At 41.6% G+C, this 144,179-nt stretch overlaps 1 protein-coding gene across 1 annotated transcript; it reads right to left on the reverse strand.

The window, feature by feature from the left end:
* Nucleotides 1-26,196: 26,196 nt before the first annotated feature.
* CLIC4 (chloride intracellular channel 4) lies at nucleotides 26,197-112,266 on the reverse strand. Its single transcript, XM_082654701.1, has 6 exons — nucleotides 112,035-112,266; nucleotides 69,453-69,562; nucleotides 52,418-52,543; nucleotides 44,957-45,063; nucleotides 30,446-30,627; nucleotides 26,197-29,747 (listed from the first exon to the last, which is right to left on the reverse strand). Exons 1-6 carry the CDS (start codon nucleotides 112,104-112,106, stop codon nucleotides 29,583-29,585), a joined length of 762 nt encoding a protein of 253 aa, XP_082510827.1. The 5' UTR covers nucleotides 112,107-112,266; the 3' UTR covers nucleotides 26,197-29,582.
* Between the last annotated feature and the right edge of the window lie 31,913 nt (nucleotides 112,267-144,179).

Consider the following 144,179-nt stretch of genomic DNA (forward strand, 5'->3'; position numbering starts at 1 on the left):
TTTTTCACAGTAAACCTTTCATGCTATTTACGTGGCTGCCTCAGGCACAGCATTGTTCTAAGAAGAGTTAATAAAGTTGTTTTTCATATTTCGTTTAAAAAATAAAAAAGAATGAGTTTGCGCTCTATGTGCCGACATGGAAACCCGTCCCTGATAAATGAACGATCACTATGTGTAGTGCTACCTTTGGGAGGAAAAAAGGTTCTCCATGTGGAAAGAAAAATGCCTTGAAGGAGACTCACCAATCTGTCGACAGAGGTTAAGATTTGGGGAGAGAGAGAGCAATGAAAAAGGGCTTTGCTTTTTACTCTATACACTTTGGAATTGCTTCACATTTTTACAGTGAGCTTGTTTCATTTTTGTCATTTAAAGATGAGAGGAAGGACTTCCCTGGTGGCGCAGTGGTTAAGAATCCACCTGCCAATGCAGGGGACACGGGTTCGAGCCCTGGCTGGGAAGATCCCACATGCCACGGAGCAACTAAGCCTGTGCACCACAACCACTAAGCCTGTGCTCTAGAGCCCGCGAGCCACAACTACTGAGCCCACGTGCCACAGTTACTGAAGCCTGCATGCCTTGAGACCATGCTCCGCAACAAGAGAAGCCACTGCAATGAGAAGCCCGCGCACCACAACAAAGAGTAGCCCCCGCTTGCCGCAACTAGAGAAAGCCCGCGCGCAGCAACGAAGACCCAATGCAGCCAAAAATAAATAAATTAATAAAAATAAAGATGAGAGGAAGAAAACATGTTTTCAGTTAAAAATGACGGTGGTTTGCCAGGGTCTCCTCTGGTCTCTGGGCACAAGGCTGACTCAGCCTGACCCTCCTCTGGCTAAGACCTCCATGCCTCAGACAGCTGTACCTGTGCTTTTAGGACGCCCAGAGAAAGAAAAGGATGAGAGCGAGAGAGAGAGCTGGCAAAGGTCATGATGTCAGGTAAGCCCACCTTATATGAGGATGCTGGAGGCCCCTGTATCTTCTCTGCATTCTGCAGCCAGAGTCTTGGGCTCAGCCCTGCATGGAAGAAGGATCTGGACAAACGAGAAGGGTGGGAGGTGGGAGATAAGAAGAGTGGGGGGCCTGGAGCATCCTGATGGAGAATGGCTGGGGGGACCAGAGAGCAGACCCAGATAACTGTAACTCATACGTGGATTAGACGTGCGATGTGCTCCATGCGGTCCCAAGAGAAAGGACTGGAACCCATGGGAGGAGACCCCCCAGGGTATAGAGCTGGGTTCCACATCAGGAAGAACTTCCAACAGACCTGCCTAAGATGGAATACACTACTTTGAGGGGTGGGGAGTGAGCATCCTCTCATCAGAGGAGATCAAGCTGAGGTTGGCACTGCCCAGCCGGACACCACAGAAGTGATCAATTACAGGATGGAGGGGTGGATTCTTCGACCTTCCTTCCACCCTGAGGGTCCGTGATCCTGTGACTGGAGGACCTAGGGCCGGGACAGCCCCCTTTGCTGCTTCCTCACTTTGGCCCAAGTGCTGAGCAGCGGGCTGTGCAAACACTAGCGCCTCAAGCCTCACAGCAAAGCTGCGGGTGGGATGCTACTGCTTTCCTGTCTTCCAGACGAGGAAACGACTCAGGGAGCCAGAGTGACACTGTCAGACTCCACCCCTGCAGGGCAGTGGATGGCACTAACCACCTTCCTGAGACGTCCCACGGGCACCCCTAATCAAATCAATTGCCCTGGGGAGAAAATGACATTTCTGGAAAGATCCATCTTGCTAAGGATCATGATCAGTGGCTGGGCATTAGACGTCTGCCTCTGCCCAGGGCACCTGGAAACCTGCCTTGGAGATGTGTTCCAGAGCCTCCCTGGGCACCCCCCGGACCCGCCTCTGGACCGCCTTGGGCTCCGCTCTCTGGGCTCCCCTCTGGGCCTGTGCACATCTCCCCACATCTGGGGACATCAGGCTCCTCTTGCGCCTTGATCCCCCCTGCTTTGCTCCCAGGCCCCATTTCTGACATTTAATCCTGCCTGGCCTCTCATCTTCCCACTGGAGCCGCTCCAGGGGACCAGGGGCTCTGGGCAGGGGTCTCCTCCTCCCGCCTCCCCAGGGGCCCTGCCCAGGGCTCCTGCTTTCTCCCCTCTCTGAGTGGGGAAGCCTCTCTCGGCTTCAAGGAAAGGACACATGTCCTCTGACACGTGCCCGCCTCCTGAGACGTGTACACAGACCCCACCTGATGGGCCCCCGGCCGGGCGGCGCGAGAAGTCACGTGCACAGCCCTGGGAAAGCCACCTACTGTCTTCAGGAGTCCTTCCGACTCCTTCCCAGCTCTCGCCGCCCTGGCCTTCCTCACCCCTCAGCCACGCCAGCTCTTCCCTTCCTTGGGGCTGTCCCTCTGCCCAGGGCACTTCCCCTAAAGAGCGTGACACGTGGACCTCCCACGTCTTGGCCGCTGTCAGATGTCACCTCCCCAGAGAGGCCTCCACCAGCCACCCGCGCAGGGCCCAGCCTCTGAGGCGGCTCCATCCCACCAGCACCAGCCCTCCGCCCCCCGCCGCGCCACCACCCATGAATCCTCTCACTGGTTTCCCTGTTGATTGTCTGGTTCCAGCCCTGTAGGCCACCTTGGGGGACCAGGACCTCGTCTGTCATGAGAAGGGCCTGCCTGGCATGAAAGCAGGTGCATTATAAATGCACTTCTCGGGAATGAATAAGCAGCACTTTACAGTTTACACGGTGTTGTCATGTCCACGATACGTTCAATCCACAAAAGCCTGGCAGGTAGGTGGTTTCTCACCCCCTTTCGAAGATGAGCAAACTGAGGCCCAAAGAGGTGAAGGGACTTGCCTGAGGTCACAAAGCCAGGAAGTGGCAGAGCTTGGACACAAGCATGTCTTTCTGACGCCAAAACCCTTGCTCTTCAACACGATGTCATAAATTCTGTCCCTGGTAACATGTTCTTTGGGCTGTTTCTCCCCTTGTGTGAGGAGGCCGCTCTGCATCCTGTCCTACCGAGCCAGTTGCCCAGTGGCTGTTGTGATCAATATCTACTAAGGGACTAATAATCTCCCACAGGTCAGCTGTGCTTGGGGTCAGAATCGGCCTCAACCTTTCCTGGCTGTGTGAGCCTGGGCCAGTCACCCACTCCTCTGGGCTTCAGTTTCCTCATCTGTAAAATGGGCATCTTAATGATCCTCACAGCCTGCTACAGAGCCAGAGTTCAATAAATGGAGACTATTATTGTTATTTATTCATATACAAATATATTAAAATATTTTCAATACAAAAGTAGAACCTCAGTACATTTCTGTTACAAGAATATTAAAACATTGTAAATAAAGCTAAAGAGCTCCTAGCAACCGCTGTTGGTTTGGTGAGAAATTTCCAGACACTTTTCTCCTCACCTGGAGAGATGGGACGGGGTGGGGGGGGGGACAGTTGAAATAATGAACATCACCATCCTGTGTGGCTCAGCCTGAACTGGATTTTCCCATCAGCACTTCGTATCAGAGATGTCCTCATGCTTCATCTTTCATGGAGTGTTTCCCTCCCACCTTCTACCTTGGACTTCACAGGCCTGTGATGGGAGCTGGGCAGGCAATATCCCCATTATGCAGGTGAAAAAACTGAAGTTCCAAAAAGTAAATGACAATTGCCCCAGGTCACACAGGAGGAAGGAGTGGGGCCACATCCCAAAGCAGGAAGGCTGAACAGGTGCCTCCTGAGATGAACCACCCAGGCGGGGACAGACTGCTCAGCACATCTTCATTCACTCATTCGTTCACTCATTCATTCATTCAGCCTTTACCAAGGGCCTGTCACAAGCCAGGCCTCCCGCTGGGGTAGGGATTCCAACAGGGGCCTCGAGCAATTTCCACTCCAAATGAGGGGTGAGAAATCCATAGCCGCTCCGGAGACAGTGCAGGCGATTCAGACAAGAAGAGGCGAGGACCTTCGTGTCTGTGCCGTTTACAGTCTTAAAGACAAACACACATTTCTTTCGTTACTTGAAAAAAAGAAGCAAGCACAAAGTGGGCGGAAGTCGTGACAGAGGTTCAGCAGGTAAAGCCGGGTGAGAAATGGGTGACTGGAGGACTCCGCGAGGCGCCCCAGAGCTCCGGGCTCCCAGCAAAGCCTTAGGTGCTGAGCAGGTAAAGCCGGGAAGCGTGGAGCTGTCAGCGGGAGCTCAGGCCCCATTAAAAAGGCCCCCAGACCCGAAGGTCATTTCCTCCTGTGCAGTAGATGTATTTATTTTATGGAGCTGGCCAAACGCAGGGGAGAAACCGGGCTGCCGAGCGGAGGGGCTGAGAGAGAGTCGGGGGGGAAAGAAAACATCGTGTTTTACAAGCGGCATTAAATCCCCTCACACGATGAAGCACGCAGCCGCTAAGAAGACGACTCCGGAAAGTCTAGGGGACGGAGTCGGGGGAGATGCAGGGAGTCGGGGGAGATGCAGGAAATCGGATCACGGTGAATACAAATGCACATGTGCCACACACACGTATCTGCTCCGAGAAAAAAGGGGTTGGGGAGACAACACACCTGCAAGGTTAGAACTCTGGAACCATCCCAGCAGAGTCCCTTTGTTAGAACCCTCCAGGGTCATGGTCACCTGCGTGGAGCACCGGGTCTTACTTTATCATCCTCCTGCCCCTCCCATAGGGCGTAGGTGTTGGGCCTGGCTGAAGACACATCTCTCCTTCACACTTGCACACTCATTTACACACACACCACTTTCATTTCTTTTCCTCTTGGGGGAAACATCTTGACCAACCATCAAAACCATCAAAAGGTCCTCCATGGGGGTGGGAGTGGGGCAAAATCGCCAGCGCGTCCCTCCCTCCCCCTCCCCCTCCCCCCTCCCCCCCACCGCTGCAGGAAGAGACAGTTTTTCCCCACGTGGGGTTGGATGAGGGCCCGATGAGGCTTGGAAGAGCTTAGCACAGGGCTACGTACAGTCTTGGTAAATGGGAGGTATTATTTTTCATGTCATGTTATTATCATTAGCAGGGACCTTGGGAGAGCCTGTGTCGGGGGTCGGGAGTAAGGGGGAGAGAAGCAGAGGACCAAGGAAGCTGGAGCAGGCGTGGTCGGGGAGGGACTGCCGAGCAGTGTCCCGCCAGAGAACAGGCCTGTCCCGAGGGCCCGAGCTAGGGTCTGCAGTAGGGTTAGGGAGCTGGTGTGAGGCCAGAGTCACCGAAGGTCACCCAGACTGGCAGTCAGAAAGGAAAACTGGATGTGAATGAGAGCAGGGACAAAGCGGGTCCCCTGAGGATGGGGTCTGAGCATCTACCACTGAGCGTGGGCGGGGGGAGGGGGGAATATGGGCTCTGTCACCAGGAGGAGGGACAGGGGTTGTCCTGGAAAGATGCCTGGTGTCCACTCAGTTGTACATAGAAGCTTTGCCTCAAACTGTGTGACCCTGGGCTCACCCCTGACCATTCTGAGCCTCAGTTTCCTCTCTGGGAATCTCAGGATCCCGCCTCCCCACAGATTTATGGCTCAGTCTGACGCTGCCCACTGGCCCCACCAAGAGTGTTCCCTGCACCCCCTGCCTCGCCCTGAGCCTCCGTAGCTCAGGCAGCGGCCAGGAAGTTCTACTAACTGTCTCTCCCTCCAAAACAAACCAGAAGGAGTCACGATCCAAGCGCGCTTTGGGTCTGCTGCTGGTCTTCCTGAAGCCCTGCCCGATTTCCTTGAGGCCCAGTTATACAAAATGCTACTTTATCTGACGATTGAGAAAGAGAACCGGGTTCTGATGTTTGTTCCGGACAGCAGGTAATCTGGCAAGTCGTAGACTGGTGAGTGCAGAATTGAAATTATTCAAGGCCGCACCCCAGCCCTAAGCACATACCCAGACTGTGGAGGGCCCGTAGTGAATGCGTCAAAGTTAACAACGGGTTCTGCCAGGAGGGAGTGCCCGTCAGAGCCCGAAGCCCCGGGGCCAGCTTCTGGGCAGGTGGGCGGTAAATTGTCCATTGTCTGAAGGACGGCTTGGGGGTGGTACCAGGGCCGGAGACCTCCGCACCAGCCCCGCCTCTATGCTCTCCTGCTCCTTTAAGTGTTGTGAGCTGGAGGCTTCAGGAAGCCCTCCCATCCGCCCCCACAGCTCCACCAGGGCTCCCCAGACCCCAGCTGTGGTCACGGCCAGGGTTAGGGAAGCCAGCAACATCACCCCGTTTCTGGGGGAGCCCAGGGCAAGTCATGTTCCCCAGTCCATTGTTATCGACCAGGGTTCTTGGCCTCCTTAATCAATAGAAATTGATCAGAAGCCAGACAAGAAATTCCTGCAAGGCTTTACTGGGGCCTCTGCAGCAGCGGCGGGGAGAGAGAGCAAACAACAGTTTCCCTTGGTTGCTGGCTCCCCGATGCGGGGGCGGGGGGGGGGGGCAAGCTTGTTCCTTATATGGGGCGAGGGTAGGGGTGTGTCCAGGGGTCTGGCCGGAGGGGTGGCTTAGGGGGTTTGCCCACCTGTTTAGTGGTGGTGTGTGCAGGGGGCATGCGCAGTACCCTGCTTTTGCTCCCGACCCCCTGCTTTTGCTCCAGGCTCTTCAAAAGTTGCAGTTGGGTTTTTTGGTCTCTTTGTATGTTTTGTCCAGAATTTGCCCCAACTGCGCATGCACACAGTTATTTTTAGTCCCATGCAGTTTCTTTGTATTTTGTTGCTGGAGGAGAGGTGCGTTCAGGTGCAAGCGCTGAAGCAAAGGGTTCCAGGTTCCAGCTTGTCTCACCATCAGGGGCTGCTCAGCTGGCAGGGTCGCCAGGACAGCTGGGTGCCTTTGTGGGTCACACCCAACCTTGCCTCCTTCCTGCCAATGCTGCCCCATGTCTGATGCCCCAGGGAGGGGGAGTGACAAGACTGGGGCCCTTGGTGGCTGCAGTCACAGAATTCCCAATGCCTCCTGATGCTCTTTGCACCTCCAGGTGACGGGACTTCTGCCTTGGGAACCTACAGGTCAGCAAACAGCCATCAACAGTGGCCAAGAGAGGGCTGGGGCCCTGGATTTCCGGATGCTCTTGCCACCCAGTGGTTACTAACGGGTGTGCGGTGAGTGACACATCAGGAACCAGGATCCCCCCAGGGTGGCTGAGGGGACTCATTTGAAATTTGACTGCTCAGACCCCACTGCAGATCTACTAAACGAAACCCCTGATGCCCTGGCCCTGAATGGGGCTCCTAGGCCCCCTGACAATGCCATGTGGGGCACAGTTCTTAAGGTACAGTCCCAAGAACCAACAGACTCAGGGCAGAGCCCTGATTCAGCCCCTTATGAGCAGTGCAGCCTTGAGCAAATAACTGAACCTCTCTGAGCCTGTGTTCTCATCCCTAAAGTGAGGATGCTACTGGCACCAATCTCACCTCGTTGTGAATAAAACACAAGAGGATTCAAGACAGCACTCAGTGCAGGACTCAGCACAGAGTGATGCTCACTGAATGCCACCGTTGTCATTGCTGTTGCTGGGTGACAGGGAGCCCACTGTGAACCACTACCTTGCTCGCTTTCAGGCTGGAATCTCTCTCTGCCCCGCCTTGCTGACCAAACTGCCCCTCCCAATCAGGGCTGCCACATGTGGTTGCCTAGTCTGTGCACTGCACAAGGTGCTGTCATTGGCATTGGGGTTGAAATCCAACCTGACTCCACTAAGCCAGGTGCACTGGCATGTGAGCTGTGCCCACAAGGGGCACGTTTTCTAATCTGCCCAGAAGTACCACACAGGCAGTGAGGAGTTTTACAGAGCCCTGGCCACTTCCCGTCAACGGACCAGGATCAACGTTTGTCAAGGACTGTCATCCAGCCCCAGCTCACTGGAGCCTGGTTTGTAAAAACTATATATATATATGGAGGACAACTTGGGAAATTTGAAAATCCATTTATTATCAGATGATATTAGGAAATGCGTGTTAATTTTCTTAGGTGTTGAGCCTAAGAAATTATTGAATTATTTATGAGGGATATGGCATGAAGTTTACAACTTACTTTGAAATGTTCTAGCCAAAATATAGGGCTAGAGATAGAGAGATAGAGATATCATATAAATGGGTAAAACACACGTGGCCAAGTGTCAACAGCCATTACATCTAATGGTAGGTATATACCTATACGTTGGACTAGTCTTGCATCTTTTCATTGAAATTTTTTATAATAAAAATATTTAATAACAATATCTTTTAAAAGGCAATGGTGAGAAAGGGGCTTCAGGGTCATCTGAGTCCCCATTTTCCTGTCTCCAAGGTGCACTGCTATCTTCACCTCCAGGAGGGAACCTCCTGGGCAGACCCCTGCCTCCTTCGGGGCTATCTAGGGGGTCCTCCCAGGGTGACACGGTAGAGCCACTCAGAACCCTCACCATCTCTGACTCGACCCTCCCAGGGTAGCGACAATACTCCTTGCTGTATTTGCATAATCAAAAAAAAATGGAAATAGCCTAACTGTCCCTCACAGGGAGTTGGAGGTATACATTTAACAGTCATATATCTGCACCTTGTGACATGAAAGTATGTCCATGATATTCTGAGTGAAAAAGCAAGTTGCAGAGCAATATGCAAGGTATCATGCTTTTAAGAGAAAACGCTCCCTATATATGCTCATCATGTACTTCCAGAGAAAGATCTGGAAGGTGGCCCACTGAACTATTCTCAGTGGTTACTTCTGGAGTGTGAGAATAGGTGACAGAGGAGAAGCTCACTTTTCATGTCAATCACATTTGCATTTTTGGAAACTGCTTACAATTCGACATAGCGCACATCTCAGAGCACTTACTACCTTCTGGACGGTGTAATAATACCACTACCCACATAGTCCTTACCACGTGCCAAGGACGTCATGCAGCTTAACTCAGTTAATCCACATACAATTTAGTCCACACATTATCATCTTCATCTTTCCCAGTTTAGAGGTGAGTGAGGCACAGAGCTTTAAGGAAGTTGCCCAAGGTCACACAGCCAGTTAGTGGCAGAGCTGGGATTTGAACCCGTGCAGTCCCTTTTCACCGGTGGTGCCATAACAACTCGATTATATCCGCACAGAGGCCTGTACACGTGTTGTTTCATTTCCTCCTCATGAAGCTCTCAGAGGGGCTCCTTGCCCGACTCGAGACTCCCAAGGAGCATGACCCGAGATGGCCCGGGTACTACCACGATCCGAAGCTGTGGGAGGCTCATCCCATCCTAAGAAGGAGAACGTGAGGGCACCTGAGAAATAAAGAAGACGTGGGTGTATACAGGCTACACAGACATCTCTGGGGCCGCACAGTGTTAATCCTGCAAATCGAAGCCCAGATGCTCATTTGACAGATGAGGAAACTGAGGTCCAGAGACAGGAAGTGCCCAAGCCTGGATGAGTTTGGTCAGGGCCTTGCAAGGGAAAGGGGAAGAATGAAGACAGTCCTTTCCACTGCAGGGTTCCTGGTCTTGCTCTCCATAGTCAGTGAGGACAAGTCTTGAAATTCTATCTGCTTCCCACGTGCAGCAAAAGGTGCGGCCGCCTGGGGACCCCATCACAGCTGGGACCCGATGGCTCCAGCATGCACCCTATCCAAGACATCACTGGGGCCTGGACAGAGGTGTCCACTGGCCTGGAACCACACCTTAGAATTCTGAAAATAAAAAGTGGCCCAGATATAGCCTCATCCACCAGAGGGCAGACAGCAGAAGCAAGAATAACTACAATCCTGCAGTCTGTGGAACAAAAACCACATTCACAGAAAGATAGACAACATGAAAAGTCAGAGCGCTATGTACCAGATGAAGGAACAAGATAAAACCCGAGAAAAACAACTAAATGAAGTGGAGATAGGCAACCTTCCAGAAAAAGAATTCAGAATAATGATAGTGAAGATGATCCAGGACCTCGGAAAAAGAATGGAGGCAAAGATCAAGAAGATGCAAGAAATGTTTAACAAAGACCTAGAAGAATTAAAGAACAAACAAACAGAGATGAGCAATACAATAACTGAAATGAAAAGTACACTAGAAGGAATAAGTAGCAGAAGAACCGATAAGTGACCTGGAAGACAGAATGGTGGAATTCACTGCTATGGAACAGAATAAAGAAAAAAGAATGAAGACAGCCTAAGAGACCTCTGGGACAATATTAAATGCAACAACATTCGCATTATAGGGGTCCCAGAAGGAGAAGAAAAAGAGAAAGGACCTGAGAAAATGTTTGAAGAGATTATAGTCAAAAACTTCCCTAACATGGGAAAGGAAATAGCCACCCAAGTCCAGCCACCCAAGTCCAGAAGAGATTATAGTCAAAAACTTCCCTAACATGGGAAAGGAAATAGCCACCCAAGTCCAGGAAATGCAAGGAGTCCCATACAGGATAAACCCAAGGAGAAACACACAGAGACACATAGTAATCAAGCTGGCAAAAATTAAAGACAAAGAGAAATTATTGAAAGCAGCAATGGAAAAATGACAAGTAACATACAAAGGAACTCCCATAAGGTTAACAGCTGCTTTCTCAGCAGAAACTCTACAAGCCAGAAAGGAGTGACATGACATATTTAAAGTGATGAAAGGGAAGAACCTACAACCGAATTTACTCTACCTGGCAAGGATCTCATTCAGATTCGATGGAGAAATCAAAAGCTTTACAGACAAGCAAAAGCTAAGAGAATTCAGCACCACCAAACCAGCTCTACAACAAATGCTAAAGAAACTTCTCTAAGTGGGAAACACAAGAGAAGTAAAGGACCTACAAAAACAAACCCATAACAATTAAGAAAATGGTAATAGGAGCATACATATCAATAGTTACCTTAAACGTGAATGGATTAAATGCTCCAACCAAAAGATACAGACTCGCTGAATGGATACAAAAATAAGACCCATATATATGCTGTCTACCAGAGACCCATTTCAGACCTAGGGACACATACAGACTGAAAGTGAGGGGATGGAAAAAGATATTCCATGCAAATGGAAATCAAAAAAAAGCTGGAGTAGCAATACTCATATCAGATAAAATAGACTTTAAAATAAAGAATGTTACAGGAGACAAGGAAGGACACTACATAATTATTAAAGGATCAATCCAAGAAGAAGATATAACAATTATAAATATATATGCACCCAACATAGGAGCACCTCAATACATAAGACAACTGCTAACAGCTATAAAAGAGGAAATTGACAGTAACACAATAATAGTGGGGGACTTTAACACCTCACTTACACCAATGGACAGATCATCCAAACAGAAAATTAATAAGGAAACACGAGCTTTAAATGACACAATAGACCAGATAGATTTAATTGATATTGTGAAAATTGTGAAATAACATTGTGAAAATAACTCTACTACCCAAAGCAATCTACATATTCAATGCAATCCCTATCAAACTACCACTGGCATTTTTTACAGAACAAGAACAAAAAATCTTAAAATTTGTATGGAGACACAAAAGACCCCGAATAGCCAAAGCAGTCTTGAGGGAAAAAAAACAGAGCTGGAGGAATCAGGTTCCCTGACTTCAGACTATACTACAAAACTACAGTAATCAAGACAATATGGTACTGGCACAAAAACAGAAGTATAGATCAGTGGAACAGGATAGAAAGTCCAGAGATAAACCCACGCACCTATGGTCAACTAATCTATGACAAAGGAGGCAAGGATATACAATGGAGAAAAGACAGTCTCTTCAATAAGTGGCGCTGGGAAAACTGGACAGCTACATGTAAAAGAATGAAATTAGAACACTCCCTAACACCATACACAAAAATAAACTCAAAATGGATTAGAGACCTAAATGTAAAACCGGACACCATAAAACTCTTAGAGGAAAACATAGGAAGAACACTCCTTGACATAAATCACAGCAAGATCTTTTTTGATCCACCTCCTAGAGTAATGGAAATAAAACCAAAAATAAACAAATGGGACCTAATGAAACTTAAAAGCTTTTGCAAAGCAAAGGAAACTACAAACAAGACAAAAAGACAACCCTCAGAATGGGAGAAAATATTTGCAAACAAATTAACAGACAAAGGATTAATCTCCAAAATATATAAACAGCTCATGGAACTCAATATTAAAGAAACAAGCAACCCAATCAAAAAGTGGGCAGAAGACCTAAAGAGACATTTCTCCAAAGAAGACATACAGATGGCCAAGAAGCACATGAAAACCTGCTAAACATCACTAAATATTAGAGAAATGAAAATCAAAACTACAATGAGGTATCACCTCACACCAGTTAGAATGGGCATCATCAGAAAACCTACAAACAACAAATGCCGGAGAGGGTGTGGAGAAAAGGGAACGCTCTTGCACTGTTGGTGGGAATGTAAATTGATACAGCCACTATGGAGAACAGTATGGAGATTCCTTAAAAAACTAAAAATAGGATTACCATATGATCCAGCAATCCCACTACTGGGCATATACCCAGAGAAAACCATAATTCAAAAAGACACATGCACCCCAATGTTCATTGCAGCACTATTTACAACAGCCAGGTCATGGAAGCAACCTAAATGCCCATCAACAGATGAATGGATACAGAAGATGTGGTACAGATATACAATGGAATATTACTCAGCCATAAAAAGGAACGAAATTGGCTCATTTGTAGAGACATGGATGAATCTAGAGACTGTCGTACAGAGTGAAGTAAGTCAGAAAGAGAAAAACAAATATCGTATATTAACACATATATGTGGAACCTAGAAAAATGGTACAGATGAACTGGTTTGCAGGGCAGAAATTGAGACACAGATGTAGAGAACGAACTTATGGACACCAAGGTGGGAAAGCGGTGGGGTGGTGGTGGTGGTGGTGGTGGGATGAATTGGGAGATTGGGATTGACATATATACATGAATATGTATAAAATGGATAACTAATAAGAACCTGCTGTATAAAAAAATAAATAAAATAATTGGCATTGGAAAAAATGTTATAATAAAAATGCATAATAAATTAATGCCAAAATTAACTTACTCCACCTGTAATACAGGCTAATTTAGTACTATGTATTTCCATGTTGGCACTTTTATCTTTATATATTAATTTCAAAAAGTGGCTTTATATACTTGAAATAGTCACTTTCTAGTATTATTACTATTATTTAGACAAGAATGAAGATTCTTGCCTTCCTAAAATAAGCCCAGTAGAAAAGATTTTGTGAAAATAAATAAAAAAAATTAAATAATAAAAAAAAAAGTGGCCCAACATCCCTGAGGACACACCCAGATGTTAGCAGTGGCAGATGTGGGGCGTGAAATTGCAGGTAATTTTTATTTCCTTCTTTGTACTTTCCCACAGTTTCCAAATTTTTATTCGATGAACACACATCACTGTTATGATTAGAAAAGAATTACCATGTTTCTTTTTTTCCCTCCAGGAGAAACCAAGGACATATCATACGAAGTATTTCAGCCAGTGAGGGTAACACATCCTTGTTAAACCAAGAAGAGGAAATAGGAGCAGGAGAGAGGGGGCGACCAATGTCTGTTGGGTGCCTAGCATGTTGCAAGCATGGTGCTAGGAACATCTCCTCTATTATCTCTTCAATCCTCACACCGACCCTGGCAGTTTGGTGCCATGATCCCCATTTTACAGATGGGGACGCTGAGAGTGAAAGCAACTGCTCTTTCCACTCACCATGCTGCCTCTCCACGAGGTGGCAGAAAATGCAATTTCAAAACCAGTTTGATTTACAGACATTCAGAGTACCTATTATCTGGGGCTTCTTAGAAAAGAGTCACCAGTTCTTCACGATACAGCTGCCCCTCCAGGCATCACAGTATTGTATCCCAGAACAGTGACCGGTGTCTATTGTTTGCCATTTTCTTGATGACAGAGTGTCTTTTTATGTTCCATGTACAATGTTTTGTCTGGTGGTGTTAATGCCTAATGTAGATAAAGCTGCAGTGGACTCCGTCTACCATTTGGTTGCCGGTAGCACTGAAAATCGGAACAATCCTTTTGGAAGCTGTAAGTGACAGTAAAGCAAGAGTCATAAACAGGTTGAGATCTTTTGACTCAGGAATTCCATTCCCAGGGATGTATTTCTAAGAACTACTTCAGCAGAAAAAATAGAAAGCGAGTGACATGCATAAATATGTTCGTGTCGATATTAACTACAACAGCAAATAACTTATAATACAACAATGTGATGGGAGATGCTATGAAAAGTGACCTTTTACAATGGATAGTTTATCCGTGTGTAGTAGCCAGCTTCCAAGGAGCCCTTCATGATCCTCACTTCCTGGTAGTCATGCCTTGGTGAAATTTCCCTCTCAATGCTAAATAGAGCTGACTTGGTAACCTGTAGGGTCGGGTGGAAGTGATCATGTATGACTTCCAAAGAGACGGCCTAGAAGATGTTGTAGCTTCTGCCTTGGTCTCTTGATCATTCACTCTGGGGGAAGGCAGCCACCACGTCACAAAGAAGCCCAAGCCCCAGAGAGGCACTGAGGCCTCTGGCTAACAGCCATGCAAGTGCACAATCTTGGGAACAGATGTCCAGCCCTGGTCAAGGGTTCAGATGACTGCAGCCCTACCCAATGTCTCAAGGGCAACCCCATGCAAGTGCACCATCTTGGGAACAGATGTCCAGCCCTGGTCAAGGGTTCAGATGACTGCAGCCCTACCCAATGTCTCAAGGACAATTCCATGCAATTGCACCATCTTGGGAACGGATGTCCAGCCCTGGTCAAGGGTTCAGATGACTGCAGCCCTACCCAATGTCTCAAGGGCAACCTCACGACAGATCCTGAGCCTGTACTACCCAGCTAAGCTGCCCCTGATATTCTTAACCCATAGAAACTATGAGAGATAATAAATGTCATTGTTTTAAGTCACTAGGTTTTGGAGTAGTTTGTTCCAAAGAAATAGACAACCAACGCCGCCCACGATGGAATACCATGCAGCAGTGGAAGTGAAAAGTGAATGAACTACTGCTACACACACAGTATGGGTGAATTTCACAAACATGATGGTAAGCAAAAGAAGCCAGATACCAAAGAGGATATTCTCTGTGATTTTATTGGCACAGAGATCCAAAACACTCAAGGTTAATCTATGCTATCCGAATAGAGTTCTCTTTGGGAGGCGGTTGGCGATGGTGACCAGTCAGGAGGGGGCCTCCGGGTGCTGGTAATGTTCTACTCCTCGATCTGGGAGCTGTAGAGTTTAGATCAAGGGTGTGTTTTGTTTGCAAAACTTCATCAAGCTGTACGTTTATGATTTGTGCTCGAGTCTGTATGCACACTCTATTTCAATACGAAATGTCTTAAATGATCATTTTATGGGCACTGTTTGAAATCTAGACACCTATGATCAGGCTCTGGTCCACAAAAAGAGCAGAACCTCAGGAGAGCCTGTACAATGATTTGCAGCCCTGTAAAATGCACACACGCGGAAGACAGGATGGGAAAAAAACCGAAATGTTTGTGTTGGGAGGCAGGGATTCTGGGTAACTTAAACGTCTTCTAAGTATTTCATTTAGGAATGGGTTATACTGTCTTGTTGAAGAGAATGAATAAAGGGCCGAGAGGTATCATACATTTTCACAGGGTGTCTAACCAGAAACCAAAACATGGTCTTCTAAGGAGTAAGCTTTCTATTCACCAAAAATTTGGCCACCCAGAATAACTCCTTCCCAGAAATTTTACAAATTGTTCAAGTGCGGTTTCTCTAGCAGAATCGGGTTATTGAAACTGCCGTTTTCATTAAGCAGAAGAGTGGAGGCCTGCTCTCGAGGTTCGTGGTCCAGCCGGGCTGGGAGGGAAGCCACGGCAAGCAGAGAGGGCATGTCAGCGACGTGCAAACAGAGCGGTAAGTATTAACTTGCTGGGAAGTAAGGAAATGTGCGGGCCTGGAAGGGCCCTCTCAATGCTGATAGTATCAGAGCAGAAACATCACCCTCAAATCCCCAAACAGCTGCAGATGCAGAAGACAGTGGAGAAAATTCTCAAGTTTCACTGAGCTATAAACTTCGGATTTCCCATAACAGCTTTCCAGAATAGGTTCCAATTGTTCTCGGTAGAAATCACACATTCCAATATTCAGGTAGCATCTTGAAGACACAGACTCTGTTTGGCAAACTACTTCCATATGCCACCTCCCAGCTCAAAAACGGTCAGTGGATCGATCCCCCACCTGTAACCACAAGCCCAGCCTTAAAAGGTGTCCCTGATCTGGCCTCAAGCGACAAAGACAACCCATGCACCCCAGACTGTGTCACCTCTTGCCACCTGGCCAAGGGCCCACTGTATCCATCACCTGGGAACTCCCTTCACCAACTGATCTTTACATGGGGAAGGGCTTTCTAAGCTTCAAAGCTGTGGAAGAAACCACAAAGGAAATGCTTGACAGTCCCGCACTACATTAAAACAAAAAATTCTGGTGTGATTAAAAAATTCAAGCAAAATTAAAAGACAAACAACTGGGGGAAAATGTTTGCAGCAAATACCACAGACAGATGGTTAGAACCCTTACTTTATAAAGAACCAACATAAATCAATATAAAAAAATACAAAGATGCTCACAGATAAAAGGGCAAAGGACGTAATAAAAAGCAAATATAAGTGGCCAATAAACATTTTGGGGGAAAAAAGAACGCTCAATCTCTCTAAAGGTCAAAGAAATGAAAATAGAAATAAGATAGATTAAGTTATCAAAGACACTGCTCCCTGCTAGCTGAAGCACAGAGGGATGGCATTCGTGCACAGGCGCTGGCGGCGTGTAAATTCATGAGATATTTCTGGCAAGCCACTTGGTGATTATCAAAAGCCTGGAAAATGTTCCTACTTTTGGTTCACATTTTTTTTTTACCATTTCTTTAGAAACTTTTCAGCAAATAATTTGGTGATATTTATCAATCTTCTTAAGATGTTTGTACTTTTGACTCACATTTCTGATTATTTTCTCCAAAACCTAAAAGTTGAAATTCAGCCGAAGATGTATGTATGTAAAGAGATGTTTTCTGCAATGCGAACGTGTAATAATGAAAAGCTGGAAAGAACCTAAATGCCCTACAGTCCAGGAGCTGTTGAGTCAATTACCGTGTGTCCATATGACTGAAAGCATTGGGTAAAGAGCCAGGTAACAGTCAAGGGTTCCAGATGACGTAGGTAAATGCTTATGATGTAATCGGTTTGCAATGGGAAGCAAGCTCTAAACTTCCTAAAGAAACAAATTTTAGCCAATAGACTGGAAAACACACTGCCTCGGTGGTGAATTTGGGGGAAATTTGTGTACGTGCTTCTTTACCCTTTTCTGTACTTTCCAAAATTTCTACAATGTGCAGAATTACTTTGACAATCACTTAAGCAGTTAAAAACCTGTAAAAAAAAATTATTCTTGATACACTCTCAATTTTCCTAGTGAAAAGCAATTGTTCCCTTTATGAATCGGCACGAGGTAGGCTCAATAAAGTGAATGAATGAAGAGTGCTTTTAAGTCTCTTGTGAATTGTTTCTCACCTTCTGCTTTTATTGCCTGGTTATTTGTGTTTATGTCTTTCTCCCTTGTGATCCTGGAAGTTCCCAGAAGGTAGAAATCACGTGTCTCCATTCATTCACATCCAGCCAGTGCCTTGCATCCAGGAGGAGCTCAAAGTGTTATTTTTTAATGAATGGAGCATCTCATAAGTTAAATGTGTTTTAACATGAGATAAAGATTCTGGATGCCAAGGACTATGTTAAACCCATGTCTTATGAAGTAAGGGGACTCCCTGAAAGCCATGGACAAGGGGATCAAGAAGGGGTTTTAGTGGCAACCCTGCCCCTATCTGGTAGCCATCATGTGTTTATGCCAAATCTGCTGTCTAGTCCTGAGAGCACTGTCCTAGGAGTCCCCATGCCGCAATTAACTACCTATGGGGTCTTGGGCAAGTCACTCATCCTTAGTTCATTCAGTGATGAACCAAAGGTGCTGGAGTATTTCTAGCACTGCTGTCACCATGATTTCTAAAATGCATCTGATAATGAAAGTCGGTTTGGAATAGCAAGGTGAAAGGTATCTTCAGAACATGGCAGAATTCTTCTTAAAAAGAAACCAATAACCCTCTGTTGATAATCAAGTCAGTAATGTGCATCTGTGAGCTGGGCTCCGCTTCACTTACATTTTGTCTTTATCTTCAATTTTTAAAATAATTCAATTAGGCAACCTGAAGGTTCTGGTAAGGTCCATGGGATTCCTGGAGCATCTGTGGAGATGAGGAACAATTCCTCTACAGGAAACGATTTCAGAGAAGGAGATCACATCGCTGAAGTGCCAGTGAAGGCAGGGAATGGAGAGGGTCCTGGGCTCTTCTTCTCCAGCCCCTTCCTTGGTGGGGAAACCTCCCGTTCATCCACAGCAGGGTGACCTCTGTAAGGGTGACCTTACAGTGACCTCTGCAGACAGCAGGGAGTTGCTGCACATCTGTCTCTGAGCCAAGGAGGTGGAGAGCCCCTTCTGCTCTCCCTGGCTTCCCAGAGTCCCCCTCTCACCAAGCAGGACCCTCCTTATTACACAGAAATGGAGCGCCGGTCCCTGCACTTGGTAGCCCTTAGCTCTGCTTGCCTCGTCCCGACTTCCCTGTGCGCTGGGGAGGCTGGAGTGGGCATGGTGCAGCCTTCCTACTGGAAAAGTCTGCTTGGGGAGCTCCGGGCTGCTTCCACCGCTGGACCAAGAAACCAGCCTTCCTGAGTCCCCAACTTGAGCCCCTCCCAGCACAGGAGAGGTGGCAGCACGGAATCCAGCGCCCTGATGGTTAAGCTCTGGAGCCAGACGGCCTCCATGCATTCCTGGCTGCGTGAGCTTGAGCAAATTACTGAACCTCCGGACGCTTAAAGTTCCTTATTAAAATGGGGGTAATAATCATCCCTACCCCAAGATACAACTGACAAGATTAAAAGGCTTGAAACAGTTATATATTTTTAAAACATATTTATACCCATATGTATATAAACTCAGTACGATAACTGGCGCATAGTGTTTAAGGAAAATCATTTATTTTTACTTGATTGAGGAAATCAGAGAACGAGGGAAAAACGGAAGCATGTTCATTTCTTATAAGAAATGGGATCAGAAACGAGTCACTGGCTTTCCCTTTTTTGTCCCCCAACGACAGCTCGCCTCCCGTGAGGCCACTCCTCCCTCCAGGACCGTCTGCAGAGGGGAACCCCCTCCTAGCTGTCACGTTCAGCTCACTGCGCAGGGCCCCTCTCGGGGAGGCGTGCGGGCGGTTCTCTTCCACGCCGGTGGCGGTCAGCTGGGCGCCGCACGGGGCGCCTTCGGGAGCTCGGCCCCGCGGCCCCGCACCTGGCGCGGTGGCGGCACGCGGCCGGCTGTGGCGCGGGCGAGGCGGGGAGGAGCCCCGGGACTAACCGCGGCAGCACCTCTTCCCCCCTTGTGCCAACTGCCACCAGACCTGTTAGTTTTGCTTCGGAGGCGCTTTCTCCAGCCGCCTCGCGGGCCAGCGAGAGCCGAGCGCGTGCACAAGTGCGAAAGGGCTGCGAAAAACGGGCGCGCGCGGCCCTGGCCAGTTAGGGGGGAAGCCGGAGCCCCCGGCGATCTGACCTCAAAGCAGGGTCCCGCCCCCGAAAAAGGTGCGAGGGGGGCCGGCCCGGCCTCCGGCGGGCTGCAGTCGCCGGGGTGTAGATTAGCGGCTTCGGGGGGAGCGTCCGTTCGCCACAGGAAGGAGGGAAGAGGCCGGAGGTGCCTTCACAGCGCAGCAGCCCTGACAGATCTGATAAAGAGGAAGGAAGCCCTCGAAGTGGCTGAACCGAGCTGCCGGCTCCCCAAACGGACGAGGTCCTGCAGCTGTCACAGCCCTGCTTGCACCCGCGGGGCAGAAAGGAGGGGAGCCTGCGCCTCCTGCCGGTCGTTTTAGAACGACCATCCCGGGCAAGGAAAGCCGGCAGGGCTTGGGGACGCGGCGCGGCCACTGCCTCCTGGGCAGGAGGTGGTAACGCCCTTGGGATGGTAAGTCCCCAGGGGAAGGCGGGGCTTGTCTGGGCCTGGATCCTCTACCTTCGCAAGAAACCTGCCCCACAGAAGAAACACAAGAATAGGTTTGCTCCAGATGGGCTCCGCTTACCTGGCAACCCAAGTCCACCCTAATGAGAAAAGTGTCAATAAAAGCACGTCTCAAGATTGCAGAGCACGATCTGCACAGTGCTATATTTCTTGGCCTCTAATTTTGCTGTCACTCACTAGCTTTGTGACCTTGAGCAAGTTTCTTAACCTCCCTATGCCTCAGTTTCCTCATTCATAAAGTGGGAATCATAGTCTAGATCTCACAGGATTGTTAGGAAGACTGAGTTAATATATGTAAAGTGCTTAGAATCGTTCCTGGCTTACCGAACATATGTCTGTTAAATTAAAATGTTTACATTTCACTGTAGGGTGTAGGCTTGTTGCACATGCTGTAACTGATTCCTTATTCTGGGGATTTTCTTGCTGTCTTTCAATCATACTGATTTCTAGTTCAATTCCACTGCAGTCAGAGAACATACTTTGTATGATGTCACTCCTTTGAAATTTGTCGAGACTTGCTTTATGGGCCAGCGAATGGACTACTTTGCTAAAAGCTCCATGTGCACTTGAAAAGAATGTGCATTCTACAGTTATTGGATGTAGTGTTGCAATGTCAATTAAGTCAAATTACTTAATTGAGTTATTCCTTACTGTGTGGGGGGGTGGGGGGTGGGTCTGGTTTATTTCCTGCTCATTCTGTCAGTAAGAGAGCTATGTTAAAAATCTCCAGTTATGGGCTTCCCTGGTGGCGCAGTGGTTGAGAGTCCGCCTGCCGATGCAGGGGACACGGGTTCGTGCCCCAGTCCGGGAGGATTCCACATGCCGCAGAGCGGCTGGGCCCGTGAGCCATGGGCCCTGAGCCTGCGCCTCCGGAGCCTGTGTTCCGCAACTGGAGAGGCCACAATAGTGAGAGGCCCGCGTACAGCAAAAAAAGAAAAAGAAAAAAAAACTCCAGTTATGATGGTGTATTTGTCTATTCCTCCTTTCAGCGTCATTAACTTTTGCTGTATGTATCCCAGGCTGTGTTATCAGGTGCATATAAATTTAGGACTGTTATATCTACCTAATGAATAAAACTTTCATCATTATAAAAGTACATTATACATGGCTGTATTATAAAATGTCCTTTGTCTCTAGTAATACTTCTTGCCTCAAAGCCTGCATTTTATGATAAAGTTACATCTGCTCTCTTGTGCTGTGTCAATGAATTAAATCCTTTAATTTCAACCTTTCTATGTCCTTATAAAGTTTGTTTCTTGTGAATGTCATATATTAGGCTTTGATTATTTTAAATAGTTTCATACTCCCTTTTAACTGGATTGTTTTGCACCCTTATATTGAATATAATTAATGGTGTAGGGTTTATAGCTAAACTTTTGCTGTTTTTCCAAGTTGTCCTGTCCTTTGTTCCTTTAGTCCTTTTGTCCTTTCTTTCGTTTTTTAAATTTTATTTATTTATTTTTGGCTGCATTGGGTCTTCGTTGCTGCGTGCGGGCTTTCTCTAGTTGCATCAAGCGGGGGCTACTCTTCGTTTCTGTGCATGGGCTTCTCATTGCGGTGGCTTCTCTTGTTGCGGAGCACAGGCTCTAGGCATGTGGGCTTCAGTAGTTGTGGCTCGCAGGCTCTAGAGCGCAGGCTCAGTAGTTGTGGCGCACGGGCTTAGTTGCTCTGCAGCATGTGGGATCTTCCCAGACCGGGGCTCGAACCCATACCCTCTGCATTGGCAGGTGGATTCTTAACCACTGCGCCAGTAGGGAAGTCCCTGTCCTTTCTTCTGGATTCATTGTTGGTTTTGTTTTAATTCCATTTTCCCCTTGAATCTTAGATTTTTAAGTTATTCTCATAATTATCTTAATAGTACCTGTTTCCCTAGAGATTACAGTATTTATCTACAATTTATTCGTTTTCTTGAATTAGTACTTTTACCGCTTGCCAAATAATGAAAGGATCATACAAGTACATACACTTAAACCTTTCTTCCACCCTTCCATGGTGTTATATACGTATAATATATAGCCACAGTTATGTATTCCACATTATATATTTTTTAACAGTATATATCTTCAAGACATTACTGCTGCTTAAGTAGTCAATACTCTTTCATATTTGCCCATATATTTACCCTTTCCATTGCTCTTCATTCTTCCTTCTGGTTCTATACTACCATCTGGGGTCATTTTCCTTTGGGCTGAAGTACTTCCTTAAGTATTTTTGTAGCACAGGTCTGCTGGTGCTTAATTCTTTCAGCTTTTGTCCGTCTGAAAATGGCTTTATTTTTCCTTCCCTTTTGAGAATATTTTCACTAAGTTGGCAGATCTTTTTCAGTTTAAAGATTCTGGCTTCCAAAGTTTCTGCTGAAAAGTCAGCCATCGCTCCTTCAAAGGTTACATGATATTTCTCTCTGGCCGTCTTTAGAATTTTCTGTCTTTGGTTTCCAGCCGTTTGACTATGATATTCTTAGGTGTGTTGTGTTTTGTTTTGTTCTGTTATTCCATAATGAGTTTGCTGAGTTTTATGAATCTGTGGGTTGATGTTTGTCAACGGTTTTGGAAAATTCTCAGCCATTATTTCATCAAATATTGCTTCTGCTCCATTCCCTTTTATGTCTGGGACCTCAATTACATGTTTCTTATGCTCTTTTGTTTGTTTTGTTTGTGCATTCTTTTTACTCTCTGCTTGGATTTTTTCTATTGGCCTATCTTCAAGCACTAATCCTGTCTTCTGCTGTGTGCACTCTGCTGTTAGACCCACATGATGAATTCTTAATTTCAGATTTGAGCTTTTCTTTTTTTTCTCAAACAGCTTTACTGAGGTATAATTTACAAACTGTAGAATTCACCCATTTTAGATGAACAAAATTAAATGATTTTTAGTAAATTTATAAAGTTGAGCAGCCATTAGCACAATTTTTTTTTCCTCTTTCCTCTTTAAGAAAATATTTTGGAAAACATTTAAACTGAACTTTAATTCAAATACAAGGGAAATCGACATCACTAACTTTGCTAATCAACCTGTGTATACACTGATTATCCAAAAGTTTTAAGCAGGCAGAATTGCCCCCGTTGTAATTTTTTTTAAATTGAGATATAATTTATATATCATAAAGTTTACCCTTTTAAAGTATACAATTCAGTGGGTTTTAGTATATTCACAAAGTTGTGCAATCATCACTATTGGCTAATTCCAGAACATTTTCATCAGTCCAAAAAGAAACCTGTACTCACTAGCAGTCACTCCCCATTCTCTCCTCCTCCAGCTCTTGGCAACCACTAATCTACTGTCTGTCGCTATAGATTTGTCTATGCTGGGCATTTCATATAAGTGGAACCATAAAATATGTAGCCTTTTGTGTCTGGCTTCACTAAGCATAATGTTTTCAAGGTTCATGTTGTAGCTTGTATCAGTACTTTTTTAATGGTCATGATATGGGTATGTTTATCCAGTCACTGGTTGATGGACATTTAGGTAGGTTATTTCCATTTGGGGCTACTATGAAGAATGATGCCATGAACATCTATGTACAATGATGTAGTTTTCAACTCTCCTGGTTATAAACCTAGGAGTGGAATTGCTGGATCATAGGGTAGCTCTATCCTTAACTTTTTGAGGAACTGCCACACTGTTTTCCAAAGTGGCTGCACAATTTTACTTTCCCGCTAGCAATGTATGAGAGTTCTAATCTCTCCACATCACTGCACTTATCTGTCTTCTTAATTATAGCCATCCTAGAGGGTGTTTTTGATTTACACTTCCCCAATGACTAATAATGTTAAGCTTCTATGTATTTATTGGTCATCTGTATATCTTATTTGGAGACATGTATATTTAAATCCTTCCTTATTTTTTAATTGGGTTGTCTTTCTATTATTGAGTTGTAAGAATTCTTTATATGTTCTGGATACTAGACCCTTATCTACAATCCATGTTTAAAACAGATCACTCACGTCCATTTGTGGTCAATTCCCTCTCCCACCCCTAGTGACTGGCAACCACTAAGCTGCAGCTGCTTTCGGTGTGTTTCAGGTAAGCCCTCCCTCTAATGAAATTCTGTCTCCCAAGTATTGTGTCATCGTGGGAGATTTCACTATGCCTCTTGGAGGCCCTGGGCTTAGCTTCTAGCATGGCATGTAGAGCTCTGGAATTCAGCAAATGTCCTGTGAGCAAACCAGTCACATATTTAAGATGTCTCCGGTTTCCAGTATGCCCTATCACCAAGAGCCTTATGATTTTCTTTTACCCAGTAAAGCCCTCTCCATGGGCCAAACCCAATCCTCACTTCAGGGCCCAGAATCAGGAAATGTCCCCAAAGGAAAAAATGGCCAGACCATCAGTTCACCTCAGAAAGGCTTTCTCCTCTGAAATCCAATTCATTTAGTCCTTATTGCTTCCAGTTTTCTGATGTTTAAGAATAGTATTATAGTGTTTTAAACCAGTTTTTTTCTGGTAGTTGCAGCAGGAGTGCTGTGTTTGTGTGACTTACTATATCCTACCCAGCAATTACTATAAGCTTTTAAGACTTTATATCTTGTCAAGCAAGTTTCCTTTCTTTCCCTCCCCCCTCCAGATATATGTTGGCTATTTGGGGGCCACACTTCTTCCATATGAATGTTTTAAATCCATTTATCTGTGTTCCCAAAAAGTCCTCTTGGGATTTTGTTGGGAAAATATATTGCATTTATAAATTACTTAAGACAAAATTGAAATTCTTATACTTTTACATTCTCCATCCATGAACATGGTACACCGGTCCACTGAGCAGGTTTCTATTAGGTCCTTTGATAATATTTTGTACTTTCCTCCATAAAGGAATTGCACATTCTTTATTAGACTTGATCCTAAATATATTAGATTATCTTTTAAAACACTTCTAATTTTTTAGAATAGGTAATATATTTATGGTACAAATTTCTAAAAGCTCAAAAAAGTATACACTGACAATTTCCCATTTTTCTCAGTCACCCAGTTTTCTTCCAGAAGAAACCAACGTTACTAGTTTATTTATTCTTTTAATAAATTTATTGATTTATTTATTGGCTGTGTTTGGTCTTCCTTGCTGCGCACGGGCTTTCTCTAGTTGCAGCGAGCAGGGGCTACTCTTCGTTGTGGTGCATGGGCTTCTCATTGCGGTGGCTTCTCTTGTTGCAGAGCATGGGGTCTAGCCATGCAGGCTTCAGTAGTTGTGGCTCACGGGCTCCAGAGCACAGGCTCAGTAGCCGTGGCGCACGGGCCCAGTTGCTCCGCACATGTGGGATCTCCCCGGACCAGGGCTTGAACCCGTGTCCCCTGCATTGGCAGGCAGGTTCCTAACTACTGCGCCACCAGGGAAGCCCTAGTTTATTTTTAATGTAGTTAATATTAGTATATAGAAATTACATTGATTTTTGTTCCTAAATCTTTTATCTAGTAAGCATCTGAATTTTATTATTATTTTTTTGGCTGCACTGGGTCTTCGTTGCTGCGTGCGGGCTTTCTCTAGCTGCGGCAAGCAAGGGCTACTCTTCGTTGTGGTGCGCGGGCTTCTCATTGCAGTGGCTTCTCTTGTTGCAGAGCATGGGTTCTAGGCACACGGGCCTCAGTAGTTGCAGCCCACAGGCCCTAGAGCGTGCGGGCTTCAGTAGTTGTGGCACACGGGCTCAGTAGTTGTGGCTTGTGGGCTCTAGAGCACAGGCTCAGTAGTCGTGGCGCACAGGCTTAGCTGCTCTGCGGCATGTGGGATCTTCCCGGATCAGGGATCGAACCCATGTCCCCTGCATTGGCAGGCGGATTCTTAACCACTGTGCCACTAGGGAAGCCCCTGAATTTTATTATTTCTAATAGTAGGTTATTTTGAATTTTTTATATATGCATCATCTGCAAAGAAGTCATTTGGTCTATTCTTTTCCATTCCTTATTCTTTTTACTGATTTTACTGCATTGGTGTAGGATGCCTCTAATAAAGAAGCTATGGAAAATAGCTGAATAATAGCTGTGACGGAAGGCAATCCTGTTTTATTTCTGACTTTAATGAGAGGGCTTCTGTTTCATATTTATGTATGAAATTTGCTGTAGGTTCTTGGCAGATGTCTTTATTGGGTTAAAAAAAGTTAATCTCTGGTCCTATTTTGCTAAGAATGGGTAGCATGAAAGTTTTTATAAATTATTTTATGCACCTATTGAGATGAACATATGGTTTTCCTCCTTTAATCTACTAAATGTGCTGAATCGCCACTCATGAAAAAAAAGTAGTCTCAAATAAAACACTTTTACCCCAAATTGTTATTTATTTTCATGAGGGGGTAAAAAAGAACCTTTTATGATAGTGAAAATATACTTTATTTTTTAATACAATAGCTGCCAGCAATATACTGGTTCCAGAGACAGAAAAGAAAATACAAGCATTCTATAAGCTTTCATTTTCCTTTTCAACTAATTTAAAGAAAATACTCCAATTCTGTTCAACATTATGATTTGGGGGATTTGAAATTTTTTTCCATGATAAAAATATAATTTTGAGCCCCAGCCTTAGTAATTTGTAAAGGATGGAATAAAAAAAAACATATATTATAACAATAATGAATGCTTCCCTCTCTTTGAATCAAATACTGATTATAACCAGTGTAAGAAATTGGTTAATCAACAAACTTGATGAAACGTGTATCAAAATGTTCATGAAAAAATACATTTCTATTTCTTCTCATTTTTACCATGTAGATATTTTCTAAATGGATATTTTAAATGCACAGAAACAAAAGCTATCTACATGCAACTCTGGAGAGATTCAAAACACCAGAAGTAAATATGCCTAAATTCAATCAACTGAGTGTAAGAATAAATGTCAGAAACCTCTTCATTGTATACAGATTGCTCAAGGGTTTAAAGACAGTTGTATTAAAAAAAAATAATAATAAAGGTAGCTGTATAAACCAAAGTTACCAAGAAATAAAATCTTATATGAATTTTATCACTAAAGTCAACAATCCTAGTAAAAGAAAATAACAGAACTGTATAGAAAATCTGCATCTACATTTTTTAAAAAAGGAAGTTACATCAACTGGAACAGTAGACAGCTTTCCAAATGTTGAACACAAAAATTTCTCAGAATCCCTTGGAAATTAGTAAGATCTTCCATTCAGAGTCTAATCTTGTTTAAATGGAACAAAAGGGGTTTAAATGAAGGGGAAAATGATTCAGTAGTTGTAGAAATAATAACATAATTTCTACTGTGTCAACCCATATACCACATGAACTGCCATGAAAACTTTCGTGTCCCAAATCTCCCAAGACATGAAGCTATGATCTTTCCACAAATGTAAGATGGGGTAAAAAGCATATTCTAGGATCATCTTTCTTAGTAGCTTTCGTTCATTTGCCAATCTCAACCTCATCTAATTTCCCTGATAAAGTAATAAGATTTGTCTTTCAACAGAAAAATAATTCCGCCTTCATCAAAATTATAACAGATAGACCTTGCCTTCCTTGGACATCCAGAGAGACAGCCAAGTACAATCAGGGGATAGATTTTTAAAAAGGAGAAGAAGAAGAGAATAAATATCCAAAGTGGAAAACACTTCACAACTGAGTTTCAGAATGTGCTTTTTCATCCTTTTTGAGGACTGTAGCTCTTTCCTCATTAGCCTTCTACTCTGTACCACTTAGTCCACTGTTCACTTGAAATAGACACCCCCACTTCTCTTGAATCTTTTCCATGCTTTAAGCTATGAGGCAAGATTCAATATCACCTGATGCCAAGTTACCACTATCGTAAAAGTAAGTGAAAAGTGAAGACGGCTGTCTGTGTATTGGTGCAGAGGTGACATATTCACCCACGGAAGCTACTGCTATAGAATTTCTCAATATATAACCTGATAATGCTTCTTCCTGGAACAAGATAAATCATCATCCAACATTTTATTACAAAAAGGTGGGTACCCAAACTTTTGATCAGCAATAAGGAGTTCTAAGAAAGGTAAAGCAAAGAAATCTCCCTGAGCCAAATGGACACAATATGGAGTTTTTCTTATCTTTCTATACCAAGCTAGTCACTGATAGGTTTAAAAAATGCAGAATGCTTATTAAAAAATCAAGCTGCTTCCATAAAGCCAGTGCTTACTAAACGTTAGCATATCATAGGGAAGAAAACACTGCCATTTTAAAGCAATATACTTAAAATTTCCAAAAGCAGCCTATGAGAAATAGCATTTCTTAAACAGGTTAGGTATAAAAATTACCAAAACATTATTATAGTCACAATCACAGTCTTTGGAGTAGTACATAGAAAGTCTTTTTTTTTTTAATGAATAAATACATAGCAAACTTTTGTTTTATTTTCACCAAGTTCATCCTCCCTTGTTACAACACAATTCCTGGTTTAGGACTTCAATTTAAGAAACAAACAAACATGAAGACTGCTATTCCTCAATGTGGCTGTAGGAAAATTTAACTGAAGGAAGTGCAATGATTGAGATTAGGCAAAACTGCAGTCAATGTGTAGTCACCATCACAACTATAGTTTAGTCCAAAGAAGTGAACCATCCTCTCCCCAAAGTCTAACAGTAAATGGGGGTGGAGTGGTAATCTATGTGTTTTATCTTGTTTTTAATATAGGATGGATAATGCAGTCTTTAGATTATCCACATTAAATGTGCTTTAGAAACAAAATTCTACTTGATATTTTGACAAACCCACACTACATTCCTTAGGTTAGTTTTTACATTACTAACCATTGTACTGCTACAGCTAAATCAACTAAATATCAGTGTACGTAGTGTTGCTCAAACGATCTACAAACAGCAAGGCCGAGGCCTACCTAAAATAAGGAGCATTTTTAAAATAAAGGAAGAAAGTAATAATGTTCCAAATGAATGGCACTGGGCAAAATACATATAACCAGTAACATATTTAGACAGAGAGTATCATGTGCCCATTGGTTTCTCTTATATGCATAAAAGGCTTGAAGAAGATCTTGCAAATATTGTTCCTCCCTCTAGACTTTTAGCTTCTACGTAGTGTCAGATATTATAATTGATATGAAGGATAAATGCGTTTAGGCAAAAGTAAAAATCCACATACAAAGTAACATAGCAATATCTGTAGTGACTTTCTGGAGAAGGCTCTCTTCTCTGGTGGTAACATCCTTTAGTACATATCCAGGATAGACTAAATTGAAACAATATTTTGATACAGTAGCAATCCTTTCATATACTCTTACTAAATATTATAAAATTCCAAAAATACATAAATATTCCTTGTACCGTGCATTATGCACCAGTTTGGGCCTGATGAGGTTGTGATTACTATTTTAACAGTTAAACAGTGCACCTCAAAAGTTCTGCCATCTGTACACAGTGAATGGAGACAGTGGTGAGGGCTCTAGAGAGATGGCAAACTGCCTTTAAAGTGAAAAGTTTTTATGGAGTGTCTCCAAATTAGGAGGATACGGGGTAGGGGAGGTAGGCAGGGTAAAAGAATTTTCAAATAATACTGCTTAGGAGTATATATTTAAAGATAGCTACTATACCTTGTCTATCCTTTATCCTAATCTGGAATAACTGCATGTTTGTGCAAAATAAAGTTTCTATTTTATAGGAAGAGGAGCAGTCTGTTAGGAAAAGCATGTTCTTAGGGGAAGATGTGAAGACATCTCTCTCGTAAGTGTTATTTTATTTGGTAAGTCTTTTGGCTACATCACTATATGCTATTTCAACCTCCTTATCACTGGGGCAGGTATTGGTGAACTCATCCCTACTATATGCGTTAGTTAAGTATCTCCAGATGCCGGTCATTCCTTTTGGAATATCAAAGTTGCGATATTTTTTGGCCACCACCTGAAATACAAAGAGATCAAAAATTAACATTTATATGCCATGTCTTATAAACCAGACATATATCTGATTTCAGGGCAAATTAATTCTGTGAATCTCTGAAAACTGCTTCTACCTGAAGTCTGTCACCTTCATTCTAACTAGACTTTTAAATAAGGACTGCACGCTACACCAGAGATTGAGAAGTGTGACGGTCATCGCAGATGCCTGCCTTGGCCGTCCAGAGAAACAGCCAAGTATAATCACTGGATAAATACTTGAAACACACACACACTAGATCTCTGTTTTTCTTGATCTTGATCTTTACTGCACAACCATCCTATACAGCATAGTGTTTCACACAATAAATGCTCAATAAATATTTTCTGCCTTGAAAAGAAAAAGTCAGGTGATCAGAGAACAAAGTTTGATGCTATAAGTCAGTGTAGCCACCACTTCAAAGTTACCTGTTACATCTTTGAATTTTTATGCAGTCGCAGAAAAAAAAAATCCTATTTCTCATATGCCTTGATTTTAAGACATAATTTTCCATTTAATCAACCCTAGGGTGTTTCAACTATTGCCTGAACAACATTAAGTTACACTATTTGGGGGGTGCTAAATAGTGCGTGTCAGAAGATCAGCCAAGTTTTACACAGAGGAAGTGCTGCCTGAGTAAACAGATACTAGGTGTAATAGTGCCCCACATCCTGCAGGCCTACCTTGACAATGTGCAGTTTGGGCAGCAGGTTGCAATCAGCTAGTGTCATTTCATTGCCATCCAGAAATTTACGTGTGGAAAACTTAATGTCCTCCATACTATTCTCATCAATTTCATCGGGGAGGGGAGAATTCAGATATTCATCCAGTTTCTGCAGTGTTTTCAAGAGACCCCTCTCCAATGCTGAAAGAAAAATGGAAATACTCTAAGAAGAAAAACCACCCAAGCCCCAAGTAGAAGCATTACTCCTTCAGTCAATAACTATTTGTCAAATGTTCCTCTGACACAGGAGGACGAAACAGACAAGGTTCCTGCTCTCATGGAGCTTATTTACTTGGGGGAGAAAGATAAGACAAACAAATTTATAGATAAAATTATAGATAAATATTTTAAAAAGCATGATAATTTCAGATAGTGGTATCTATAAAAATTTGTTAATAACTAAATGCCCCATATACAAACACATCATGGCCCAATACAGTTGATATTTAAACTGGGGGAAAAAATGGGTGAGAAAAGGCAAACCTATTATTTCAAATCTAGGAAAGAAAATCTTGCCAAGACAGATTCTTGCCCTCAATTTTAAGTCCTGCTCCCGTAAAAATATTTGGATTTATATCCATGAACTGTGTTAAGAAACTCCAATCTAAGCACTCCACTCCAAGCAGAGAAGCCTGAAGTTTTTGCACTGCCTTAATATTCGTAAGAAGCCAAAAATAGCACTATCTTATAATAACATGAAAAATAGAGGTCAGATTAGAAAGTTCAATTTACAATCTGAATTGGAGGCCTCATTAGCAAAATAGATCAAGATACTATATGTTATAATTCAGAGAGAAGCAGGATGCAGCCACCCTGTATATCTAGAAAGTCAAGGTTAGTGACCCTTAGCAAAGAGGGGATGCGAACATCATTAGAAAGGAATATGAAACTAACGTTAAAAAGACAGATCCTCCCTTATCCCTTTTTGTCTTTTATCCTCTCAACCCACCTTCACCTCCCACTCCCAGAATAGATGAGTTCACACTGATGAGTACAGTACTTGGCCATAAAAGAAAGTTAAAATCATGAGGTGACACTCCATATTAGTTATAACTTTGAATAAAGTTGGATCCATCACAGAAAAAGGCAAAGTTTTACATGCTGTATATTAGATATTTCACCAGCAACATAAATGTCCTAACCTTATACCTCTTCTTCCAAACTGCTCCCACTGACTCATCCCTTGATCCCTTCAAAGTAGTCCAGACAACAGATGGTAGTCTTAGCTAGGTAGGGGCTGTAGGCATTACAAGGATTTTATAAAGTACTGAGGAGATAAAAACCTACCGAGCTTGGAAACCAAACTGAATATGGAAAAAGGAGGATAGAAGTATTCAACAAAATACAAATGGAGGCCCTACTGCATGCCAAGTTTTGTACCAAGCATCGTTAAATTCACTACTGAATAAAACATAAAAGGTTCCTACTCTCAGTTTATATTTTGGGGAATGAAAGTAGTATAGAGAAGCTCATCAACAAAAGATTCCCAGGGTGAACGCTGGTACCACTGCTGAGACATGTACCTTCCTAGAGGAGAAGCAGATTCAGGAAATGTGGAGATGAGTTCAGTATATGCTGACTTTGAGATGTCTGTAAGACACCTGAGCAGCGATGTCCACAGACAGTTGAGTTCTAGTCTGGAACAGACTAGGCTGGGGCAATATATTTGTACGTCCTGAAAGCACAAATGAACGCTGAAGCCATGGAAATGAAGGAGAAGCAGAGGGCCTAGGACAGAACCCTAAGGAACATCACTGACGGTGTTGTGTGAGGCAGATAATACATTTTTGTCATTATTTGGCATTTCATTATATGATTATAGAATAAATACGTATCCATTCTACTGTTAATGACATTTGTGTTGTTTACAGTTGGGGCTTCTTGTGCAAATCTCTTGGTGTGCATCTATTCATATTCCTATCAAAAATGGAGTTGTGGATGAGATATCTCATACCTGTTAGAATGGTCATAATCAAAAAGACAAAAAATAACAAGTGTTGGTGAGGATGTGAAGAAAAGGGAACACTTAGGCACTGTTGATGGGAGTGTAAATTGGTACAGCCACTGTGGAGAACAGTATGGAGGTTCCTCAAAAAATTAAAAACAGCACTACCATGTAATCCAGCAATATCAATTCTGGATATTTATCCAATATGGAAACAACCTAAGTGCCCACTGACAAATGAATGGATAAAGAAAATGTGGTGTGTATACACACATACACACACACACACACACACACATCACATGCATACAATGGAATATTATTAAGCTACAAAAAAGAATGAAATCTTACCATTTGCAACAACACAGATGAAACTTGAGGGCATTATGCTAAGTCAAGTCAGTCAAACAGAGAAAGACAAATACCATATGATCTCACTTATATGTAGACTCGTAAAAGACAAACAAACAAGCTCATAGATATAGAGAACAGATTTGTGGTTGCCACAGGCAGGGGGTGGGCAAAATGGATGGAGTGACAATGATGTAATGTATAGCATGGCGACTACAGTTAATAATACTGTACTGCATATCTGAAAGTTGCTAAGAGTTGTAAATCTTAAAAGTTCTCATCACAAGAAAAAAAATTTGTATCTACATGTGGTGATTGATGTTAACTAGATTTATTGTGGTCATCATTTCACACAGTATACAAATATCAAACCATGTAGTACATCTGAAACTAATAAATGTCAATGATACCTCAGTAAAATTTTTTTTCAATTTTTTTAAAAGGAGATGTAGGTTATAGGGTATGTGTGTGTTCAGGTTTAGTAGAAACTGTGATCAGTTTTCCAAGTTCAGCACAGCAAGCAGCAGTGTATGGATGTTCCAGTTACTTCACATCTTCAACAACATTTGGTATTGTTGGTTTCTTTAATTTTAACCATTCTTGGGTATGACAAATTCGGTTTAACATATTTTCATATTTATTGACTCTTTGGATATCCTCTTTTTGTAAAGTGCTGTTTGCTCATTTTTCCTTTGGACTGTCTGTTGTACTGACTTGCAGTCTTTTTATATATGCAGATGCAAATCCTTTGTGGTTATATGTATTATGCATACCTTCCCCCTTTTCACTTGCTTAATGGTGACTTTTGATGAACGTTAAGTTACTAAACCTAATGTAGTCCAATTTATTTTTTTTCTTTTATGATCAGTACTTTGTGTTCAGCTTAAGAAACCTTACCTATTCCCAAATTATGAAGCTATTCCCCATTATCTTCTAGGAGATATATTATTTACCATTCATATTTATATCTACAATCCACTTAGAACTGATTGTGTATGGTGTGAGATAGGGATATTTTCTTGACTCTATATTCTGTTCCACTGTTCTATTTGCCTACCCTTCTGTTAATATCACACTGTTTTAACTATTGTACCTTTATAACAAGTCTTGATATCAGGTAGTGGAAGTTTTCAAACACATCTTTCTTCAAGATCATCTTGGCTATTCTTGGCTCCTTACATTTCCCTAATAAACTGTACAATTAGCATGTTAATTTACACACACACACGCACATGCTGTTGGACTTTGGAATAATCTATAGATTCAACACAACCCCAACTTGAAAACTGGCATCTTTATAATTTTGAGTCTCCCAATCTATGAATATCATTTATTTCTTCTAAATTTTTCTTTTTATTTTATGAAATTGAAAGAAATTTCAATTTCTTTTGTTTTCTATGTAGAGGCCTTGCCCATTTTTGTTAAATTTATTCCTAAATATTTGACATTTTTTATTGTATAAATATTTTTATCACATTTTCTATTGTTTCTTGCTAACATGCACAAATACAATTGATTTTTATAATAGCCATATGCAACCACCCTGCTAATTCACTTTTTTTATTCTTATGGTTCATCAGTAGATTATTTTAGGTTTTCTACATGTACAATTATATTAAGAATAATGACAAATTTATCCCTTCTTTTATAAGTCTCATAGCTTTCATTATAGCTTTTTCTTTTTTCATTATAGCATTATAGCTTTTTCTTGTCTATTATACTGGCCAAGACCTCCAGTACAATGCTAAATAGAAGTGCTGACAGTAAGCATCCTTCTTCAGTTCTCAATCTCAAGAGGAAATCTTTCACTACTCCCCTATTATGATGCTTGCTGTAACTTTTCTGTAGATTCTGTCAGATTAAGGAAATTTCTTGCTGTATCTTTTTCGCAAATTTTTAAAAAATAAACATCTTAATCATAAGCATTAAATTTTATCAAGCACTTTTTCCGCATCAATTGAAATGCGGAATTTTTCTTTTATTTAATTTTTTTTATTCTATTACTGTGATAATTCGAATAGATTTTTGAATGTCCAAACAATCTTCCATTCTTGAATTAAACTCAACTTGGTTATGTGCATTATCTTTTCTCATATTGCTGGATTTGGCATATTTTGTTTTAGACTTTTACATCTATGTTTCAGAGAGACTGGCCTGAAAGTTACTTTCTTTTGATGTTTTTGTGTGGTTTGACCTCAAAAAGCAAGTTGGAAAGTATTTCCTCTTTTCTGTTTCCTGGAAGAGTATATGCAAGACTGATGTTACATCTTTCCCAAATGCTTAGAAGAGTGAAGCCATCTTTGTGAGATGGTTTTTAATTATAGATATAAGATGATCCACATCTTGAATCCGTTCTTGCAACAATTTTCTTACACTGTACTTTCTATAAATTTATGCAACAGTGTTTTCAAATTTATAAGCATAGGGCTTCCCTGGTGGCACAGTGGTTAAGAATCCGCCTGCCAATGCAGGGGACATGGGTTCGATCCCTGGTCTGGGAAGATCCCACATGCCGCGGAGCAACTAAGTCTGTGCGCCACAACTACTGAGCCTGGGCTCTAGAGCCCGCAAGCCACAGCTACTGTGCCCACGTGCCTAAAGCCCGTGCTCTGCAACAAGAGAAGCCACCTCAACGAGAAGTCCACACACTGCAATGAAGAGTGACCCCCGCTCACCGCAACTAAAGAAAGCCCAGGCGCAGCAACAAAGACCCAACGCAGCCAAATACAAAAATACATTAAATTATTTTTTTAAAAAAATTTATAAACATTGTCATAATATCTTCCAAAAGTCATTTAAATGCAAGATCTGTAGTAATCCCCTTTTATTCCTAATATTGGTTATTGCTGCCTTCTCTCACTTTTCTTAATTTTTCTTGTCAAGGATTTATCAATTTTCTTATTAGACTTTTCGAAGAACTAACTTTTAGCTTTCCAAATCCTGTCACATTTGTTTTCTTTTCATAAAATTCTACTTTTAGTATCTCATTCCTTCTACCTTCTTGATTTGCTGATATAACTAAACCCCTGAGGTGGATACTTTAAGGTTACCAATTTTTAGCTCTTCTTTTTGCCATTCATTCATTCGGCTGCACCAGGTCTTTGTTGCAGCAGGCAGGATCTTTAATTGCAGCACACGGAATCTTTTCGCTGCGGCATGCAGGATCTAGTTCCCTGACCAGGAGTCGAACCCAGGCCCCCTGCATTGGGAACACGGAGTCTTAACCACTGGACCACCAGGGAAGTCCCTTCTTTTTTCTAATATATGCGTTTAGAGCTATAAATTTTCCTCTAAACACAGCTTTAGTGGTAGCATATAAATTTAGACACGCTATATTTTCATCATGTTATTCTTCAACCTATGGGTTATTGAGAAATGCACTTCTTAATTTTCAAACATGTAGAAATTTTCCAGCTGTACTTTTGTTACTGATATCTAGCTTTTCTTTGTGGTCAGGGAAAATATTCTATATGATTTCAATTTCCATTTTTTGGAAAATTTTTCAGATTTGCTTTATGGCTCAGCTTTACAGTCAATTTTGTGTTCCATGTGCATTTGAAAAACAAGGGTATATTCTGCAGTTGTGGGGCACAATGAGATTAAAGTTATATATCAATGAGATTAATTCTTTCATTGTATTATTCAATTCTTCTGTATTCTCACTGAATTTTTCTTTTTGGCAGATTCTAAGTTACTAAGGGAGTAAGTTAAAATCTCCCACCGAGATTGTGGATTAGTTTATTTCTCTTTTAGCTCTGTCAATCTGGTTTATATATTTTGAGGGTAGTTATTTGGTTACACAAATTTAGAATTATTTTATTTTCCTGGTAGGTTCATCTTTTTAAATCAGTCTGAAACATGTTTCATTATCTCTTGCAATGATTCTTTCCTCAAAGTCTACTTTGTGCAATGTCAGCATAGTTTTGCCAACTTTCTTTTGGTTAGTATTTACACCATTTTACATTCAACTTTCCTGGGTCGGTCAGCCTATCTGTCTGTCTATTTATCTATTGGTGTGTATTTCAAATGTGGGAGGGAGGGAGGGAGGGAGGGAGAAAGAATTCCTTCTTGTACATAAGCAACACATTTTTAATGCAGTTAGGAAACTCTGTTTTCTACTTGGAGTATTTGAATCATTTACATTTAACGTAATGACTACAAACTTTGGTTTAGAACTGCCATCATACGTTTGTTTTCTATTTGCCCTCCTGTTCTGTGTTCTCTTCTTCTTTCTTGCCTTCTTTTGGATTAAGGTTTTTTTTAATTATTATTCATTTCCCCCTCTACTTGTGTATCATACATTTTTTTCATATAATTTTTGAATTTTATTTATTTTTTTATACAGCAAGTTCTTATTAGTCATCATTTTATACACATCAGTGTATACATGTCAATTCCAATCGCCCAGTTCATCACACCACTATCCCCACACCCCCGCAGCTTTCACCCCTTGGTGTCCATACATTTGTTCTCTACATCTGTGTCTCTATTTCTGCCCTGCAAACCAGTTCATCTGTACCATTTTTCTAGGTTCCACATATATGCCTTAATATACGATATCTGTTTTCTCTTTCTGACTTATTCACTGTATGACAGTCTCTAGATCCAACCACATCTCAACAAATGACCCAATTTCGTTCCTTTTTACGACTAAGTAATATTCCATTTTATATATGTACCACATCTTCTTTATCCATTCATCTGTCGATGGGCATTTAGGTTGCTTCCATAACCTGGCTATTGTAAATAGTGCTGCAATGAACATTGGGGTGCATGTGTCTTTTTGAATTATGGTTTTCTCTGGGTATATGCCCAGTAGTGGGATTGCTGGATCATAGTATCACACATTCTTTTGCTAGACTTTGTTTCCTTGACTTACTAAAGCTTAATTATAACTTTTACCACTTCCAGGATAATGCAAGGACCTTAGAACACTCTAACTGTATTTGATTTCCCTCCTGTCTCACATGCTACTATTGTTTTGTGTATTAATTTGACTTTTTTTTTTTGGACTGCATTGGGTCTTCATTGCTGTGCACAGACTTTCTCTAGTCGCGGTGAGCAGGGGCTACTCTTCGTTGTGGTGCTCAGGCTTCTCATTGTGGTGGTTTCTCTTGTTGTGGAGCACGGGCTCTAGGCACGCGGGCTTCAGCAGTTGCAGCACACGGGCGCTACACGGGCTCAGTACTTGCGGCTTGTGGGCTCTAGAGTGCAGGCTCAGTAGTTGTGGCGTATGGACTTAGTTGCTCTGTGGCATGTGATATCTTCCCAGACCAGGGATTGAACCCATGTCCCCTGCACTGGCAGGTAGATTCTTAACCACTGTGCCACCAGAGAAGTCCCTGGACATATATTTTAAATCCCAGAAGACACTACTGTTCTATACAGACAGTATTCATTTATATTTTATATTTATACTACTCTTTGCTTTCCCTTCCTTCCTGCACCTCTGGGTGTTCATCTGAAATCATTTTCCTTCTGCCTGAAAAACTACTTTTAGTATTTTGTTTAGTGTGAGTCTGCTGAGATGAATGTTCAGTTTTTGTTTATTTGAAAATGTCTATTTTGCTTTTACCATTTAAAATTCATAAATAAAAAACTAATATATTAATCATTACATTCTTATAGTAATTTTCAGTTGAAAAACTTGGTGAACATATGTTAAGAGAACTGATTTTCAGAGCAGCCATGGGACATAGGATGGGTAGATATTATCCTATCTTATAGATACTGAAATAAAGAAGAGACTTTGCCTTTTCTCAAAATCAAAGAAAGGAGATCTGACATCTTGGAATTTGACTTGTTACGACTACCTGAAATTATAAATTGAACCGTGAATTTTAGAGGCTCACAGAAGAGGCAGTAAGAGAAAGCTGACTGGTCAACAAGTATACGGATCCAGGGCTGTAAATATAAATGTCACATCTTGAGGCAAAAATAAAATATTTGGATGTGTTTGCTTTCACTTTTGGAGGGTATTTCATGGCTTACAGAATTCTAATTCGTTTTCTTTTAACTCTTTGAAGATCTCATAACACTGTCTTCTGGATTCACTGTTTCTGTTAAGAATCAGTGCTCAGTCTTATTGCTTTTACCTTGAAGAGCTTTCTTTCTCTCTGCCACTCTTAAGATTCTACCTCTGGTATTCAGCAATCTGACTATGATGTATACAGGTATAGTTTTATTTGTCCTGCTTGGGTTTTGTAATGCTTGACTCCATGGCTTGTTATCTCTCATCAGTTTGGAAAATTCTTGGCAATTATCTAGCTATAGCTTCAATTCCATTTTCTCCTCTTATTCTGGGATTCCAGTTATACACATGTCAAACTTTTTTTATTGTGCCCCACATGTCTTGCACTCTTTTCTGTGGTTTGTTTTTTTTTGCTGGATTTGTCTTTTTATCTCTCTGTGCTTCCATTAGCTACTTCCTTCTGACCTATCTTCATGTTCACTAATACTTTCTCATCATTGTCTACTCTGTTAAATTCATCTATTGAGTTCATAATTTCAGATATTGTATTTTTAAATTCTAGAACTTCCATTTGATTCTTTTTTATAATGTCCAGTCCTTTGCTGTAATATTCACCTTGTTCTTTTACTTTTGAATATATATAAGTTATTTTAAAGTATCTGATAACTGAATACCTTGTAGTTTTTAAAATGGTTTCATAAAATGTATTAGTTGTATTCAGTCCTTGATATGGGTACTTTCTATTACTATTAGATTTTTAAAGCTGATAAATTTTTAAACTCAGGGCTGGTTTATATTAAAATGATAGTCTACTAAGTCATGAACTTCTTTCTTCATATTCTTGTTAAAATTAATGCATCGTTCTTGCTCCCCAACCGTACTATATGTTCTTTGAAGGTAAAGTCTGTGTCTTGTGCTTCTTCTTCTGCATATCCCCTTAAATTCATGGCACTTTACCTCAGCATATGGTGGACACTTGGTCAATGTCTGGAGCAGACTGAGAAAGGCCAATAGTTAAGTATAAGAGTTTTGAGTTTCATAAATGTATGAAGTTCAAAAGGCAATTAGGTGAAAATGTAGAATAGACACTTTTCAAGTCAGATGATTGAAGATATTTATACTTGACTTTTATATCTTCGTGGGAAGCTGAGAATAAGGTATGTACTACATATTGCTATAGAGCACGTAGCCATTTAAAAAATGTAAAAAAGAACTGGTAATATTTTTTACCTAGGTAAATATCAAACAAATTGGAATGTGTTATGTCAAGTGATAGACAACAAGATTAAGATCAAAGAACTACCTGTTTTATTAATAGAAAGTCGCTCTAGCCATAGCCAGGATCAAGCTAGTTTATTTCTTAGAGAAAATAGTTAAGAAACAGGACAACAGAACCCAGTAAAATAAAGTTGACGAGTTAGGGGAGCTTAACTGCAACTGGGGAAGTGACAGGGAATCAAGCCATTTAAAGATAAAAGATCAAAAATACAAAGGCAATAAATATAACCTTTTATTAATTACATACAAGCTGTTAATAATGCATGCAGTCAGCTGAAATGTAAAGGTTATAAATTAACAAGAAAATGCAATGTGAGAAACAGCTACGTTAGTAAGGAGTCCAGGGCATGATGGAAAATTTTCACGGTTGCACTTAAAAAGAAAAAAAGGAGACAGCAGAATCTTAGGACTGTAAAAGAACAAACTTTTAAAGATTCAATATGCTTCCTGTCAAAAGCAGTGAATACAAAATAAACACATATTAGATATAAGGACTTGTTCTTTGATCAGATTACAATGAACAGGATCATGACCTATAAGGAAGACAATACTGAATTCAAACACTGAAATAATGTCTCAAATGGCACTTGAGTGGTATAACAAGTGCAAGCAAGTTTATGATCCCTGATCTACTGTAAATTAATCCTTTTCCTGAATTAACTCTCAAAAGTATCCAATAGAGAAATAAAATATCCTAAATTTCCAAGGTTTATAACATACAACGCTTACGATCCTAGCTGTAAGGCATGGACTAAAATTCAGAAGCTAGCAGAACATTACAATTACTGCTCTATAATTTTGGACGTAGCAAAGTACCTGCAATGAAGTTGAACTGCTGTACTCGACCAGAGTGTTAGTGATTTTTCATAGTTAAGAATGTCAGGAAAAAAAAAAGAATGTCAGAGTAAAGGGTATATTAATGAAAACAAAGAATGCTGAATTAGTCTGATACAATTTTTATCAAACTAAGGAATGGACAACAAAACAAAGAAAAACGAGGTAACAAAGTCTTAAAGACAAACCATCACAAAGGAATGTGAAACTGGTTAAAATAAAGAAAATGTCAAGATTAACCACTAGACGGCAGTAGCAGTCCATCAAAAAGTAGCTCTTTTTTTTTTAGCTCCCTTTTTTTTTTTTTTTACATCTTTATTGGAGTATAATTGCTTTACAATGGTGTGTTGGTTTCTGCTTTATAACAAAGTGAATCAGTTATACATATACATATGTTCCCATATCTCTTCCCTCTTGCTAGCTCCTTGTCTTTTGTAATTAAAAAGTAGCACTATTATTCTCTAATACCCCTACTGTAGTAATGCTGTATCTCTAAGGAGGTATTTCAAAAGTTCTCAAAAAAATTACTAAGTACCCCAGAGGCCATACAATCAGTTTTTAAATTAACTGTGAAAATCAAAATATTAACATATACTCTCTCTCTCATACACAGACACACACAAACACACCAGGGTCAGAAGTGTGGGGAAATGAATACTTTCACATTAGTGGGAATAAAAACTATTATAGTCTTTGGAGAACAAAACCTTTTGACCTATTTGAAATCTAGCACGAGGACACTGGCAGCACAGTTTGTCATAATAAAAAACTTGAGGCAATCTAAATGTCTATCAGTAAGGAAATAGTTAACTAAAAATCCATATTATGGAATATTAAGCAGCATTTCTAAAAAATGAGGAAGATCTACATTTTGATATTAAAGTATTTCTACCATATAGTACATGATAAAGATAACTGAAGAATGTGTATATATATATATATATATATATATATATATACACACATAAATACACATTTAAGTACAATGTGTGCATAGAAAAAAAGAAGGATACATACTAGCTGCTGGGGAAGAGTTTATATGATATGACTAAGAAGGGGCACTGAAATTTTATTAATTTCTGTACTATTTTAACTTCTTCAAAAAGCATGCATTATTCTACTACTTGTATAATTTGAATGAGTAAAAGCGCAAGGCAAAAAGCATTAAATGTAACAAGACAGTTACTGTTGTAGAAAAACAATATAATTTACAGTGAAGAAAAAAATTATGAGCACTTACATGGACAAAACTATATTTTAAAGCTACTGCTAGTTTTAATAAAAGGGTAATCTTACACAAGCAATTTTTAAATGCCAGGTAACACATCAGTGGAAAACAGGGAGAGGTAATAAGTATTTAAACATGATTAAATACCCAACGCAGTTTCATTGCTACAATGATGAACAACCATCCTCTGATTCCACACACTTTTCCGGAGAGAGACAGAAAGAGAGAGATGGATGGAGAGAGGGAGGCAAGTAGGGAGGGAGGATAAATCTTGAATAAAAAGGAACCGATCAGAATCTAAAGATTCCTTGCCTCCATTTAAAAGTGGGAATTGGGACATTATGAAATATGCCTCGGAGGCTATAATGGCAGATTTCATCACTGCTAAATTCACTGATCTCTTAAGAATATTATAAACATCAACAGACTAATAAATTATCTATTAGTTACATTTGGGAGCTTAATAAGTTATATAAATGAATGAAATCACAGAACTGAAAAAAACTTAGGAGATCTGGGACAGGTCATAATGAACCCATCCCATAAAAGGAATTACCCATTAATTTCTCGTTTAATGCTTCAAAAAAAACAAGCTGTTACTCCCAATCACCTCAGACATGTTACCAAAAGAATTATATGTTTTATCTATCTATCTATCTATGTTTCCTTTCATTTATTTTATTCTTTAAATCATACTTGCTTACTCTGTACCCCAATATAAGCATTGGCCCTTCTCTTTCACTTTCACTAGCCCAATTGCTACAGCATCTAGGCATCTAATCCCTTACTTAGATAGACTTAGCTCTTAAAAGGTCTTAAAATTGTCCAAACACATTGGATTTTGTAAAACATTTAATAGGTTTTTAAAACTAATCAAAGGCTTGCCTACTCTGATTTACCATGTAAAATGACAAATCCATCTTCATGTAAGTTGTTTATTGTTTGGGGGAATTAGGAGGTGGATGACTAAGGCTTATTTAAGACATTTAATTGCACTAAACAGACAGATAAGAGACCTGCAACAAACATACATAAGGGAGACCCGTTAAGCTCCAAAGTGATTTGGAATACTGTTTTCTAAAGTCCCAAGGCAGTGACAGGCCACTGTGGGGAGAAGTTGCTTGGTAACTGGAATTCTTATTTACCAATAGGTAATTTAATGTAAAAAGCCTTCTAAATTCTGCACTGTGTAATCCATTATGTTGTTTGTTCTTATTGGTTACAGCATTCTAAGGACAGTAAGTGTAGGTGGCTACTTAAGACAGTAACAAATTGATAGGAAAAAATAGAATACAAAGTTATACTTAAATGAGTCACTTTCTCCCCTATTCTCTACCCCCATCCCATCCCTCAAAGCAATTGGTTTTGTTGGGTTTTTTTAAGCAAACACATTTTATTTCCCTCTCCTCCCCACCAAGTGTCAAAATAAATTCAACCACCCTCTAGTTTCCAAAAGCCACACAGAGAAATAAAAACATTATGACTTTAACTAAGAGAGTTCAAAGAATTATGCAGCAAGAGCATCTGGGTGTAAAAAGAACAGTCACCTGCAGGAAGGAGGGTAGAACAGAAAAGATACTGTCTGTGGATAGGAGGGGCTCCAGTATAACTGTTTACCTAGTATATAAAATTCTCAGACAGAAACAGTAGTCAGAATGAAAAGCCAATTACTGAGGAAAATTGCTCCCAAGCTAAGGCAGCTACTGAAACACACTTAATAAGCCAGGCCTGAGCACTAAGGTTTTCCCTTTTTTCCCTTCGCTATAGAAAAAATAAAAGCCTGAATAGCTTGGAAATCTACCCACTGAAATAACATAAGGAAATCAGCAAATGTTTCAATTTTTTAAAATGTTTATTCTTGCTTAACCAGCACTGATATTTTTTCCCCTTTGGTATTCTTGCTCATTTGCTGCCATAAACTCTACCCAAAGAAATCCACCCAAGCTACCAAAGAGTCTAAAATTGTGATGGATTATAATGTCTTCAGGAGTTGGCTCTTTGGTTATTATTGTTACTTATAATTAAACACTAATGCTCTCTATATATAGTTTTCCCCAGGAAGAACAATGCTTAACACCCTAAAGAGAAGAAAAGGGGAAATGACTGAATGGTGTCATTAAGACAAGGTTCATTAAATGGGACCTCTTTCTAAGAGGCTTCCCTTTACTATATGTAAGTTTGGTAAATGAAATAATAAGATAACGTCTTTTAATAAATAAAAGAAGGAAGTTGCATCTGTACTACCTAAACAATTCTCACCATGAAAATATGACTTGAAACTAAAATCTTAATTGTAGGATATGGAGAAATTTGGAAGGCTGGTGAGTCCAAATCTCTCTTAGAGCAACTCCAAAAACTGCTCTTAAGGGTAGTTAGCACACAAATCCACCCAGGCTGACTTCAGGTTGCTGGCACAGATAATAAACAAAGATTTGGAAACAGTTTAAATTGCACTGTATCCACCTATTCCAACCTCCTCAACCACCCAGGCCACTGGTTCCTGAGGCCGTAGTTTTCTGTATAGCTCCCTTAGTGGTAACTTCTCAGAAGAATATGAGAACAAATTTATTCAATAAACATTTTATCACACATCTACTTTATGCTAGGCACGGTCCCACTAGCAAGAAACAGAGAAAAAAGCAATTTAAGGACTTACCCTGGTTTATCCTCAAATCTCTGATCAACTCTGAAAGCCAGTTTTTGATACTTATGGGAATGTCTGGCCTCCAAAGTAATCATTTATAATCCCTGTCATAATAGGGGTTTTTGGTCTTTCTTCCTGTTTTTGTTTTGTTTTGGGGTATTTTTGCGGGGAGGGGGGAATGGTTCTACAGTGCTAATTCAATCATTTGGTTTTTTTTACCTTCATTAGCCTCTGGCCTTGAATTCTTGATATATGCAGAGAATTTGGCAAAGATGTCCATTCCAGCAGTATTTGATTCTGGGTGTTTTGGTGAAAGCTTTAAGTACCTAAATGAAAAATGTAATAACGGATTATAGATCCTCCAAAGATACATTAGCATAAATTCTCTCAATCAAACCATTGTGCTAGCAGTTACTAGACATCTTTTAACGGTTATTACTCTAAGAAATGCCATCATCTGTTTTCCATGATATTTTTAAGATGTGTTTTTTCCTTAGGAAACAAAGTTCTACACAGTGTTTTTGTTCACATATTAATATTCTTGGCAACCAAAGCTCATCCACACTCCACCTCCATTTTATAAATTAGAATGCTGGGGAAACAGTCTACTTGTTCAGACTTGTGCCAAGCCCATGGGCGTCTTAGAAAGAGAACTCTAGAGCAGAGCTGTCCAAGAGAACGTTCTGTGATGATGGAAATGTTATATATTTGAATTGTCCAAGATGGTAGCCATTAGTGACTTGTGGTTATCTGAATATGAATTTAAATTAATCATAATAAAGTTAAAATTCATTTCCTCAGTTACACTAGCCACATTTCAACTGTAGAGCCTTCTCAAATAGGAATGCCAAACAGACAGATCTTGGGTATGCCACACACTGAGCCAGCCATGTAAAGCAGTACCACAGAACCCTGACAGGAGGAAGAGTCTAAGCTGCCCAAGCGCAGACTAAGGACAAAAACAGCAGGAGGCCGATCATTCACTTTCCTACACTCAGGATTTTCCAAAACCTCCCATATATTAAATATTGTAAGGGTGACAATGAGCAACAGAAAAATAAGACATCAGGAATTTTGCTAACAAGTGCTCTGTTGTGTTGTTACAAAGTCTTTCTACTTTGAGAAGAGACATTCATGACACAACAGCTTTTTTAAAAAAACACAAATGTGTATGTCATATACTTAAATTTTCAAACACACATACCCAATGTTTATTTCTTCCTCAAATTGGAAAATACATGTGAAAAAGCCCAATTCTTTACTTCGCCCTTCAGCAGAGCTTGTATCAGCTCCAGGGAGTCAGGACTAAAGTCCAGACTCTTGAGCACCACTTTAGGGAAGACTGATCAGCTTAAAAGCCCTGCAAAATGGGCTGGGGGCCGGTAAGACTACGGAAAAAATCTTACATTGAACTAGTTTAGATTTATTCATATATTTTAAGATGCTGTCTTACTACTTTTCTTTAAATTAAAAAATGAAAGTGAGGTATTTTTAGAAAAAAATTTGTTCAGTTGTAAGCTGTAGTTTCAGGTTAGTTTTTATATTCGTAACTTTTACGTTTGCAATTTTAAATTCAAGAAAAGATATATCTTCTAAATTAGACATAGTACTATATTGGTAAGGAGAATATAAAATATCTATTGAATACCAACATGCTCAAGTTATTTTCCTGTTTAATATCTATTTTTAAGCTTAAAGAGTTCTTCATAATTAGAAATGAAATTAATTACATAACAAGCTTTTCAGTGAATGATTATAGTAAATTTCACCTGTGTGTGTATGTATGTGTATATTATATATATGTGTATATGTGTATATATATGTACTTTTTTTCCTGCTAACTATAGAAAACTTTACCTTCTCTTTTTATTTTCCCTGCCTGAGCTGAAACAGTTAATTCCAGCTTCAACATTCCTGAATTTCCCTTGACTATGAAAACAACCAGCCTCTAATCTAAATGTTTCCACCGCTTATAATACAGTACCTTCACTGACTCATTCCAAACAAAAAATAGTGCAAGGAACAAAATATACTGAAGTGCCTCTTCAATATATCTATGACTTTCTCTAGCCAAGTTTCCAGATTTACTCCTTTTCCCCAACCAATATTTAGCAGTACCAACTTTTCCTAATGAAGTTAACTTCATAATTCTCATAGGTTTGAATTACAGATTATTTATATATTCATTATTCATGCATATATTCATTTATTCTAATTATTAAGTATCTACCATGTGTCAGGAATTGTACTAAGTACTGGGGTTGTAATGATCAACACATAGAAGCATGCTTACTAGAGATCTGTTTTAATGAACAGGTAAAAATCAAAGACTTGCAATCAGCATATCCTTTATTCCTATGGAAATAGATGTTGTTACAATTCTTAAGAAAAACAGTGTTCTCTAAAGCAGGTTAAACATGCCCTATTCTCCTCCTCCAAGACAATTAAATTTGTACTATTAATTTAATGCATACAATACTATAGTTACAAGAGACCACTCACCTCAATCTCTCATTTTGCCTAAAAGGAAATAATATTCCAGAAAGCTTACATATTTGGCCCCAAAATCACTGGACTAGTTAAAAGTATTGTCAAACTGAAACTCACATCTCCTGTCCCCAGGTCCAGTGTCGTTTCGTTTTTGTTTTACTAAAGATCAAGTTCTAAAAGATAAATCAAATGCTAAACTGGTAGGTCCAAAATCAGCTGTCAACTCTTTTTTGCATTCCCCCCAAACATTGGATTTTAATAATTCATTATTAGTAGTTTTAGCAAACTGCTTGATAAAGCAATACTTTTCAATTATTATGAGCATTCACTTAAACATTTAACAAAAGGAAGGCAAATAATTAATAAAAGGCTATGTGTCAACAACGGAATAGACATGCGCATCCAGGGTAGACTTTCAGATCAGTCCTTTATCACATCCTGTATTACATCACTGACTATTAATGGTAGACTAGCTAAGAATACTTCCATCCTTTAAGAAAGATCTCAAACATTTTCTCCTTCCTTGTGTTAATGAAAGAATAAAGTGTGGTTACACAGTCTATTAAATTATCCCTGTAAACTCAAGTTTCGTTATATTTCTCTTTAAAAAACAAAAAAAAAAGGCGGGCTTCCCTGGTGGCGCAGTGGTTAAGAGTCTGCCTGCCTGTGCGTCCGGAGCCTGTGCTCCAGAACGGGAGAGGCCACAACAGTGAGAGGCCCGTGTACCACAAAAAAAAAAAAAAAAAGGCTTAACAATAGTTTATAGAACTCTTCTCCAAAATTATCTAGCTTCCTCTATCCTTTTATCAGTAAGTTAGCCAAGTATACAAGCCTGCTTCAGTTAAAAACCCAAATTTCAAAGTTTTTTTGAAAGCTTTTTTTGGGCAAAGTAGTTCCTTCTTTCAAGCAAGGGGAACTGAAAAAAATATCCCTAGAAGAGAAGATAGTTTCTTCTTTAAAACCTATAGTTACCTAGACCAGCAAAAGTTCCTTGATGTTATCTTTTCATTAGTCTCTAAATTCTAAACAACTCTAGAATAGACAGTTGCCTGTATTTGTACTTGTCATGATTAAATCAGAAATGCTCACATAAAAACCCCTCTGTTCTCAGTATCATCAAATGCCAAAAACATGTTATTAGAAATGCTAGATTCTAGTCCACCAGCTTGTACAACTCTTCTGCCTTTTGTCCTCATCCTATCTGGAATCAAGAAGGCTTACAATCAGTGTGAGTAGGGTCAGCTAAGGACCTGAAGACCTCCTTATCCTACAGAGAAAAGGCAGACAGTCCGTGGCTGCCCTAGAACAGAAGAAAGGAAGAAGAATGTATGCGGTGGTCCCAGAAACACTTCCTCCTCTCATCCTCTAGAAGCAATTCTGCATGACAGAGAATATGCTGTTTGATCCGCATTTCACATTATGTGTTACAGAGCCCACTAAGGGCAAGGTACTCCCAATCCAAACATGCTGTTCCAATGCATATAAATAAAAACTCAACAGAAGTTAAACCTCATCTACTTTTAAAAAAGGATTCATTAAATTAAGTTTGAAAAACACCTTCAGTCCCACTTGGTCATCACAGTAGAACAAACTGCCTTTGCTTTCTATATTACCCCTCCTCTAAACTTGAGCTGGCCTGCAATTTTGTACTCACTAAAGCACAATTACAATTGAAGACTCACATTTTACCTTTTATAAAAGTCAAACATAGGTTTTTGTTTTTACTTGGCTTTGAAAGTAAGTATGCCAGCTCTGCCACCATGAACTGTGAAATCTTGGACAAATTATTTGGATTACTCATCTTCAGTTTTTTCATAAAGTCTCTGAGAGAATCCACAAAATAATCCACAATGCACAGTGCATGGCACACAATTAGCACTTGAATGTTAGTTAATAATAGCAGAGGCATTAGTAACATCAAAAATACTCCCTTCTATATAAAGTAAAATTTTAAACTTTATTTAGAAACGCTTCAGAATATAAACTTCAACATAAAAACAAGGAAAATTAACCACAGAGAGAATTTAGTGGATTATGAACCCTTTTATAACAGAAAGATCTCCAAGTTTTAAATTAAATTATTTAAACCAAAAGAAAAGATCATTCCTGGTTAGAGTATCTCTATGAATACGCCCAAATGAAATGAAGCTAAATTTTCTCTATATGAAAAGCAAAATGAGGGAATTCCCTGGCGGTCCAGTGGTTAGGACTCCATGCTCTCAATGCCAAGGGCCCGGGTTCAGTCCCTGGCTGGGAAACTAAGATCCCACAAGCCACACGGCACAGCCAAAAAAAAAAAAAAGAAAACAAAAAAAAGCAATGTGAAAATGTTTATTTTCAAGGTCCAATTCAAAAAGCTATGGTGTCTTACAGAGTACTGGATGCCAAAAAAATTGAATATTTTGATATTAGTTCTACTACTTCTGTTAATATTTATTCCCTCTGAGAAAAATAAGAAAGAATAATGAAAATTATTTTTGTTGCTGTTATTGCTGCTATTGTTGAAGCAGAAGGCTAGAAGAGAATATGAGAAAATGCCCATTTTACTGAAATGGTATATAATGTTATCAGCATACTGATTTCAAAAACGTAAATATCCTTGGAAGGATTTACACAACAAACATTTTAGACAATGCTTTAAAACAACATACAACTTCCTTCACAGAGAATGAATGTCATTCAAACTGTTTCTCTATTTTTTTTTTTTTTTTTTTTTTGCGGTACGCGGGCCTCTCAATGTTGTGGCCTCTCCCGTTGCGGAGCACGGGCTCCGGACGCGCAGGCTCAGCGGCCATGGCTCACGGGCCCAGCCGCTCCGCGGCATGTGGGATCTTCCCGGAGCAGGGCACGAACCCGTGTCCCCTGCATCGGCAGGCAGACTCTCAACCACTGCGCCACCAGGGAAGCCCTGTTTCTCTATTTATAATTTAATGTTGATACAATGATCATCAGTTATGAGAGGACGATCACTTCCATTAGTGTCTGAGGATAAGATGGCAAATATGGAGCTGACAGACTTTAAGAATAAAAAGGGTAAAATATATATACATACATAAAAAGAGTAAAAGAGATCCAGTAGGTTCTATGATGCAAAACAATATCTGAAAAGTTATTTCTACTAAGCTGAATGCATGTTCATAATAGTTCCTTACTTATGTGTATACAGCTTCAATTTATATTTTTACAAGGATCCCAGTTTCAATTTATCAGTATTCTAACTATATACATGGCCTGGAGGAAAAGACAAATATGGTTTTATTAATGTTGGTCTAGAGAAACTTTACTACGGATAGAAGGAAGGTTAGGACTCCTGGACAGTAGAGATAAAAAAGTTTTGAGGCTTACATATGGCTGAGTCACTTCACTGTACAGCAGAAACTAGCACAACATTGTGAAGCAACTACACCCAAAAAAATAAAAATTAAAAAAAAAAAGAAGTTTGAGGGTCTTAGAAAGACAGGAAGGAAGGCAGAGAATAAGCTTTAGAATACACCATTAAGAAAATGAATTTTGGGGCTTCCCTGGTGGCGCAGTGGTTGAGAATCTGCCTGCTAATGCAGGGGACACGGGTTCGAGCCCTGGTCTGGGAAGATCCCACATGCCGCAGAGCAACTAGGCCACATGCCGCGGAGCAACTAGGCTCGTGAGCCACAACTACTGAGCCTGCGCATCTGGAGCCCGTGCTCCACAACAAAAGAGGCCGCGATAGTCAGAGGCCCGCGCACCGCAATGAAGAGTGGCCCCCGCTTGCCACAACTAGAGAAAGCCCTCGCACAGAAACGAAGTCCCAACACAGCAAAAATAAATAAATTAATTAAAAACAAAAGTACCAATGCCACCGTGGATGTGAGGATTAAATTAGTCAATGCTTTAAAAAAATAAAAGAAAATGAATTTTAAGCTTAGTATAAGATTGCTAAACAGAGGGCAATTCTGTTCACAATTGAAGATGGGCTAGTTGTAGACAGAGGTGTCATTATTCATATGTCTCCTGGCAGCCTTCCTGCCTACCATCCCCAACCCTGCATGCTATGCTCCAGCCACAGCTTTAGGTCCCCCAAAGAAACACTATTTATTCAAAATTATTTTTCTGCTTGGAACGTCTGTCATCCCTTCATTCACCTGCTAAAGGCCACTTTTTTTTTTTCAGTTAAAGCTCAGTTCAAGTGTTATCTCTTTCTATAAAGCCTTTTCTGATTCTACTCACTGTCCCACGGCACCACTATCTCTTCATATGTATTTGACTGCACTTCTTGAGAGCAGGGACTATCTTATTAACTATTACATCCATAGGGCTTTGTTGCCCAGTAACTGTTTGCAGGATAAACTAATGAATGAAGGAATGAATACTGATTAACTATTATTTTAGAACTCTCTGACCCATTAATCCCAATTCAGGGAAATTTATCTGTATATATGGAGGGTGAAAAACAACTAACAAGAAAAGGTTTGGGCCAGAAGAAACATTCCAGTTTTCAGGATAATGAAACTGGAAAAGCCTAGAAGAAACCAATGATGCTTTGAATCTATGCCAAGATTACATTATGATGAATAGTTGCAATTTAGGTAACTGTCATTACAGTACATCTATTCCTCAACTACACCTCACAATATAGTAAATAGTTGAGTACTTTAAAATCATTAACCATGTGGGCTAATATGCAAGACTGCGGGATCCAGAATACCTCAAAGAAATACATAAATAAAAATGGAATCCCAGGGACACAATCTAAAAAGTTAATTCCCTGGGGTGGTAGCTTCAGAAAGTTACCTTTAAAATGGCCTGATAGGAAATCTCCAGCAACCTGTACCACACTCCTGCTTAGATATTCTGGCTGGGTTCAGTTCAGTCTTTCCCCATCTTTTCTTCTCCCTAAACTTCTCTCTCATTTTGGGACCTCAAATAACCAGTCTTTCCTGACCTATCTCATGTGTCTCAAACCTACTTTCACAAGGTATTCTATAGCTTAATCAGATTCCTACCTTTCTTAGTGTGGCTTACTGGCCTACCTGGCAGCCAATTCTGTCATTTGTGTAGCACTATAATGTATGAAGAGAAGTGCTAGTCATTCCAACTTAATGCTGTGACAATTTAACTCAAGTACAATCAGGAGAAATGTCTCTAACGGCCAGATAAGACAAACTTTAAAGAGATGGCAATATTTCCATGCATATTTTCTTCAATACTCACTTGGGGGGGCATAAGACTTCTTCAAGAAATTCTTCAATCTTATTTACATCCGTTTTGACCTCATTGTTGAAAGTTATAAATGGTGGGTGGGTCCCCGGAGCCAAGTTCTGCAGGTCTGCAGGCTTCCTGTTAGACAAAATAGTGGTCAAAATCAGGTCATTTTTTACTCTAACTGAGAAGCAACAATACTTTACATTCTCAGAGTGATTCTAAATTTTAAAATATATAAAAATGAATAAGAAATAGTATTTTTTCCACTAAGTATAACAGCCACAATAGTACTCTAGTAAGAAGCAAACATCCACAAAGCACATAATTTAGGATAAAAAAATTAAAAGTCTTTGATTTTAACCAAAGACAAAGTTCTTCATTCTCATTCCAAATGTAACTCAGGTACTTATTAGAAATGGAGGTGGAATGAGGGGAAGAAGACTTGGGCAGGTCAGTCTCTAGTCTCAACTCTGGCACCAACTCACTGTGTAAAGACGGGCAAACTATAACTTCTCTACTTCTCTAGGCCTTCCTTTTCTTTTCTTTTTTTTAATAAGGAAGAAGAGCAGCTGATTCCTACAGTCCTTTTCCATAAGATTTCAAATTCAAATGCTACTTCTCCATTTTCCTATAAGTCCAGACTTAACAATGAAAAAGATTATGAGATTTGACTATCTAATATCAAAATTACTTCAATATATAAAAAGTAGCACAAACAAAGGTAAAAAGCAACATAGAATGGAAAAAAATAGTAAATAAGAAGGATTTTGTCCAAATTCATCAAAAATTCAAGTAGGTATGGGTGAAAATAAATTGATAAGCAATAGATAAGTGAACGCGTGGAAAAGTGTCCGAGAACCCAATCATCAAAGAAATTCAAAATTAAATAATGAAGAAATTTTCCTCCTATGAATTAGGAGAAACTGAAAATACACAGAACACTGATAAAAATGGTGAAACTGTATGCTACCCTATTAAAAAGCAAAATGGCTCACCTAAGCCTACCAATGAATCCTAGAGTCAGTAACATGACAGATATGGTGTGCATCCTAATGATAAAATATGAGGCATACATCACCACCTATGAAATATTCTTACCAAATAAGTCAAACCTGACTCTAAAATTAAGTCTCCTTGGGCAGCTGTCTCTAAAATTGTGATCTAGGGGACCCTTTCATCAGATGGTCCATGAGGTCAAAACCATTCGCATAATACTGACATCGTTTACCTTTTCCACTCTCATTCTCTCATGCCTGTACAGTGGAGTTTCCCATAGGCTACTTGGTGTGTGTCATCACAAGGTAACATATACAGAAGCAGATATGAGAATCTGTCTTCTGTCAAGGCAGACATTAGATAGGTACAAAAATATAAAACAATGCCACTCTTCTCACTAATTTTGTTTTGGAAAATACAGATTTTTTAATTCTTAAAAAATTTTGTGATAACAATGAGTTCATGATTGTTTTACTTAAATGAATTAGTAAATATTTTAAATTTCTCAGTTTTAATTTCTAATATAGTAAAATCAATAATAACTGAAAGCTCTTTGAGGTCCTTAATAATTTAAGTGTATAAACGGGTCCTGGGACCAAAAAGTTCATTTACAGGAAACACAAGGAGTTACAGAACAAAGTTAAATGATACCACAAGGAAGCAATCAGCCAACTCCAGAATTTGGGGCAGTCTACAGTTCAACTAATTAGATTTCTACCAGTCAATGGCATGGGGACAAAAAGCCACAAATGGGAGTTTGAAGGGACTGTTGTGGATTAAGAAAAATTTAAGAGACATAACAACCAAATATGAATAGAATTCGTTTGAATCCTAATTTGAACAAACCAGCCAAAGATAAGATATTTTGGAGACAACTGGGGAAACTGGATTGTATACTGGGAACTAGATGTTATAATGGCATTGTGGATAGTTAAGGACCTGTCATTATTGTTTGGAGATGTACACTGAAATGAGTAGAGGTGAGATGACAGGATTCCTGGGATGTGCTTTAAAATATTTCAGGGAAAAAAAGAAAAGAAAAGAAAGAACAAGAAGCAAAAAGGGACAAAGCAACTGGGAGCAAAATCTTAACAGAACTGAAGTTATGGGGAAGTTTATTCTTTCTGTGTATATGTTTGAATACTTTCATAATTAAAAAGATGAACTTAAAAAACTTAAACTTAAAAAAATATTATAATAAAATATATTGCTTCAAAGAACTTTTCCCCCTACTACAGACCTTCCTGCCTTCCATCCTACCACAAATGCATGGAATTTGAATAAATAAAGGATATTTTTAAGTGTATCATGAAGGTGAAATACTTTGTCATTAAAAAGAATTTTTAAAATAGAGTGTACCCTAAAACTCTATACTCAGCCCAGATTTTCAATTATGGTCTTATTCATATCAATTCTCTCTCTTTCTCCCTTTCTTTCCCTCCCATTGCCCTGCACACAGCCCCTTGTCTCTCTCTCAATTTAGGTTTGGAAAGTGCCTCATCTATTACTACATTCCAATCAAATATATAAAGACTTATTAATTATCCAATTAGTCCAAATGTTCTAACTCAGAGCCTCCCCCTACTCAAGTTCTAGAGCCTATCTCCTTCCCAAGCCAAAGAAAAATAAGACTATCTATCAACTGCTACAAAAACCTAAGCTCCCAAAGAGAACTTTTTAAAGTCAAAATCTGATTTGATTTTCAACTCTTGATTCTTTTACTGAGCATTCCTTCGTTGGACAAGGTAAAGTTGAGCACGAAATGATTGGAATACATGAAACTTGAGTAAGTTTTCCAGATGCACATTTATTTAAGTAGTGAGGTATGCCTATAAGGTTTCAGTAACTTTTATAAGTATTCAGCTCCAAGTCAGAACTAATCCTGTTCTGTTTTTCATTTCACTGTTTTTCTCTCCCTGCCTCTGGCCATACCATGCGGCTTGCAGGATGTTAGTTCCCTAATCGGGGACTGAACCTGGGCCCTCAGCAAGGAAAGTGCGCAGTTCTAACCACTGGACTGCCAGGGAATTCCACATTTCATTGGTTTCTTTTTGTTATTCCTTCTTACTCATCATCTTAACCACCTGTTCTTTCATCACTAAAGGGTCCAGCATGCCCAAGACCACAGTCATCTCTAATCTTCAAGTCACCCACTCATGTTCTCACTCAGACTCACATTTGTTCCCACTTATAATTTACTTCCTACTCAACTCAGGAAGACCCTGTACATAATCAAGAGTCTAGAAGTCCTAACAGTTTAGGCTTTATATATTTATTTTCTAATCCTAACACTTTAAAGTTTAAAAAGGTAGCACAAAGGTAAGCAAGAACAACAGTATCTCACCACAGCAAGTAGGGCTAATAAAACTCTATAAAGTACACAAGAGAAAGAGAACACACACATTTCCCATCAACGCCGGTGATGAATAAGAATGTTCTTTAATCTCATCATACACAAACTGTGATCACCTGGAAGACACTTTTCTCATTCCAAAGTTATAAACTATATTCACCAACATTTTTATGACTAACAGTCCATTAATGCCTAAATATAAGGTAATAATTTTTTCATGAACAGGGTGGATTTAGGTAAGGGAGAAGAAAGAAATCAATGCTTTAAAATAACCCATAAGGGAGGGCAGCAAAATAAATAGCAGCTATTACTTCTATAATAAATTATGACAGCTTTCAAGATCTCAAAACAAAAGTATTTATTAGAGGAGGGATACAGTTAGCATGGTAGAGAAGAAAGAACCAAAGACTGAATAAAGAAGGACCTGGTTAAAGTCCCAAATTGAACAGTTCTGCCATTCACCAGCTATGTGACTACGTAAATCACAACCTCTTTGGGTCTAGATTTCCTCATTTGTACTATGGATATAAGACTGGCTCTGCCTGTAAAGATCAAATCAAATAATGGGTGTGACAGTGAACTAAACTTTATGCAAGTGATGAAATTGCAGTTTTAAACTCTATTTGAGTCTGATGGTTCAAAACCGGTTATCTAGCATTAACTGGTAATAAGAAATCTGATTAATATAGAGGTATGTAAGTAAAGTGAAACCAGGCATATGTTTACCAATTTTCCTTAATATTAATGACTAGCGAATAGTTTTTCTTGTTTCTGCTAAAAGGCTATAAAGATTTTTTTTATAGATGATAAAACTATTTTCAGGATTAACTGCTGAGATAAAGCACAATCATGTTAGGTCCTTACTCCAAGTGAAAGTAAATTTGAGAAGAAACTTTAATGCCCCTAACAGATCAGTAGACGTCAAATAAATGGACAAGTTGTACGCACTGAAGCGACTCACTTAGAAGTTGTTATCGAGTCAGCAACCAGATAGAATCTAAGATTCTTCAACTTCAATTCCTCACTGGCACGCTAAGGTCTCAGGTGTTTCATCTGACCCACAAAGGCTCATTTTTACAGATGCTTCGCAGAAACTTAACATTTCAAGAACTGCAGTGTGAGAAAAATGAAACTGAGTAAGCAATGGCTAAAATTTTCAGGGCATCTTTGGTTTTTTTCATAAAAGGTCTTCAATAAATATTCAAGAATTCATTCAAGTTCATTCAAATGTTTCCCTTAAGTGATATCTAGGAAAAACAAAATGCATAGAATTCATGCCTTGAGATGAGAGCATGAATATTCTCCAATATTTTGGGGGCTTTTTATTTTCACCACTACTTACCAGTTTGTTTCTAGATGAAGAAAAGGAAATATATAAAGAGAAAAAACTAGGGGGGACCTTCAAGATGGCAGAGGAGTGAGACGTGGAGATCACCTTCCTCCCCACAAACACATCAAAAATACTTCTACAAGTGGAACAACTCCTAAAGAACACCCACTGAACGCTAGCAGAAGACCTCAGACTTCCCAAAAGGCAAGAAAATACCCACGTACCTGCGTAGGGCAAAAAAAAAGAAAAAACAGAGACAAAAGACTAGGGATGGGACCTGCACCTCTGGGACGGAGCTGTGAAGGAGGAAAACTCTCCACACCCTAGGAAGCCCCTTCACTGGTGGAAACAAGGGGTAGGCGGCGGGGGGGGGAAGCTTTGAAGCCACGGAGGAGAGCACAGCAACAGGGGTGCAGAGGGCAAAGCAGAGAGATTCCCGCACAGAGGATCGGGGCCAACCAGCTCTCACCAGCCTGAGAGGCTTGTCTGCTCACTGGGAGCTGAGGCTCGGGCTTCGGAGGTCGGATCCCAGGAAGAGGACTGGGGTTGGCTGCGTGAACACAGCCTGAAGGGAGCTAGTGTGCCACAGCTAGCCGGGAGGGAGTTCGGGAAAAAGTCTGGACCTGCCGAAGAGGCAAGAGACCATTGTTTCGGGGTGCGGAAGGAGAAGGGATTCCTTTTCCGTGTGCCCACAGTAGGCAGAGCACCACCTAAGTGAGCTCCAGAGACAGGCGCGAGCCATGGCTATCAGCTCGGACCCCTGAGACGGGCATGAAACGCTAAGGCTGCTGCCACTGCCAACAAGAATCCTGTGTGCAAGCACAGGTCACTATCCATACCACAGCCCCCGGAGCCTGTGCAGCACGCCACTGCCAGGGTCCCGTGATCCAGGCACAACTTCCCTGGGAGAACACACGGTGCCTCAGGCTGTTGCAACATTACGCCGGCCTCTGCCGCCACAGGCTCGCCCTGCATTCCAGTTATGACTACCGTACCCCTCCCTCTCCCTGGCACGAGTGAGCCAGAGCCCCCTAATAAGCCGCTGCTTTAACCCTCTCCTGTCTGGGCAGGGAACAGATGCCTGAGGGCAACGTACATGCAGAGGCGGGGCCAAAACCAAAGCTGAACCCCAGGAGCTGGGCAAACAAAGAGGAGAAAGGGAAATTTCTCCCTGCAGCCTCAGGAGCCGGGGATTAAATCCCCACAGTCAACCTGAGGTACCCTGCATCTGTGGAATACCTGAATGGACAACGCATCGTCCCAAAATTGAGGCGGTGGACTTTAGGAGCAACTGTAGACTTGGGGTTTGCTGTCTGTGACTGATTTGTTTCTGATATTTATGTTTATCTTAGTTTAGTTTTTAGCACTTGTTATCATTGGTGTATTTGTTTACTGGTTTGGTCGCTCTCTTCTTTTTTTTTTTAATTTTTTTTTTATGTTAATAATTTATTTTTCTTTCTTTTTTTCTCCCTTTTCTTCTGAGTTGTGTGGCTGACAGGGTCTTGGTGCTCCAGCCTGGTATCAGGCCTGAGCCTCTGAGGTGTGAGAGCCGACTTCAGGAAACTGAAATCTCCTGGCCCCACGTAATATCAATCTGCAAGAGCTCTCCCAGAGATCTCCATCACAACGCTAAGACCCAGCTCCACCCAACGGCCAGCAAGCTCCAGTGCTGGACGCCCCATGCCAAACAACTAGTAAGACAGGAACGCAACCCCACCCATTAGCAGAGAGGCTGCCTATATTAATACTAAGTTAACAGACACTTCAACACCAGACACAGCCCTGCCCACCAGAGAGACAAGATCTAGCCCCACCCACGAGAACACAGGCACCAGTCCCCTCCACCAGGAAGCCTACACAAGCCACTGAAACAACCTCACCCACTGGGGGCAGACACCAAAAACAACGGGAACTACGAACCTGCAGCCTGCAAAAAGGAGACCCCAAACAGAGTAAGTTAAACAAAATGAGAAGACAGAGAAATATGCAGCAGATGAAGGAGCAAGGTAAACACCCACCAGACCAAACAAATGAAGAGGAAATAGGCAGTCTACCTGAAAAAGAATTCAGAGTAATGATAGTAAAGATGATGCAAAATCTTGGAAATAGAATGGAGAAAATACAAGAAACGTTTAACAAGGACCTAGAAGAACTAAAGAGCAAACAAACGATGAACAACACAATAAATGAAATTAAAATATCTCTAGAAAGAATCAATAGCAGAATAACTGAGGCAAAAGAACAATAAGTGACGTGGAAGATAAAACAGTGGAAATAACTACCGCAGAGCAGAATAAAGAAAAAAGAATGAAAAGAATTGAGGACAGTCTCAGAGACCTCTGGGATAACATTAAACGCACCAACATTTGAATTATAGGGGTCCCAGAAGAAGAAGAGAAAAAGAAAGGGACTGAGAAAATATGTGAAGAGATTATAGTTGAAAACTTCCCTAATATGGGAAAATAAATAGTCAATCAAGTCCAGGAAGCACAGAGAGTCCCATACAGGATAAATCCAAGGAGAAACATGCGAAGACACATATTAATCAAACTATCAAAAATTAAATACAAAGAAAAAATATTGGGCTTCCCTGGTGGCGCAGTGGTTGAGAGTCTGCCTGTCGATTCAGGGGACACAGGTTCGAGCCCTGGTCTGGGAAGTTCCCACATGCCATGGAGCAACTGGGCCTGTGAGCCACAACTACTGAGCCTGCACATCTGGAGACTGTGCTCCGCAACGAGAGGCCGCGATAGTGAGAGGCCCGCGCACTGCGATGAAGAGTGGCCCCTGCTCGCCGCAACGGGAGAAAGCCCTCGCACGGAAACGAAGACCCAACACAGCCATAAATAAATAAATAAATAAATTTTAAAAAAGAAAAAAATATTAAAAGCAGCAAGGGAAAAGCAACAAATAACATACAAGGGAATCCCCATAAGGTTAACACATGATCTTTCAGCAGAAACTCTATAAGCCAGAAGGGAGTGGCAGGGCATATTTAAAGTGATGAAAGGGCAAAACCTACAACCAAGATTACTCTACCCAGCAAGGATCTCACTCAGATTTGACAGAGAAATTAAAAACTTTACAGACAAGCAAAACTTAAGAGAATTCAACATCACCAAACTAGCTTTACAACAAATGCTGAAGGAACTTCTCTAGGCAGGAAACACAAGAGGAGAAAAAGACCTCCAAAAACAAACCCAAGACAATTAAGAAAATGGTAATAGGAACATACATATTGATAATTACCTTAAATGTAAATGGATTAAATACTCCAACCAAAAGACACAGACTGGCTGAATGGATACAAAAACAAGATCTGTATATATGCTGTCTACCAGAGACCCACTTCAGACCTAGGGACACATACAGACTGAAAGTGAGGGAATGGAAAAAGATATTCCATGCAAATAGAAATCAAAAGAAAGCTGGAGTAGCAATTCTCGTATCAGACAAAATAGACTTTAAAATAAAGACTACTATAAGGGATCCATCCAAGAAGAAGATTGCAAATATTTATGCACCCAACATATAGGAGCACCTCAATACATAAGGCAAATGCTAACAGCCATAAAAGGGGAAATCAACAGCAACACAATAATAGTAGGGGACTTTAACACCCCACTTTCACCAATGGACAGATCATCCAAAATGAAAATAAGGAAACACAAGCTTTAAATGACACATTAGACAAGATGGACTTAACTGATATTTATAGGATACTGCAACCAAAAACAATAGAATATACTTTCTTCTCAAGTGCTCATGGAACATTCTCCAGAATAGATCATATCTTGGGTCACAAATCAAGCCTTGGTAAGTTTAACAAAATTGAAATCGTATCAAGTATCTTTTCTGACCACAACACTACGAGACTAGATATCAGTTACAGGAAAAAAACTGTAAAAAATTCAAACACATGGAGGCTAAACAATACACTAGTAAATAACCAGGAGATAACTGAAGAAATCAAAGAGGAAATCAAAAAATACCTAGAAACAAATGACAATGAAAACATAATGACCCAAAACCTATGGGATGCAGCAAAAGCAGTTCTAAGAGGGACATTTATAGCAATACAATCCTACCTCAAAAAACAAGAAACATCTCAAATAAACAACCTAACCTTATACCGAAAGCAATTAGAGAAAGAAGGAAAAAAAACTCCAAAGTTAGCAGAAGGAAAGAAATCATAAAGATCAAATCAGAAATAAATGAAAAAGAAATGAAGGAAATACCATCAAAGATCAATAAAACTAAAAGCTGGTTCTTTGAGAAGATAAACAAAATTGATAAACCATTAGCCAGACTCATCCAGAAAAAAAGGGAGAAGACTCAAATGAACAGAATTAGAAATGAAAAAGAAGTAACAGCTGACACTGCAGAAATACAAAGGATCATGAGACATTACTACAAGCAGCTATATGCCAATAAAATGGACAACCTGGAAGAAATGGACAAATTCTTAGAAAAGCAAAAGCTTCTGAGACTGAACCAGGAAGAAACAGAAAATATAAACAGACCAATCACAAGCAGTGAAATTGAAACTGTGATTAAAAGTCTTCCAACAAACAAAAGCCCAGGACCAGATGGCTTCACAGGCAAATTCTATCAAACATTTAGAGAAGAGCTAACACCTATCCTTCTCAAACTCTTCCAAAATATATAGCAGAGGGAGGAACACTCCCAAACTCATTCTACGAGGCCACCATCACCCTGATACCAAAACCAGACAAAGAGGTCACAAAAAAAGAAAACTAGAGGCCAATATCGCTGATGAACATAGATGCAAAAATCCTCAACAAAATACTAGCAAGCAGAATCCAACAGCACATTAAAAGGATCATACACCACGATCAAGTGGGGTTTATCCTAGGAATGCAAGGACGCTTCAATATACACAAATCAATCAATGTGATACACCATATTAACAAGTTGAAGGATAAAAACCATATGATAATCTCAGTAGATGAAGAAAAAGCTTTCAGCAAAATTCAACACCCATTTATGATAAAAACTCTCCAGAAAATAGGTATAGAGGGAAGCTACCTCAACATAATATAGGCCATATATGACAAACCCACAGCCAACATCATTCTCAATGGTGAAAAACTGAAAGCATTTCCGCTAAGATTAGGAACAAGACAAGATTGCCTACTCTCACCACTATTATTCAACATAGTTTTGGAAGTTTTAGCTACAGCAGTCAGAGAAGAAAAAGAAATAAAAGGAAACCAAATCAGAAAAGAAGAATTAAAACTGTCACTGTTTGCAGATGACATGATACTATACACAAAGAATCCTAAAGATGCTACCAGAAAACTACTAGAGCTAATCAATGAATTTGGTAAAGTAGCAAGATACAAAATTAATGCACAGAAATCTCTTGCATTCCTATACACTAACAACGAAAAATCTGAAAGAGAAATTAAAGAAACACTCCCATTTACCATTGCAACAAAAAGAATAAAATACCTAGGGATAAACCTACCTAAGGAGACAAAAGACCTGTATGCAGAAAACTATAAGACAATGATGAAAGAAATTAAACATGATACAAACAGATGGAGAGATATACCATGTTCTTGGATTGGAAGAATCAACATTGTGAAAATGACTATACTACGGAAAGCAATCTACAGATTCAACGCAATCCCTATCAAACTACCACTGGCATTTTTCACAGAACTAGAACAAAAAATTTCACAATTTGTATGGAAACACAAAAGACCCCGAATAGCCAAAGCAATCTTGAGAAAGAAAAACGGAGCTGGAGGCATCAGGCTCCCTGACTTCAGACTATACTACAGAGCTACAGTAATCAAGACAATATGGTGCTGACACAAAAACAGAAATACAGATCAATGGAATGGGATAGAAAACCCAGACATAAACCCACACACGTATGGTCACCTTACTTTTGATAAAGGAGGCAAGACTATACAGTGGAGAAAAGACAGCCTCTTCAATAAGTGGTGTTGAGAAAACTGGACAGCTACATGTGAAAGAATGAAATCAGAACACTCCCTAACACCATACACAAAAATAAACTCAAACTGGATTAAAGACCTAAATGTAAGGCCAGACACTATCAAACTCTTAGAGGAAAACATAGGCAGAACACTCTATGACATAAATCACAGCAAGATCCTTTTTGACCCATCTCCTAGAGAAATGGAAATAAAAACAAAAATAAACAAATGGGACCTAATGAAACTTAAAAGCTTTTACACAGCAAAGGAAACCAGAAACAAGACGAAAATAGGAGAAAATATTTGCAAACAAAGCAACTGACAAAGGATTAATCTCCAAAATACATAAGCAGCTCATGCAGCACAATTTCAAAGAAACAAACAACCCAATCCAAAAATGGGCAGAAGACCTAAACAGACATTTCTCTGTCAAAGATATACAGATTGCCAACAAACACATGAAAGGATGTTCAACATCACTAATCATTAAAGAAATGCAAATCAAAACTACAATGAGGTATCACCTCACACTGGTCAGAATGGCCATCATCAAAAAATCTACAAACAATAAACGCTGGAGAGGGTGTGGAGGAAAGAGAACCCTCTTGCACTGTTGGTGGGAATGTAAATTGACACAGCCCCCATGGAGAACAGTATGGAGGTTCCTTAAAAAACTAAAAATAGAACTACCATATGACCCAGCAATCCCACTACTGGGCATATACCCTGAGAAAACCATAATTCAAAAAGAGTCATGTACCACAATGTTCATTGCAGCACTATTTACAATAGCCAAGACATGGAAGCAACCTAAATGTCTATCAAGAGATGAATGGATAAAGAAGATGTGGCACATATATACAATGGATTATTACTCAGCCATAAAAAGAAACAAAATTGAGTTATCTGTAGTGAGGTGGATGGACCTAGAGACTGTCATACAGAGTGAAGTAAGTCAGAAAGAGAAAAACAAATACCGTATGCTAACACATATATAGGGAATCTAAAAAAAAAAAAAAAAATGGTTCTGATGAACCTAGGGGCAGGGCAGGAAAGGAATAAAGACACAGATGTAGAGAATGGACTTGAGGACATGGGAAGAGGCAAGGGTAAGCTGGGATGAAGTGAGAGGGTAGCACTGACATATATACACTACTAAATGTAAAACAGATAGCTAGTGGGAAGCAGCTGCATAGTACAGGGAGATCAGCTCAGTGCTTTGTGACCACCTAGAGGGGTGGGATAGGGAGGGTGGGAGGGAGACGCAAGAGGGAGGGGATATGGGGATATATGTATACATATAGATGATTCACTTTGTTATACAGCAGAAACTACACAACATTGTAAAGCAACTATACTCCAATGAAGATGTTTAAAATTTTTTTTTAATTTAAAAAAAATTTAAAAACTGGATGGTGAATACTCATCAAAAAAAAGAAAAAACTAAAATAAGATACAGAAAGAAAGGGAAAGACAGGAATGAAAAGGAGACACCTTATAGGAGCTAATACTTTAAGCAACTTAAGTGGCTTAATTGCAATTAAAATTTAATTCAGCACAAACAATTGGAGGCCCTCGGGCTGGTGGCTCGGTTCCAGCTGCTTGGTATAAAATGAGTACAGCACAGCCACAGGACTCTGGAGCTGGTCCTTAAAAATGACCTACTGTAACTAGTTGACTCACTAAATGGAGAGAAAAAAATACGAAGTATGTAGACTTACACGTTAATTGAGTTCCCTTTTAAAACTTTAAAGGTGTTGATTTTCAAGGCATAGAATTATTTCATACAAATCAAGAGAATGCTGGACACCAGATGGCAAATAAGCAAAAAAAGGTAACAACACAAATCTTTGGTTTCAGATCACTTTACTCCTATTAATTATCCTTCACTAGATTTGCTATATTCTGACTAATACTAAAGTCACTAACTGAATGACTGAACTATGAACATCAAACCACACACACCAAGGTCCCAGTTACTAAGTATTTTGTCTGTGTGTCCTGTTCAACCAGTTAAAGGATTTTATTTATTGTGATTAAATGTGGTATACTGCTGATCTCTGTCTACTTTAATGTCAACTTGTGGAGCAATCATTTTAGAACAAAATAGCACCCATGGAAAGGTATCAAATTCAGCTTTTATAATACTCAACAGATTTTATTTATAGTTTATAAGCAGACTTTATACTGACAACAGGTTTAGAAAATCTTTCACTAACAATCCATTTTTCTATTTCAGCTCTTAGTGGCCCCAACAGGATTTTTCATCTTTGAAATTATCTTGAAAAAGAACATAAAGACATGTGGCAGTGGCAGTGAAATTCTGTCCGTCTCTGTCTCTCTCTCTCTCTGTCTCTATCTCTCTCTGTCTCTCTCTCACACACACACACACAGGGTATGTATACATGTGATTCAAAATGCATTCATGAGACCCATATCTTGAATTGTAGGACCATTCTAACAAGGTCTTCACACAGCCCAAGTCAACTTTACAAAGGGGAAGAACAGAGTCTGTACTTTCCTGACTGACCAGCAGCAGGAAATGATTTCTCTAAAAGGCTGGCCTGTTCCACTCCACTTAGTCTCTCTGTATGTGTTATTCATGCTGCTGTGTACTGAAGATGTACCTGGAACTCAAAACTGATCTCTCAACTTGCTGAAGACTATTTTCAGAAGGGTAGAACCACAGAGACATGATAATGAAAGCAAATTACCTGAAGAATCTATTTGGAAATCAGATTTTGTTCTGAGTTTATAACTCCTTTTAAGATATACAGAACTATCAGTTTTATAGTTCTGCTGTAACATTTTAAACTATAACAAAATTGTTAAAGTTTAAACTATTATAATAATAATGCAAAACCTTATGCCATGATCATGGCAATTTACTTGTGGGTCTGACTCATACAATGTTACAAATGGTATGCTGACTTCTGAAGCAGAAAGAACTGGTGACACCACAAAGGATGAGACAGTTTCAATGTTTAAGGTGGGAATGGGAAAAATGAAAACAAATATTTCCCAGACTTTTAAAGTGGTCTTCTCCAATTTATCTATTTTCTCAGAGAATATCATGGAGGAAGAATTTTATTCACTGGTAATATAGCAGATATCACTGCTTTTACAATAAAAAGCTTATTTCTTAAAGTTATCATTTCCACTCTCATTTCCCAAAACCAGAAGAGTTTACCGTAACAACTATATGGCCACACTCAGCTATATCCAAGTCAATGTCTCAGTGTGTATATGTATGTGTGTCTGTCACTCTCTCTTATTACTGTTCTCACGCTTCCTTCTTTCTCTTCCCCCAGCCTACCTCTCAGGCTTATCTGTGCTCTAATGATGCTGATCTCTGATTTAAGAACTTCTGAGCATAATGAAGATAATGGAAGTCTTCAAATAAAGTTCTTGATCACTGCCATGAACCTGTCAGCCACAAAGGCCCTGTAACACCAGTGTGATAAAAATAATAAATTCTATTCAATAATAGGTCTGAAAATGGTCTGATAACAGTAGTAAAAAGTACCCTGAACGGTGTTTAGCATGTAATAGACAATGAAGAAATGTTAGTTTATTTTTCCCTTCTTTCTTACTGAGATTAAAAATGAGGTAACTGACCTCCAAGAAGATGAGACAGCTTGCCCAGCGAAATCAGAGACAGGGCTCTCTCCACACAGAACCAGGTCTCTACCCTTAACACTTTCTGCTATGCCATGGTTGCTCCCCTTTTGATGACACATGATAACATCCTGAAATGTGTCCCATATTTTAATATTTTCACTTATATTTACCTGAAGCTTTTGTTCAAATGGCAGTTGATATAAACCTGAATTCCTAAAGCCTAGGAACTATTTTTTTTTTAATCTGAAAGTTCTGTAATACGACTGCAGCATAAACAAAAAATTAGGTTTAGAAATTACTCCCACAAAAGTATGAAGGCAGCACTCGCAGGAAGCAATGGGAGGTTGTTCCAAGCCTCACAGGGGCATATGCATACCACCAGCATAGTCACTAACACCGACTGAGCTTCAAAGAGAACGTGTTACACACTGCCAGAACTAGAAACTGGCTTGTTCTTATGGATGAAATGTCATTTAACAATAATTTTTTCAGAGCAGAGAGTGGGCTTCTAAAAAGCTCTCAGTAGAGTTCTATTGTTCTCCGCCAGTTTGTTCTGGGATCAGTACATTTCACTAAGAAATTAGGCAATTATCAGGAAAAGCAGGAAAATAAGCACTATAGGCACCAAATCTTTCTCCCCCACAGCTTTCTAAAAACAATCATATTTAAAGTTTTAAAGTTAAGAATATATTATGAAAGGTACTTTTTACTACAGCATGTTTTAGTCCTCTGTGACAACTTTATTTTATTTATACTGGTTTTTTTTTTGAGCCAACGTTCACTCTCTTGGGGTACCTTCTCTTTGAAATCTTACTTAAGACTATATATATAAGCATGTAAACTCATAGAAAAGGTCTGGAAGGATGGTAAAGAGCAAACCTAAATGCAGTTATCTCTGTGAAGGGGAACCTGATGACCAAGGTTAGGGATGAAGGGGACTCATTATCATGTACTACTTGTACACTTTTAATTGACCTTAAGAAGGATTTTTTTATATGTACTATAGACCTAAGACTTTTAAAGAAAGCTAAAGAATATAGGCTCCAGTATTAAGTGTTCTCTGTAGATTTTACACAAAGCTCTAGGAAATAAACACACGTCTTCTTTGAGTAGCAAATTTTCTAATTAGGAGGCCCTGAATCTTTCATCCTACTTCCCATGTGTCACCTTTTACATGTAGGGCACATTACTCCTAAACATATACAAATCCCCAAATATCAATCAACTTCCAAGAATAACGCCATCAAAACTTTGTAAACGAAAAGTGAAACAGATGACTTAGAAACAGCCGTTATGAGTTCACTTCCTTTTCTGAACCAGATTCCCATTCCCATTCCCATGGTTCTATTACTGGTGTGCACCACAATCAAGCACTGTATTGAGCTGTTCAAAGAAGGCTTTTTCAAAGCATGTTAGTCAACTCACTTGCTCCAAGCCAAAAATGGAATAGGAGAAATCCAAGTATTTTAAGACACACTAAGGGTGTGTTCTTGGCGGCACGGTCTATTTTTAGGAGTTATATTGGGAAACTCCCTTTGTGAATGCATGTAGGAAAAAAACAGTAATAGAAGGGTAACTATATAAATTATTTCATTCTTACAATAGCTCTGTCCAATATGAGCTAGGTATGTCTTCAAATGAGCCTGTAGTTCTTACAATTCCCAAAGGCTTATTTCTACATTCATATATATAACCAAAGGGGTTCCTGGAAGACTTTATGGCTTATTTTCAATAAATAGATTTTAAGTCTGCAAAATCTCAATTAAGTGAAGTAAAAAATAAATTTTAAGGAACTGACAGGGGTCCCAGAGAATGCTAACCTAGAACAGGGAATGGGATTACAGCTGTCAGGTAATTCTCACATTGTGATGCCCAGAAGGAGAATGTTCATGAATTCTGCTCCCCATCCAGTGATAGCCTGTCATTATTTTTTCTTGGACACTGCACATGTCTAATAAGCTTAAAAAATAAGTAGCAAAGCATTTTTTGCTTTGTGGCATTTGTGTCAAGAGGAATACATTTCCACTGCCAAATCCCAGATTCTCTATTGGTAAAAATGTTCTCAACCCTTGGGTTAAATCTTTTTTTTTTTTAAGTATGAATGTTTTTTGCCTCAGACCTGTTTGCTAAGGGAGAATAGAAGTTACTGAGTAAAAAAAGCTTACTGCTCTCAGGGCTCTTCTCAGCCCTCTCCACTTTGGTCTGTAGAGAGAAAGTCAGAAACAACCCTTCACCTAGCAAGAACAATCACAGGGCCATAGATAACTGCTCTTATTCTATAATTGTATTTAACCAAATATGGTTAAAATCATATTACAGAAAACTCCCATTATGTTTTGAAAAGTAGATGAAATGAAAAAGACCACAGCAGTAATCAGCCTCCAAAAATCCCACTCTTGGTTTTAAAGATCCAGATTGTATAGGCCATGTGTCTACGAGCACATTTGAGGAGTCGTCTGTTTAGAAAGTTCTGCATAGTTACATGTTTATCTGTAAAGTCAAAGATTTCACTGCTTCTACCCTAAAACAGCTCCTGGTGCTGCTCTTGATATTATAAGGTAAACATACAATAAGCTCCTAAAAAGACTGAGAGGCCACAAGCAATATACTTACATTGTGAATTATCCATAATACTTATACAAGTTAAACGTGCCCATAAATCAGCTGAACTTTAATACATTTCTTTATAGAACATATGCAAGCAAAGTGAGGGATGAGGAGAGGATCAAACTGAGAACATCAAGTTGATCCCCAACTACAACCAAATCTTACCTTTTCAGGTCAACAGTTGTGACACTAAACACAACTCCTTTGAGCCAAAGAATCATGAAGAGCCTCTGGGAAAAGGGGCAGTTTCCTATGCTTTCACCATCACTGCCAGCCTGGAAACAGAAATAAACATTAAAAAACAAGGCCAAAGTGATGATACACAAAACAATAGACCTTTTCCTGAATTTTAGTCAAGGGTACTAGGAGACAGGAAAAGTTGCATTGTGGAAGGAAGAAATTCAGGTCTTTCATTTGCCTCTTTCTCTTTTTTTTGTTTTGGCCACACTGCACGGCTTGCAGGATCTTAATTCCCTGACCAGGGATTGAACCCAGGCCCTCGGAAGTGAAAGCACAGAGTCCTAACCACTGGACCACCAGGGAATTCCCGCCTCTTTTTCTTAAAAATGGCCAGTCTAATATAGTGCTGTCCAAGAGAGCTATCTGCAATGATAGAAATGATCTGAATTATCACTGTCCAATACAGTAGTTATTTGTGATATATGGCTAATGAGTACTTAAAATGTGGCTAGTTCAAATGAACTGAATTTTATTTACTTTTAATTAATTTATATTTAAACAGCCACACGTGGCTAATGGCAACCTTATTGGACAGCACAGGTCCAATCAATCCCTAGGGGATACACATATCCTTTCGTCAGGGCAAAGACTATCATAGGTTTTATGAAACGTAAGTCATTTCTTGTTCTATGAAACAGTATTCTTTACAGGGCAACATGAAAAGGGAAACGTGTGCCTCTCTCCAAAGGGTAAAATAACTGCCAACCTCCCCCACATTAAGCAAAATTATTCATGGGACTTCCCTGGTGGTCCAGTGGTTAAGACTCCACACTCCCAAGGCAGGGGGCCTGGCTTCTATCCCTGGTCAGGGAACTAGATCCCGTACGCTGCACTAAGAGCCCACATGCCGCAACTAAAAGATCCCATATGTCACAACTAAGACACAGTGCAGCCAAACAAATAAATAAATATTTTTTAAAAAAGTATTCATTATAAAAATCCCATACCTTGTTTACACATTCCTTCAGGGAACAAGAAAATAACAAAAGATATCTTTATAATAAGTTATTTGTAATCCTACTTAATAAATGAAGCAGTTGACTTCCCTGAGCTCTACGATAACACAATTTTCCTAAAAATTAGAGTGGGACAAATCTTGAATTCCATCAAGTATGCCCCCCAAGTTTAAAAAGGAGGGAAGGGGGAGGAGGAAATGAAAAGAGCGAGCAAGCAGGCTGGAAGAGAACATTCTGACACTCACTAGCAGCCAACACAGCCCTCTTCACCATAAAGTCTATGAATAGAGCCAGAAACTAACTTTCAACAAGTCACTCAAAGATGCTGGTAGAAGTACTGTTTATTATCCTGAAGTAAGTCTCAAAAACTTCAGAAGGCATTTCAGTAAAATGCTACATTAGTAAAGTCATTAATTCCTAAACTACTGGGGAAATGGAGGGGAGTTAAAAAAAATAAAAGCAGTTACCTGATTAAATATAATACAGGGGACTCCCCTGGTGGCGCAGAGGTTGGGAATCCGCCTGCCAATGCAGGGGACACAGGTTCGAGCCCTGGTCCAGGAAGATTCCATACGCCGCGGAGCAACTAAGCCCATGCACCACAACTGCTGAGCCCGTGTGCCACAACTACTGAAGCCCACGTACCCTAGAGCCCCTGCTCCACAACGAGAAGCCACAAAATGAGAAGGCTGCACACTGCACCAAAGAGTAACCCCTGCTCGCCACAACTAGAGAAAGCCCATGTGCAGCAACAAAGACCCAACGCAGCCATAAATAAATAAATAAATAAATAAATAACTTAGCATGTGCACCCTTCAGGATAAATCTGGAAAACGCCTTTGTATTAACTGCTCTCCTAAAACTCATGACAATTCAAATAAGAAGTACTGCCATGATTAAGTTTTTCCAAAGTCATAACAGCACCAGAAAATTGGCAGCTACTAGCCAGATGATGTTTTCATAAAGTAGAGTGAAACTGTGGAAAAACTCGGATGTCCAGTAGTCATAAATCAAAAACTCCCTCCTTTAATCCAAGTTGTACTAATAAAATTCCATTTCAACAAAGTTAAAGAATCAAAATTACTCTCTCCAGTATGAATTACAATAAATACAACCTATTGGTACAACTGACTGAGGAGGTGAGGAGGATATTATGGTATAATGGAAAGCATACTACACTGGGAATCAGGGTATCTTATTCTGCATCCAGTTTTTATTAATGTTAAAAATGAACACATAGCATCTAAAAAAAGTATGCTTTTTTTTTTTACTGCTTCTAACAGTAACATATACACTCATTTTAAATTTTTTTTATTAAATGAAATTCTTTAAATTCTATACTGCTTTAAAATTTTCAAAAATTTCAGACACATGATTTCATATAATCCCAAAATAACCCTTTTTTACTCCTACCACTCTATTGCCCCTTCCCCCCCACTAGTAACCACTAGTTCGTGCTCTATATCTATGAGTCTGCTTCTTCTGTTTTATTCACTAGTTTGTTGCATTTTTTAGATTCCACATGTAAGTGATATCATACAGTATTTGTCTTTCTCTGTCTGACTTATTTCACTTAGCATAATGCCCTCCAAGTCCATGCATGTTGCTGCAAATGGCAAAATTTCATTCTTTTTTATGGCTCAGTAGTATTCCATTGTATACATACACCACATCTTCTTTATCCATTCATCTGTTGATGGGCACTTAGGTTATTTCCATACCATCACAACTGTAAATAATGCTGCTATGAACATTAAGGTGCATGTATCTTTTTGAATTAGTGTTTTTGTGCTTTTTCAGATATACATCCAGGAATGGGACTCCTGGGTCATATAGCAGTCCAATTTTTAGTTTTTGGGGAAACTTCCATACTGCTTTCCACAGTGACTGCACCAATTTACATTCCCACCAATAGTGTCCAAGGGTTCCCTTTTCTCCACATCCTTGCCAACATCTGCAATTTGCGTTCTTTTTGATGATCGCCATTCTGACCGGTGTAAGGTGATATCTCATTGTGGTTTTCATTTGCATTTCCCTGATTATTAGTGATGTTGAGCATCTTTTCATGTGCCTATTGGCCATCTGCATTTCCTCTTTGGAAAAATGTCTATTCAGTTCTTCAGCCCATTTTTTAATCTGATTGTTTTTTAATGTTGAGTTGTATGAGCTGGTTATATATTTTGTATATTAATGGATATTAACCCCTTATCGGTCATATCATTTGCAAATGTCTTCTTCCATTCAATAGGTTGTGTTTTCATTTTGTCATTGGTTTCCTTCACTGTGCAAAAGCTTTAAGTTTCATTAGGTCCCGTTTGTTTATTTTGCTTTTGATTCCTTTGCTTTAGTAGACGGATCCAAACAAATATTGCTGCAATTTATGTCAAAGAGTGTTCTATGTGACTTTTAAGTTAATCTATATCAAAGGAAGCCATTTTATAAATTTAGACAGCTAATTTAGATAGAATCCATGCTAAAGGTAAAACTTTAAAACCTCACTTATCTATGTTTTCCTCTAGGAGTTTTATAGTATCTGGTCTTACATTTAGGTTTTTAATCAATTTGAGTTTATTTTTGTGTATGGTATTAGAGAATATTCTAATTTCATTCTTTTACACGTGCCTCCAGTTTTCCCAACACTATTTATTGAAGAGACTGTCTTTTCTCCATCGTATATTCTTGTCTCCTTTGTCGTAGATTAATTGACCATAGGTGAGTGAGTTTATTTCTGGGATTTCTATCCTGTTCCATTGAACTATAAGTTTGTCTTTGTGCCAATACCATACAGTTTTGATTATTATAGCTTTGTAGTATAGTCTGAGGTCAGGGAGCATGATTTCTCCCCCTCTGTTCTTCTCTCCAAGATTGTTTTGGCTACTTGGGGTCTTTTGTGTTTTCATACAATTTTTTTAATTATTTGTTCTAGTTCTGTGGAAAATGCCATTGGTATTTTGATAGGGATTGCACTGATCTGTAGATTGCCTTGGGTGTTATGGTCATTTTAACAATATTAATTCTTCCAGTCCAACATGGTATATCTTTCCATCTGTTTCTGTTGTCTTCAATGTCTTTCATCAGTGTTTTATAGTTTTCTGAGTATAAGTCTTTTACCTCTATTCTTTTTAAAATAAAAACTGAAACACTACAGAAAGTCAGAGTTCCCCTACCCTTGAACCATTCACTAGTTATTCTTCTAGATTTTTATTTTCTGTGTACACACTACTTTTTTCTTTTAAACGTGTGATCACACTATACAGCTTTTTAAAATATTTTATTCCCAAACTAATATAATCAACCCTCTGGAGGCTGTAATGCCCCCACCAGGATGGTATCAGAGAAGGCCAAAGAGGGAGCCAGGCTTTAAACCCTGCCAGCCAGTAATGAGAAATCCCCCTTTTTCTTGGTTGGAAGAGAGGGAAGCAGAGGGGTGTCAGAGGAGGAGGCCTAGTAGAGTAGTTAGGACTTTCAACATCAACCAGCTGTAATGAGGCCACCTCGACTGGGGTGTCAGTGGAGACCACATGGGGAGCTGGAACCCTCACCCTTGCCCAACAATAATGAGGAGACTTCCCACCTTGGGTATCAATGGAGGCCGAGTGGGGCACCTGGACTTCTATCTCCACTTGGATGTCTATGTCCATCTGGCTTCTCCTTCCCACTGCCGTTCTTCTCTCCCACCCCCCTCCAGAGCAATGTCAGAGAAGTCTTATTTGAGTGTCAGAGAAGTTTAAACAGAAGGTTTAAACAAGATCCAGAGTTTCACAACATAATAAGAAAATGTTCAGGTTTCAACTGAAAATCCCTTGTCATACCAAGAACCATATCAAACTGAATGAAAAAATGCAATCAAAAGACGTCAACATCTGAAATCAAGAAAACACTCCCATTTACCATTGCAACAAAAAGAATAAAATATCTAGGAATAAACCTACCTAAGGAGACAAAAGACCTGTATGCAGAAAATTATAAGACACTGATGAAAGAAATTAAAGATGATATAAATAGATGGAGAGATATACCATGTTCTTGGATTGGAAGAATCAACATTGTGAAAATGACTCTACTACCCAAAGCAATCTATAGATTCAATGCAATCCCTATCAAACTACCACTGGCATTTTTCACAGAACTAGAACAAAAAATTTCACAATTTGTATGGAAACACAAAAGACCCCGAATAGCCAAAGCAATCTTGAGAACGAAAAAAGGAACTGGAGGAATCAGGCTCCCTGACTTCAGACTATACTACAAAGCTACAGTTATCAAGACGGTATGGTACTGGCACAAAAACAGAAAGATAGATCAATGGAACAGGATAGAAAGCCCAGACATAAACTCACACACATATGGACACTTTATCTTTGATAATGGTGGCAGGAATGTACACTGGAGAAAGGACAGCCTCTTCAATAAGTGGTGCTGGGAAAACTGGACAGGTACATGTAAAAGTATGAGATTAGATCACTCCCTAACACCATACACAAAAGTAAGCTCAAAATGGATTAAAGACCTAAATATAAGGCCAGAAACTATCAAACTCTTAGAGGAAAACATAGGCAGAACACTCTATGACATAAATCACAGCAAGATCCTTTCTGACCCACCTCCTAGAGTAATGGAAATAAAAACAAAAATAAACAAATGGGACCTAATGAAACTTCAAAGCTTTTGCACAGCAAAGGAAACCATAAACAAGACCAAAAGACAACCCTCAGAATGGGAGAAAATATTTGCAAATGAAGCAACCGACAAAGGATTAATCTCTAAAATTTACAAGCAGCTCATGCAGCTCAATAACAAGAAAACAAACAACCCAATCCAAAAATGGGCAGAAGACCTAAATAGACATTTCTCCAAAGAAGATATACAGACTGCCAACAAACACATGAAAGAATGCTCAACATCATTAATCATTAGAGAAATGCAAATCAAAACTACAATGAGATATCATCTCACACCAGTCAGAATGGCCATCATCAAAAAATCTAGAAACAATAAATGCTGGAGAGGGTGTGGAGAAAAGGGAACACTCTTGCACTGCTGGTGGGAATGTGAATTGGTTCAGCCACTATGGAGAACAGTATGGAGGTTCCTTAAAAAGCTACAAATAGAACTACCGTATGACCCAGCAATCCCACTACTGGGCATATACCCTGAGAAAACCGAAATTCAAAAAGAGTCATGTACCAAAATGTTCATTGCAGCTCTATTTACAATAGCCCGGAGATGGAAACAACCTAAATGTCCATCATCGGATGAATGGATAAAGAAGATGTGGCACATATATACAATGGAATATTACTCAGCCATAAAAAGAAACGAAATTGAGCTATTTGTAATGAGGTGGATAGACCTAGAGTCTGTCATACAGAGTGAAGTAAGTCAGAAACAAAAAGACAAATACCGTATGCTAACACATATATATGGAATTTAAGAAAAAAAAAATGTCATGAAGAACCTAGGGGTAAGGCAGGAATAAAGACGCAGACCTCCTAGAGAACGGACTTGAGGTTATGGGGAAGGGGAAGGGTGAGCTGTGACAGGGCGAGAGAGAGTCATGGACATATACACACTAACAAACGTGGTAAGGTAGATAGCTAGTTGGAAGCAGCCGCATGGCACAGGGAGATTGGCTTGGTGCTTTGTGACAGCCTGGAGGGGTGGGATAGGGAGGGTGGGAGGGAGGGAGACGCAAGAGGGAAGAGATATGGGAACATATGTATATGTATAACTGATTCACTTTGTTATAAAGCAGAAACTAACACACCGTTGTAAAGCAATTATACCCCAATAAAGATGTTTAAAAAAAAAAAAAAAAAAGACGTCAACATCAAGATGACATAAATGTTAGAATTAGCTGACAAAGATCTTAAAGCAGCCGTGATAAAAATGCTTCAATGAGCAATTATGAACAGTTTAAAATAAACATAAAAATAACCTCAGCAAGGAAATTCAAGATGCAAAGAAGAACCAGAAATTTAAGAACTGAAAAATACAATAACTGAAATAAAAAGCTCAGAGGGTGGGCTCAACAGCCAATGGAGAGGACAGAGGAAAGAATTGGTGAACTGAAAAACAGAATAATAAAAATTACCCAATCTGAACAACAGAAAGAAGATAGAAAATTTAATACTTCTTATATATTTCCATATTTTAATGTCATCTAATGGTCATTTTTGAAGGCTTCACTGTATGCTATTGACCCAACAATTTCATGTCTAGAAATTTATTCTATAGAAACACTTATACAGATGTCCAAGGATACAAGAGGAAGGAAAAATAAAGTGCTGTTTATAATAGCAAAACACTGGGGATCTCCCAATGCCCATCAGTAAAGGATCTGTTAATTGACATCACACCACCAGAGGGTGGAGTCAGGGCTAACCCATTCGGCCTTCGCTGGCATGGGTGGAAAACAGGACCATAGATTTTTCCTGTCGTGTTTGGAATAGAGCAGCTATTGTCTGAAAGTTTTCTGTCCTGCTTAGGCTGCCCCTTTTCCTGGTTTTTTGGCTAGAGAGAGCAGCCTTTTGTCAGAGTTTTTGTTGTTGTTGTTTCTGTCTACAATTGTTGGGAGTTTCTGGGTTGCTGGGTTCTATGGTGCCAAGTCTGGGATGTATGAAGCAAAAACCCAGGAAACTCACCACCACCATCTAATCCATCTTCCCAGGTGGAGGTTTCTCAGATATATTAAATTTGAAAAGCAAAATTAATACAATGGATTATTACTAAACCATAAAAAAGAATGAAATAATGCCATTTGCAGCAACATGGATAGACCTGGAGATTATCAATGATAAGCAAAATAAGTCAGAAAGAGAAAGACAAATACCATATGATATCGCTTATATGTAAAACCTGAAACACAACACAAATGAACATATCTATGAAACAGAAACAGGCTCACATAGAGAACAGACTTCTGGTTGCCAAGGCAGGGTGCGGGGAAGGGAAGGAGTGGGAATTAGCAGATGCAAACTGTTATATATAGGATGGATAAACAACAAGGTCCTACTATACAGCACAGGGAACTATATTCAATATCCTGTGATAAACCATAATGGAAAAGAACATGAAAAAGAATATATATATGTATAACAATAATTTTGCTGTACAGCAGAAATTAACATAACATTGCAAATCAACTATATTTCTATAAAATTTACAAAAATTAAAAAACAAAATTAAAAATATATGAAAGGTGATATATATACATAAAATGGAATATTATTTGATAATAAAAAGCAATACATTACTGATATATGTTATAACTTGTATGAACTTTGAAAAATTATGCTAAATAAAAGGAACCAGTCACAAAAGGTCATATATTATATGATTCCATTTATATGAAATGTCCAAAATAGGCAAATCCACAGAGACATAAAGTTGATTAGCAGTTGCCTAGGGCTGGTAGAGGGGAGGAAAGAAAGGGGAGTTGGGAATGATTGCTAATGGGTAAAAGGTTTCTTTTTGGAGTGATAAAAATGTTCTAAAATTAGACTGTGGTGATGGTTGCATAACTTTGTGAATATACCAGAAAAACACTTAATTGTACACTTTAAATGGCTGAACTGAATAATATCTGAATTATATCTCAGTAAAGCTGTTTTTAAAATACATAGACTCAGGACTTCCCTGGTGGCACAGAATCTGCCCACCAACGCAGGGGACACGGGTTCAAGCCCTGGTCCGGAAAGATCCCACAGGCCGCGCAGCAACTAAGTCCGTGCGCCGCGACTACTGAGCCTGTGCTCTAGAGACCATGAGCCACAACTACTGAGCCCCCGTGCCACAACTACTGAAGTCCGTGCATCAGCCTGTGCTCCGCAACAAGAGAAGCCACCGCAACGAGAAGCCCGCGCACTGCAATGAAGAGTAGCCCCCGCTCGCCACAACTAGAGAAAGCCCGCGCAGCAAAGAAGACCCAACTCAGCCAAAAATAAATAAATATATATATATAATTTTTTTTAATCTTATAAAAAAATAAATAAAATACATAGACACAGATTACAAGTATAAATATCACATACTGGACAAAATTTTAATTTGCAATACATAGTTTTTAAACTATAACATCGTATTACAGAAAACATACTTGTCTATATTTCTTAAAAATTAGAAAATCCAAATAATCAAAGCAAAAACATGAACAATACCACTGACAGAAATAACCACCAATTCCAGACAAATAATGAATCTTGGCATTCATTTAGGTTTTGTTCTTACAAAAGGGGTAGTTTTGTTTAATTTGCTATCTAGGGTTCTTCTCATACACTCACTGTTCCGCACCCTTCCCCTGCCCCACCTCTGTTGTAATTCTTGAATTGCCTAATACCACTATTTATTCAGAAACTACTTGATTAACTCCTACATTGAAGCACAGGGGTCAGTGGTAGGTGCCATAAATATTTTAATGTTTTACTAATTCAAGGTTAAGGAACTGCTCACTTAGAAAACCCAGTTTAATCAGTTTTCAGAATAGTCAGATTTTAAAACACCCTAGAGGGGCTTTCCTGGTGGCGCAGCGGTTAAGAATCCGCCTGCCAATGCAGGGAACATGGGTTCGAGCCCTGGTCCCAGAAGACCCCACATGCCATGGAGCAACTAAGCCTGTGCACCATAACTACTGAGCCTGCGCTCTAGGGCCCGCGAGCCACAACTACTGAAGCCCACGCACCTAGAGCCTGCGCTCCGCAACAAGAGAAGCCACCGCAATGAGAAGCCCATGCATCGCAACCAGAGAAGGCCCAAGTGCAGCAACAAAGACCCAACGCAGCCAAAAATAAATAACTAAATTAAAAAAAAAAAAAAAACACCCTAGAAAGAGAGCTTTAACTTGGTCCTCTTTATTTCTTTGTGTTTAAGGGACTGGGGGTGAGGGATGACTATGACTAGGGGAAGAGAAAGAGAAGCTGGGACCTGAAGGTAAGAATGGGCTCCTGACCATTAACTTATCAATATTTTCCTTGACATATTTTCAAGGGAAGGTATGAGAATAGTGTGTAGCTGAAAGAATGAACTTTAAAACTTTAAGAGCTCACTTACCTTTAACGTGGTTTCTATCTAAATTAGCTGTCTAAATTCACAAAATGGCTTCCTTTGATTTAGATTAACTTAAAAAGTCACAAAACAACACAATAAATGGGCGAAGTCACCTGGCTTCTATTATCTATTTCTTCAGAGTTTTTGCTAAACATGCTGGAACCAAGGTTTAGAGTCCACACGTTTAATAAGCTGTTATCCTTCTACAGGGTCTGCAGAGTATGGAGGAAATAACAATGTTTAGATTAAGACATCTGGATTTGAATCCTGACTTCACTAAGTATTAGCTGTGTGACCTTTGGTAAAATACTTAACATTGTGAAACTTACGTGATATCATGAGGATCAAATCAGTTAAGGTACACACAGTTCCTGGCACATGGTAAGAGTTCAGTAAATGTTACCTGACGTTAAAGATACTTCATGCACAGAACTCAAGGCCTAACAACAGGTTCTTCAGTTCTAGCACTGTCATTAGAATCCCTAGGTTCTATCATTTAGAAAATAAGAGAAGGGAATGAATCTAAGTATTTTCTACGTTAAGTTCTTCCAAATGACATATATTATGCCCTAATGCTTTAAGAAATATGGTCTATATAAAGTTTAAATACTCCACTAAATGGAGTTCAGCAAAGATATCCTCTATTTGAGAAGGTGTCAAAAATCTCTGGCCATGTAAAGAATCTATCACTGTTTCCTGGCCATAACCATATCATAGAAATAATTCTATAAATAAAGCAAAGGATATGTAATGGAAGAATTACCGTATCCCAAGCTCTGCCTGGGATGTATTTTATGTAAATAAAAGACAGACAGCCAATGACAGGACACTGAAAGGACCTCAGTTGCTACCATTTTCTTGTTCAGTATCACCAATTCATGAAGTCTACTCTCCAGAAGAGAGCCTGTGCAATTTAGAGAACTGATTAGTTCGAAATTACATAAGGATTAGATACCAGGCTTAGATGAAACTCCAGGGTAGGCTGTTACAGTTCATATGAAACATTTACCATGTTGAAGATGAACTCTATACTCTCCCAAAACAAGCTCTTCACATGTGTTAATCTAGTTAATCCTTATATCCTCTCACTCAGCAGAGGATGGTGGTTAAGAGTTAAGAGCCAGACTCCCAGACAATTCCAGCACTTCCTAGCTGTGTGACTTTGAAAAAGTGATTTAACCTCTCTGGGCCTGTTTTTGTCTTCTATAAAATGGGAACAGTGACATGACCTACCTCACTGGATTGTTTGGAAGAACTGAATGAATTACTATATTAAAGGGCTTAGAACAGCACAATGCTCTACAACAGGGGAACGGGGAGGGAACTGTGCATTGTATACACTTTCATACTTTTCGATATTTGTACCACGCACGTGAATCTTTCATTTAACAACAAAAAAGCAAGCAATCAAAAACTTTCCCACCCTAAACATATGAAAATTAGGTAAAACACAAGTTATAGAATGAATGTGGAAAAGCCCTGAAAACGAAAGACACCTACATAGGAGCAGGATTCTAGAACTCTTAGGATACATAAAAATCCATAAGGAAATGGGTTTAAAACACAGATTACTAGGTCTCACCTCCAGACACTAATTCAGTATGTCTGTGGTAGGGTTCAGGAATCTGCAATTTTTAACAAGCTCTCCAAACAATTCTAATTCTGATGCGTTTGGTAGGCAGACCATATTTTGGTAAACACTGACATGGAGGAAAAACATGCCAAAAAATAAAAAAAAAAAAAGACTGGAAAGATGTTTACTCCATGGTTAAACTCTGAATTCCTCATGATGCCTTCTGGACTCTGCTCTTTGTAAGCCAGCAACCTAGTCACCATTTGTTAGGGTCAGTTTTGATAAATAACAGCCTCCTCTCATACTCTTAAGTAATGCCACACTATGCTACCTTGCCTCACACTTGGCAAAAGCCAAGTTACTTAAACCAAACTAGCCTAGAGCCCCTTAAAACCTAGACCCTCAAATTCAAGAACACTCTCATTCCACAAAAACTAAGGAGCAGAGGCAAGTACCTTTTAGTGCAAAACAATATAACATTAATGTTTCTTTATTTTTTTATTATTCTTTCTTTTTTATTTTTTACTTATTTATTTTTTTTGCAGTACGTGGGCCTCTCATTGTTGTGGCCTCTCCCGTTGCGGAGCACAGGCTCCGGACGTGCAGGCTCAGAGGCCATGGCTCACGGGCCCAGCCGCTCTGCAGCATGTGGGATCTTCCCAGACCGGGGCACGAACCCGTGTCCCCTGCATCGGCAGGCGGACTCTCAACCACTGCACCACCAGAGATGCCCCAGCTTATCTTAAGACCAAATACAATGTCAAGGACAATTATGATGACCCAGAGTCCTTTATAGATCAAGTCCTTTATGCTTGCTGCAGGATGGCTATATCTGGTTTTAGAAGAACAATTATAAATTTTAATTAGTTTATTATACTGTTAAGTGATTTGACTTGTCAAGAGAAAAAAGAAAAGATACTGCTGTGATTTAGGGATGAGAACCAATACTTGACTTGCAAAATAGGCTGCATTTTCCACTGAGAAACTATATAACCATGGGTAAATCACTTAATCTCTTTGGGTCTTAGTTTCCTATTCTGGAAAGGGGAGGTTGGGGGGTATGGTGGAGACTGATTTACAGAGTTAATAACTGTTATGCTGTAATACAAGATATATCCCTACTCTTAGGGAATGCACACTGAAGTATTTAGGGGTAAAGGGCTACAATGTACACAACTTACAAGAGAAAGAGTAAATAACAAAGCAAATGGGGTAAAATGTTAACAATAGGTAAACCTGGGTAAAAGGTGTCTTTGTACTGTTCCTATTCTTATAACTTGTCTGTAAGTTTGAAATTATTTCCAAATAAAGTTTTTTTCAATTATTAATCTAGTTTCCACTTCCATTCGAAATAGTTTCTAACTATATTAAAACCCACTTTTATTATGTCATTTATGTATTATCTCCAAGGGCAGATAAGTCTTTTTTAATTAAAATTTTTATTTTTTAATCATTCATCAACCAAGTGAGGACCTACACTAAACAATGAAAATCCAGTGATAAACAAGAAAAGACATGGTTCCTGCTTTTGTATTACCTGTGGTCTACAAAGTTTAATCTGAATAATTTAAAAATTTGAGAATACACAAAGTAAAAATGTCACTATAGGATACAGTGAAACTCAAAATATACCCGCCAACTTTATCACAACTGTAATAATACTTGTTTAGCATTTTCTCATAAATATCCCCCAATAAATCATGATTTTGTGAGTTTTAGTCTTAAGGGCTTGCCATGTCTCCTCCTCTGAGTTGGTGATTCAACTTATAACAGGAGACTTGATGTTCTCTTGCTTTAGTCTAAATCACTGTGAATTGAGAAATCATTTAAAACTATACAAATATGTCTCTTCACTTTATTCTTAAATTTTAAACAAGGAGGGAACAATTAAAGGACAGCCAAAATTTATCATGCTTACTTATCTGAAATAACCCACTAAAATCTATAGTTATTACTAAAGTCATCAAGATGCAAAGTTACTTGAATGCTGTTAGAAGAAATAGTTAAGATACACAATTTAGCCAATTGTTTTAGCTAAATGTCAAGGTTTAGTGAAAAAGCTCTCCCACAACTATCCACAGTTAAACCTGTCAAATGGGAGTGACAATTCAATTCCAGAAGTTTCAAAGGTTGCTTGTTTCTGTTTCCTTCAGTAAGTGATCAAATTATGATTCAACTAATATACCTAATAATTTAATTTTTTTAACTTGTAAACATGTACAATAGCCTTTAAAAATGAGGTCTTGAAAAAGGTCTCTCTCCTCCTTTCCTATTGCCTTCCCCACCAATATCCTTGAGTGTCCATACTACTATTCCATTATCCCCTCCCATTCATCCTGTACAATAGTCAGCATAAATCTGGACACTTTTGTGACTAAAATCACATTATCCTCCATCTGAAATGCCCCTGCTGCACCTGCCCTTCTGGTCAAGCTCAAGCCTCTCCCCCAAGAGAACTTTCTAAATCACTCTAGCCCAAACCAATTACCTGTCCAATTACCCGCCCAGCTTTTCAAACCCTGATGTCAACATAAATCAGCAGAGGATCTTGTTAAAATGCAAATTCTTATTCAGTAGATCCAGGGTGAGGCCCAAGATTCTGCATCTCTTACAAACGCCCAGGGAACAGCAACTCTATGTTATTTTTTAAAAATTAATCATGGGGGCTTCCCTGGTGGCACAGTGGTTGAGAGTCCGCCTGCCGATGCAGGGAACACGGGTTCGTGCCCCAGTCCGGAAAGATCCCACATGCCGCGGAGCGGCTGGGCCCGTGAGCCATGGCCGCTGAGCCTGCACGTCCGGAGCCTGTGCTCTGCAACGGGAGAGGCCGCAACGGTGAGAGGCCCGCGTACCGCAAAAAAAAATAATAAAATAAAAAAAATTTAAAAATCATGACTTGCCTTGTGATCTCTTAAATCACTACTGTGAATTATTACTTTAATATTCATATCTCTGCACTGTATCTCCTGAACTAGACTACAAACTTATCGACACCCCGTACTTTTTTTTTCTTTCTATAGGACTTCATCTACTGCAGATGCCTTACTATTTATTAGCTTTCTGTTGATTACTAACAGTGAAAGCCTTTGAATTACAAAAAAAGGTTATCAGTATAGAAAAAACTTATTAAGTTAAATCTTTCTGATTTAATAAGTTTTCTCAAAAAATTTAATTAGGTCTCCAAATCACCTTGGGATAGAGCTAACCAACCACAGAAGCCACACAGCAAAATCTGATAGTTGCCTGCCCGAGAGCCATTCTCCCCTTTCTTTTGCTGGTAGAACTTGCAACTTTTTTTTATCAGGAATCCATTCCTCCCTCCCCCAAGTGATACAGGAGATGATAACCCAATCCCCAATTCTAGGGGTAAATCCTGACTGATTCTAAGCCAGTCATGATAGTTCCAGTCCTCTTGCCAGTGACAGACCTACTGTAATCATGTGACTCAGTTCTAATCGACAAAACAGTCCCCTGAGAAAAGTTTCTCACTCTTAAGATAAAGACAGCAGAAGAAGAAACCCTTCGATGAGAAAACTGTGGCTGATGTGGCCAACTTGTTACTGCCTGAGGCTGCAACCAATACCAAAAGAGGACAGATCCAAAAGAATCACAAGGGAGCCAGTCTTCCTATTAGACTTCTTTCTTAGATACGCTGCCTTAGTGGTTCAAGACAATTTGGGGCAAAGTTTTCTGTTACTTACAATCATAAGTATCCAAACCAATATCTCTATTTGTCTCCAATTAAGACTAGCAGGAAGAATGAAAATATGTAAGTGTGGTAAGGAATGAAAAAGGAAAACTCTCAATATAAGTGAAAGGAGGTATAATAACCAGGGCTCTGGTTTGTCTACAATTAATTCTATTTTCATAGGCTGCCATTTAGACTTCACTCTAGGATTTCAGTAGTCTGTGTAGTACTTGCCACTGAAGTTCAAGCTATGGGCTGTATTTCCTCATTCACAGAACACCTTTTATACACCTCCTTGCCTAGGACCCAGGTATATTTATTCAACATTCAATACATATTTACTGAGGACCTACTATCCTCCCAAGCACTGGGAGCTGGCACTGGAGAAACAGCTGTGAATGAGACAGATAAGACCTGACTTCATGAAACCTTCATTTTTATGGAAGAAACAGATAATAAATATATCAAGTTAAAAACTTTAAACTGCAATAAGTGCCTAAAGGGAAACAAAGTACTAAGAGAGATGACAAGCAGCACCTACTTTAGATAAGATGGTCATAAAAGATCTCTTAGACCTAAAGAATGAGACGAAGCCAGCCCCGCAAAGAGCCGGTATGACTAGGTTGCTATAAGTACTAGAGAAAGTGGTATTGGGAGGGGCCAGATCATGAAAGACTTTCTAGACCAAATTAAGGAGTTCAAACTTACATTCACAGAGGGAATAATTTTTCATTCGTTTAACAAATGTTTACCAAGTACCTACTATGTAGAAAGAAATCATCCAACACAATGGTTAACAGCAAGGATTCTGAAGGCTGAAAGCCTGGGCTGATATATGGGTTCATCTTAACCACCTGTATGATATTGGGCACTTAACCTCTCTGGAACTCAGTTTCCTCATATGTAATATGGGAATAATACCTACTTCACAGAATTATTATGAGATTAAATGTTAATATATCAAAATCTCTTATAATATTGCTCAGCATGTGGTAAGTGCTTGGTAACAAAGTATGTGCCAAGTAGAGAATATATTCCTTACTTCACGGAGCACGCACATGCGTGCGTACGTGTGTGTGTGTGTGTGTGTGTGTGTGTGTGCTGGGAGGGGAGAATATGCCACAGAATGGGATAATGGGATACCCCTGAAGGGTTTTGGTGGGCGGAGGTATATGAAGGTAAAATCGGATTTCAATTCTAAGACAATAAATAACACTTGCTACCATATGGAAAACAGGTTGGGGGCATGGAGCTGATGAATAATGGAAGCTGGGATGCCTACTGTAATAGTCCCAGTGGAATGTGGCTTGGATTAGGTAGAGGCAATGAAGATGGAAAGAAATGCATAGATTAAATTGAACTGGGAAGGGTATAATCCTAAAGAGTTGTGGATGGTTTGGATGTGGTAACTGAGGGAAAGAAAGAAATCAAGTACCTCCTAGATTTCTGGTTTGAGCAACTAGGTAGAGAAAAGCCTCAAGATGGAGGTGAGGGTTTGTCTGCCTATATTTTGCTGAAGGAGAGAAAGAGAAATCCCTTCAAGAGGTAACTACAGAGCTATAATCTTGGCTTGAAAATATTTCTCAGGTGTGGGAGGCTACAAACCAAAATTAACATTGCTTATATCTCAGGACAGACTTGGGGAAAGGTAGAAACAGGGGTATTAACTTTATAGACCTCTGTACTGTTTTGTTTTTTTTTAGATTTAAGAAAGTTTTTAAAGAAAATGTTTATACATGATAATCTTATTCCTGCCCCAATCACTGTCAAAATATTAAGCTGTTTAAATACGACAGCATTTTTTTCAAGCACTATGAAGAATTCAAAAGAAATTCTGAATACAAAGCTGTTACTCAAAAACTACTAATGGAAATAACATAGGGAATTAATGACAGTTGAAAAAGATTCTACTAAGTACTACTTTTGTTCTCTGTTACATATTTGAACTGTATGCTGAAAATGAAAACAAAGGCTCTAATCCATACTAAAATCAAATCTGAAATGTTTCAGCCAGAATCGTTTGTTAAAACTAAGTGCCAGATATACAATGACCGGACTTTCCATCTAAGCACAACAGAACCATAATGGAAAAAACAAGCTCTGCTGGAATGTTTACATTCACTCATCAAAAGCCTAAAATAGGAGGAACAAAGTCTATTACCTCTTCAGAACAAATTATAACCCATATAACTAAAAATACTGCACGATAAGAAAGAAAAAAAAGATAGCAAAGGTATAACCCTTTTTATTGTCCAGATCGACCTTGACTCTACTCCCTATAAGAATCAACTACAATAAATGAAAATGCTGCCAAAATTGCCTGCAAACAAGTTAATAGCCAGTGTTTAATTTAGCAGCTGATTTCTCACTCAACATGCACTATTTGAAAGGGCTTTATATAGATACATTAATCCTCACAATACCCACATGAAGTTAGGTATTGTTTTCCTCATATTTCAAACAAGGAAACTGAGATTTAGAGAAACTGAGTAACCTGCCATAGGTCACACAACTGAGGAGTGGTAAAACTGAAGTCTGAACTCTAAGTCCATGCTGTTAACCGCTTTTACGGTTTCTAACGCCAAGATAAGAAGGAAATGCTGGAATTGTACCTGTTAGTCTCATGATTTGTGTGGTACAACCACCAACTCACACAGATGGACACGACTATTATCAAGTAAGATAAGTTACCTGAACCACAACCATTACAATGTGATCCAGAATTGTTATTTAAATTTTCTAGCAGCCATATTTTAAAAAGAAAAAAAAAGTGAAATTAATTTAAATATTTTATTCAATATATCTAAAATATTATCATTTGAACATATAATCAACATAAAGTTATTACATTCTTTTCTTTGTACTAAATCTTTGAAATCTGGTATATGTTTTATACTTAGAGTACATCTCAATTCAAACAAGCACTTAATAGCCACATATGGCTAGCCACATATCATAGTAGACAGCACATGGCTAGAGGAAAAGCCTCTGAACAACAAACACTAACGTATGTCACCAAGACCATGTACTAAAGGTCATGTACCTGACTCATCAACTCAACATTCAAACTCTCAGAAATTATTTACTCTTATTTCAAACAAACTTTAACAAGTTTGTTTATCTGGCTTACCCAAAGCACAAAAGATTACAATAGAAAATTAAAGGAAATGGGCTGCATCAATAGAGACCAGTTGACAAAGGAAGACAGAAAACACACAGAAACACACACGTACCCATGCATGCATACACACAGGAGATTCAAAAAGCACAACCGCTGAGGCCATTTAGCAGAAAGGCAAAAATAGTCTTACATACCTCAATAGTTCCTTAGGCCATCATTGCATTACTGAATTTGTATTCAGAATGCTGACACTGACAGTTAAATTCAGCATTTTAAGAAGTCAAGGAAATATTAGTATATTTTAGAAATATTTTCATTTAAAATCAATTCGAGAACTCTACACTATTTTTGCAAATATTCTATAAATCTAAAACTATTCCAAAATTATAAAGTTAATTTTAGAAATCAATTTGAAGCTTTTAGTATGGCCAAGTAGTTCCCATAAGATCAACCCTTTGCCCCCATAAAAATGATAACATCTAGACAAAAAAAAAACCACTTGGGGTGAACTACACTGGAGAATGAACATAAGCAAGCAGATGTTGGATGGAGTTGATAACTGCAAGGGAAATACACTGGACAAGTTTCCCCAATTTTTATCTTTTAACCTTGTGCCATGCAGGGCAGCTAAAGTTCCAATGAACGATTCACAGTCCTGCTGGCTTGAAGAACCAAAGGACAGAGTTTAGAGAAACCATCACCACCAGAAAATAATGTCGAACACCACAAAAAAGAGAACCAGAGAGGAGGAGCCCTAAAATCTACACAAAACTCTCTCCAGATATCTGGCTGATCCCTGGCGTACATATGCACAGGGCAGATTCCAAGTAGGCCAACTAAAAGAACTGAACTGAAATTTGAGCTGCCACCCACCAGAGAAGAGAGAGTTTTTCAGTTTGAGTTCAGGAGAGGGAGAGGGAGAGAGAGAGAGAGAAAGAGAGAAAGAGAGAAGAAAGAAAGAAAGAAAGGAAGGAAGGAAGGAAGGAAGGAAGGGGAAGAAAGAAAGGAAGGAAGGAAGGAAGAACGAAAGAAAGAAAGAAAGGGAAAGAGAAGGAAGGGAGGGAGGGAGGGAAGAAAAAGAAAAGGGAGACAGAAAGAGAGAGAAAGAAAGATAGATAGATCAATACTCTTCAGAAGAACATAACAAAATCCAAAGTTTCTACTGATACAACTTATCATTCACAATATCAGAATACAATCCAAATGATTCCCCATAAAAACAGGAAAACATGACCCATTCTCAAGAGAAAAAATAATCAAGGAGATACACGCTAAACAGACCTAGATGCTGCATTTTGCAGACAAGGATTTTTAAAGCAGTTATTATAACTATGTTCAAGGACACAAAGGAAAATAAGCTCATGATAAAGAAAGATAGGAAATCTCAGTACAGAGAAACCACAAAAAAAATAAAATGTAAAATTCTAGAATTAAAAAATGCAATATCTGAAAAGTTTTAAAAACCACAAGATGAGCTTAACAGTAGAATAGAGTCTATGAATGTGAAGACAGATGCAAGAAACTACTCAATCTGAAGAAGAGATAAAAACAAACAAGTGAAAAAATCAACAGAGCCTCAAACACCTACGAAAAGATCAAAAGGTCTATATATATATATATTTTTTGGCGGTACGCGGGCCTCTCACTGTTGTGGCCTCTCCCATTGCGGAGCACAGGCTCTGGACGTGCAGGCTCAGCGGCCATGGCTCACGAGCCTAGCCGCTCCACGGCATGTGGGATCTTCCCGGACCGGGGCACGAACCCGTGTCCCCTGCATCGGCAGGCGGACTCTCAACCACTGCGCCACCAGGGAAGCCCTCAAAAGGTCTATATATTTAAATAGAGTCTCAGAAGGAGAGGAGAGAATGAGGCAAAAAATTTTCAAGAAATAACAGCTGAACTTTTCCCAAATTAAGACAAATTTACAGATTCAAGAAGTTTCATTAACATCAAGTAGGAATAATATAAAGTAAGTCACACCTAGGTATATCATAATTAAAATGCTTAAAAAGCAAAAAGAGACAATCCTAAATGTAACTAGAAAAAAAAACTACACTGCATACAAAGGAATAATGATTCAAATGACAGCTGAATTCTCATCAGAAATAATGGAGGCCAGAAAACATGGAACTACATTTTTAAAATACTGAAATAAAAACAACAACAAAAATCACCCCAAAATCTTACATCCCACAAAAATATCTTTAAAGAATGGAAGTGAAATCAAGACATTTTCAGATAAAACTATGTAGAATTTGAATGTGTGACATTTAAATGAGTTAATTTCAGGAACACAGAAAACTAATTAATGTTTATTATATTAAGGCATGATTATATTATTTAAAAAAAGAAACAGGTGCCCTGTACAATTACATATTCTCACTTTGGTCACATACAAAAAAATGTATCTCAAACTTTTTCAATGGCTAAGCCTCATTCTTTTAACATCTTCTAACCAAAGATAAACTCACTAATTGCCAGTGTTCCCCTGCTTATCAGCTGAAGACAAATATGTTAGAGCGGGTCGGTGAGTGAAATTCTTATGCAAGGCAAAATCCAGCAGCCCACCTCCCCTAAGGGCAAGTTAAAAATATACATGCTGTAGTATAAACTAAATTCAGAAAGAGTCCTGGGAGAGAAAGAAAACAATTAAGTGTTCAAAAAATACTCCTCCTCCCCAATCTGTGCTTACAGCAACTACCTAACTTTAGCGCGGAGCTATTTCTCTTTATCAACAAGTTCCCAGACCAAGCAATTTTAACTAGAAATTCCATCAAGAGGTCAGCAGTAGAGTCAAAAATTTCTCCCTCTGTAAAGAATCTAAATTCTCCAGAAAGTTTTTAAAGAGATTACACTTCAGGTAAATAAAAGGAAAATGAAGAATTCAGAGGATAAATGAGATTTGTGAGGGACTTTAAAAACAATTACATGGGGACTTCTCTGGTGGTCCAGTGGTGGAGCCTGTCTTCCAATGCAGGGAACGTGGGTTCGATCCCTGGTCGGGGAACTAAGATCCCACATGCCGCAGGGCAAGTAAGCAAGCGTGCCTCAACTAGAGAGCCCACATGCTGCAAACTACAGAGCCCATGCACCCTAGAGCCCGCGCGCCACAACTAGAGAGAGAAAACCCGCACGCCACAACTAGAGAGAAGCCTGCACACCACAACTAAAGATCCCGCATGCCTCAACGAAGATCCTGCATGCCTCAACAAAGACCTGATGCAGCCAAAAAAGAACAATTACATGACGTGGTTATGCACAGAAAAATGGCTATAAAGATACACATTACAGCACTGGTGGTTTTTTTCTTAAGCTATTTATTTATTTTTGCTTTTTTTTTTTTTTGTAATTGAAGTACAGCTAACTTACAATATTGTGTTAGTTTCAGGTGTTCAGCAAAGTGATTCAGTTATATATATATATATATCAATATTTCAGATTATTTTCCATTATAGAATATTACAAGATATTGAATATAGTTCCCTATGCTATACAGTAAATCCTTGTTGCTTATATACTTTATATATAGTAGTGTACATATGTTAATCCCATACTCCACCCCTCCCTTTCCCCTTTGGTAACTATAGATTTGTTTTCTATGTCTATGAGTCTGTTTCTGTTTTGTAATATATAGATTCATTTGTACTATTTTTTAGATTTCACATAAAGTGATAGCATATAATATTTGTCTTTCTCTGTCTGACTTACTTCACTTAGTATGATAATCTCTAGGTCCATCCATGTTGCTGCAAATGGCAGTATTTCATTCTTTTTATGGCTGAGTAATATTCCACTGTGTGTATGTATGTATGTGTGTGTGTGTGTGTGTGTGTGTACCACATCTTTGTAAACCAATCATCTGTTGATGGGCACTTGGGTTGTTTCCATGTCTTGGCTGCTGTAAATAGTGCTGCTATGAACACTGGGATGCACATATCTTTCCAAATTAGAGTTTTCACCTTTTTCAGTTATATGCCCAAGAGTGGGATTGCTGGATCACATGGTAGCTCTATTCTTAGTTTTTTAAGGAACCTCATACTGTTTTCCATAGTGGCTGCACCAATTTACATTCCCACCAACAGTGTGGGAGGGTTCCCTTTTCTCCACACTCTCTCCAGCATTTATTATTTGTAGACTTTTTGATGATAGTCATTCTTACTGGTTTGAGGTGATACCTCATTGTAGTTTTGACTTGCATTTCTCTAATTAGCAATGTTGAGCATCTTTCCATGTGCTCATTACACTACAGTATTGTGTTTTTTAATTTAATTTTTATTTTATATTGGAGTATAGTTGATTTACAGTGTTGTGTTAGTTTCAGAGGTAAGCAAAGTGATTCAGTTACACATATACATATATCCATTCTTTTTCAGATTCTTTTCTCATATAGATTATTACAGAATATTGAATAGAGTTCCCTGTGCTAAACAGTAGGTCCTTATTGATTATTTTATATACAGTAGTGTGTATCTGTTAATCCCAATCTCCTAATTTATCCCTCCCCACTACCTTTCCCTTTTGGTAATCATAAGTTTGTTTTCAAAGCTGGTGAGTCTGTTTCTGTTTTGTAAATAAGTTCATTTGTATCATCTTTTTAGATTCCACATATAAGTGATGTCATACGATATTTGTCTTTCTCTGACTTACTTCATTTAGTATGATAATCTCTAGGCCCATCCATCCATAATGCAAAGGACATTATTTCATTCCTTTATATGGCTGAGTAATATTCCATTGTATATATGTACCACATCTTCTTTATCCATTCCTCTGTTGATAGACATTTAGTTTGCTTCCATGTCTTGGCTATTGCAAATAGTGCTGCAATGAACACTGGGGTGCATGTATCTTCTCGAATGATGGTTTTCTCCAGATATATGCCCAGGAGTGGGATTGCTGGATCATATGGTAACTCTATTTTTAGTTTTTTAAGGAACCTTCATACTGTTCTCCATAGTGATTGTACCAATTTACATTCCTACCCTATAGTGTAGGAGGGTTCCCTTTTCCCCACATCCTCTCCAGTATTTATTATTTGTAGACTTTCTATTTTTTATTTTTTTTTGGCCACACCGCGCGGCATTCAGGATCTTAGTTCCCCGACCAGAGATCGAACGCATGCCCCCTGCAGTGGAAGCGCGGAGTTTTAACCACTGGACTCCGCCACGGAAGTCCCTATTTGTAGACTTTTTGATGATAGCCATTCTAACCAGGTTGAAGTGATACCTCATTGTAGTTTTGATTTGCATTTCTCTAATAATTAGCGATGTTGAGCATCTTTTCGTGTGCTCATTACACTATAGTATTATTTTAAATTTTGGACCTCTAAATGACTAAGAACAAAGGATTAATAACAACAATAAGCAATGCAAAACTGAAGTCATAAAAATGCTATAGACTATTTTAATATAAAATACCCAAACACAATAAACATATGAATGAATGACTCTGGTATTTTATTTTGGATTATCTATGTTTAAATTTTTCATTAAAACATATTACAAAATAAGTTTCTTTTAAAACTGTATATGCAACAACATACCGCAGCTGTGAAAAGTTACTTACCATTTCAATGCACAGGTGCCTTAAATATGATAAAGGCAAATTTTAACTTAAAACAATGCTTTATCTGTTTTATTTTAGACACAACAAAATATTTATCTTTCAGGTAGTTCATTTGGAAATACAATATCTTTCTAGTCAAATAATTTACTCTTGAAATATTTTTCATTTCTCTGGCAAACTGTCCCCATTATCACTGATAATTTTTTTTTTTTTTTTTTGCGGTACATGGGCCTCTCACTGTTGTGGCCTCTCCCGTTGCGGAGCACAGGCTCTGGACGCGCAGGCCCAGCGGCCATGGCTCACGGGCCCAGCCGCTCCGCGGCATGTGGGATCTTCCCGGACCAGGGCACGAACCCGTGTCCCCTGCATCGGCAGGCAGACTCTCAACCACTACGCCACCAGGGAAACCCCACTGATAAATTTTATTGGCTCCATTTATATTTGTTTTCTAATAAACTGCTTCCAATTATGAAAATTTAATTATCTGGACCTGACTTTGAAATCTCAAGTCTCAACTTTCTGTGTGGGTCTAAACACCCAAGACTCAGGCTACTTTGGGTACATAAAATAAATCCAGACTAGAATGTTCATCACTTCTAAGAAACACACCCACTTTACAGATGAGAACAACAACTTAAACCTGATCTTTCAGTTATATAATTTGAAGATTCTTGACCTCTAAACCAATCTGTTATTAAGTTTAGATCAATGGCTATCTATCTAGTGAGCAGCTTAGTCATAAAACCTAAATTACAAGTCTCAAATTCAATAACTGAACACTATTTTTATTTCTGGTATTTTACTATGAGTTAATATAGAACACAGTACCAGAAACAGACTTAATACTCTCTTACTTGCTTCTGTTCCCAGACTACAGATACCAATTTGTCCCAAAACGTTAATAGATACTTACTGAATTGATGAGTTATCTCCTATATGACAAGATTTGTGTTAGGTGAGAAATAAAAGATGAAGAAAATAATCCCTGACCCCTCATCTCCTGGAATTCACATTCTAACCGGAACAATGATATGAAGGAAAATGATTCAGATGAGTGACAGAACATGCAACTGCACGGTGCTCCAGACAGATGGTAGGAAGGGTTAGCTCTGCTGAGGAAGCACAAAGATCAGAGAAGGATTCAGAAGATACCTGAACTAAACCTTGGAGAGCATTTGGTTTCATGAACTAAAACCCTTGAAATATGTTAAGATAAACTTTTTACAGAGTTAGTTGTATTTTAAAATATTTCTAATAAAGACATGCTATAAAGGTAGATCATTCTTCTCTTCAGCAGCATAGTACATTGCTAAGTGCCTGAATGTTTTGGCATGCTTACAAAGGGCTCTGTGGAGGAGCACAAGAACTGAAAACATTTATTGTGGGTAAGAATGCTTTGGGGGGACTTTTAAAAGTCCTTATTGAGGGGCTTCCCTGGTGGCGCAGTGGTTGAGAGTCCCCCTGCCGATGCAGGGGACGCGGGCTCCTGCCCCGGTCCGGGAAGATCCCACATGCCGCAGAGCGGCTGGGCCCGTGAGCCATGGCCGCTAAGCCTGCGCGTCCGGAGCCTGTGCTCTGCAGCGGGAGAGGCCACAACAGTGAGAGGCCCGCGTACCGCAAAAAAAAAAAAAAAAAAAAAAAAAGTCCTTATTGAGAACGACCTGTGCTTTCGGCCAGAAATGGGAGATTTCTTCATTCTTTTCTACTACAATACCTGTTCTAACCAACCAATCAGAAGAATCCTATTACTACCTGGCCACACTGAGATCTGACTTAATGATTAAACACCAAATAAACCAAGAAGATACTAAGTAAAACAGATGACAACAAGACAATAAGAGTCTAGCCTCACAGTAAAAATATGTGTGAAAAAGACTTAAGGGTAAAACTAACTAAACAAACAAACAAAAAATAGAGATAGGAAAATAACAAGAGGGTCAAGAAACTAAAATATTTATTACACCCCCTCAAAAAGAGGCTTAAGCGCGAGTTCCCTGGTGGCCTAGTGGTTAGGATTCCAGGCTTTCACTACCATGGCCGGGATTCAATCCCTGGTCAAGGAACAGAGATCCGCAAGACCCGCAGCGCAGCCTAAAAAACAAAAAAAGAGGCATAAGTAACTATTCCTTATACACAAAGCAGAATAGTTTAAAGTTATGTTTGCTTAAAAGAAGATTCCTTATTAAAAAAATTCTTAAGGGACATGGAAGGCTGACCATAGGACTAATCAGTTTGGTAACCTTTTAGTGAGCCAAAAATTAAAGGAAAAAACCCAGATCCAAAAGCACTGGCTGATCTCATTAGCTCTGCTTAAGAAACTTTATAGATGTGACTTCACTCCTGGAATACACATCTATATTTAGTTTATACCTAATATGGATAAAGTCCTGAACTAACAGCCATTTCCTCTCTCCACAAAAAGAAACTTCCTTGCTTTTTTTCTGTCAACAATGCAAAGATTAGTGTAGGCTCCTCTGAAGGGAGAGGTTAAGAAAGAAAAAAAAAAAAACAGTAAAACTAACAATTTAATACATGATTTTTGTTAAACTTGGAACTGTTTGACACTTCTAAATTGGAAAAAACAATCCTAAAATCAAATATGTGATATTCAAGTCAAGTCCCTCAACAAGTTTATAAATAAACCCTTAAAGTACTTTTAAAAATACTAATTAACCAGGCCCCCAAAATGCAAAGAGATGAGGTAATGGAAAGTTTACAGTTTCCTTTCAAATTTAACCAAGAGAACTGGAAGCACCAAACTCATTTAACAACTATCTAGGCTCACCGGTTGTTAGTGTTCTCGAAATATTCTTAAACATTCTCTGAATTCTTTCTTTTTTATTTTTCAGGGTGACTGAAAACAGCAAATAGTGAAAACAAAACTCTGTTAGGTAAAAATTCAAGTTTCAAACAGAGAAAAAGAATATAAACAAATAAAAAAGCTCTTAGCGGTTAAGAGTCAGTCTCTCTGAATCACAAAGACCTTGGTACAAATCCCAGTACTGCTACTTACCAGCCCTGTGAGCACATACAAGAAATGACCTAAACCTCATGTGTAAAACAGTACTGATAGTTCCTATTTCTGAGTTTATATGAGGATTAAATTACCTAACATATGTAAAGGGCTTGGCACACTGTGCCTGAACCACAGTAAGCACTCAATGCTACCTATTATCTTACGACTATTACTCTGACTTTAATAGGAAAACAAAAACCTACTGCTCATTTTTATATACCAGTGTACTCTATCTTATATAGGAATAAATTAAGTAGTTTCAAAATGCTTATAACATTATAAAATGAAGGATTTTTAAGTCACTTTATGATCCTTACATCATCTATCAATTACAGCCATGCCAAAGTTTACCAAAAAAATCAAAGAACAGTGAAATGTAGTAGCACAGGGAGCTAAGTGAAACCTATATATATGCCAAGATCCATAAGTCAAAAGTACTTCTGCAGAACCACTAGATCCTATATGTTTTAGATTATCCCTCTTTATTTCTTTTATGCTCTCACAGAAAAGAATAAGAAGAAAAAGAAGACAAAACAAAGAAATAAAAAACAAGAAAAACACTCTTGATAATAATGGACTCTCAGCTTTAGCTACAAGTCCAGAAAGAGCTGCTGAGGCAGATGTTCTAAGATGGCAGAGTCCAATCTGACTGTCCTTTAGTTACCTAACAAGTGTCAACAGGATCATGGTTCACTGAAGTTAATTCAGGAATAAGTTCAGGTCTAATCTTGGACTTTTTTTTGTACTAAACCTGCTCTTCTGATAAACAATGGAAAGTTCCCCACCTATTTGTAATGGCAGACTGGCAGATGCTTCTCACAGTAACATCCTGGAGGTTGAAAGCATATATGTTAAACATACAAACTATCCATGGGCAGTCTTAACTCAGCATTCCCAAAGGTCCATGGGATGACAAGCAAACAATGCTTACTGTGTCAGACACTAAGTGCTTTTCTTATATTAACTCTTTTAATTTTCACAAAAACCCAAGAAGTAAATACTATTACCCCAGTGGAGACACTAAGGCACAAAGGGAGAACTAGGGTTGAAACATTGCTCCAGAACCTATGCTCTTAACAACTACCCTACAACAACAATGTAACACAAAGATCCAGTCTTCCAAATGACACCTCAATTGCCTACTTGAAGTATTAATTCTAATTATCTTCAATTCTGAAATAGACTATTTCAGTACCTACATAGGGAATACAAATGATACTTCAAGTCCACAATCATCCCCGGGGTCTGACTTTGGGATCTCGAACCTCAAATATTACACAGGACAGAAAGAACCTTTACGAACAACACTGAGGCAACACCATAATCTAGCACACGGGTCCCTGCTGAGTCATCAGGAGAATGACAGCAACTCTTGGGGCTTGTGGGCTGTCAAACCACAAACTTAGGGTCAGAACACAGCTGTGGACTCTCCCTTCAATCTTTTTTACTTTGCAAGGAAAAAAAGGTAACTGTTCATTTCAATCTAAAGTAACAATGATTTTGAGGCTCTAAATCAAAACTGCAAATATGAACTGAGCCCAGTGATTTGCATTCTACTCCCAGCTTATTTCTCTGGCTTCTCTATATGAAGGTTTCTGTGAATTTAATAGGCATCTGCTTTTCCCCAATAATGTGATCTTTTATTTCTTCTTTTCCCCCCAGTCTCCTCTGGAATCAACTCTGTTCATGGGAAGAGGGAAAAAAAAAAGCTTCTGTATATTCCTTCAGCAAATACTTTCTTGAAGAACAATCAAATGAGTTAATACATGTAATGCAGTAAACAGTGCCTGGCACATAAAAAGCACCTCGTAAATATTTATATTAGTTCAAGTAAGTATGAAATACTCTTCTATATTTCTATCTCATGCATTTGGAAAATGCAACAGAAAAAGTCAGTGAGATTAAGCATCTATTCTAAATATACACAAACCAGATCTTCCTCGCAGTAAAAAGTTCTCCCAGTCAGTGAATTATGATGATTCTCATGGGAAATCTTTTCCCCTTTAAGATGATGGTGTAAGTGTTCCTTCCTACATTATAGCTCTTACAGCTGATACTTTTTTTTTTCTTAAAAGCCTTCCCTTGACATGTATCCCCTTCTACCTACCAACCTGTCTCTTCTACACAGCCAAGTTTCTTGTTAGAATTTGGCTTTACTCATTGACCCCACTCTCTTACTTCCTCTTCACTCTTCCACCCACTCTATCATGGCTTCCCCACCACCACTCCACCAAAGCTGTTACTACTAAGGTTACCGATGACTTCCAGGCTGATAAAGCAAACACACTCATCTGACTTGACACAACTGGTCGCTTCCTCCTTACAAACTTCTCCTAGTTTCCTTGGTGCCTGGCTCTCATAGTTTTCCTCTTCTCACTACCGCTTGATTGCAAGTCCTCCTAGTTCTCCTTTTCCAGATTCTCAATTCTACAACGCCTTAGTGTTGTGAGTTCCTCAGAACTTGGTCCTGGGCATTCTCCCTATTCTTCACTCCTCCACAGAATGATCTCACACACTTTAAATACCACATAAACAAACAAACAACTAAAGTATGTGTACACACACACTCACACACACACACACACACACACTCAAGTCCCAAATCTCCCTACTCTGCCTAGACTTCTTTCTGAGCATCAGGTCTGTACATCCAACTTTCTACTAGACATCTCGGTCATCTCAAACTCATTAAGTCAAAAACTGAACACTGTCTGCTCCTCCTCCATCTCAATAAAAGGTACCTCCATCAACCAGTGATTCTACTAAAATACCCAAGTCATTTTTCACACTTCTCTCTTTCTCAGAACTCCTTTTTCAGTATCTTCCTATGTACTCCACTTCCAAAATTTATCTCAAATCCATTCTCTTCTCTCCATCACCATCCTAATCCAAACCACCACCATCATCTTTCTCCATCACAACAGCCTGCAGGTAGTGTTCCTTGTTTCCACTCTTGCCTCTCTTCATTTTCCACAGAACGGCTGGACTACTCATCCTAAAATGCAAATCAAATCATGACACTCCGTTTGAGAACTTCCTTTTTACTAAGGATAAAACTCACATGACGGGACTTCTCTGGTGACGCAGTGGTTAAGAATCCACCCGCCAATGCAAGGCACATGGGTTCGATCCCTGGTCCAGGAAGATCCCACATGCCGCGGAGCAACTAAGCCCGTGCGCCACAACTACTGAGCCTGTGCTCTAGAGCCTGCGAGCCACAACTACTGAGCCCATGCACCACAACTACTGAAGCCCGCGTGCCTAGAGCCTGTGCTCTGCAACAAGAGAAGCCACTGCAATGAGAAGCCCGCATACCGCAACGTAGAGTAGCCTCCACTCGCTGCAACTAGAGAAAGCCCGTGCGCAGCAATGAAGACCCAACGCAGCCAAAAATAAATAAATAAAATAAATTTATATTAAACTCACATGACACACAAGAACCTCCATGATGTAGCCTGTCTACCTCATTCTACACCTCAGTCTTGTTCTCTCTATTCCAGCCACACTCTCAATTTGTTGAATACTTCCAGCCTTTACATATGCCAATTCCTCCAGTCTGGAATGCTCTTCCTCTCATTCTTCCCCTAATTACTATTCATCCTACAAGTCATTTTCTCAAAGAAGTCCTCATTAAGCTTCCATCTAAATTGAATTTCCTGTCATTCTTTCTCAAGACACCCTGTTCTTGTCCTTAATGTAATTATATACTATATTTGTGTATTTTTTTAACATATGCCTCTCTCACTAGACAACAGGTTCCATGATGTCTTAAAATATTCAAATTTAACACATCGCAAACTAAACTCCTGATCTCTCCACCAGAACTAGCCCTTCCCAAAGGCTTCCCCATCTCAGTTAATGGCAACTCCATCATTCTAGTTGTTCAGAACAAAAATCTCAGAATCATCTTTGACTTCTCCTTCTTTCACGTTCCACATCCAATCCATCAGGAAATCCTGTGATCTCCATCTTAGAAATATATCCAGAATTAGACTACTTCTCACCTCAGTCCAAGCCACCATCATTTCTTACCTGAATTACTAAACAGCCTCCTATTGAGCCTCCCTGATTCTGCCCTCGCCTCCCTATGCTACTTTCTGCAAGGCTACATACTCAACAGAATGTTCTGTTAAATCGAAAAGAGCACACCCCCCTATCATTCTCTATACTCCTTACCCTATTTCATTTTTCTTCATAGCACTTTTCACTAGTAGACATACATTTATTTTTTGCCTCCCCCAACTGAATATGAATGCCATAATGTTCTTTGATGTATCCAAGTCCCTAGAACAGTGCTTCAATATTTGTTAAACGATTGAATGAAAAAAGAACAAATACTATTCTGGCAGGCAGAAATTGAAGGTAGGAGGAGAGGCTGGCAAAGCCGAAGATATTTCAACCGAAAGAAACAAGAGCAAAAATCTTCCATGAAGGCAGAGTAGTACAGGGCATGTTGAGGACCAATCTGCCTAGAACATGAGGTATATTTGCAGCTGCAGTGGGGGAAAAGACTGAAAACACAAGTCAGGATCATGATCTGAAAGACTATGAATGCTAGATCATGGAGTTTGTATCTAATCCAATAAACAACTAGAGAAAGTAGGATCCGTTTAAGATTTATGGCAAGAAGTATCACAGTTTTATTTTAGACAAAATTACAGAATATAACACAACTAATTATTGAGGGAAAGGATAAAAGTTTCTCCAAACTGATAATATATAGTACTTGGTAGATTCAGTAATACTAACTACCCTTCATCTGTTAGAATACAACATAAACATTTCACTCATCTCTAAGTCAATTATGTCATGTAGGTTGCCACATAAATCATTTCTAAAGGTCTTAATTCAACTGGACTTTAAAAAGCATATGAGACAAAAAGTCACTGTATTACATGGGAAAAAGCCATCATCAACCATGGCTCATTTACTCATCCTCTGTCCATTAAGCTGTTCTGTAAGCTCCTTGAAGACAAGGGAACCTGTTCTTATTTCTTTCCCTCTCCAGCACTTAGTGCATGGAAAGTATTCAATATTTGCTTCTATAAAGATCCCTATACTGTACTCGACTGTTCCTAGACAAAGATTGCATCTTATATCCTCCAACTATAAAATGGGCATACCTCACCTACTAGACAGTTATTGAAGGGGAAAATTAATACTAAAAAATAATTTGACTTTTCAAAACAGGTTTCTCCTAAAGAGCACAAAGGAGGGCCTACCTTCAAACCATTTAATCAATTTCTATACTACGAGCAATTCTAGGTGTTGGCAGATTTCACAACATAAAAGCTTCCCTTCTTCAAGCAAAGATCAATCAGGATAAATGTCCTTTTAGTGCCATTAGGAAGGTAAATCCAATCTGAGTTTCTCTGATAAAACCTAAATAAATTAATTTTCTTTAAACCAACTCACATAACTCAATACATGTTACATATTAGATTGGGCTTCACTATGCATTCTTCCAAGAATTCTGCTGTCATGAAGAACATTAAAACATTATACATAAAATGTCATCAATAATTCACGCAAGTTTATGAATAAGATTAGGACACATAACAAAATAGCAATAGCAGTCATTTCAAGAAAAAGGGGATATAAATAATTTTTATTTTATGGTGATTTTCTGTGTTCTAAGTTGTCTACAGTAAACAAGAGTTACTTTTTTTTTTTTTGCAGTACGCGGGCCTCTCACTGCTGTGGCCTCTCCCGTTGCGGAGCACAGGCTCTGGACGCGCAGGCCCAGCGGCCACAGCTCACGGGCCCAGCCGCTCCGCGGCATGTGGGATTTTCCCAGACCGGGGCATGAACCCGTGTCCCCTGCATCGGCAGGCGGACTCTCAACCACTGCACCACCAGGGAAGCCCAAGAGTTGCTTTTATTAACTGGAAAAAAAAACATTTTTTTAAAGCACAATACATACAAATGAATATACTAGGAAGCAGAAGGAAAATGACATTACTTTTCAAATTTAGGGCCAATATTTAAACTAAAACAGACTACGGTTAGATACTATTTATTCTGAGTCACTTTTTTTAGGTACATTTGCAATCAAGGGTCCTGCTGACAATTACAAAATGTAAATCAAATCTATGTTATTGATGGCTAGCAACAGTTTTTACTTGATATAATGAAGAATCAAAAAGCCCTCAACATTTTTAAATCAAAAATGTAGATTCCTGAGTTAACTAAAATATTCTGTAACTTAGAAGATCAAATAATACAAAACTTCATACTCTTCATAAGTTTATGTCTCTGCAAATTTTTCAGTTAAGTCTTGTGCATATGTATATTCAAAGCCAAAATTTCATTTAAGTCTAACCATCTTCTTTTTCTCTTGATTAGTCTATGTAGTCTGGTCTCACCACTCTTCCATTTCCCTACGTAGCACAACGGCCTGATTCGGTTGTCTTTAGCTTTTAATGAACTTTCACTCTAGCAATCTACCACCCCGTGTCCACCTCCATAATAAAGCAACTGGTTGTTAGCTGAGGAAAACATGCATAGAACTCACATATTGTTAAAAAAGTTCTTAATTACTTCAGCTTTCATCTAACTGTTTGTTTTTGTATTCTCCAATGTTTGTTCAGATTCTCCTTTTCCCTTCTCTCACACATACAAATAAATAGCTATGCTGCATGATGGTAAAATTCAATACTTAAATTATTACAGACGATTGACATTTTTACTATTCTAATGAAAACTTAATTCTTTTCACAAAAATGAATTATTTCACCTGTAAAGTTGGAAGTATAATTTTATTACCAAAAAAGTGTAAAAAACCTGTTACACCTCTTGCTTAGAGTTACACTGTATTTCAGCTCTAAGCAAAGCAAAAAAAAAAAAAAAAAAAAATCTACAGAACAAAATCTATGCTCTGAGGGTCAATACATGGCCCTGGTTCTAATATTGTTACTTCTTCAAAATAGATTTTTTTTAATTTATTTGTTTATTTATTTTTGGCTGCATTGGATCTTCGTTGCGGTACACGGGCTTCTCATTGCAGTTGCTTCTCTTGTTGCAGAGCACGGGCTGTAGGCGCACGGGCTTCAGTAGTTGTGGCTCGTGGGCTCTGGAGCATAGGCTCAGGAGTTGTGGCGCACGGGCTTAGTTGCTCCGCGGCATGTGGGATCTTCCCGGACCAGGGCTCGAACCCGTGTCCCCTGCACTGGCAAGCGGATTCTTAACCACTGCGCCACCAGGGAAGCCCTCTTCAAAATATTGATATTAAAATATAAAAGACTCCTAGGCCATCTTTGGCACAACTTTCAAATATAGTCTCATTTATCTACATAAGTTATTTTCATAAATTTAGACTAATACAGTCTCCTGGTTTTATATTTTAAGTAAAGGAAAATAACAGAAACCAAACAAGGTTAACTGATATTCCTTACACCATTTCTTGGTACTGAGCACTGATAGATAAAAGTCAGGTCTCCAAAAAGACAAAAGGATTAAAACTTCCAAGAGAATTCACAAACTTATGCCCTGAATTAAGTTTAGATTTCTGTTAAATCATACTTGAACAGTTTGTAATCACGACCTTAATGCTATTTTCCTTCAGAAACTCCCTTTCCATTTTCTACAGGAACCTATACAATGGGCAAACCTATCCTAACTTACTCCACTACTTGATCAAAATCTTAATTCATGCCTTAATCACACTTCCCATCCTGACTAACAAATTTCCCTTTTATAGACTCACTAATTCCCTATTCAGGAGACATTAGAACACTGAGGCTCCATAGTGCCAATGAAACAGGAAGTGGGAAAGTCTTGCTCACCATCCTTTTACCAGCTTCCAGGCATCTCTGTAAGCATCCTTCCAAACCAACTCAGATTTTTAGTGACAGCCAGGTCCTCCGCATTGCCTCTTTCCTATTATTATTCATACCATTAGGCTTTTTTTTTTAATTGATGTATAGTTGATTTACAATGCCGTGTTAGTTTCAGGTGTACAGCACAGTAATTCAGTTTTATACACACACACATTCTTTTTCAGATTCTCTTCCTTTATAGGTTATTATGAAATATTGAGTATAGTTCCCTGTACTATACAGCAGGTCCTTGTTGGTTATCTCCTCTATAAATAGTAGTGTGTATATGTTAATCCCAACCTCCTAATTTATCCCTCCCACCCACCCGCCCCTTACCGTTAGACTTTTCATGTGTTCAGCCACCTTGTCTCAGAATCCTCCCATCTCTTACCCATTTTGGACCCCTTTCTCTCAGAATTTTACATTTAACCAAAATTATCACCTTGGCCTTTGCTCAGAGAGGCACTGTTAGGTCTTCAAGAACAGCTCAGACAAAACATAATAAGAATAGAGTTCCCATTAACTTCACATTTTTACATTCATTTCTATCTCCTGAATTTTCCCCTATGGAAACCTCAAATGAATGTCAAACCAATTCATCCAATGTAACACTGTCTTGAAGTTGAGTTAGTTTTTGTTCAATTATTAAAACAAAGTTCTCAGCATCATTGCCTTTAGAAAATTTATTTCATCTGTCTGTGTTTTAAAAAAAAGCCTGCGCTCAAAACAAAATATAAAGAACTCCTGGGCTTCCCTGGTGGCGCAGTGGTTAAGAATCCGCCTGCAAGTGCAGGGCACACGGGTTCGAGCCCTGGTCCGGGAAGATCCCACATGCCACGGAGCAACTATGCCCGTGCACCACAGCTACCGAGCCTTCGCTCTAGAGCCCACAAGCCACAACTACTGAGCCCATGCACCACAACTACTGAAGTCCACGCCCCTAAAGCCTGTGCTCCGCAACAAGAGACACCACGGCAATGAGAAGCCCACGCACCTCAACAAGAGTAGCCCCCGCTCGCTGCAACTAGAGAAAGCCCGTGTGCAGCAATGAAGACCCAACGCAGCCAAAAATAAATAAATAAAATTAATTTTTAAAAAAAGAACTCCCATTTTATACTGTAAAAAAACAGCTGAGAGTTTGTCCATCTGTACAATCCATTTGCACCTTCCCAAATGCTGCTGGGAAGTTGTTGAATAGACAGCAATCCAAAAAGTAGGGAAGTGTTGGGAGGACAAACAAGACTAAAAGTTAGGTTTTTTTTTTTTCTTAATTTTATTTAATTTTATTTTTTTTGGTACGTGGGCCTCTCACTGTTGTGGCCTCTCCCGTTGCAGAGCACGGGCTCCGGACGCGCAGGCTCAGCAGCCATGGCCCACGGGCCCAGCCGCTCCGCGGCATGTGGGATCCTCCCGGACCGGGGCACGAACCCGTGTCCCCTGCATCGGCAGGCGGACTCTCAACCACTGCGCCACCAGGGAAGCCCTAAAAGTTAGGTTTTAAAAGTCTCATTCTCAACTTTTAAATAACTTCTCTCCCTGGCACTATGGGTTTGAATCATTGCTGGGTCCTTCTTCTTCAAAAGTATCATCCGTCTACTGTTTCCTGCATAACGAGTTTACAAATGATGTCAAAACTAATATTCCCATTCTTGGCTATTCCCAATTCACTTATTCCAGCCACTTTTTCAAGGTCAAGTTAAAGCTTACTTCCATCTTTCCCCATATGTCCTGGCCCAACTTAATGTGAACCACACTTGGCTCATTAAGCACGTACCATCCTGTATTGTTTTCTTTCCAATAAAATTTATAAACCTAAAGGTGGAAAATGTTTAATAATTTCTTATATCTCCCATAATTTCTTATATCTCCACTAGTACCTAACTCAGTATTAGGCACTTCCTTCATGACAACAAATGCTTTAAATCACAGATAATAAAATGGAAGTGACTTTAACGATCATGTAGCCCAAACCTTTCTTCTATACCTTGCCTGTATGAATTATGTTCGACACTCAGAATGCCACCATTTAGAACAATGGTTCCTAACCCCCCCAAAAATAATGGTTCCTAACCCCCCCAAAAAAAGACTAATATAGAATTTTAAATGTAATTTCAAGGATTTACAGAATCCCCTGAATTCTATTAATGAAGCCCACATTTAAGAATAATATTCTATTGGAGGGGGCTTCCCTGGTGGCGCAGTGGTTGAGAATCTGCCCGCCGATGCAGAAGACACAGGTTTGAGCCCTGGTCTGGGAAGATCCCACATGCCGCGGAGCTACTAGGCCCGTGAGCCACAACTACTGAGCCTGCGCGTCTGGAGCCTGTGCTCCTCAACAAGAGAGGCCGCGATAGTGAGAGGCGCACGCACCGCGATGAAGAGAGGCCCCCCTTGCCGCAACTAGAGAAAGTCCTCACACAGAAACAAAGACCCAACACAGCCAAAAATAATAAATTAATTTTTTTTAAAAAGCCTAATTAAAGAAAAGATATCTATACAGATAGATATAGATAGATAGATAGATAGATATAGATAGATAGATACTATTGGAGGGGGGACTTCCCTAGTGGTCCAGTGGTTAAGAATCCGCCTTCCAATGCAGGGGATGTGGGTTTGATCTCTGGTCAGGGAACTAGGATCCCACATGCCGTGGGGCAACTAAGCCCGCACGCAACAACTACTGAGCCCTCGGGCCACAACTACAAAGCCCGCATGCCGCAACTGCAGAGCCCATGCGCTCTGGAGCCCGTGCACCACAACTAGAGAGAAGCCCGCACGCCACAAGGAAGAGCCCACGTGCTGCAATGAAAGATTCCCTGTGCTGCAATTAAGACCCAACACAGCCAAATAAATAAACATATATATATATATATATATATATATTTTTTTTTTTTTTTAAAAGAATAGGGCTTCCCTGGTGGCGCAGTGGTTGAGAGTCCACCTGCCGATACAGGGCACACGGGTTCGTGCCCCGGTCTGGGAAGATCCTACATGCCGCGGAGCGGCTGGGCCCGTGAGCCATGGCCGCTGAGCCCGCGCATCCGGAGCCTGTGCTCCGCAACGGGAGAGGCCACAACAGTGAGAGGCCCGCGTACAGCAAAAAAAAAAAAAAAAAAGCATAATATACTTTTGGGAATTCCCTGGAAGCCCAGTTAGGACTCTGCATTTTCACTGCCAAGGGCCTGGGTTCAATCCCTGGTTGGAGAACTAAGATCCTGCAAAGCCACACTGTATGGCCAAAAAAAAGCAAAAGAAAAAAAAGAATATACTATCTATCATCAACAACAAAAATAGGTGTCTACTGTGTGCCAAGCACTATTCCTAATACTTTACATAGCGTGATATATGGTTAGATCATATTTCCCAGCACTCCTTGCAGTTAGACGAAAACATGTGATTAAATTTCTCCCCATTGGAGTATGAAAGGAAGTGACAGGTAGAAGTTCTGGGCTGCGGGTCTTGAGATGAGCCTCCTCCATACTCTTCACCTCCCACTGCTGCAACCAGGACTTCTCAGCAACCAGCTCTGTCAACTGTGAGGATGACAATGCTATGGGGGTTGGTGGAAAAAGAAGCTGGAAAGACTTTGGTCCCTAATGACTCTACGAAGAAAAGCCACTAACATCTAGAACACCCTCCCTGGGCTGCTAAGTGAGAAAGGAAATAAGCTTCCATTTTGTCTGAACCACTGTTTGAGGCAGATTACAGTATTTCTTACAGAAGCTTAGACTACCCTAATTAATAGACGTAGATCACCAGTTAATCCCCTCGGCAACCCTATAAAATTGTGTTATTATTATTATCCTGATATTAGAGGTCAAGAAACTGAGGTACTGAGAACTGAAGAAACTTCCCTGACACACTACTAGAAGCCAGATTCAAGCCAAGCAGTCTGGCTCCAGGGTCCACACACATTAAAAATCCTGCCAAATATCTGAAAAGAAGCATTCTTATGTGTTAAGCCACTCTGCACCAGATTAACTTTTTACACCACCCCAATTCTAACAGTTTAGGGATGACTGCCAACAGTGAGTGTCCCAATGCAAAATGGCATGCCAACAACTTTAAATTCCAACCAATAAAACTAAACTCTGCAAAGGGACTCCTCCTAAACCAAAATCAGAAATACCATCACATCATACCAAAGATTCTAGTGGGGGCTGGGGGGAAGGCAGCAGCGTCAATAGGAGTTAGGCATATGCAAGGAAAGGAAAAATCCAAAAATTCAGTCTCTTCTCAACTTCTCTCATTTTGTTGTTCAACACAATATTTACTTTTACCCAATACAGAAATCTTGGCTTCCAAATTCTGAACGTAACCAAGAAGAAATATTGGTGGAAAATGTATGGCAGATACATGAAAAGCTCAGAAGTACCCAAAAAATGGAGGGGAAAAAAGATAGATAAAACTACACAGAGTTTCGGAGGCTGGAGGCTAGGCAAAGTTGAACAAATGAAGGACCAAGGTTTGAGAGTCAGATTACCAGGTTCTAATAAGTAAGTAGCTCTCAATTCCGAAGCATGCCAGATGCATATATTGACACCAAAATGCTCAGAAAGAAGGAAACAATCTCATTTCAACTATTTGGTACCCAGTTTGGTACCGACTCAGAACAATATACAGACCTTACCCTCAAGGAACTTACCGCCTATCTAGCAGGGGAGATGAGCATACAAATAAGTATATACAAAATGACACACAACTAGCATTTATTTACTTACTGTATACTAGACACTATTCTAAGCTTATTATCACCACATATATTAACTAATTTAATCCCATGAGGTTGGTCTATTAATATCCCACCTATGCAGATGAGGCAGAGAGGTTTATGTGTCCTGGGACACACAATTAGTAAGTGGACAAATTGGATTAGAAACCCGACAGCAGATAAGAGACCTTATGACCTTGCTAAAGGGTTTGAACTTCACCCTATTAATCAGTGGTCCCCAAGTGGGGCTGGTGTATCAAAATATATACATCTACTAGGCCCCGCAGGGTAGGGAAAGAGGGCATTCTAACTCTTGAGGATGACTGCCTTTGTAAGCCTCTTTTACTATTGGGAGGGTACCCTATCCTATAGGTGTTGCGGTAAACAAACAAAAATGGAGCACTGCTGTTATACAAGTGATGAGGATTCACTGGGCTCATGGACAGACATCTCCAAAGACAATACACACAAGTAAAGAAATGTAGCTGTGAGTCCAGTCACACTAGTTGGGAAGGTCCTAGCCTATTTCTGTTCAATGTAATGCTACCTAAACAGGTGGCACTTTTAAACTCATTTCTTTTAAGTGTAGATAATAGGTTTCTGATACAAACTCAGATATCTCTTGGCAGAATAATTAACACTGCTTAACACACCACACTGGACAACCACAGCCTCTGCCCTTTCACTGCTTTCAAAATAATTGTATTTACAAGGGGATTTTCCCCCACTTGCATTTCCCACACATAGATTTTAGAAACTATAAGAACACTCTTTACTACAATTTACCTGGCCCCTTTTTCCCCTTTGAAACAGCTATCCTGGTTTACATCAGTATAAAGTTTTGCCTATGCCGAACCACAGGACAGCAGAAAACATTTCATTTCTTACTCCACAAAGGAGGAAAACAAGTCTCAGAGAGGGAAAACAACTTGCCCAGGTTAAACCAGCCAGTGAGTGCAAAACTGTGACTTGAACCTGGTTCTCTGCCAACAAGCCCAGTGACAGAGGCTTACAACTAGTGATAAGCAGGATGCTTTTAGGTGGCTCACGAACATTTTTTCTTTTAATAGTTATGCACGCACACACACACAAAAAAATAGTTACGTACATAAGAAATATAGTCACCACACCTAATCCACATTTTCACAGGTATTGCTTAGGGCAATGTGTTTATGTTTTTTAAAAAACGGGCTGAATTTAGTAAATAATAATACCAATTCAACACATATATGGAAAACTAAGAAGGGGTATGCAAGTGACTAAAGTTTGGGAAACACCTCTCTCCTTCTAACAAAAGTTAAATTAATAGTAAGTAGGGCATTAAGCATTGATCTACTCATCTCTAATTCATATACTTTATTTCTTTTTCTTGTCTTATTATATTGGCTAGACCTCCAGTACAATGCTGAAAAGAAGCCATTACTGATAGTACCCTTATCTGACACTAAACTTAATGATAGTTCTAAAGTAACATGTTTAAGTAACATGTTTTTTAGGTGTTTAGTAGATACACTGTTTTTGAATTTATGGAAATTCATTCCTATTCCTGGCTCAGTTAAAATTTTTTAACATTTATCTCTGACCCACTCTTCTCCCTTCTCCATGCTGTCTCCCACTCCTCTTCCTTTTTCTTATTTCAGGTTTCTTCCTACATTCCCTGCATCTCAAAGTACTATATCTGCCACTCGAAGCAACTGAGACTCTTTGAAGATATTCTGGGGGTTCTATACCTGTCTGTTGTTTCAGTTCCCTGAATCAAATGTTTCTATAACTGATAACTGAAAGAAAATCCTAAAACAAACACTGTTTCCATCACTTGCAGATCATTTCTTCGTTCCATGTCTTAAACACACCCTTCAGTGTCTCCCGTTCTTTAAAATAAAAACTCAGGAAAAAAAGAATAAAATTGTTCTGGATTTCTGTTAAACTCTCCAATTCAGAGCCTGGTTCTGAAAGAGCCTGCTTAAGTAAGTGACTAAGAAAGAAAATCTCGAGGATTTTAAAGAAGTTTTGAGGGAGGCAGTTGAATGCAGATGTTCATAACTTCTATCTTTCATCTTTGCTAAAACGAAAAATATTAAAGAAAAAAGGAAAGGGCTAGAGGTAGTACTTGTCTACAAATATGGTAGTTTCAGGATATATAAACTGAAAAGACCAGAAGGGAAAAATCAACCCTTTAAAGCCAAAGCAAGTGAGGAGTTCTTTCCCTCATCAGTTTTTCTTTCAAAACAAAAGGGCACACACAATCTTTCCCGAGGCAGCAACACCGAGGGGAGCAGCCAAAATGTTGCATCATACAAAACACTCGCGCTTGAGAAACAAGAAAATCAGATGGTGGTAAAATAACTAAGACAGAAAAACCCAAGTTGGGAATCTCGGCCTTTTCCTGAGGCCCAGGAATGTCTGCTCGTTTTAAAAAATTGTTTCAGATGGAATCGAAAATTAAAGTTACAGTTTCCTACCAGCCGAGAGCGAAACGCTCAGAAAGCGTTCAAAGAAGTTCAGCTCATCAGCTCACGACGGGCTCGAGGCTTCGCCTCCCGGGCTGGGGGTGAACTTGGGAGAGCCGAGGGCTGGGGTGGGGTGAGGTGAGGTCGGGCGTCCGGGCGGTGGCGGGGGAGAGGGGGTGACAGGACACAGCCGTGCACGGGTCCCACGGGTTGGCGGCTTCCGGGGCACCCGGCGGGAGGGGGGCAGCTCGTCCCACCCGCACGCGGGACGACGGTGCGGCGTCCGCCGAGGCCAGCGCGGCGGGAGGCGGTGCCCCCCCCCGTCCAGCAGTGCTGTCTTTCTGGGGTCCCGGTCCCAACCCGGCTCCCTCGACGGGCCTCGGCGGCTGGAAGGCGCGGGCGGCCGAAGACAATGGCCCGGGGGCGCGGGAGCGGCGCTCCCCCTCGGCCCGGGCGCGGGGCGCCGCGCGGGGGCGCTGCGGCTAAGGAGCGCCCAGGGACGCCGCCCCCCGCGGCCGGGCGAGCGCCGGGGGCTCGGAAGGGTGGGACGGAGGCGAGCGCTCACCTTGACGAAGAGCTCGATGATGGGTTCTTTGTCCTCCTCCTTCAACCCGTTCAGCGGCATCGACAACGCCATGGCCGGTTCGGCTGGACTCCGCGGTCGGCGGCGGCTGCTTCTGCTCCGGGGCTGCTCTAGCTACGGACTCCTGTCGCGCAGCGCCTCCCTGGACACTCCCGGCGTCTAACTCGCCTCAGCCTCGGCGCCTCAGGATCTATTCCTCAGCACCGCCCCACGCCCAGCGCGCGACTCTTAAGTGAGCCGCAGCCCCAGCCTTTTCAAGTCGCTGGGCGGAGTAGCGGGGGCGGGGCCCCGTTGGGGGCGGGGCCAAAGCTCGGCGTCTCGGGACTCCGTGAGGAAAGAGGACAGCCCGGGATCGGGGGCGTGGTCTCGGGTGAGGGAGGTGGACGGACCGCTCTGGCTCCTCGAGGCAGCTATAGCGGCTTGACCTAGGCTCGGGGGAGTGGCCTTGGTGGGGACCGAACGAAGCCAAGGCTTGGGCGGGCGGTGGGCGGAACTCTAAGCCTCGCCTCCAGAGGAGACGGAAGGGAAAGTCCCCCGGGGACCAGCGCCTGACACCGCCTCCCGCCGAAGCGCGGGCGCGTCCTCGCAGCTGCTGCTGGCGCTGTGCCAGGTGACCTCAGCTTTCCGTCGCCTGGAGAGGCAAGAAGGCGCCTCCCGTCTTCTACCCCGCTGCAGCCCCCAGGACTCATCGCCCTTTCCCGCATTAGTCGCCTCCGCAACGCCCTGTGTTAGGCGGAGCTCCCTTTTCCCTTTTGGGAAAGTTTTCATCCCCTTAGAAACACCGTTTTTTCCCTCCTCTGACTTCTTCATTTTCCCGTTTGACTCTCCCGTCACTTCTGCCTTGGGAGCCAGCGTATTCACAAATATTTATGAGGCCCTACAGTGTTCCGAGCCCCCGGTGATAAACAGCACGGACGCGATCCCTCTCCTCTGAGAGCCTACAGTCTTGAACGGCGACCCCAGTGCCTGAGGGCTACAACGAACTCCCAAGCCGTTGTCGATACGGTTCCCCTTTCCTGGCGTGATTTCTTTCCCCATTCACCTGGCAAACCTGAGTGTGGTTTGCCAGACCTGCTTTACCCAATTCTCTGATTCTCCTCCGGTGGGGAAGGAAGAAATTCACATTTTAACAAGCACCTGGACTTCTTTTTTTTTTCACTGTTACTTGGTACTGTTGCTCTAAATCTACCTACACTTTCAATCTTAGTCAATGAACACGTTTGGCTGATTAACAACAGAGTCTACTGTTTGCTAAAGATAGCACCAGGACGTTTTTGATGTAGGTGGTCCTCAAACTGGAAAAACTGTACTGGGGTTTGAAGCCGCTGAGGACAGGGGCTGTGATACTTTGAGCCAGGAACCGGGTCTGGGTTTGCTGCTGTTGAATGCCTGGGGCAAATGTCACCCCCTCTGGAAACAGTTACTTGTCCCCTCTTCTGACTTTCGGTAATACATGACTCAGCTTCTCCTCACCTTCCAGGTTAAGTTGAAGTCTGAGTCCTGAGAGGGCCAGCCCTAGGTTTGTCTTTCCACATCCTCAGTGCATAGCACATGTCAGAATGTTTGAACAAACTGAAGGTATGCGTGAAAATACAGTGAAACCTGCAGTTTCTCCCTCTCCCAGTCTGTAGCAAGTTGCTCAAATATTCTTGCAGGGACTCTGTTAAAGAAACATCCTACCCCAGAGCACATGATCTGGAGTCAGACTAAGTCCTGAAACTGCAAGATCCTGAAATCCCTAAGCCTCAGTTTCATTCTCTAGATGGGGGGTGGGACTGTTACTGGTCCATGCCTTACCACACATCCTGCTCAGTCAGTGGTAGCTGTTATCACTGCACTGGGCCTTGTACTGTCCCTGTCCACCCCTGTAGGCTAGGATGGCATCATATTCAAGTGCCTCCAAGACCAGCTTGTTTGTTGGAAAGAAGTAAATGCCAGGAGGCTGTCAGGGAAGCCCTAAAGTGAATATCTTAATAAAGCAAGTCACACAGATTTTTTGGTTTCCCTGTGCATATAAAAGTTATGTTTGCTCTATACTGTAGTGTATTAAGTGTGCAATAGCATTATGCCTGAAAAAATAATGTACATACCTTAATTTAAAAATAATGCTTTTGGGGCTTCCCTGGTGGCGCAGTGTTTAAGAATCTGCCTGCCAATGCAAGGGACACGGACACAGGTTCTATCCCTTGGCTGGGAAGATCCCACATGCCACAGAGCAACTGAGTCCGTGCGCCACAACTACTGAGCCTGTGCTCTAGAGCCCGCGAGTCACAACTACTGAGCCCACGTGCCACAACTATTGAAGCCCGCACGCCTAGAGCCCGTGCTCTGCAACAAGAAAAGCCACCGCAATGATAAGCCCATGCACCGCAACAAAGAATAGCCCGCACTGCCTCAACTAGAGAAAGCCCGCACGCAGCAATGAAGACCCAACACAACATAAAATAAATTTATGTTTAGAAAAAGCTCTTTAAATAAATAAATAAGGCTGTTAAGGAATTCCCAGCGGTCCAGTGGTTAGGACTCTGTGCTTTCACTGCCGAGGGTGCAGGTTTGATCCCTGGTTGGGGAACTAAGATCCTGCAAGCCGCGCGGCACAGCCAAAAAAAGTTAAAATATTTGCAAATGACCCGCCAACAAGGGATTAGTCTCCAAAATCTACAAACAGTTCATGAGACTTAATATCATCAAAACAAACAACCCAATCAAAAAATGAGCAGAAGGGGCTTCCCTGGTGGCGCAGTGGTTGAGAGTCCGCCTGCCGATGCAGGGGACACGGGTTCGTGCCCCAGTCCGGGAAGATCCCACATGCCGCGGAGCGGCTGGGCCCGTGAGCCATGGCCGCTGAGCCTGCGCGTCCGGAGCCTGTGCTCCGCAACGGGAGAGGCCACAACAGTGAGAGGCCCGCGTACCGGAAAAAAAAAAAAAAAATGGGCAGAAGACCTAAATAGACATTTCTCCAAAGAAGACATACAGATGGCCAAGAGGCACATGAAAAGATGTCCAACATCACTAATTATTAGAGAAATGCAAATCAAAACTACAATGAGATATCATCTCACACCAGTCAAAATGGCTATCATCAAAAAATCCACAAACAATAAATGCGGGAGAGGGTGTGGAGAGAAGGGAACCCTCCTACACTGTTGGTGGGAATGTAAATTGGTGCAGCCACTATGGAGAACAGTATGAGTTCCTCAAAAAACTAAAAATAGAGCTACCATATGACCCTGCAATCCCACTCCTGGGCATATATCCAGAGAAAAACATGGTCCAAAAGGATACATGCACCCCAGTGTTCAATGCAGCACTGTTTACAATAGCCAAGACATGAAAGCAACCTAAATGTCCATCAACAGAGAAGTAGATAAAGAAGATGTGGTACATATATACAACGGAATATTACTCAGCCATTAAAAAGAATGAAATAATGCCATTTGCAGCAACATGGATGGACCTAGAGATTGTCATACTGAGTGAAGTAAGTCAGACAGAGAAAGAGAAATATTGTATGACACCCCTTATATGTGGAATCTAAAAGGAAATGATACAAATGAACTTATTTACAAAACAGAAACAGGATCACAGACTTAGAGAACAAACTTATGGTTATGGTTATGGGGGTGGGGGGGAAGGGTGGGGGAAAGGGATAGGGAGTTTGGGATGTACACACTGCTATATTTAAAATGGATAACCAACAAGGACCTACTGGTTCCTTACAGGGAACTCTGCTCAATATTATCTGGCAGCCCGGGTGGGAGGGGAGTTTGGGGGAGAATGGATACATGTATATGTATGGCTGAGTGCACTTTGCTGTGCACCTGAAACTATCACAACATTGTTAATCTCCTATACTCCAATATAAAATAAAAAGTTAAAACAAATTTTTAATTAAAAATTAAATTTTTAATTTTTAAAATTAATTACTTAAAAATAAAAAATAATGCTGTTGGTACACTAGACCTGGGTCTCAAATACTTTTTCTTTGCTAGCTAAGTGACAATGGGAAAAATAGCAAATTAATCTCTAAGCCTCAGTTTCTTTATTTATGAGATAGGGATGATAATAATACTAATTTCACAGGGTAATTGTAAGGATTAAGTGAGATAATACATGTAAAGGATCTAACAGAGTACTTGGCACATTATAGGTGTGAGATACATTTTAAAAATACATAAATTAAATAAATTAAAATAATGGTGTTGGGAAATGGTGCCAATAGACTTGCTCTATGCAGGGTTGCCAAAACCCTTCAGTTTGTAACAAATGCAATATCTGCAAAGCACAATAAAGTATGATAAGATCATGTATGCCTATAGTCATTATTTATGCTCTCCTATGCCTAACTCAGTGCCTGGGGCATAATAAAATAATAATCTTGATAAGATTGAGTGAAAGAATAAATAAAATTTAAACATTGCCTTTTAACTTCCCATGTCCTAAGTTTCACATCATTGTTTCTCTCACTGCGCCTATAATAGGTGCTTAATTAATCTCTAGTGATGTCAGTCAACCCAGCTATGGAAAATTCCAATGCAGCTTTGAACTTCAAATGTGTCCCAATGATATGAATTAGGTCCTATAAAATCCTGCTAATTGTGACTTAGCCATCATTTTGGCTAAAGTTTAACCTGAATGCTGTGTCCACAGAAGCACCAACTTTCCAGCCTCCCTGTAGATATGGACTCCCCTGGAGGAAGCAAAGTCACTCAACAAACATAGGAGCTGGAGACACATTTCAGTTCAGCTTTTCTAGGTTCTAGAAATGGAGCTCCAGTGTGTGGGTCCAAGGACTGAGGTGTTCTTCCCGGCCACAGGCTCTACTACACAGACCTTTATTGAAAGGAGGACCATTCAGGTACCATTTGTAACAAGGATACAGCAGAGAGGCTGAGGCTCAGAGACTCAAGCACTGTACCTAGGGTCACACAGCTGGAAAAGCAGCAGAGCCAATAATCAAACCCAGATCTCTTTGTCCTTGTGCCCAGGCCCTGGCCAGCCATCTGCTCATAATACTGGCCTCCAAGAGTTCTTAGGAGCATTCAGAAAGATGGTACGTAAAGTTTTTGGCACAGGGTAGGCATTCAAAATATGTCACCTTCTGCTGCTTCTGCACAAACCCCTCTCTAACCCCTTCTCTCTTTTGTTTCACCATCCTAAGATGGAAAATTTTACATAACAGACCTCAGTTCAAATTCCAACCCTGCCACTCACCAGCTAAGGCGAATCATTTCACCTTGCCAGACCTCAGTTTCTTCTGTCAAGTGTGGGAATAATGTCTATAACAGAGGCTTATGTTGAGTCAGGGAGAGAAGGGAAAGTTTACACAGATGTGAGAGGTCACCATTCACATCAAAAAGAGTTTATTAACGAAGCATCCATGGGTGCAGGATCTACTGGGCTGACTGTCTTCAATGTTAGTTCCAAAGAAAAACAACTGGAAATCTATTACCAACAATAAACAACCTCATGAATGTGATAAGGTATCAAGTTAATATTTTTTTAGAAAGCAGTGCCTTCCTATACTCAAAGCCCCACTAGTTAGAAATTTGGAAGAAAATGTCCCAATTATTAAAGCAACCAAAAACATAAAACTATCTGGGAAATAGGAAATCATCTCAATAATATGTGAAGTTCTATTCGAAAAAATGTTAATGCTTTTGAGAAACATATATATGTGAGACGATATATATATTCACCAAAAAACCCTTGAAAATGCTTGGATAAATGGAGAAGCATAATCTATTCTTGGATAGGAAGACTCAAAATCATTGTGACAGTAGGTCTTTCTATCGATATATTAGTCAAAAATTTAATGTGATACTCATGTATCATCTTTGCATGCCTGTATATCACATTCTCATACCATACTCATCTTTTCATAACTATATATCACATGTGCATTTCTCTCTGGAAGGATACGCAAGGAATTGGGCACAAGTGTGTATCCCCAGAAAGGAAAACTAGGTCACTGAGGACAGAGGTGTAGATTTGTTTAGTATATACTGTTTTTTACATAAATTTAAAATGTTGTCGTTTGGGTATGTATTACCTCTCCCAAAAATTAGCTTAAAAAAGGAAAAAAAAGGGCTTCCCTGGTGGCGCAGTGGTTGAGAGTCCGCCTGCCGATGCAGGGGACACAGGTTCGTGCCCCGGTCCAGAAGATCCCACGTACCGCGGAGCAGCTGGGCCCGTGAGCCATGGCCACTGAGCCTGCGCGTCCGGAGCCTGTGCTCTGCAACGGGAGAGGCCACAACAGTGAGAGGCCCGCATACCACAAAAAAAAAAAAAAAAGGAAAAAAAACAACAGTTGAAAGACCATTCTGAGTGAGTGCAAATAAGCCTAAACTTGTGGACAGTCACCTTTCCAGCTCTGCAGTAGGGAGGTATGTGACTCGGGGCAGGGCTCACCCTCCGTACCTTCTTGGTTTCCTGCCCTGTCACACAGCTGGGTGGGAGCAGAACTGAGAACCCACGTCCCCTTGCTTTGCCTCCGATGCCTTTGCACTGCATCCAGCTGTTTTCCTGTGAGCACTGGTTTTGAGGATGGTGACAAGCTTTTGTGCCCGGCACACACACACACATACAATATTAGAACCATGTGGGTGCAATGCAGAGCTATTCCCCTGGGAGCAGAAACCCTACCCTGAGCCCCTTTCTGCCCTGCTCGCCTGGAGACTGTCTTGTCTTGGGAAAGTTACAGGTTTCATTTTGTCACTTGGAAGCTGCTGCAGCCAGGAAGGGAACCCGAGTTGACTTGGAGCCAGGGCCTTAATTGGATTGGATCCCCATGAAGGCCATTAGCCTCTCACTCCAGCTTGGCAGGGAGGAAATACTGCCTCCCCAACCCCAGTCCCCACTCACATACACACCAGCCAAGATCTTCAGTGGCCTACCACCCAAATAAGGTACTGTATTAAGTTTCCAATTATTTTTATTCTCCCTTCCATTTGAACAGCTCTTTACTGTTTCCAGACACTAGCATACACTGTAAGCATTGTAGTAGTCACATTTGATCTCTTTATTTACTCATGGTACAAATTTTTATTGAGGGCCTCCTATATGCCAGGCATTGTTCCAGGCCCAGGACAGACAACATCTTGGCTTTCACAAACATTACATTCTATTTAGGAAGACAGATAACAAACCAACAGCCAGGCCGATATGCCTATGTCAGGAGGTAATAAGAGTTGTGAAGAAGAATAAATCAGAGGAAGAGGATGGAGAGAGGTGCTGTGCGTCAGGGGTAGGAACAGCTTCTCTGATAAGATGACATTTAAGTAAATAGCTGAAGGAAGGGAAGGCAATATCTAGGCAAACAGTGCTTTAGGCAGAGAGAACAGCAAGTGCAAAAGCACTGAGGCAAGAATTTCCTTGGTGTGTTGGAGGAACACTAAATAGGCAGATGAGAAATAAAAGGTCTGACTTGTTTGCTGAGACCTCCTACCAATTCAGTGGCTCTTGTCCATTTCTTTGTCTAGTGAACACTGAAGAGTAACAGAGGGTTTAGAAAAACTTCTTTAGGGAATTCCCTGGCAGTCCAGTGGTTAGGACTCTGTGCTTTCACTGCTGGGGCCTGGGTTCAATCCCTGGTTGGGGAACTAAGATCTCATAAGCCACAGGGTGCAGCCAAAAACAAGAAAAACTTCTTTAGCTGGATAAAGAAATTATTCCATGATGATAAATAACCCCTCCCCAAAAGAAAAAATTGATATTTTTGGAGGCTATCCATGGCTATATTACCCATAAGGGCAAAAAAAATTTATATATTAATAATTATGTTTCTATTGTTGTATATATAACATAGATATGTATATATATTATATATATAAAATATAGATGTTATATACATACATATATAGATATGCATATATAAATATTTATATGTATGCGTATCTATATCTATATAAAACCACTAATGATTAAAAGAGAGAACTAATGTTTGTAGGTGGAACACTGTGCTTATAACACTCTACACTGAGCCTCCATATAGGAGGAAGCTATGGCTCAGGGAAGACACGAGACTTGTTTACGATCACACAGCCAGGGTTTAAATTCAGGTGCACTTGTATGCTTGTCACCCCCTCTAGACCCTAAGCTTGTGAGGACAGATCCATATCTATCTGCTTTACCCTTGTATGACCAGCACATACACAGGGCCTGGCCCAAAGCTGATGCTCAAAAAATGTTGACTAAACAGTTGAAAATCTCTATCTTCAAAGCCTGTTCAGATTCTAATACGCCACTTTGCTTCCCTGTCAAAATACGATCCAACAAATCATTGGAATATTCAGCAACTGTTAAAAATTACTAAAATAAAACATAGTTAAAAAAAAAAACTACAGGGCTTCCCTGGTGGCACAGTGTTGAGAGTTCGCCTGCCGATGCAGGGGACACGGGTTCGTGCCCCGGTCCGGGAGGATCCCACATGCCGCGGAGCGGCTGGGCCAGTGAGCCGTGGCCGCTGAGCCTGCACGTCCGGAGCCTGTGCTCTGCAACGGGAGAGGCCACAACAGTGAGAGGCCCCCGTACAGCAAAAACAAAAACAAAACAAAAAAAACTATAGTTCATCTATATAATGGAATAATACACAGTCACTTAAAATGATGTTTAAGGTTGCTGAGAATGGAGCTGCTGATGGTGGTAGGAACTAGTGGAGCTGGCCACCGGGATGATGGCATTCTGTGGCTGGTGGCCTCAGTTCAGTGCCACTCACTGCTCCCTCAGCCCACATCCCCACTCCTACCTCCACCCCAGCTCCAACCTCCTAGCCAAGCCTAACATAGCCTGGAGGCTCAGAAATAATAATAATGACCACCATCATCGTCACTATTATTATTATTAGAGTTTACACTTAATATGTGCCTGCATATACAATCTCATTTAATACCTACAACCCAAGTCCAGTATTATTATTGAACCCCATTTTCCAGGGGAGGAAACTGAGGCTTAGAGAAATTCAATCACTCGCCCAAGTCAAATAGCTGGTAAGTAAGAGGCAGAGCTGGGATTTGAATCCAAGTCTATTCTGACTCCAGACAGCGCACTTTATTACACTGCCGCCTCCCATCGCCCACAGACACCCTGTGGGCAGTGCCCTGCGTTAAGCAGTCTTCCCCCAGGTGCCTGCTCTGCCCTTTGCCCCTTGACCTAAGACCACGGACACGACCTTCAACATAGAGAAATAGCTCTCACCGCTAGATATGGTGACCTTGACTCAGATAAGGTGCCCATTTCCCACTGCCTAAAGGTACAGGGACAGCCAGCTGTCGCCCCAGGAGAATGTCAGGGGTGGGTCTCCACCACCCAGCTGCTTCCCTGCAACATCAGACCAAAAATTGACAATCCTTTCCAGCCATAAAATTGGATTTGAATAAGGACATTTCTTCTCCATCCTTGGGTAGCCACAGCTCATTTATTAGGGTGGTACTTCGGTACTTTGAGGCCTGAACAGTCGGTTCTTTAGATTACAGCTAGGTAGCAGAGGGGGGCGTTAAACTATTTGAAATTCAAGCAGGCGAGTGTATTTTTTCAAAGCTGAGACGTGTCCTTCACGCTTCAAAAGAATAAACACATCCCCAGCTCTGGAGCTGTGCTGAATCTCAGCAGCCAGAGGAGACCCGCAAGCAGGGGAACAGGAAATGCAGCGGGCCTGTGTTTTCCCAGCTGCATCCCATGCCCCGTGGTGCAGTTCCCTCACTTGTTGGTGATCCTTGGAGGTACAGGCTTGGTTGGTTGATTTGTTTGTTTCCCATATAAAACAGCTGCTAATCTCTTCAAATAGTGCTGCGCTTCCTGTCGCAGGGTCCGTATTTGGACCAGGACCGCCAGTGTTTGTGTACACACAGGGGACAGTCCCTAACAGAAGGACAACAGCCTTTCCTGAGCTGATCATAGACATGGCCAGCGTCCTGAAGGTTGAGCCCAACACTTATTTTCTTTCCCATTAAGTTCGCCTCTTCGTTTTCGAGTGAGGCTCTAAAGGGAGTCCTTTCTTCCCCGGAACATGCCCATACCCTTCAGCTGGATCTACCGGGTCAAGGCAGAGACCAGAGTCCCTGGATTCAACCAACAGGGCTCCCAAGTGGGGTAAACATGTCCAAGCCCCACATAATGCTGATATAGTATGCTAGGAGAGGCCACATCCCAGTTCCACAGTGAGGAAGATGACTGGGACAAGAAGGTGAAAGGGGACTAGGCACCTCTTCCTGCAGAGCAGAAATAAACACTACAAGAAACAGCAGGAACAGGATATTTACATGACCTTAAAGTATCCCCTTGCTTTTTCCTGGCAAGGGGGGAAATTGTAAATTATAAGGTGGAGAAACCAGACCACCTCTTAATGGGGTGATCAAAATGAGTACCCTCTCCAGGCAGACAGACATTGGGGGCTTCGGAGAAGTGATATCCTGACAAACACACAGTATCACTTTGGTAATATACCAGCTGAGAATGCATAACCCGAATCTAATCGTGAGTAGACATCAGATACACCCAAATCGAGCAACAGTCTATAAAATAACTGCTCTGTATTCTTCAAGATTTCAATGTCACGAGGGCAAAGAAAGGCAGGGTGCTGTTCCAGATTAGAGGAGAGTAAAAAGATGTGACAGCCAAATGCAGCACACAACCTGGCCTGGAGCTCGTAGTAGAGTGAAAAGAATACCATAAAGAGCAGTACTGTGTCAATTGACAGGATTGCAACATGGATGGTAATTAAAGTAGCATATCAGTGTTAAATTTCCTGAATTTCATTGTCGTACTGTGGCTATGTCAGAGAACATCCTTGTTTTTTGGAAATACGTACTGAAGTGTTAATGGGTACAGGGATGTGATGTCTGCAATCTACTCTCAAATGGTTCAGAAACCAGAGTATGTATCCTAGAATTATATGTGTCTATCTATCTATCTATCTACCTACCTACCTACCTATATCTAATATCTATCATCTATCTATCTCTACCTCTCTGTCTATGTATATAGAGAAAAATAAACATGGCAAAATGCAAAAAATTTATGATTCCAGGTGAAAGATATTTAATAGCTTTTGTATTATTCTTGCAACTTTTCTGTTAGTTTGAAATTATTTTAAATTGAAATAAACATCATAGTAGTCCAGAGGGAGGAAAAGCTGGATCCCTAACTGAAATCCAGGGAATTTTTTCCCCTCATCTTGGAGTGACTGAACTGGCAGAACTCATTCTATGACTTCTCTCTTCCGAAAGACTTTTTTGTGGGTTGGTTGGTTTCCCTTTTGTTAATAGCCAGGAAGACACTCCAGCCTCTTAGATCATCACCACTGGGGCCACCCCGACTCTGGCTGTAGGGGCTGGGCGGTCGGCTCACCCACTGGCCTTTCCAGGAATTTGGAGCCTCTGGGACCCGAGCTGTAGAGTGAGGGGGAAGAAGCCCTGTTATGCCCTTTCCAAAAAGCCCCTCATGACTCCTCTCTCCGCAGAGACTGGTCCAGCACCCCACCCCCTATTGTCTTGAGTGGGCCAGGAATCAGCAGAACCGGAACTGGGAACCACCTTTTCGTTTCCTGCTAGTCAGACATTCAAAAGACATTTGTCAAGTGCTCCCCACTCAGTTTGTGGCATAAATGACTGTTGTCTTTTCTGAAGAGGCAGTTTGTGGTTAAGGAGCCCAGTGCTAAATTCGGAGTGCCTGAGCCAGGCACTGCTAGCATGTGACTCACTAGTCACTTCACCTGCAGTAAGTCTCTTCACCTCTGGGAGCCTCAGTTTTCCTCCTCTGTAAAATGAGGACAACGTGCTACCTCATAGGCTCCTTGAAACTACTGAATGGGATAGATACCTCATGGAAAGCGCTGGCCCATGCTAAATACTCAACAAATGTTCGTTGTTACTGTTATTATTAACCACAGGTCCTGCCCTCCCAGAGTCTGCAGCTAGCCAAGAAAACCACAAATTTAAGAAGAAGTATCAGTAAAGCCTGATAACTGCTGGGTTAGGGGAAGTACACATAATTTCCAGGTGCTAGGAAAGCACAGAGTGGGGGCATCTATCTTAGTCTGGGGTGGAGGACAGTCAAGAAAGCTTTTTCAAGAGGGAAGAGTGTTTAACACAGACATAAACTGAGCATCTCCTCTGCGCCAGACACTGCTAGGGCCCTGTGAACACCGCAAAATAGAACACAAAATAGAGTCTCTGATCTCACAGAACTGTCATTCTAGGGGGAAGGCAGGCTCCTCACATGATGAATAAACACATAATATGTCAGGAGGTGATGTGCTATGATAAAAAAATGAAACAGGTTAAGGGGACAGAATGTTTACCCGTCTATGAAATGGGAACACTGCAAGTACCTAACTTAAACCCCTGTGACAATGATCAAATGAAATATTGCATAGAAGGTACTTAGTAGCCCAGCGTCTGATAAGGAGTATTAGGTACTGTACATGATTTGCAAGTGCTCAAGAAATGTTTATTAATCCGAATGGATTATTTCATTTATTTAACAAGAATTTTTCAAGAATGTTTTAATATGTACCAGACCCTGAGTGAACATTAGGACATGACCCAGCCACAGTCGTGAAGCTCATAATAGCCTAGTGGAGGTGACAAATAAACAAGCCATTCCAAATATCGTGTGATAAGAACTAAGAGTTATTCAGAGTTTACTATGTACCAGGCACTATTTTGAACATTTTATCTGTATTAAGCCGTATAATCTTTACAACAACTCTGAGCTAAGTGCTATTTTACAAATGAGGAAACTGAGGCCCAGAGAGGTTAGGTCATTAGCCCTGAGTTACACAGTCAGTGTAAAAGTGGTACAGCTAGAATTCTGCACTAGGGAATCCCAGTGTGGAAGAGGGCCCGCCCCTGACAGGATGGATCAAGGAGGGCTTCCTGGAGGAGGTCCCATCTAAGATGAGGTTTGCAAGATTGGTAGCTATTGGCTGTGCAGATGGGGGAGAAGGACTGTTCAGGTGGAGGGAACAGCCTGTGCATGGGCCTGAAGTGAGAGAAGGTGCCCTTTTGGCACCAGCCATCAGTCTGAGATCAGGGAGTGGAGAGGATGAAGCTGGACAGAGTGTAGGGTCATTCAGGGAGGGCCTTGTACGGCCCTAAAAAATGTGCCCTTTCTCCATGGTGTGGCGGTTTCAGTGAGGAGCTCCAGGTTTGAGAGGGGGAAGAAACCTCATGAATTCAAACACTTTGAGGGGGAAGGAGTGCAAAGTGGGGCAGGCAGGGGGGTGGGGCATCTTTGCAGTTCTGCTCCCCGAGCTGTCTGGCACCCACTTCAGAGGAATCAGCCACTTGGCTGGGAGACAAGGCAAGTCAGCCTTCCAGTCTGACCCAGGGTCTCTCCCAAAGGGATGTCTCTTAAAGAACCAGAACAGAGAAGTGGAGGGGGGAGCCCAGAGATGGATCCCAAGTATGGCAACCATGGGACCCAGTGGGAGTTTGGGGCTTGGGTCTGGTTATTCTTCTTGACTGAAAAAAAAAAAATCACAAAACTTTTTTGAGAGGTTATGCAAGCATATGGTAAGATAAATAAATAATAATTCAAGCAGCCCAGGGAGCCTACAGCCCAAGGGAAGCCCCTCCCCCACAGTCTCTCATTTCCCCTTCCTCAGGCTGCACACAATCATTTTCCTGGGTTTCCTTCCAAAGATATTCTATGCACATGTGCATAGGTTTATGTAGATACAGCCAATAGAGGAATTTTGAAAATGAATTTTAATGTTCTTCTTTGTTGGGGGAGAATCCATTAAAATGTAAAATATATTCATTGTAGAGAAGGTTGGAAAAAACCAAAACTAAACTAAAAGAAAAGAAAAGCAGAACAAAGAACTAAGCTGCAAAGGCAATCACTGCTAAAATTGCCAACCCAGGATCTCTGCTTTAATAAGAAAAACTAACCTTTGAATGGCATGGTAAAAAGCAGCTTTGTATTCTTTTTTTTTTTTTTTTTTTTTGCGGTACGCGGGCCTCTCACTGTTGTGGCCTCTCCCGATGCGGAGCACAGGCTCCAGATGCACAGGCTCAGTGGCCATGGCTCACCGGCCCAGCCGCCATGGCTCACCGGCCCAGCCGCTCCACGGCATATGGGATCTTCCCGGACCGGGGCACGAACCCATGTCCCCCGCATCGGCAGGCGGACTCTCAACCACTGCGCCACCAGGGAAGCCCAAACTTTGTATTCTTTACCAAGTTCCACCTGCCTCCTCCTGATGGCATGATATTTGAAATAATGAGAATTATTATTATTTCAAAAGAGAGAACGGAGACCTGGAGAACTCAAGTCCTAGGAAAGAAGGTCTCCTGGCTCTAGAGCCTCTTTCACATCAGTTCCCCCACCGTCTCCCTGTCTCCCAGGCCTCAGGAGGGGGGCCAGCTCCCTGCCCACTGGAGACAAAACCTTCTTGAACCTTTGTCTGCCAGATGCAGGTCCCCCTGCTGTAGCCACCACCAGCTGCAGTGACTCACAGAATGACGCATTGGCCTGTTGGAACTTCTCTCTCTCCACTGCTGCTCTCCTCCTGCTGGGATGGTGACCAGCGAGGAAGGTACAGGGCATGTTGAAAGCACAGGGTTTGGGGGTCAGACTGCTTGGATTTGAAGCCCAGGTCTGCCGTGGCCAGCTGTGTGATCTTAGGCAAATTACTTATCTCTCTGTGTCTTATTTTCCCCATCTGTAAAATGGGATAGTAATAGTACTTCCTCCTAGAGCTGTCATGAGGATTAAATGCCCAGAAAGAACGCACACACAGCAAGTGCTCAGTAATGTTAGCTGTTATTCTGGTCCTCTCAGCCTATAGGTGAGGTGGGGAAGAGTGAGTTCTGTGCCCTGAGGGCCCTGTCTCACATTCCACTTCCCTGCCCCAGGCTACTCTGCCTACAAGCCCCAGCTTCCCCAAGCCCACAGATCTTTGCTCATGCTGTATCCTCTGACCCTCTTCCCAGGCTTTCCAGGCTGAGGAAATCTTTCTCACATTTCAGGATTCAGAGGCGAAGCCTCCAGGGATCCTCCCAGAAACACACCTCCACCCTCAGTCCAAATAAACCTCTTCCTCCTCTGGATCCAGCACCACCGGACACTGGATGGGCACACTGTATTGAAATTATTTGTGTAACCCAGGGGTCCCCCAGGTCCTCAGCTAACTAGGGTCACTAGTTATTTAAAGTTGCATCCACATCCCCCTTATACCTTCCCAACAGAGTTCTCTTCCTGCCAGCCCCCCTATTCTGGGAAAGCTTGCCCCAATTTCAGCTCCATGGGTAGAGCCAGAGGCGGCTAATCCAATCAGCTCCTGGCATTGTCCTGGTGCTGTAATTGGACCAGGGATGACCACATGACACAGCTTGCCCAATCAGACTGAAGGGAAGGCCTTTACTGTCTGGTTTAGGGACACAGCCTCTTTCTCTTGCTCAGGAAGAGTGAGGATGCAGGATGCTCCAGGTGTTGCTGGCAGCCACCTTGCCACCAAGAGGGTAGCTACCCTTGGATTGAAGCCAATGTGCAGAGCAGGAGGCAGAAAGCTTCTAGGTCCTTATGCCATCATTGAACCACTGAGGTTCAACTCCTGAGGCCAGGAATGCCCAGGGACTTCCTGTTGGTGAAATAACAAATTCCCTTAATGTTTACGCCAACTGAGTCAGGTGTTCACATCTTCACTGATCCCAGCACAAGAGCTCACATCTAATTTATTGAGCACTTACTATGTGCCAGGCACTGTTCCGAGAGATTTACATGCATAAATCCATTAAACACAGCTACCTTAATAGGTAGATGTGATCTGTGTCATAGTTAATAGTACATTTTCTGGAGTGAGACCTCCTGGGTTTTCACATCTCTGCTACTTATTATATAAACTTAACCTTCCTATGCCTCACTTTCCTCATCCGAAAATAGAACCTGTTTCATAGGGTTGCAGTAAGAATTAAAATAGGGTAATCCACATAAGGTATACTAATATCAGTGCCTAGCACATAGTAGGGGCTGAAAAATATTAGTCTTTGTGTTATTATTCCCCTTTTACAGATGAAACCAAGGCTCAGGGAGTGTATGACAGGACCTAAGTTTACACACGTAGTAAGTGTATCAAACCTGCATAACTTAGCTTTAAAGTTTGCAGTCTTAACCACATGGCTCAAACCCCCAGGGCCTGCCTGGTAAGAAGCCCAGGAGATGTGCAGGTTATAGGCAGCCTGTCTCACCAGCCTCCCAGGGCTGCATTTACTGAGTTCTCAGTCTCCAGATGACTCTAGTGTCCTGTGTGTGCTGTACACACCCCCAGTCCCACTCCTGGAACACGGCTCCATCCTTCCCACCCTCACAATTTACCCCATGAGGCTGGGGTATGGCAGATGGTCTGGAAGGTTGGTGGTGACCATGGGGAGAGCCACCAGTAAAAGATAAAATTTGAATATTAAATATCCTTCTTCTTAAAAGTCCAGCAAACATTTCCATCCTAGGAACTTTCAGCCTCTAGACAGGTTGCTTCTTTCTTCCAGCTGCATTTCTCTGCTCTCATCCCTTCCTCCTGCTTTCCGGCCTCAAGTCTCCCCTTATGTTCTTGCCCAAGGCCTCCCTCCACCCTCCAGGCCTCCAGCTGTGGTCAGCGAGAGGGCAGTGCCCAAGGTGGCCATTACTGTGTTTGGCCTTGCAGAGACCCTCATCTTCCTGGAGGGGTGCCATGTCCAGGTTTTAATCGAACACATGTTTCCTCCCCCCGTGGTCTGGGAGCATCTTGCAGCTCTGGGTTGGGGGGATTCGGGCCTCTGGCTCCAGGGCACAGCCTTATTCCAGTGAGTGTCCGAGAAAGGAAGGATGAATTTAATGCACTCCTCGCCCTTTCCTACTGGCTGCTTGCCCCACCTCCTGGTGAGTCAGCACCGAAGCCAGGCCTCTTAGCCTTTCCTGTTCTCTCCTTGGGCTCCGGAAGAACAGCAGGATATGAGCTACTCCCAGGCTGCTTTTTGACTTGACAGAGTGGCAGGTGTTGGCAGGCTGTCGCCCAGAGCCTGGACCCATTTCTCAGTTCTCCACATCTCACGGCCAATCCCCGCCTCTCACCCCAAGGATGGGAGAATCTGTGCACTTCAGCTCCTGAACAGAGGGGACAGGATCAGAGAAGGTCGGAAACTGAATCTGGAGCCAGAGGGTGTGAATCCCGAGTACACTAACTCCCGGCCTCAGTTGCCTCATTTGTGAAAAAATGGGATAATAAGAGTCCTTCCCTCCAAGATTGCAAAGAGTGAATGCATTTATATCTGTAAAGCCCTCAGAAGAGTGCCTGGAACATAAAAAGCACTAAGTCAGTGTTTGTTTCATAGAAAAACATAAATTCAGGAAACATTTAGTGAGGGTCCACCATGTGCCAGGTCCAGGCCAGGCTCTGGGGACACAGTGGTGAGCAAAGCAAGAACAAGAAGGACACATCAGCTCCCTTGAAGAAAGGAAATCTGGCCTCTCTCCCAGAGTGAGTGATTCAGTAGGGTAGGCTGGAACCCGTAATCTCTTAGGAAATGGCCCTGATAGCCAAGTGTAAGCCTTGGGGAGGGACAGGTTGTTGCCCAAAGTCTTATAGCTGGAGAATGATAAAAACAAGCGCATCCTTAATGTGCCAGACGTATAGTTGTTTTATTATTGTCTTGTCATTGTCCCCGATTCACAAGAGAGGAACTGAGCACAGAGAGGTTGAGTCACTTGCTCAAGGTCACACTGCTAGGAAATGGTAGAGCCAGGACTGAGCCCCAGACAGCCTGGCTGAGCAAACAGCAAAATGAGACTAATAATCAACTGTCTTTCACTGAGTACCCACAACACACACTGCAAAACACATCATCTTCTTTTACCCTCACACCACCGGATCAAGTAGGTACCATTACTGTCCCCATTTCACAGATGAAGAAATTGAGGCCCAAGGTTATTATGTGGTCAAGTTCTCACATCCAGGCAGTGCCAGAGCTTGGGTTTCTAGAAACTAGACCATCTGGCCACCCCAGAACTATTAATTCCCAGCAGCTTTTCCTAGCCTGGCTGGAGCCCGTGTTGTCCCCCTCCATCCTTTCTGGGCCCAAGGGAGCGCGTGCAGAGAATACAGAAGCCGTTGAACCACAATCTGGACAAATGAGCATTATGAGTCGAGTCCTTCTGCCAAGCACAGAAAGCCCTAAAATGTAGCCAGAGCCAAGTGGACGATGTCCTGGACCAGCCACAGCCCCACTCCCTCCAGCGTGACCCTGAGGTCCAGGGTTCTCTGGGAAGACTGGACTCTATCAGGCTCAGAACACACTAGTGGGAACAGCAGTGCTCAGCTCTGCTGGATCCTCCACACACATGATATGAAGGTTGAACTTCACAACCTTATGAAGAAGATTCTAGTTTTGTCCCCATTTTGCAAGGGGCAGGACAGTTCTGGAGACAGGCTGTGAGAGTTCCAAATTCCGTCTCCTAGTCACGGCCTCAGGCAACACTTAACCTCTCTGGGCTTCAGTTGCCTCATCTATTATGAGGATAATATTAGTGGGCTTCCCTGGTGGCTCAGTGGTTAAGAATCCGCCTGCCAGTACAGGGGACACGGGTTCGAGCCCTGGTCCAGGAAGATCCCACATGCCGCGGAGCAACTAAGCCCACGTGCCACAACTACTGAGCCCGCGTGCCACAACTACTGAGCCTGCGTGCCACAACTACTGAAGCTCGTGTGCCTAGAACCCGTGCTCTGCAACAAGAGGAGCCACCGCAATGAGAAGCCCACACATCACAACAAAGAGTAGCCCCCGCTCACCTCAACTAGAGAAAGACCTGCACACAGCAATGGAAACCCAACGCAGCCAAAAATAAAATAAAATAAAAGTAAATTTAAAAAAAAATACTAGTGCCTACACTCAGAGGGTGGACAAAAAATTAGAGGTGCCAGGACATGTGAAGCACTTAGAACAATGCCCAGCATGCAATAAGCACTATGCGTTTGCCATTTTAAGGAAACTGAGGCTCAAAGAAGTTCTATGACTTGCCCCATATTACACGAGTGCCACATGGAAGAGCCAGGACTTGGACTCAAGTCTGTTCAATTTCAAAGCAGCCCTCACATCACACATTAAGGGCATCAAGCTCCTTGATGGATGAGCAGGATTTTAGATGGAAGGGAGACAGACATTTTAAGTTGAGGAAAGAGCATTTGCACAGAGGGGGGAATGGGCCATAGAGCTGCCTGGTAGTAGTGCCAGAGTCAGGGTCCCATCCCCACCGTACCAACACCCAGCCGGGGCCTGCCCAGTCTGATGGCAATTCAGATCATTTCACACGTATTTCCTGAGCCCCTGCTATGTGCCAGGCTGGGGCAGAAGGCATGGCGACCAGGGGGAGATGCAAAAGATGCCTGGCTGGGATGCCCCAGCTGTTACTGGAAGGGCTGTTTCAGGGACCAAGACCACGTCACCCTTTTGCTATGGGCCTGCAGATGCCAGCGAGAGTGTGGGCTGAGGGCCCAGCCTCCCTTCCTCCCCCTAGAACCCCATGACTAACTCTTTCCCTCCATCTGCTCCCACACTTACTCGTCCCCCCACCCCCAGGCCCCAGGGAATCCAATCTCTGTGGGCCTGGTTATGGGGCGGTCACCTTAGCATCAGGCGGTAGTGGTGGCAGGGGCTAAGCACCTTCCCTTCTCCCGCCTTAGCCACCCCTTCCTGAGTTTCTGACCTCCTCCTCCATGCCCCTGGGGCCTGGGACATCACCCCTTGGGCTCCAGAGGGGCCACCTCCTCCCCCTGGTGAAAGGAGCCATTGTGAGATCAGCCTGGGAGCTGGCAGGCGCTGGGCTGGCACACGTGGCTCTCCCAGAGGCCCTGAGTCCAGCCGTTCCTGCCTCTGGCTGCTTGGGCCTGCCCGGACGGGAGGGAGGAGGCGTGAGGAGGCTTGGGCTGCTGTAGGGGCTACTGGGCCTCCTGCAGGGGGGCCCTGAAGATATGTTCTGATTTAAACCTGCCTCAGGGCTGAAGGAGGAGGCTGGAGGGCAGAGCACTCTGCTGGTACCTTTAGAACCTTGGAGCAGGAAGCACTTGTCATCTGGTCCTGGCATAGTTGGGGCCTTCACCAAACTGAAAGCCACGGTGTGCTAGACAAGGCCAGAACCTTGCTCCCCAGAAAGGTCAGCCAAGCCTGCAGAGCTCTGGAGGGAGAGGCAGGGCACCAGGGCCATCTAGGAAAGGTTATGTGGTTTGGGGGTGGAAGGTGGAGAAGGGAGGAACCTAGGACTTGCAGTTTCACCACTGACTGCCAGAGACCTTCCAGACAGAGCCTGTGATGACGATGTCATAATATTTAGCTACTATTTATTGAGCACAGTGCTGAAGACTTTATCTCATTTAGTCCTTAGAACAACCATATAAGGCGGGCGTTATCTATCTGTAGGGCTGTTGTGTACAGTAGTGCAGGTTGTTCACTGAACAAGGGGACCCAGCCAATGCAGGTGTGCGAAGACTCCAATCCACCCAGTGCTCTAATCACCAATGGTATTCCCGGAGGTCTGTGTCTTTAAAATGTTCTTTTCTCTTTACGTTACAGCTGAGGGAAGGTAGGTTCTGAGGAAATTAAATGACTTGTTTAAGGCTTCTTAACTAATAAGTGACAGATCTGGTATTTAAACTCAGAACTGCCGGACTCCCGGGCCTTCCCTGGTGGTCTAGTGGGTAAGACTCTGCGTTCCCAGTGCAGGGGGCCCAGGTTCTATCCCTGGTAGGGGAACTAGAGCTCACATGCTGCAACTAAGACCCTTTGCAGCCTAAATAAGTAAATAAAAAAATTTTTTAAAAAAAGAGCTATCTGACTCCTAAACCTCTCCAGTAACCACGGTGCTGGGTTCAGGCCTGTTCACTTGCACTCCTCTCTACCATCTTCTTTCCTCTGGCCCCGGCTGCGCAGAGCCGCCATTGTGGTGGGGAAGAAAAGCCTGTGCAGGGCGGCAGGACAACTCACCTGGGTTGCAGTCCCCGTTCTACCGTTTATTATTCACGTTTCCTCTCCACACCTCATTCTTCTCATCTGTAATGTGGGTATGTCAGTTAGAGTTCTTGAGAAGCCAGCAACAGAAAGCAGCTTTGGCTTTTCCTTAAATGACAACAAACAAAAGGAATGCCTTGGAAGGATCTGGGGCTGCCCGGAGAATGGAAGGAGGAGCTGAACTAGGGCCATTGGCATCCAGCAGCAGGGACCAATGAACAGCACCTTTAGCCTAGTTCCCTAAATAATAAACCAGGTCCTGTTATCGGAAGAAGAGGGCATGGTTGCGGCAGCCCAAAGCAACTCGTGTGCACATCTGGGAGGAGGATGGGCTGCTTGTAGGGATGGCCTGAATCAGGCGAGCTCTGGTGGGGCAGCTTTTGCAGGCTGTGAACGAGCAGGAGACGCACGGGAGCATCACGTGTCCCGCCTCTGGGCCCCTGGCTTGGCCACTGACTGGTTATGTGCCCTTGGGCAGTTCACTTTTCCTTCTGGACCAGAGTTTCTTCATCTGTAGGAGGAAGGTGATCATCTTCAAGGCCAGCTTTTAGCTCACTAAGGTGTTAGTAACTCATTCCAGGGGGATTTTGTTATTACAAGATGTTCCTGGGAGCCATTGCTCAACTTGAAACAATGAATCATGGATGGTAGAATTTCAGGCATCCATGAAGACGATATTGGGTGGGGTTTAGTGTGGTCCCACCAAGTGGAAAAACACCCAGTTTGCCTAGGAGACCAAGCAAGCAGAGGGGCAGCGTGAGCACAGGGCCCTGACCTCATGCCTCCAGAACCTCTGCCTCAAGAAGGCTGCAGAGATCCCTGCTTGGGGGCAAGAGGTTAGTCATGGTTGAGATTTCATTTGCTGGAGGGCTTCTGGGCAGAGGAGGCAGAGCTAGCTGACAGGAGACAGGGGGCTGCTCAAGTCAGAGTGCCTTTGTTAAAGGGACACATCGATTTGTGCCAGCAGACTGAGGCGCCGGGCAAAGAGGACATCAATGCTCCTCTCTGGGCCACAGTTTCTACCTCTATCAAATGGGGAGAAGGTCACTGTCATGCCAACTTCAGGGGGCCTTTCTGAGGATCAAATGGAACAGTACACATGAAAGAAAACCTGAGGAAGCATAGGGCCCAGGTGTTGGATAAGGACAAGAAGGTAAACCTCATGGGGCAGTGCCTGTTCACTGCTGGGGTCCAGCACAAAAATTACTTGTTGGGGCTTCCCTGGTGGCTCAGTGGTTAAGAATCCGGCTGCCGGTGCAGGGGACATGGGTTCGAGCCCTACTCCGGGAAGATCCCACATGCCGCAGAGCAACTAAGCCCGTGCACCACGACTACTGAGTCCGAGTGCCACAACTACTGAAGCCCGCGTGCCTAGAGCCCGTGCTCTGCAACAAGAGAAGCCACCCAATGAGAAGTCCACGCACCGCAACGAAGAGTAGCCCCCACTCGCTGCAACTACAGAAAAGCCCACGCGCGGCAACAAAAGACCCGATGCGGCCAAAAAAATAAAAATAAATAAAAAATTTAAAAATTACTTGTTGAATATTAATAGCTAACATGTAACATGTACTTATGTTCCAAGCACAGTTCTAAAGTTTTCCAAGTATGTATCTTTTAATCTTTATAATAATACAAGCACTGTTATTATCATTCCCATTTAGAGATAAGGAAGCTGAGGTACGGAGAGATTATGTCACCTGCCCAAGGCCATGCAGGTAGTAAGATGTAGAGCTGGGCTTTGAACCCAGGCAGTCTGGCTCTAGGGCCTGGGCTCTTAAGCATGCCTGTCTGACTGAGTTACTAAATGAGTGACTGAATGAATGAGTGAATGAATGAATGAATTAGCGTGGGCATTTATGAATGAGGTTTGGGGTTCAGGGTCCGCAAATCTTTGCTTTGGGAACATGAGCTGAAGCGTCCAGCAAGAATTCCTCTTTTTTCTCAGTCTATCAGCAAGTTCTGGTGTTTATAGAAGACACTTTGCAAATGCAAGATTGTGTTCAAAACAGGTCTCATCATCTTCCTCCAAACCTGCTCGTCCTCTTCCTCTCCTCTTTCCCAATCTCAGCTCCTGCTACCACTGAGGACAGTTGCTCAAGATAGAAACTTCCAAGTCATTGTTGACACTTTTCTCTCTCTCACCTGGCAAGTCTCTGGCCAACTCCTCAAGATCACAGCAGAAACTTTATCTCACAGCAATTTCCTCCAGATGTCACCCGTCTCATCCTCCAAATATAACAGCTTGCTAGGGGCCCCCTGTGTTTCAGGATTTCATGAAAAATGGGCTTTCATATCTTATCTCACTGTGATGGGACTCATGGCTGGTCTCCTGTTCCAGTTAAACTATTGCTGGAAAATGAATTAACCAAAAAACTTAGTGGCTTAAAGCAATAGCATTTTGTTACTATGTCTCACGGATCTATGGGCTGACTGCACTCAGCTAGGCTGGGTTCTTTCTCAGGGTTCTTCGTGTGGCTGTGATCAGACGGTGGATGGAGTTGGAGTGACGTAGAGGCTTCCTCCGCTCACACATCTGGCAGTTGACCCTGGTTGTCAGCTGGGATGTCAACTGGGGCTGTTGGCCAGAACACTTACACGTGGCCTCTTAATGTGCCCTGGGCGCAGCATGGCAGCTGGATTCCAAGAATCAGTGCTCCTAGAAATAGGAAGTAAACCTTCCAGTCTCTTAAGATTTGGGTCACTTCTCGTATTCTATTGGTCAAGCAGTCACAAAATCCATGTTCAAGGGGAGGACATACACAACCCCACATTTTGATGGGAGGAGTATAAAGCATGTGGGGACCACGTTTTAGAACCACCACACCTCCTAATCTCTCTGAGGACTCTTAGGAAGGGGTCCATTTCTCTTAGTCAACCTCTTCACTTCCTCCTTCCATATAACCTGCTTCTGCTGAATTCTTTATCTCCTTTAGTTCTCAACTCCCTTGAAGGCTCTTTCCGCACCACTGGCAGCCCAAAGGTTGAACATAGCCTTCCCTTTGTAAAAACTTTCCCCAAGTTTACGTGTCAAGATGTGGTAGACATTCACTGATTCATGGGTGGTGGGCGAGGGGAGTTGCCTGGCAATGCAGCTGTGTACAGATTATTATTATTTCCCTGAACAATTAGGTTCTCTGCCCCCTCTCCTTCCCAGGGCATCCCAGCTGCATACAGGGGGTTCTCTTCCCACAATTACAATGTCTTTTTAGCCAAGAGAACTGCTGGAAACAGGCAGTTCCCTCCCCTAAGAGGAAATCAAGGGCCAGAACATTTCCCCTTCTCCACTCTTGGAGTTGGAGGGGCCCTGAGACATCCTCTAGCTCAACATCTTCCAGACCATGTTCCTGGGAGCAGTTTTATTTCTTACACTGCTCATAGATGTTCTGTAGAGGTAGTGTGATCAAATGTGTGTGGGAAATGCTGGGTTCACGTGAAGCAGGCCTCCTCTGACTTCACTACCATCAGACGCCATCCTGCTATCAAGGGAAGCCTCTGATCATTTCTGTGCAATACGGTGCCACTGGCCACATGTGTCTAATGAGCGCTGGAAATGTGGCTGGTGAGGAACTGAATTTTAAATTCTAGTTCATTTAGGGCCTCCCTGGTGGCTCAGTGGTTAAGAATCTGCCTGCCAATGCAGGGGACATGGGTTCGAGCCCTGGTCCGGGAAGATCCCACATGCCACGAAGCAACTAAGCCTGTGCGCCACAACTACTGAGCCTGCGCTCTAGAGCCCGCGAGCCACAACTACTGAGCCCATGTGCCACAACTACTGAAGCCCGCATGCCTAAAGCCTGTGCTCCACAACAAGAGAAGCCACCGCAGTGAGAAGCCTGCGCACCGCAACTAAGAGTAGCTCCCACTTGCCGCAACCAGAGAAAAGCCCATGTGCAGCAACGAAGACCCAACGCAGCCAAAAAAAATTCTAGTTCACTTAAATTAATTTAATTTAAATAATCACATTTGGCTAGTGGGCACCATATTGGAGAACACAGCCCCAGAGTCTTTTATATTCTAATAGGTGTTAAACGGCTTTTCCCAACATGCTTGATCAAAGATTCAATCTCTTTCTCTTTTCGTGTATAGTGTGCTATTAACCCCTATTTTGTAGTTTGGGAAATCCTTCTCTGGTCCAATCCTCATTTAACAGATGGGAAAACTGATCCCAGAGAGGGGAAGCGACTTTCCCAAGGTCACACAGCAAGTTAGATGCCCAGCTGAGGCTTGAATGCAAACCTCTCTCCTGGTCCAGCTCTACCTCTCATGTTTTTTGACTGCTTTAACTAAGGGTTGACGCCAAAAGGAAGAACCGACACTGAGTTTGTTTAGGGTCCAGTTCTGTGACAGGAGCTCGCCAATACATGGACTCCTTTCATCCTCTCAATTACCCTGTGAGTTGGGAATTAGTAGCCCCAATATATACATAGGAAAACTGAGGCTCAAAGAGGGGAAGAGACTTGCCCAAAGCAATACATGTGGCCATTGCTTGAAATGATCAGAGCTGTGTCCAAAATGTGCAATCGGCAGGGAAAAGGTGGGGAAACACCAGGAAAGAGAAGAATAAGCCTCCGTAACCAATGAACAAAGAATTGGGGTGGGGGTAGGAGCACAGGAAGCTGGCCCAGGCCCACAGGAAAATCAGGATAAGAGGAGAAAACACTTGAAAAAGACAAAGCTAAAAAATGACCCCAAACGTCAGTGTCCAGGGATGAGTGGGCCTCTGGTCCTTGGACAGCCATTCTATAGGTTGGATGGCAACCAATGGGAGAGTTGGTGTGAATGCTCTTCCCCTTTCACAGGGGAAGCTGTGACAAACTGGCGAGTGAGAGAACCAGTCAGATCCTGTCTTATATGAGGTTTGGCTCTAGAAGGTGTAAGCATGGTTTATAACAGCCAAAGAAGCAGAATGAGGGAACAGGTGGTTGCCTTGACTTAAAATTGTGTAAATAGTGCAGCCACAGACGTGAGCAAATGAGCAATGGCTAGTTCAGAAGAAGGGATGACTTAAGAGCCCTCAACCAATAATGAGTAATAAGGGACAATGGATGGCATTGTGCTGTATGGGTAGTTAGAGCACCATCACAGGAGATATTCAAGACTTCTTGTCTGCAGAATGGGGGCTGGGAAGGGATTAGATGCTGGGAAGGCATCACTTCCTTCACCCTCCACGTGTCTTTTAGAGAAGGCAACCATACCCCCATTCTCAGGATCTGCTCCCACAACACTAGGTCATGGGCGGTGGCCCCTCAGCTGGCCAATCAGGTTCACTCTCCTAGAATTTGAAATTGAAACCTAAACACGGGCCTCTGTCGGGTGTTTGAACTGAGAGGACCTGCAGAGCTGGGGCTGAGGCAGCCAGGAGTCCTGAGAAAGCTAGTGATGGGAGAAGGTGAGAAAAAAGTAGGCGTGCAGCCCAGATGGGCAGCGGTGGGGGTGGGTGATGTCATTTTTGTTCTGGTTTTGTTTCTGGCTCCTTGGAGCTAGGGATGCTCTTCCAGCCCTTGCCCTTACACAAGGATCCTGCCAGTAACCCGCTCCACCTACCGCCCCCCCACTTATGCTTAAGTAGGCTGAGGGGGTTCTGTCCTTGTAACTAAAGTGAGGCGTGTATGTGTGTGTGTGTGCGTGTGTGTGTTTGTGTTTGGGTGTTGGGGGAAATGTATTCAATATTGTGTCTGAGAGCCTGTGTGCCTTGTGAGGGTATATCCTTTTCTCTGACCTCAGGTGGTCTTCCCATGTGTGACGTCAGGGGTTGAAGAAGAGGCTCTGTTCTGACAGCCAGCTTTCTGTTGCAATGCTAAATGCCTCGGAAAAACCACATTCATTCAACAAGTCAATCATTCATTCTACAAATGTTTATTGAATGCCTACTATGTGCCAAGCACTGTTCTAGGCAAAAGGGACGAGGCAGTGAATAAAACAGATAAAGACAAACCAACTAAACTTTCATGCAAGAACGGCCTCAGTTTTTCCATCTGGAAAGTGGAGCAGGGGCCCCGGGCAAGAGACCTGGAACCCAAGAGGCAGGAGAGGTGCGTGGGTGGTGACGCCTCCTGGGCTCGTGTTGCAGGCTGGGCTGGGCTGGACCTGCCAGCGGGCCTGGCCCCAGCCCCATTCCTGGCTATTGGGCTCCCCAAGCAGCTGGCCTTCACCTGTCACTGCTTAGCAATCCCTATTTGGCCTGGGGGCTGCCCCACCCGCCCTCTGACTCACCCCCTGGGCCTTCCCCAAGCCTCTCCTTTGACCTTTGTGTGTGGTGGGATCCTGGAATACCAGGCGGGGTTCAAATACCAGGACCACCACTTTCTGTCTATGTGACCTCAGGCAAGCTTCTTATTCTCTGTGCCTCCGTGTCTCCCTCTGTAAAGTGGGTATAATAATAGCATCTTATGGGCTTCCCCGATGGCGCAGTGGTTGAGAGTCCACCTGCCGATGCAGGGGACGCAGGTTCGTGCCTCGGTCCGGGAGGATCCCACATGCCGCGGAGCGGCTGGGCTCGTGAGCCATGGACGCTGGGCCTGTGCGTCCGGAGCCTGTGCTCCGCAACGGGAGAGGCCACAGCAGTGAGAGGCGCACGTACCGCAAAAAACTTTGGCGGGGGTGTCAATTAAATGTATTTATGGTTTAAGCCACTTACAGTTGGCTTTTCTGTTACTTGAAGCCGACAGAATCCTGACTGATAGACTCTCCTGAGCCTCAGTTTTCTCATCTGTAAGATGGAGATGATCATTCCGAGCTCACAGAACTGTGAACGTTATAGGAGAGAACATGTGTGGGAAGTCCAGCGGCCTCTACAGAACAAGGGGCTCCCTCCTGTCTTCCTCTGCCCGGCCCAGGACCCGGTGCCCGTCACAAACGCGGCTGCCTCACTTCCTGCTGCTGCGCTGGCCGCAGGTCCCCGACGTGCCTCCCAGGCTTGACGGGGTGTCCCCTGCGGGCCCAGCACAATGGGAACCAACGTCAACCCCAGTCCCGCGGTGAGTCAACGAAAGAGGGAACCAGGGCTGGTTCTCTTCCCAGGCGAGTGGCAGCTGGGAGAGGCAGCTAGACCTTGGGGCTGAGTCAGGCTCTGCCACAGCCTCGGTGTGTCGCCAGCCAGTCCGCCACAGCCGTGCCTCTACGCCTCAGCTATTTTATCTGTAAACTGGGAATAACAATGGCGCCTGCTTCCCAGACGTGCTCTGATTAATTGAGCAGGTGTGGTCAGGTGCTTGGCGGCCACAGGAGCTCGAAAGTGGCAGCTCCCTTAGTCTTTGACTCCCCATGACAGCTTTCTGGTCCTTAAAAGCCTGCGACTCTGGGGATCACGTTATCTAGCTTTTTTTTCTTTCTTTTTTTTCCTTTTATTTATTTTTGGCTGCACTGGGTCTTCATTGCTGCTCGCGGGCTTCTCATTGTGGTGGCTTCTCTTGTTGTGGAGCACGGGCCAGCTTTTTTTTAAATAGTGCAACTTCTTCACATAAAATCTTGTGCACAGGAACACTCATAGCAGGAACGTTCATTTGCGATAGCTAGAAACAACCCAAATGCCTGTGGACAGGTCCCTGGGTAAACAATGGTGGTGCATCCATCCATACAGCAGAACACCAGGCAGCGCTGGAAAGGGATGGACTATCGATACATGTAGCAACATAGATGGATCTCAAAGTAATTATGCTGAGTGAAAGAAGCCAGACAAAAAAGAGTACATACTGTATGAGTCCATTTACATTAAAAAATCTAGAAAATGCCAAATGGCGTGTGGTGACAGAAAGCAGATCGGTGGCTCCTGGGTAACGGGGGAACTGAAAAGGGGCACGAGGAAACTTTTGAGGGTGGTGGATAAGTTCGCTCTCTTGATCGTAGATGGTTTCCCGAGTGTACATATATGTGAAAACTTATCAAAGTGTACACTTTAAGTGCGCCAGTTTATTGTGCATCAGCTCTGCCTCAGTAAAGCCTTAAAAACAAAACAAAAGTCTCACGTGAAAGCCCAATGCATAAAAGTTGAAAGTGAAGGACAGGAACTTCCCTGGTGGCACAGTGGTTAAGACTCCGTGCTCCCAATGCAGGGGGCCTGGGTTCGATCCCCGGCTAGGGAACTAGATCCCACATGCACGCCTCAACTAAGAGTTCATACATGTCACATCTAAGGAGCCCACCTGCTGCAACTAAGGAGCCAGTGAGCTGCAACTAAGGATCCCATGAGGCACAACTAAAGAAGCCTGCCTGCTGCAACTAAGACCCGGTGCAATCAAATAAATAAATAAAATTTTTTTAAAAGTGAAGGACAGAGCAGCTCTGGGGGTGGGGTGAGGGCTGGAGTACCAGCTCATGCCCTTGGCCTCTCCCCACCACCCAGGAACACCTTCGGCTCGCTCAACCTGGAGCTGCAGGGTCCACTGGGTCTCCACTAAGCACATTTCAAAGAAACACGGACACTTCTGGGAGAGGGGAAGGGCCCTGTATAAAGTCACACAGTCTGAATGGAGTAGAACCAGGGGCAGAAGGCTGGATTCCCCCCTGGGTGGCCAAACTCTTTCCAACAGGCACTGGGAGTGGACTGAGTGTCCATCCATGGCCCCCAGGATGGCCCAGCAGCACAATCAGTAAACGGGTCCGAGATTCACCCCGTGTTCAACCGTATACTAGGCTCCAAGGGGAGCACAGAAGTAAGCAGACCCCAGCTTCTCATCCTTAAGGACCTCTCAGCCTAATTGGGAGCAAGAAAGACCTAGAATTCAGGGAGAATCAGAGACACAAAATTATAAAGATGGCTTGAGTGTGGAATCCCTGGGCTGGAGGACTGTGACCGCCAACCAAGAGGGCAGCACGTGCGCGTCCCTCTGGCGGCCGGGGAAGAAGGGTGAGCGGTACTTTGTGACAGGCACAGCACAGGGCTCTTGCCTCGCCCCAGGGTGAGACTGCAGTATGCCGGTGCCCTTCGCTGATGTTCCTATTTCACAGGCGAGACACTGAGGCCCAAAGAGGGGATAGAACTAAACCAGAACCAGAGCCTGGGCGTCCCGACTCCAAATTCCAGTCTCCTTCCAAAGCTGCCCCTCGATAGGGTTGGGCGGGTGGTCATCACTGCTGGGGTCTGGAGTCTGCTGTTCCTCCTGGTAGGGTGGGCACTGGGGGCTGGGCCTTGGGTAGGACAGTGAGATCAGGGCAGGGTGAGGAGAGGATTACAGCCAGCCCATCGCAGCCTATCCCTGGCTGCTGCTGGGTCAGGCGATGACAGCCTTCCTCCCCACTGAGCCCTCTGGAATGCTTGGAACTCGGTGGTGACGGTCCGCAGTTTCTCTTGCCCTGGAGGGGCAGGGAAGTTCTATATAAGAACTCAGAGCTTTGGCCTTTCCTCCTGCCCTGCCTCTTCCTTTCCAGGGGACTTTGTGTACACCAAGCATGGAAACAGCCACTCTGGGACACTTGGCCTACCCTGGTCAGCCTGCCTACTTCCTTTCCCAGCTCCGCATCCAGAATTAAGAAAAACAACGATCTGTAACATTTAGACAGCTCTGCAGTACAAAAGGCATGCTCTCATATACACGCCTTCACTACAAATGTTTTTCCGCCCCCCGAGTTCTTAGAATTCAGGTGAGAATCATTATTCCCATTGTAAGGGTAAGGAAACTGAAGCTCAGGGTGTTGGGGGATTTGCCCTGGCCGCAGAACTGGTAAGTGTTCAGAGTTTATTCGAGATCCCAAGTCTCTGGGTTCCTAGCTTTGCCCCACCCTACTCCCACCCTTGTGCTCCCGTTAATACCAAGAGGGAGTGTCGTGTGATGGAAAACACAGGCAGCCTCTGAGACATTCAAGTTTGAATCCCAGCTCCACTGCTTCCTTTTGCTTGCTTTTCCTTGGACAGTTACTTCACCCCTCTGGTTTTCATGGTCCTTTATCTGTAAAAGGGGGTAATAATAGTAACCACCCAGCAGGGTTGACGTGCGAATGAAACGAAATGCTCACACATGAAGTACTTGGCACACGGTGAGCAGAAAGTACTCAATAAATGACAGGGGCTATTTTATCCCAGGCCCTGGAGGCGAGACCATGTCTGTCCTGAAGGTCTACCTGGCCCTGTCTCCTCGCTGGCTTCTGGGAGGATCAAATGAGATGGCAGATGGCAAAGGGCATAAAGTGTGTGCCTTTATCTCTGCTAAGACACGAATGACCACACAAGACCCAGATTGTCTGAGTGAGGCTACTTTTCAAATTTCATGTCTCCTCTGGACAGAAGGGAACTAAGAAAATCCTAAGGCATGTTCAGGCAAGTTAGTGTAAACTTCTTTCATAAAGGAGGGCACTGAGGCCCCCAGAGGAGCAGGGACCTGCTCACAGCCACACAGCAAGGCAGGGTGGAGGTGGACCCACAACCCCTCCCACTTGACCATGGGGTTGATTCCTCTGTCCTGCTCCTCCCAAAGGGGCCCGACCTGGAGAGACTCGGAGATTGTTGCCCAACGTTTAAGGGCAGGTCCAGGATGGAAAAGTCATGTCTTAGCAGGAGCCACCAGTGGAAAAATGAATGTGATGGGTCATGAATCAACAGAGCAGTGAGGTTTTCCCACATCTATCTTCACTTGTAGTCATGGAACCCTGGCATGTACCTTGTTTTAGGAAAAGGACTTCTCCTGAAGCCTGGGCCCAGCTCTCACCGCTGTACTTAAGAGGGTCACCGTCAGACAAGGCAGGTCTGGAGAATGAGATGAGGCACTTGCCGTGAGGCACCGGGGGTACTAACCCGGGCTCTTAGATTTGCATGAACCAGAAAACCCAGCTCAAACTGGCTTCAACAATAAGGGGAATAGGACTTCCTTGGTGGTGCAGTGGTTAAGAATCCGCCTGCCAATGCAGGGGACACGGGTTCGATCCCTGGGCCGGGAAGATCCCACATGCCGCAGAGCAACTAAGCCCGTGAGCCACAACTACTGAGCCTGTGCTCTAGAGCCTGTGAGCCACAACTACTGAGCCCACGCACCCACAGCACGTACTCTGCAGCAAGAGAAACCACCACAGTGAGAAGCCCGCACACCGAAACAAAGAGTAGCCTCCGCTCGCCGCAACTAGAGAAAGCCCGCACGCAACAACGGGGACCCAATGCAGCTAAAAATAAATTAATTAATTAATAATAATTTTAAAAAAACAATAAGGGGAATGAACTAACTCA

This window comes from Grampus griseus (assembly GCF_964374135.1).
Source record: "Grampus griseus genome assembly, chromosome: 1".
Taxonomy (NCBI): Eukaryota; Metazoa; Chordata; class Mammalia; order Artiodactyla; family Delphinidae; genus Grampus; species Grampus griseus.

Excerpts from the sequence above, each read along its gene's own strand:
- CLIC4 (XM_082654701.1), bottom strand. The coding sequence starts at position 112,106 with ATGGCGTTGTCGATGCCGCTGAACGGGTTGAAGGAGGAGGACAAAGAA. Across the intron at positions 45,064-52,417 it reads GAAGTCTTATGCCCCCCCAA|GTACTTAAAGCTTTCACCAA; the intron begins GTGAGTATTGAA and ends TTTTTCATTTAG. Across the intron at positions 29,748-30,445 it reads CCAAACTGCACATTGTCAAG|GTGGTGGCCAAAAAATATCG; the intron begins GTAGGCCTGCAG and ends TTTGTATTTCAG.